Source organism: Manis javanica, chromosome 7, assembly GCF_040802235.1.
Source record: "Manis javanica isolate MJ-LG chromosome 7, MJ_LKY, whole genome shotgun sequence".
NCBI classification, from domain to species: domain Eukaryota; kingdom Metazoa; phylum Chordata; class Mammalia; order Pholidota; family Manidae; genus Manis; species Manis javanica.
The window spans coordinates 732,657-854,552 of NC_133162.1; the positions used below are offsets into that span (position 1 = coordinate 732,657).

A 121,896-nucleotide genomic window follows, 5' to 3' on the forward strand; every position below is an offset into this window, starting at 1 on the left:
CTTACACCCGCACACGAGCCTGCTCACAGATGCTTACAGCAGCTCTGTTCATGATTGACGGAACGTGGAAGCAGCTGGGACGTCCTCCAGCAGGTGACGACAGATGGCAGTCCAGCCACTCGAGGAGATATTAATCAGTCCTAAGAAGAAGGGAGCCCTCCAGTCATGAAAAGGCGTGGGGGAGCCTTAAATGCACATCACCAAGTGAAGAAGCCAGTCTGAAAGGGTGACATGCTACGGGTCCAGTGCTATGACATTCTGGAAAAGGCTGAACTATGGAGACGGTGAAGAGGTCAGAGGTTGCCAGAGGCTGGGGGCAGGGGGGATGAGCAGGTGGAACACAGGGGACTTTTAGGGCAGGGAAACACCCTGTGTGACAATAACGATGGGCACAGGGCACTGGACATTTGTCCAAACCATGGAAAGCACACCAAGGGTGACCCTAATGTCAACTGTTGAGCTTGGGGGGTAATGTGTCACGTCGGCTCATCAGTCATAGCAACTACATCACCCTGGCAGGGATGCTGGGGCCATGAGGTGTGTGGGGTTGCTGACCCTTCTGCTCAATTTTGCTGTGAACCTTAAACCTCTAACAAAATAAAGTCACATTTAAAAAAATGTACAAGTTCATTAAAACATGAAACACTTAGGAGTAAAGTCAACATATTATGGGCAAGATCCATACGTTGAGGACTGTATAATATTACTGAGAGAAACTGAAGGTCATAAAATAAAGGCCATGTTCATGATTCAGAAGACTCCATATTGTTTAGGTGTCAATTTCCCCGAAACTGACCCATAGATTCAAAGCAACTCTATCAAAATCCTAATAGGGTGTTTCAAAGAAATCAACAAACTGATTCTAAAATGTATATGGAAATGCAAAGAATCTAGTAGAGGCAAAATAATTTTGGGGGCACAAGAACACAGTTGGGAAACTCACGCCACCTAATTTTAAAGTGCCTGTGATCAGGACGGGCGGGACTGGGGCAAGGGGCAGAGGATGGACAGAGTCATGAATCTACCCACTCACCGGCCCACTGATTTTCGACAAAGGTACCAAAATAAATCAGGGGGAAAGAATAATTTTTTTCCAGCAACTGGTGCCAGAGCAGCTGGATATCTCTCTAGAGAAAAAGAAAAGATCCCTGGCCCCTCTGAACCCTGCAAGACCCCACCACCCACAGGGGTGACTCGCATGGGTCACGGACTTCCTCAGAAAGCTGGTCCTGGAAGGGATCAGAGACACATGGAGGAAATTTTCCCCAGCTCTGAAGTCGGCGAGGTTTCCTAGGTAAGATATGGGAGTCATACAAGAAAAACTTGATAAATTGGGCTTCACCAAAATTGAAGCGTGCGGTCTCTGAGCGACACTGCCAAGCACATGGAAAGGCAGGTGACAGTGAGAAGCGCTCTGACCACACAGCAGAGAGGCCGACGGCCCAGCAAGACACGGGCAAGTGTTTGAACGGGTGCTCCACAGGGAAGCAGGTGCTTAACACCATGGGTCATCTGGGAAATGCAAGTCAAACCACAATGACCACACGGCCCCAGGAAGGCTAAAATTTAAGCCTGAGCATAGCAAGTGTTGACAACTGGGAAGAGCTGAGACTCTCATAGCGGCTGGGGAATGGAAATGGCACTACAACTTTGTAAAAAGTTTAGCGATTTCTTAAAATATTAAGTGTTCTCTTACCATATGGCTGAGTGATTCCCCTCCTAGGGACTGACTACGGAGACATGCAGACACATGTCCACACAGGGCCTGAAGAGAAGGCTCACAGCAGCTTTGTTCGTAGGGGCCCAAGCGAGAGGCAAATGTCCATCGGCAGCCAGCTGAGTGTAAAGTTATGGTCCCTCCACCCAGTGGATTACTAGTTGGCAGCAAAAAGGAACGAATCATGGACACGCTCAACACCACGGCTGGATCTCAAGATAACATGCAGAGCGAGAGAAACAGGAGAGTACGATCTGTGTGACCCCATTTGCATGCAGGCTAAAAAAGGCACCTCTAATCTTTGCCAGCAGAAAGCAGATCCTGGTCACCTGCGGCTGGGCATGGGAGCGTCCATTGCAAAGCGTCAGGAGGGGGCTTTTCAGGCACAGGAAGTATTTATACCTTCGTTATGGTGGTGATGATTCACATGATGTCACTTGTCAAAAATCACCCAGCTGTACAAAAGGGTGCATTTCGCCGCACGTAAATGATATTCAGAGAGGCTGGTCTAAAGTGAAATGTCCTCCTCCACAGGGTTGCCCACAGCCCTCTTGCAGCCCGTCCCCATTGTCTCTGGGAGTGGTGGTCTCAAGGCCATACAAGTGCAGAGCTCCGCCCGTGGCCCCCCCTCAGGCCTGTGCTCCAGGCTGACCTCAACGAGACCGGGGCAGATGTGGTGTCCATCAGAGCAGGCTGCCACCTTGCACGACCCCTGTATCCCCCAAGCCCTTAGAGTTCTCTGTAGGGTGGAGTGTCCCAGGGGCATGAAGTAGGCCTGTTGGAGCAACACAGTTCCAGAGGGGCACAGGCTTTCCGAAGCCGCCTACACGGAGTCTGCTCTGACCGCTGCATGCTCACCCTGTTCCCATGCCCCCCAGAGGCCCAGGAGGCCAGAGAGCCCAGACAGCCCCCAGAGTGTGGTGCCAGCTTCACTATTGGCAGACACGGGCACCTGCACATGGAGAGGATGCCCAGCCCTCACCTGGCCGCCCAGGTGTCCCCAGAGCAGGGGCTGGGGTGTGCTGCCTCTGGACCAGTCCCAGAGCTGAGCATGGGGCACCTGGGAGCGGGGTCGCCTCCCCAGGGGGACAGCATTTACCTGTCCCACCTTATCAGCAGCATAAATCTCTGCCTTTGTGTGGCCGCTGGGTCCCGAGATGCATCCCCCAAGGATGGTGCGTCCTGCCTAGATGCTTAAATTGGCTGGCAGTCACTGCAACTGTGCACGTCAACTTGACACGTGCCACCCTATGATCTGGCCAGCTGGACCCCCGAGGGGCAGCAGAGGCTCACGCCCGGGCCGGGACGTGCAGGCCCGGGGCGGCTCAAATACAAAGTCAGTGTCTGCGTGTCTGGAAAAGGCCCCTTCCTGCTTCACCTCAGGGCTGGGCCCCCACTGCCCTGGAGTCCTGTGGAACCCTGAGCATGATGCCTCCTGAAGGACAGAGGCCACAGGTCCACGGCAGCAGCAGTTAGAGGCTCCCACAGGTCACACAGGAGCGCCTACCCTTTCTGGGTCATGGGAGGTCACACAGCCTTTAATCAGATGCTTCCAAATGGTGGTCTCGCCACAGTGGCTTGAGAACAGGACCGTTTTCATCTCCTTCCTCGCAGAGGAAACCAGGGCCAGTGGTGCATCTTGTGCAAAAATCCACATAAACTGTTTCTGAATGAAGAGCCTAGAAAGTCATTGAGAGGCTTAGCTGGGCTCCAGCGCTGGGCCACGTAGACTCTGCACCGAGCGGCCTGCATCCGGGGCTCAGGTTCTGCTGGGGCCCCTCCTGGGCTCCTGGGCTCCTTCAGCGGACACCAGCCCATGTGGCTTTTGTCTGTCTTACTGCGACAGAAGATGCTCTAGGCCTGCCCTAGAGTCAGCCATTTAGCCAAGCAGGCTGGGCATCTCTTATTGGAGAAGGGCATTTGGAGGTCAAGGTCTGGGCACTGTGTGCTCATGGCTACTGGGGTGTCAGTGTGTCAGAGCAAGTGTGAGTGTGTCTAAGCTGAGCAGACAGGTCTACACGGGTTTCCACATGTGCCACCTGCTTCTACATTAAGCTACACGTGAGTTCACACTGACGCCCACAGCTCTAACCTGTCACCTCGTGGGTTGCTCTGGCCTCTCCCCTTGCTGATGTGTGAACCCCTCTCCACTGCCCAGACACTGGACCCTCCACCACCCTTTCGCTGAATTGCTCGATTCTGGTGTCCATGCACCACAGCCCGGAACTGTCAGCTGTGCCCCACAGGAACGCCTCTGCCAACCAGAGCAGGTTCCAGCGAGGGGCTTCCTGCCGCTCCATGCGTTTCCAGCACCACGAGGGTCTGCACCTCCCCCACTCCCATCAGTGAGGTGGCCCGGCACGTGTCACACGGCTGAACTCATTTGCCACAGCCTGCACTCCTCCGAGGGTCCCCTCTCCTCCTAAATGATTTTTTGAAGGTTTTCATGCATTAATATTTGGTCTTTGTTCTGAAAAGTTGTTCAGGTTTTGATAATTCAGAGAGTCCCATGTACATCACTGCAGCATCACAGAACAGTCTCACTTCCTAAAACCCTCTGTGCTCCACCTGCCAAGCACCGCCTCCTCCAGGTCTCCGGCAGCTCTGATCTGTGGCCACCTTCATAACTTCTGGACGTCACGTAGCTGGGATAATACGGCACGGAGACTTTCCAGACTGGCCTCATTTGCTGAGCAAAGTGCATTTGGGGTTCACTCTGTCCTTGCATGACTGGATGGCTGATTGTTTTCTACTCTTGGATGGCATCCTGTGGTCTGGAAAGACCAGTCCGCTTAAACGTCCACCTATCAAGGACATTTTGGCTGTTTCCAGGTTTTGGTGATTGTGAATAAAGCCGCCAAAAACATCCGTATGCAAGTTTTGTGTGGACAAACAATTTCAAATCACTTGGGTAAATACTTGGGAGTGTGACTGGCAGCTGAGAGAGTAAGACCGTTTGGGTCTGTAAGGAAGCCAAGCGGCTCCCACGGCAGCCGTACGGTCCACATCCCCACCGGAAGGGGTGTGTGCTGCTGTGGCTCAGCACCCCTCGGGACACGGGGGAGCTGCTGTGGCTCAGCACCCCTGGGGACGCGGGGGCTGTCCGGATGTTTGGATTTTAGTCATCTTATATGTGTGCAGTGGCATCTTATTGTTGTTTTGGTTTGCACTTCCCTAAGGACACGTGCTGTGGAGCATTGTTTCGTGGACTTATGTGCCATCTGTGCATCCTCTTTGGAGAGGTCTGTCCAGATCTTTTTCCTGATTTCAAATTGCATTGTTTTCTTATTGTTGAGTTTTAAAAGTTCTTTGAATTTTTCAGATACAGGTCCTTTATCAGATGTGAGTTTTGCAAACGTTTTCTCCCTGTCCCTGTCCGTGGCTTGCCTTTCCATTCTCTTAACAATGTCTTTCATGGAAGCAAAAGCTTGCAATTTAATAAAGTGCAACTTACCAGTTTTTTCTTCTCTGGACCATGCTTTTGGTGTTGTATCTAAAAGCTCATTGCCAAACCCGAGGTCGTGTAGATTCTTAGTTGTTTATTTTCCAGGAGCCGCACAGTTCTGCATCTCACATTTATTTTAGGTTTAGGGCTGTTTTCCCCTCCGAGTTGATCTTGTGAAGGGTGTCAGTTTGGCGCCTACATTCAGCTCTGCATGTGGGTGCCCTGACGTCCCAGCAATGTTTGTTGAAAAGCCCACCTTTCTCCATGGAACTGCCTGTGCCCTTTGTCAGAACCAGCCACGGTCCCCACGGGGGGCTGTCTCTGGCTTGCTCTGTTCTGTTGGGGCTCACATCGGTTCTTTGCCACCAGTCTTGACGACCACAGCTTTGCAGTGAGTCCTGAAGTCAGCAAGTGTGAGTCCCAATTTCATCCTTGTCTCTCTCTTTTCAGACATCATCTTTCGTCTAGAATTCTCTGGTGAGGTGAGGGAGCTTCAGCACATCAGGACCGGCCCGCGACTCACTCGGCAGCCGCCTTGCAGTGTGGAGTGTGGTGGACACCGTGTGGCTGTTCCAGATGCAGCCCGGCCGCTGGGGAGCAGAGGCCATGTGACAGCTGTGACCAGGCATCAAGGGCCACCTGTGAGGGAGCTGACAGGCCTTTCACTAAGCCTCAGGGCTTGCTGGCCCCACCACTTCTCAGACCCGCCAACCTCCCTTCATGTTGCATGTGTGAAGTGGGCATGAAGATAAAAACAGCCCCTGGCCCGCTGGCTTGTGACCGGATGGCGCAAACAACGTCAGGCAAAGTCATGGTGGTGTAAGCTGCCCGGAAGCACATGTGGGAACCCAGCGTCGCTTTCTCTGGCATGCACGGGGGATGCCAGTGGGGTCACCAGCTGCCCTGTGGGGACCCTGACCACAGCATGCGTAGGGACCAGGCCCTTTCATCCGATGCCCCATCCGGCCACCACCCAGACGTCCACCTGCTCCCTGGAGCACCCGGGTTCCAGGTCGGGTCTTCCTCCACCGTGCTGGACTTGTCTCAGGCTTTTGCTGCACATATGTGTGCCGCCGCCATGAGCTGTGGGGACCCGGAGCCCAAGCATCGCTGGCCTCCTTGCGTGGGGCCCCTCGCCTGGGGTGTGGCACTGAGAATAAGCCTGGAGCAAGCAAGTGGCTCTGAGACGGGGCTGGCTCTCTGCTCATGGCTCACCGGCCCTGCCCGTGGTTTCTGGCCCAGCCAGGCCATGCCAGGGCCTCACAGGCTGCAGACAGCCCGGTTGGGAACCCAAGTGCATGGTGTGGGACACAGCCTGTCCCAGCTGTTGACTGGGGACACCCAGCCGTGGCCCTGTGGGCCTGTCCCACATTCCTGCTGGCTTCATCAGTCAATGATGGTGTCCACAGGAGACGTGGAAACCTGGGAATGTCACTGCACAGTGCAGGGCAGGGGCCACCCGGCCACATTTCCTGGGCCACCTGGAAGGCATGCTGGGGCTGGGTGCCCCCTAGTCCATAAGCTGCCGCCCTCACCCCCAATGTGCTGCGTGAGGACAGGGGCCTCGGGAGGTGATGGGGTCGGGTGAGGCTGTGAGGGTGACCCCGTGAAGGACCAGCATCCTGAAGACAGACCACAGTCCCTCCCCCGCCCAGACCCACCCTGCGAGGACCCAGAGACGGCGAAGCAGCCTCACCAGAGCCCCACCGTGCTGGCACCACCTGACCTTGGACGCGGCCTCTGAACTGTGGGACAGTAGCTGCCTCAGGCCCAGCGCTGGTGTGCCGTGCTGGCCGGTGCAGCCCTGCACCTCTGAGCAGTGAGAAACGAGAGCAGTCCCAGGACCCCTCGCTGCCTCAGGGCTGCTTTGCCTGTTGCCACCCAGCGTGGCAGGGAAGCCCTGTCCGGAAACCGTTAAGAGGCTTTAAATCAGCCACAGAGAAGAGGTGTCTCAGGGTGCCCGGGGGAGGGGCAGCCCGCGCAGCTGGGAACCAAGGCTAAAGCACCGGAAGGATGGCACGGTGCAGTTTGCCCCTTGTCCAGAGCACACAGGTGCAGGTGCGATGCTGATGGAGCCTGAGGTGCGCAGGAGGCCCGGGACGCCCACCAGTGAACAGAGGCCACCAGCTCCCTCAGCGTGGGGGCCAGGATAGACTTAGGCGCAACACTGGGAAGAGCATTTGTTCATTCTTGGTACAAAATGTTGTCCACTGTTGTTCTAAGGAGGCCTGAGGCGTTCCTGTTCCCTGGTGTGTGGCCCTAGATTACCTCTCCACGGTCACGGGGAGGCTGCCGAAGAAAATGCCACAGGTGCCCCAGCTTGTGAAGAAGGCACCTCCTCCCCTCTCTAGGGCACACCTCTGCAGCCCAGATGGGAGGTCGGTGGCCCAGACTGACCTGTCCCGAGGGGATTCTGAGATTTTTGTGTTCATTCGTACTTCAATGCCCTACATGTAATGGGGGTGTGGAGGGTTTGAGGTGGTGAGGGGCATGCTCCTTGTTGAGTTCTGAGCGCAGTTCTGAGTGTGGCACTGTGAGTGCGCCACGTCTGGGATGACATGCACTGTGCCAACCACCCCTGGGAGAGAGACAGGCCGCACCTTCCAGGGAGTTAACTCAGAGTGGACATGGACTCAACGTGAGCCATGGAGCCTTTTGGCTCCTAGAAAAACGGGGGATATCTGTGATATCTGGGGCTGGGCAAGGATTCTTAGGCTTGACCCCAAAGGCCTGCTCCCTAAAAGGGAGACTGATAAACTTGATGTTGGCAAAAGTAAGAGCATCTGCTCTGTGACTGAAAGAGGGTGAGCAGCTCAGTCGTAGACGGGGAGCTGCTTGACAAACCGCACCTCTGACGAAGGACTGGCACCCAGGCCATGTGAAGAATGCCCCAAACTCAACAGGGAGCACAAAGGGGCAGACAGAAGGCCCAGTTACAAATGAGCTAAGGCACAAAGTGGAGTTTCACCAGCAGCTGGTACAGATGGCGGGTTGGCACACCGGCGCTGCATCACTCACTCATGGCTGGTGGGAGTGCAAAACGGTGTGGCTCCCGGAAAACAGCCTGGCAATTTCTTAAAACATTAAACAAGCAGTATGGTGTGACCCAGGAATTGCCCTTCTGGGCATTTATCCCAGGGAAGTGAAATTTTTGTTCACACAAAAACCTGCACACAAATATTAGTAGGTTTTATCCGTAACAGGCAAAATGGGGAAACGATCCAGATGTTCTTCGATAAGTGGTGGTTGAACAAGTAGAGATTCTCTGAACCGAGGAAACCACCTGTCATGGAGCTGTGTGGGTGGCTGAGACGGGCGGGAGAGTTGGGGGGGTTCCGGGCTGACAGAGAAGAGCCACCGCTTCGTCCACCTGTGGCCTGATCCCGTGTACAGAGTGCTCTCGAAACGGAGAAATCACAGACATGCGGAACAGATTGGGGCTTGCCTGGGCTCAAGCTGGGGGCAGGGTGAGTTGAACGCACCCCATAAGGGGCCCCTTGTGCACACATGTGTGGACTCCTGGTCTGCCTGTCCGCCTCCCCACGGCTGGCCCAAGACAGGTGGCTTCATTATGTCCTGGGGCTGACATGCTTTCTGGGGAAGTCCGTGTCTAGGAGTGGCTGGGGAATGGGGCCTGGGACCCAATCAGGAAGTGTTCATTTCCCAGAGGCTTCTGGGCCCGGTGGGTACAGACTGAAGCCCGCCCCGAGGCTGCAGGGCCCCCTGCAAGGCCTGGCTGCATGCAGCCCCTGTGCCCCACTGGGGAGCCTGCTCTGGCTTTTAGGGAAAAAACAGCTGGCATCTGGGACACCAGGACCACAGTCCCTGTGGAACAGAGTGCCCTCCGTAGGGTTTGGGATACAGCCCAGATCAGCCGAGGTTAGGTTAGGCACACTAACAGAAAGGCAGCTGTCCATAGAGCAAAGCCCTGCTGAGCAGGGTCCACGCTGACCGACTGTGCAGGCTGCAGTTCCCTCCCCAGCCACCAACCCCCTACCTGCCCCCTTCTGCCACATCAGAGAAGGGTGGAGTCTCACGTCTGTCTCTCACACATTTTCTAAAAGCAGTGAAGGCAAGTCTTTCCGTCAGAGCCGAGGCAGGGGAAGCCAGGTACAGGGACCCCAGCACGCCTACCACAGGGAGTCCAGGGAGGGCCGCGGCTCTCCTGAGGACCGGGCGTCTGTCTCCTCTCTGTGTGCCTGGGCCCCTGCGTGGGGCAGCACACCAACCCTGAGGCCCCACAGCACCCACACAGGCCTGCAGGCCAACGCCTCCACGTGGGGAGGACGGAGCTGCAGCCAGGCCTGCTGGGCTGGGGCTCGCAGGTGCACTTCCAGCGTGAGCAGAGCCGCTGTCCTTAGCTCAGGGCACGCTGTCCAGGCCCTTCTGTGCCTGCTTGCCTGACCCTCTACCCCCAGGGTTCAGCTGTCATCCTGACTCTCAGGCGTGGAAAACGGAGGCACAGAGCGGGAAGCTTGCTGAGGGTCCAGCCACTGGTAGGTGGTGGGGCGGGCATCCCACCTGGGCGGTGGGCCTGGGAGTGAGTGGTCAGTCTGGCTCAATCTCATTTAGAGGCAGATTCAAGATTCTTTCTGTAAGGACAGCCACCTGTAAATACAGGCTAGAGTGACGTGAACAAAACCCCCCAAATCAGAGGATCGAGACCACAAAAGTCTGGATGCCACACAGGCTTCTGGGCTGTGCTCTCCGGGGCCCTGGTGTGGAGCACCCCCAGGGCGCCGCCAGAGGGCAGCAGGCAGTGGCTCTGTGTCATCCCCAGAAGGACGTGGGGCCGCTGTTTGGGGGTCCTGAGCCAAAGCCAGCCCGGCAGCCGCACTCAGAGGGAGCGCCCGAGGGCAGTCGGGGCACACCAGGGATTGCTGTCACCCCCTGGCTGTCTGCGCATCTGCCTGAGCCTGCCTACCTGTGTCTCTACTGAGCGCCCCCAATACACACACATTATAGGTTAATGTCAGAGTGATCGTCAGTCTGGCTGGTGGTGCCACAGCCACCGCACCAGACAATTCACAAAATCTCTGTGTGTAACGACACCTTCCAGGTGACATCATTACAGCAAACAGATGAATCTGGTGATTTGTCTGACTTAACTGGCATCTGTTCACCTCTGACAAACAGCAAACACACCCTTCTTGAAAAAGTGCCACTTTCTTGGGTTTATAAGTGACCTACCTGTAAAGAATCATGATGAATAATTCCTAAAATCCCGTGTGACCATGACATCATGTCTCTAATGCCAAAGAGAAGGCAATTTCCACCCAAGCAACAAAGGTGGAATTGTGGACACTCAACATTTGTCTTTAAAAACAACAGATGTCAGTGAGTGGGTCACCACACATAGCTGCCCCTCATCATTACTCTATAAATGTGGCTGGTATTGTGCTGGGACAGAGGTGGAGCGCCCAGACTGGAGGGTGATGGGGGTGATCTCGGACCCCCAGGCTCGGCCCGCAGCTGCCCTGTGCTGGCAGGTGGGGTGGGAGCGGGCAGGCTCACCCTTCAACACGGTGGGAGGCTGTCCTGCCCGGGCACCTCGCCGAGCATGGGATGGAGCGACGTCATGTGTCGCTTACAGGCCCCCAGACACTCTGCCCTCTAGCCCGACGCCCAGGGGCACCCAGGCCCCTGTCTGAGCTGGGCACTGGTTTCCCACACCCAGACAGTGGACCCCTTCCCAGAGTAGAGTGCGCCTGCCCAAGGGCCACCATGCCGGACATTGGGGGTTCAAGCTTTGTCCCTTCCACAGGTGCTGGGGACCCCCAGGGTCTTGAAAGGAAGTGTCCCTGAGGTCAGAGGCCAGCCTGGGCAGAGCTGCCGGCCCACACAGCCCCGTCTCTGTGCGAGCAGCCGACCTGCATCTGGTGTGCATGCATTTGGGTACACGTTGAAGCTACCCTTGTTTCTGAGGGCCTTGGGCCCACCTGTCCCCTTGGCTGTCTGTGACCTGCCCCAGTGCCCCCCCCTACCCCCACACACCTGGCCGTCCAGCTCCGGGGCAGGAGCCCTAGGCTGGAAAGCACCGTCTTCACCCCGGAGCTGGTTGCTGCTCTGGGTCCTGCAAGAGGCCAGGCAGGAGGCAGGCGAAGAGAATCGGTAACAGTTCTGCTGAATGAAAAAGGCAGTTACAGGACATGGATGCCCTGCAAGCTCCAGTCACTGAACCACGCCTGAGTTTCCGTTTTCCTCTGTGGCCAGCAATGAAGTAGCGATGATGATTTATGGCTGCAAAGCAGCTGCTTCCCCAACAAATTTCTTTTTAATAAGCAAGTGCTTTGTGACTCACCATGATTCTAACAAGATGAACGAACACGGCCGCTCGGCCGCTCGAAGTGTTTCTCAGGATGTGCTGTCATGTACACGCAGGTTTTTACTGAGCCATGTTCACTAGGTAGCCAGAGAGTTCAGGGCATCCATGCTGCACGTCTAGCGTGGACAGTCACAAGGGAGCAGGGCCCAGGGCCCCGAGGAATGGTGCTGGGGACCAAGTGTGACTCAGGTCAGCACCCCTGGGTTTCAGTGTGACAGCAGGGCCTGGCCCGTTTCTCCTGATCTCATGGGCTGTGTGAGTCCCACTGTGAGCAGGTCTCCCTGCAGTGAGAGGTCAGGAAGGGCTTCCTGCAAGAGGTAGTGCTGAGGCGGGGCTGGTGGGGGCCACAGTGTGTGTTCCATAGGGCAGGCTACAGGCTGACTGGAGGCAGTGGAACCAAGGAAGTCTCTGCCGTTGTACGTGGAGGTGAGAGCAGGACACACTCCGGCGCCATTGGCCCTCCCAAGCCAGTGTCCCTGCACTGTCCACTGTGGTCTCAGGCCACAAGCCCTCTGCAGTCCCCGCCCCTGGGCTTGCCAGCCCCGGATGCTGGCTTGGTTTCTGCTGCAAGTGCCCCACCGCAGGGGGTCGTAAGTACGTGCAAAATTCCTGAGAACTTGGCCATGCACCCTGGCTACTGGCGGCTGGATCCAGCTGTGCCCTGACCCCAGCCCACATTGCCCGGGTACCTCTCACACCCTCTGCACAGCCCAGGGCTTTCTCCAGCACCCGACCCTGGCTCGGACCTGGCCCCTGGGGTCTAGTCCCACCCCAGGACTCTGGCCCCTCCCCTGTGGCCTGGATCTCCTGGGACAGCCCTCTAGTCTGGCCAGTCCTAGGCCCCCACAAGTTCAAGGCTGGGCCACTAGCCAGACAGCAACTCAACCCTTTCATTCATCTGAGGTGGAACGGCCAGCACCCCCAGGGTGACACAGGGCGCGAGTGTGGAGGAGAGGTGGGGCAGGGGTGGCTGAGAATGGGGGGTTCAAGGCCCCTGGACAGGACAGCAGAGTGGGGTGGGCCTCTCACAGCCTGGCAAGAAACCCACCCCTCTGACTCTCCACCTGACTTGTAATGGCTTTAAAAATAGCACCAAGAATGAGAACTGGGTATAATTGGGTAAAGACACTTTTGAAAATGTATTTATACACTGAAGATGCAATCTGGACAGAGTGCCAGAGCACGTCTCTCAGCAACACACACGAGAGTGTCAGGGTGGCCCCAATATGCTCCCCAAAACAGGGTGGGAGACATAGAACAACACGCAGCTACTGCCTCACCGTTCTGGGGCCAGGAGCGTGAAATCACAGTGTGTACAGGACCCCACTCCCTCCAGAGGCCCTGGGAGCCCTTCCTGCCTCTCCAGGGGCTTCAGGTTCCTGCGGGGTGGCCTCTGGCCTGTGGCTTGGTCCCTGCCTCGCCCTAGTCGCCTCCTCCTGTCCGTGTCGGTAGCCCCTCCACCTCTCTCCGACGAGGGTGCCCAGCGCTGGTCTCAGGGCCCACCCTAAGTCCCTACTCTTGTCTGGAAAGATCCTGTTTCCAAATGAAGTCATGTTCACGGGGACACAGTTGGGTTAAGACTTAGGCCCACTTTTTGGGAAACACTATTTCACCCACTAGGATGTGGCTTAATTGCAGAACTACTGTGATAAAACAAGGACAGCTGCCAACTTTGATGCCTTGTGGTGAGGGCTTCCAGCTGCTGGAGAGACTCGCTCTGGCCCCCAGACCCACACCTGATGCCGAATGGACAGAGTAGGTGCCTCCGTGGGGCTCCCCGGCCTGCTGGGGAACCCAAGGAGGCAGCGGGTGCCCCTGCGGCTGCCAGGCCCCCTGCCCATCACTGACCCGAAGAGGGTTTTCCAAAAGGCCACAGCCACGTGCAGGGACGTGCTGCGTGGGACCCGGTCCACAGAGGGGTACCTGGCCTGTGGCCCACTGCCTGTCACATGTCGGTCTCACGGCGTGCGCACATCAACCGCTGACTGTGCGGGAGGAGGAGAGCGTCTCACTGCTCAGCCGCCCGTCTCCCCGGAGAGCTGCACCTCCCGCAGGCTCAGAAGTGCAATTCCCCAGCTCCTGCCTCAAGACCAAGGGAGGACATGGAGCAGACGGGCCTCCAGGGGCCCCAGGGTCTGGCCTCGGAGTGGCCCCTGTCCATGCACGTCTGGAGGACGTGCAGCACTGAGGGGAGGCCTGGAGGAGACGCCATTGCCGATGCCACCGACGTGCGGACTGGCCTCCACGGAGCCTCCCTGGCCACAGAGGGTGGGTGAGGGCTGTTGCCTCGTGGCCCGCTGCCAGGCACCCATGCCGACTGGGGCAGCCAGCCCAGGTGACAGTGTCACTGCAATGGTATGAGGCGGAGGAAGCGCCTGGACCCCCAGGAACAGTGCCAGCAAGGGTCAGGGGTCAGGACGCGGGTTGGGGATGGGGAGGAGGTCTGGGAGTGGAAAAGCACTGAGCCAAGCCTCCCTTCCAGAAGGGGGCTCACCAGAGGCCCCCAAAAAGCAGACCTCCCAGCGGGCCAGGTGTGCGGACAGAGGCGTCAGCCCCAGCAGGCACTGTGGGTGGAGGGCAGCTTCCTCGAGAGGCTGGCCCTGGAGAAAATCACAGGATTTTGGCCGGGAGCTGGGCTTGTCACCTGCCAGGGCCTCCGAGGGACAAATCCCCATCGAGGCGGCTTGGCGGCCCATCCAAAGCGAGGCCTGTTCCTCCCATAAGAGGCACCAGGATAAACAACGTAGAGTTTCCTAATCTCTCATCTGCACAGAGAAAACGCCAGGCTGTATTGAGCCCCAAGGGATGGTGTAATTAGCGTGTCATGCTGAGGCTTCAAACAGAAAAACCATAGACCTGTCAAGTCCTTTCAGTATGAGTACCCAGAAGTCATCTGCCCGACTCTGCCCAGATGTTTTGTTGCAGAGGTTATGTTAAGAACTAAAAATAAATACAGCATCTGAATTCTGAAGATAGGTAACTAGATGTGGTGAGTGACAGGCATGACACCTGTGCTGGAGGATGCACCCACCACCTGGCAGCTGCCCACCTGTCCCCCTCACAGCACCCCTTGCCCCTGGGCCCCAGAGCTCCTGCCCTCCTGGACGGAGCCCCACTCATTAGCCCACAGGGGCAGTTCTCCGCCTCCCTAAGCCTGCAGAGGCTTGAGTTTGTACTGGGCAAGTGGGATGCCCAGCAAGGGGTGTTGGCCCGTCTAGTTGCCAGGAGCCAGGGCTGAAGCGGCCCCGTGTCCAGAGCCAGGTGAAACCCACTGGCCAGTTCGGATGCCCAGGGACGACCCCTCAGTGCTCCTTGGATGCTAAGGAGTGGGTCCTGGGACCCAGCGTGGCTGCTGCAGGCTGTGGGGTTTCTGTGGGCTCCAGCTACAGGGACAAACAGCGGCCCCCGTGGTTCTCTCTCAGGCAGGAAGGCGGGCTGCCGAATGCCCCGGGCAAAGGCTTTCCTCAGGGGTCCAGACCGTTTGTCCCAGGCACTGGGACATGTCACCCACTGTTTAGGTCGCAGGAACATCATAGACGAGGGGGTGCAGGGGAGCCCCTGGCCCAGGCCCACAGCAGTGAGAGTGAGCTGGTGGGCGGGCAGGGTTAGGGTCCAGTACGTGGTGGCAGGTTGGTGGGTAGGCGCCCTGGGCTTCTTTCAGGAGCCCTAATATTTCTCCAAGATTAAAAGTGCTGGTTTTCTTCCAGACAACTTAAGACAGATAGGCCAGCCTTGATATTTATGTTTGCTAATTAAAATGTCAAGAGCAGGTGGACCTTTGCAGCACGGAGAGAGAAAGAGGCCTCTTGTGCTGGCCTCTCCCAGGCTCCTGAGCCTGCAGCCTCGTGACCCGAGGACAGCCCGGCAGACACCCCTGCAGAGCCGCCTTCAGCCTTGGAGGGAGTGTGGGATTTGCAGCCCACTCCACGCCCACGTGGGGGAAGGTGCCCGCCGTGGACCCTCCATACCTTGAAAGGATACTTGTGAAACCTGTGCTGGCTCTTGGCATGATTTGGGGAGAACTGGAAAAAATATGCCTGGCACTCGGGTCACGTGCAGGTGCCGTGGACAGGGGAGGGAAGCAGGGAGTTCGGACGGGAAACTGCAGAAGTGAAGCTGCAACCACGGACTGGCAGCAAGACCACACCCAGGTCACAGCCATGAGTTTGAGCCTTGACATTTTCCATCTTTAACTCTGGACGCAGGACCTCGTTCTGAAGCGTGCACAAAGACATGGTGCGGGGAAGGGGACCCTGTGTGACACTGGAGCTGCGGGAGTCCAGGGGTGTCTGTTGGGGCGTTTGTGCCCAGCGCCCCTGGCGGCTCATTGCAGACTCATGGCCATCAGTGCCCCATGGAGCCGCTGGGTGGAGGTGGGCCTGTGGGCCCTGGACCCTGGGCTGAGTAGCTCCTCAGGTGGGGGTGGGCGGGGTCAGTGGCGTAGCCCCTACTCCTGCGCAGGGGTGGGTAAAGCATCCCACGTCCCCAGAGAGGCTTCCTGGATGGAAAATTGCTTCTCTTACTGAGCACAGCCAGGGAAGACGCTGAGACCTGACTGCCTTGTGTCTGGGAGGCTGAGGAAACGATGCTATCCACACTTGCCACCCACCACGTGCGCCTCGGAACAGCCTGAGTGGAAAATAGATCAACAAACCCCAGCCCTTCTTGGGTACAAAAAGGGCCACACTGTCACCTCTCTGTTGGGACCCAGGCCGGGCAGCTCATCCCAGCCCCCAGGGCCACAAAGACGAAAAGCTTCAAGTCTCCTACATGAAAGACTACCTTGCCTGAGTCGGGGAAATGGCTCTGGAGATGCGGGGTGGTTCTGGGGAGCACGGGACGGTCACAGAGGGGGATTGCAGGGCCCAGGACCCAGAGTCCACTGAGCCACCACAAGGGGCGCGAGGGCTTCCCAGCCCCGTCTGCCCACATGCAAGCTGCCCCAGACCCTGGGGCGTGGGGCCGGCTCCCTCTCAGCATGGATGCTGCTGTGCCCATAAGCTGACTCCCTGCCCACCCGCCAGGCCCACTTGTGGTCTGGTGCCCGTGGGACCCAATGAGCATCTGGAGAGAAGACCATCCATCCAGGGAGCACGTGGAGGGCACTGCAGGGCCGAACTCCTGGAGCTGAGCCCCAGCTGCACTGCCTGGGGGTGCCCAGGAAGAGGGTGACGCCAGGGCAGAGGCAGCTGAGGAGGGACAGTGTGGACGTTGGATGAAATGCAGGAAGAAGACAGAGGATGGGCCCCACAGAGCCACTGTGCCAGCACCTGCCGGCTCACACCTGGCCGTCCGGTCTGCCCTGGTCTGGTGGCACGATGTCCATGCGTGGTCAGCATGTGCCAGCCCCCCTCTGGCACAGCCCCAGAGTCTGCTCTTGGCCTGGAGGGGCAGGTCCCCCCGTGAACTACCCATGACTGAACTGCAGGGAGCCTTACAGACTGCAAAACCCATGCACACGATACAAATCTGCACATCACCAAAAGCCCCGGGGCTGCCGGCTGGAGGCTGCATTAAGGACAGAAATAGGGCCTCGTCCCAGTGAGTCGCCCCCCTTCCCTCGTGGCGGTCGGCTCACTGGGAGGTCACACCTGGGGAGTCTGTGCTCAGGACGTCCCTTCAGGCTGCCCCATGAACGGTGCCTCTCAGCTGCTGCTCTGACCATTGGACTGCATGGCCAGTGTGTCCGAGGAGTGTGGGGAACAGGGCGCAGGGAGCAGCAAGGACATTGGCACCGAAAGCCCAGGGCACCGTGGTCAGAACCTCCTTCAGAAGCATTACCACATGGTGACCTCGTTCCTAAATGTGAGGGTACCGAGAGACCCCGACACTCATTCCAGCGGAGGGACACCCAGCCTGTGCAGGCGTCCTCAGGACACTAGATGCTGGACCCCAGCCGTGGACCTGGCCCTGCAGGCCTTGGGGCACCGGCCTCTGGGGCGCTGGCCACCCTCTGCCACCATCTCGGATAACAGAGCTGTTTTCTGGAAGAGCTGAGGAGATAATCTCACTGGTGCCGAACGGGCTCTTATCCCAAGTCCCAGATTCCAGCTTGACCCGTGGCCATCAGGCAGAAAGTGTTGTTTGTCAAATATTAAGCAGGCACTGTTAGGATCACATGCTGACTAACCTTCACTTTCTGGAATATTTGATCCTAATGTGAGTCACTCTGATAGAAACACAGTAATAGGCGTGGAATTAGCCCAGATCCACTTGGGCCCTATCCTCACCCAGACTAAGTGGCTGGAGGACCCCACGCCCTCCAGTGGGACCTTGCGGTCAGCCAGAGGTGGGGGTGAGGGGAGGCCCCCTCCCCTCCCCGGAGGCCCCGGAGAGGGCCTGGTGGGCCAGGGAGGTCAGCAGCCAGGCCCCCTCACCCTGGGGGCACCAATGGCCCACGCTGCAGAGGCCAGGCCCCTCGGCAGAAGACAGCTCATCACACTAAAACGGGTCGACAGAAGGGGACCCACGGGAAGCAAGTGGCCCAAAGAACAGTTCTGTGACCTGGAATATGTTGAGGTTAAGAATTCAATGGAACACAGTGATTTATTTTGTGAAAGACCAACAGAAGGACGTTCTTTCAGCTCAGTTTTCAGAATCAGGTGACGTCTCCAACCGTCCTCCCGCGCCCCCTGCATGTCAGCGGGAAGGCCAGCAGGAGGCACTGAGGGGCAGCTGGGCACCCTGAGAGCCCCAAAGCCGGAACAGCACTTTGAAGCATTGGTTTCCACACTTTCTAATTTTTTTCCCTCATCAGAAGAGCCTTGAATTTCCTGAACACAATCTCACGCGGGACCTAGGATTCCCAGCTTCCCAGCAGAGCTGCCCTGGCCGAGCAGGTCCCAAGGGTCCGAGGCCTCCGAGCCGCCCGCCGTCCTCCACCCCGGCAGCCTCTCTGTCCTTGTCCATCAGGAACAAGTCTCCGGGCACCCCCATGGTGCTGCACCAGAGAGAACTCGAACCCACGGGGGGCCACAGACAGCTGCGTCCTACACGAAAACAGCACCCTGTTAAACTCAAGGCCAATTCCTCTAGAACAGAAAACTCAAAATAAACCCCAAAGTAGCCCTTCTGCTGGCGTTTCTGGAGCACTCATTGATCATGGAAAAGTGCAGGCAACCTCAGAGAGAGGAGGCACACTGAAAGATTGGGGGTCCCCTTTCTAAGGACTTTTCAGGTATGTGGCTATAACTCCAGGGGGAAAATGCCAGGGCAAAATACCTTTGAACTGAAATCAGTCAAAGGGAGAAATAAAGTGGGAGAAACATGTTCATTGCCTGCAAGCAGGCGTCCACTTCTGCTCTCCGTGTCTCTCACCGCCGGCTGCAGAAGAAGGGGCCCCACCCAGCCTGCCTGGTCCAGGTAAGCCCTTGCTCACCTTAATAATACTTAATTGATGAAGATGGTACCTCTCTCCACCCCTTGGAAACACCTAATGATGTGGAGATGCACTAAGGCCAGGCAAGAGATTCCGGAAATACTGTAATTTCACCCACAGTGACAGAGGGCTCGGGGTGTGGACTTGTCAAGTGGCCCCAATATGTTTATCTTTGGTGAGAGACATTACGTGGCTTCTCTTCTCTTATCAGTCCTCCAGGTAATTCTGCAAAATTAACTTAACACAATAAATTTACTGATCTGGTTCATCTCCAGGGTAGCAGCTTCCCTCTGGGAACATATCAATCAAGACCGCCTGCCCTGCCCCCAGGGTGGGCTGAGTTATTGTCTGTTTGCTAAAGAATATGTTAAGAACCTTACTTCTTAACTTCCTGGGCTTTAAAATACAATCTTAGCTTTAAGATGGAATCTTTCCTGTTTTCACTATGCTGTTTATATCTGGGCTTGTTTGCTAAATTAATCATGATGCTTGTCTCCTGCCCAGGTTGCAAATTACTCGATTAGGGGCTGGAGGAGGAGGTAAAAGCGGCATACAGGCTCACGGTCACAGAACAATCTGGGCCTTTCAGCAGGCTGAAGTGAATCTTACAATGACATGATCTGATTGACACAGGGACGACATGGGCTCTGCTGGAATACTTTTCTGTATCTGGGGAATATCGGGATATTCCAAGTTGCTCCGGCCTTTGGAGCTTCAAGGATTAACTCATTAACTCTGTGAGTCTTTTCTGGCTCTCTAGTTTTAACTGATTAACTCTTTGAGTCCCTTTTAGTGGGCTTTACTGGCCTTATTTTCTCTCCATCTTGCTCATATCTATTTTCCTGTCTAACAGAAATAGGACCTTTGCAGAGATAACTAAGGGTCTCCGTATGAGATCATTCTGGATTTAGGGTGGGCCTTCAATACAGTTACTGGTGTCCTTATAAAGGAGAGGGAGATTTGAGGTCCAGGGACACAAGGGCAGACCCAGGGGAGACGTGGAGGAGGCCTGGGGAACCCGGGGGCGGGCGGGCAGGAAGTGTCCTGGCCTCTGGAGGGAGTCCAGACTGGTCGGACTTCTCCCACCAAAGAAAGGACAATAAATTTCTCCTGTTTCGCCACTGTCTGGACTTTTTTGTTGTAGCAGCCCAGGAAGCGGGTGCCAGGATGGCCAGGCCCTCTCCCTGCCTGGGGCTGTAGCCTAGGGGATACCCTGGGGAGCAGCCTGGGGGTGGGGGTATAAGCCTGCCGGGTGAGCAGGAGCCTGGGGCCAAGCCCCTGAATGACAGACAGCCCGCCTCCTCCCCAGGTGCCAGGATGTGTGTGTGCGGGGTTGGGGGGGAGCGGGTGTGGACAGAGGGGGAGCAGGAATCACCCAGGGAACTAGCCGGGGTGTCCACTGTGACGTGGAGATAAAACCCAGGAGAAAAAGGTGCTCAGAGTGAACCCAGGAGAGTTATCTGAACAAAACTGACATTCCTAAAGTGAGTCACAAAAAACTTCTGCAATTTTTATTTTCAATCAACCTGCATGCATGTTTAAACATCTTTATTCAGTTTTCACTTTGGGAGGGGAGGTCATTTAAATTTAATTGCAATGGCTCAAAATATGAGGCTATTACTCTTTGTATTGGCCCACTTTTTTTTCTTGGAAAAGATTGCAGTCTCCTCCCCAAAAGAAATATAAATCAGTAGCTTAATAAATAATGACACAGAAGGAGAAGTACTAATGCTTAATTTTTCATACTCCCATGAATATTTCAGCAACTAATAGAAGGCTCCTTATATTCATAACAAGGCCTCCAAGGGGCGGGGACCTGGCCACCTTCTTCGCCTGCGTCTCTTGATGTCATTCGTTTAAAACGAAGGCAGGGGTTAGTTTCATTGTCCCATTCATGGAAGAAAGATTATTATATTCAAGATGACACCTTGGAGCTGTCCTCCCGGCTAGACGACCCAGCGAGGCCGCACTCTGCCCAGGCTTCTGTCTATGCGGACCTCGCGGACCTCATAGACCTTCTGTAAGGTGGGGCTGCTGCTGGCAGGTGGCTCTATGGCTGCCACGTTGTGTGTGGCAGAGAGGATGCATCTGCTTGGGACACACGTGTGAGGCTTGCTTGGACGTGCAGGCAGGAACATGCTCACACATGCCACATGCCTGCACGCTTCAGCCTTTAGGTGTACAATCAACGCCAGCCTCAGAGCGCATCCACGGAGCAGGGGGCAGCCTCCCCTGGGCCCCCAGCTGCTGCTGAGCCGGTGCCCCTGGGCTCCCTGTGGCATCATGTGCGCAGTCTATGTGTGCCAGGCCCACCACCTGTCCACATGCATGGTGCCTGGCTGGGACCATGTGGGTAAAATTGCAGTATTTCCAGAATCTCTTGTTCGGCTTTATTTAGTACATCTACATATCAACAGGTGTTTCAAGGGGTGGAGAGAAGTGGTCCATCTACACATCAATAGGTAATTACAAGGGTGCGGGAGGGCTTATCTGGACTGGAGAGGATGAACGGAGCTCTTACTCTCTGCTGCAGTTCTGGTCCAGAGAGAGATGTGGCGACTGCTTGTAAGAAGTAAACAGGTTTCTTAACTTTATTTCTCCCTTTGAGGGATTTCGGTTTTAGAGGTCTTTTGCCCCGGGATTCCCCCCCATCCCCGGAGTTACAGGTTGTCTGAGTCTTGCATGCACCCTTCCCCCTCAGGGGGCAACCAGCGGGCCTCTGAGGGGTGTGGCCGGCACCAGGGCCTCCGGGCTGCCCTGTGGCTGTGGCCTCAGGCTCTTGGCAGGGAGGCCTCCTTCTCGGCAGCCTGAGGCGGGAGCACATTCTCTCTGCATCAGTCCGGGAGCAAAGCCTGAGGAGAAGGCTGGTGAAGGGGGCCAGGCCATCGGGCGGCGACTTGTCCCGGCCACGGAGTCTGTGCTGGGCCCAGCGTCCCCCGATCTCCTCCAGGCCTGTCCTCGCCCCTGCTCACCTGCTCACCTGCTCACCGGCCAGGTGGACGGCATGTGTGATTGTCCCCATGGGGCAGACGTGGAAGTTGGGACTGAGGTCACTGGGTGTGGCTGGGTGGCCCCAGGCCAGCCTGTCCCCAGCTGGGAGCTTGGCTTCGGGGTCATCTGGCCTTGGCCGCAGGCCTGAGATAAGGGTCACAGTGCATGTTTTCCACAGAGGGGTCTCAGGGAGCACTGTGGGGCGGGTTGGGAGGGTGGCAGCCTTACCGAGGATGCCCACTCAGTCCTGCTGGCGGAGGAGGCAGGTGAAGGGGCCTGGCTGCCCCTGGTCAGGGGGCGGAAGCCAGCTTTTACTCCCCACCAATCTCCTGGGCCACCCCCCCCATGCTGGTCTGGGAGCATGTTTGCCATGAACTACAAAGAGCCACCTTCCCAGGATACCCACAAGATGCCACCCCTCTGGACCCCAGAGGGCGCCAGCACTTAGGTCCAGAGAGGGTCACAGACCCCAGGGTGCTGGGAAGCGAGTGGCCAGGGAGGAGAGCAGGGGCCACGGAGTCTGGGCCCACCCCCCAGACCAGCCTAGTCCCCTCTGCACAAGGGGCACCCCCAGAGCAGGGGGCAGAGCTGGGCCCTGACGTGGGTCACAGCTGCCGCTCTGGAGAACAGACACTCCAGGGGAGACCCCAGCTGGGCTGCTGGCCACTCTGCGAGCTGGGGGATGCTCGCACAGAAAGCACTAGGGTGACAGCCCAGCTCAGCCCCCTCCCTCAGGATCGGGACACGGGGGTCCTCGATAGGAAACTCCCACCCTAAATACGACAGATATGAGCCCGTCTGGGGCCACTGCCCTCCAGAACCTGACTGGAATGGCATTCCCAGGCCGCGACCACAGCTTTCAGGATGCAGACCCCATGGAGAGCCTCTGCCAGCACCGTGCGCAGCTGCGACTCCCGGCCAGGCCCCACCACTCCGGGACCCCCCCTGGCCTGGGCCTTTGTGGGGCCCAATGCAGGGTGGGGGTGTCTGTGCCACAGCCCCCAGACTTTAGCCTGACCCCAGTGGTCTGGTCCCAGAGCCCATGCCCCTACCACCTGCAGGGGCTGCAGCCCGAGGCAGGATCCTACGTGCCCTACCTGCCCACCTTTGGAGCTGGCCCTCTCCGGAATGAGGCAGATGTACCTCCTTGGATGGGGGGGAGGGGCGATGCCCTGTGGGGGGCCCCTGGCAGCGTGGGCCAGGCTCCTGCCAGCTCCTTCCCTCGGTCTGGGCTGAGGCCATGCCCCCGTTCACATGCCGGTCCTGCCTTAGCCCTACAGAAGCTGTCGCAGCAGAAGTAGGCGACGGGTGTCCTGTGTAGACAGGAATGGGTGGTGACAGGAACTCGGGGAGGCATCCCTTCTGGATCAGGGAAACGTGGCTTCCCTGGAACAGGACTTTTCCAACCACAGACTGAGGCCATGTGCCATCAACAGCCTTTAAATAGTCATTACAGCCAGTTTGATTCAGGCCAGATGCACATCGGGGGCAGACTGTGGAGCGGCCTGTGGATCCCGGGCCAGGGGCTCTTCCCAGATGGGTGGGTCCCGCGCCCCTGCCACACACCGCGGTGGGCTCAGGCCCCTTCCTCTGAGGTCTGACAGCTCAGCCCAGGCCGTGCGCCATGTCACAGTGACAGACTCTGATTACCAGAACAGGGCTCAGCCACTGCCGGCTCGGCTCTGAAGGGGCCTCCTGTGAGACCCACTGTGGGGCCCAGCGGGCGCACACCGTGAGGAGGCCCTGACTGGACATTCAGTGCCCCCAGCCCCTCAGCTGCTTCCGGGGTCTGGCAAGGCCGAGGGACAGCTGCCAGCACCGGGCCACACTGAGGAAAGGCGTAGAACCATGTGCCAGGCCCCCTGTCTGGCTCCCGTGCCCCACAGCCACCCCCCAGGGAGGGCATGAGGGATGAGGGGGCATCCTCTGCCCCTCCCAGCCACGCCCTAGCCAGAGGGCCACTCAGGCCCCACAGCGACCTCTCCTTTACCCTCTGCAAGGCGTTGGCAGCCCAGCAGGGTGGGGGTCCCGGCAAGCACAGGCCCAGACCCTTCTCTCCCTCTAAGGTGAAGTGCAGGAGCATCGCCCGTCGTTCCACACGTGCTCATTGAGTGCCTTCTCTTGGGGGAGTGGGGCATGTCCTGGGGCAGGGAGACAGTGAACCGGGCAGCCCGCCATGTCAGAGCGCCTGACTTCTGTGGGGGGCCACAGAGAGTGGCCCAGCCAGGAAATCCTCAGGACCCACGTTAGGAGGTCCAGAGAGGGGTCAGTGGAGCCTGCAAGGGGAGCAGCCATTGCCCCGGGACGCTGAGAGCACGAGCAGGGGACAGGGCCGCAGGTGACAGCAGGACAGAATCTCCTGCTAAGCGTCTGCCAAAGAGAAGTAGAGCCGGACACCAGTCAAAGGCAGGACAGACGGGTCCACTTGGGACCATTCCCCTGGAGAGATGTGTCCATGAAGCTGAGCTCAACTCTGCGTACAGCAAAGGCAGCCCAGGACAGAGGGGCCCCTGGATGGATGGAGCATTACTAAGAGGGCATGGCAAGGGTGGGGGCTCTTGCTGAAGGCCCAGCCCCCCAGGGCAGGGGAGAGGCATCTGCTTGGACATGGAGGGCAGGGGATCTGACTTGCAGGGTCCTCGTAGGACCGGATGGGGCAGGCCAAGGTAGGGGCCCAGGACTAGGCCTCATGAGAGGAGCCTCAGAGGGGCTGCGAGCAGCTGGGCTCTGCCACACCTGAAGCAGCTTGGGGTGGACCAGCGGAGAGGGCGGCGGGCAGCCTTGCCTCTGCCAGGTCCCTTTGGCCCCTACTCCCAGGGAGAGCACTTGGGGAGGGCGTCTGGCACAGAGCTGTGTTGTAAGCAGCCGCTCCTGACATAGGGCTGAGGTGGGAGAGGGTGGCAGGCCCATGGCAGGAATCTGGGCTCAAGGGAGTGGCAAAGCCGGTCTGGAGAAGGGGTGATGTGGGGCCAGCAGGAAGCAGGGCGCGCTGGTGCCAGGGTGCCTCGAGCCCCCACAGGGGTCAGCAGGGTGGGGAGAGTGGAGTCTGCTTGGACCTGAGGGCTGACCTCACGTTGGGGCCAGGAAAGTGAGGCCCTCGGCTGATGCTGTGGGCAGATTCCGGGTCAGACACCCTGGAGGAAGCCCCTCAGACACACGTAGGCAACAGCCAGTGGCCCGGCTCCCTGCAGCCTGCACTGTTTGTGCTGCATGTCAAACCAAGGAGTCCTTTTCGGCAGTGGGGCCAATCGGCATGTCAGGAACGTTTTCCAGACGTTGGAACACATATTTTCCCCCCTGGGAGGGGCAGGACACACACTGTGCCACTGACCTGGTGGGCCCATCGCGGTTTTCTGTGAGCATCTTACCTGCTTCTCTTTAGGGTTATTCCCGGGCATTTCATCTGAGCTGTTGCTATGGTGGTTTGTGTAAATGGGGTTGTTCCCTCATTTTTCTTTTAACAGGGCACTGTTTTTACAGGAAGTCTACGGACTGCTACAGTTAACCTCGCAGCCGGCCTTGCGGAGTCCTCTGGGACACAGACACACCATCCTGAAATAATGGGGCTTTCCTTTTTTTCTCATGTTTATGCCTCCGATTCCCTTATTTTATCAGATTGCATCAAGGTGATATCAAACATCTTTGCCTTGTTTCCGACTTAACGGAATAACTAAAATATGCCCCTTTAAGCAGAATCTTGGAAAATGCTCATTTCTTCCTAATTTATTTAGGGCTTTTAATAGGAAACGGATGCTAGCCTTTATCAAATGCCTTTTAGGCACTTGCGGAAATAATCGTATGTTTTTCTCTATTTAAGCTTAACACACTGTTGAGAAGAATAAATGTGTTAAAATAAACACCATTGAATTCCTAGGATGATCTACCTGGCCCGGATAAAGTATTATTTTTTACGTGCTGCTGGGTTCTACTGGCTAATGTTTTATTTATGTAAGATTTTTACATTGATGCTCTCAAGCGAGATTGGCTTGTGACAAAGGTATCTTTGTGATACCTTTGTCAAAACTGAATATCATGTTCTGTTTCATAAATACAACTTGGAAGCCTTCTCTCTTTTTCTATGTCTGGAACAGTTCAAACAGCATTAGTTACTATGTTTAAAAGAGTTAATATATTTGTAATATGGAGTCTTTCTGTCCAAGAATATGGGAGGCCCTTCTCTTCCTTTGAGTTGCCTGCAGTGAGTGTGTCCTTAAAGATTCTGCACGGGGACCCTGTGAAATCCGGGCTGATCCTGAGGGCTGGAGGGCCCTCTGACGACTCTCTCCATTTCTTCTATGGTAACCGGTCCATTGAGAGGCTTTATCACTTCTCGGGGAGATTTTATAATTTGCATTTTCCTAGAAGAGCATCCATAAGATCAAAGTGCTCTCCCAGGATTTTTAATTTTAAATCTGTGTGCAGCTTCTCCTTTATCACGTATTATTTTGGGCATTTGTACTTCCTCTGTTTTCCGTAACTAGGGACAGGCTAATGGGGAGTTGTATTTACTTATTAGTGCTTTGGTTTGTCTGTTTTTGAATTATTTTTCTGTTGGTGGCTCTTTAATTCCCTTCTCATGCTTTCCTTGGGTCCAGGCCAGGTAATTCTCTTCTAAAGCTTGAGCTGCATCGTCGACATGATGTTTGGTTTATAATCCTAAGTGTTTTTCATTGTCTTTGGCAGTGATGTGCGTGACTTTGCCTCTGGTAGTTTTTGAAATACTCAATTAAACTTAAGTTTTGATTTCTTCTTGAGTCAAAGAGTTGTTTAAGACACACTTGTTTTTATTCAGTTAATATGGCTGCTCAATTTCTAATTGTGTTTTAACATCTGCTTTTCTTGTCTTTGATCAGATGCGGTTGTCCACACTATTTCCACACTGGGGACTATACAGAGGGTATTTTGTAACCCCGAGTCCTGCTGTGGGAGAGTAAGAGGAAAGCTGCAATTCTAGAAGGTTCCCCTTGCCTTGTGGCTTTGCACACAGTGGGGACCCCTCCCAGCGTCCTTTTGCTGACCTTCTGCCTCTTTCTCACCCTCAGACCAGGGTCAGGAAGGGGGAAACCAGCTCCCTCCCTCACGTCCACCAGCGCCTAGGGCAGCGAGTCCAGTCCCAGCGGGTCGGGTGAAGGAAGTGCGGCAGAAGGACCCTCATCACCTTCCTGCAAGGTTCTCCTAAAACCAAGACAACAGATCCCAGATGGAGTTGCCCATGCCAAGCTCCACATCACCAAACTGGGATTTAACTTAACTAGTCTTGGGTCTCCCAGAAATGGAATCTCGAACCAGTGAACTGGGACCCCCTGGTCAGGACTGGGGCTAACTTGTTAATTTCCTTAGGAAACCACTGAGCCACAGAAGAGGTATCAGCTCTCGCTGCAGACTAGCTAGTAAACAGTGACGAGGAAAACGCCACCGTTCAGGCTTGTGCTTTAAGCACAGGGAAAATGAGATGGAAAACCATTCGCTAACCTGAGCAAGAAAGAGAGAGAGACACCAAATAAGGACTTAGTAAGAAGAAAATAGCCCCGAATAGAGAGGAAATGAAGAGCAGCCCCACAAGACCACTTGGCTCAGCGCTGTGCACGTTAACTCTGGGGGAAAGGAGTGTTTTTCTCGGAAAATGTAAATGACCAGATCGACTCAGGAGGAGCCAGCAGCTCCCTGAAACAGTGTTGTCAAGGTTACACTCACACTCATGCACACACACACGTGAACACACACGCGCATGCACTTCCACACATATACACACATCACACACACGTGCGCGGGCACGTGGCCCACACACACCTGTTCAAAGATGGGAACAGAAGTCCAGTTTCCCCAAGTTCTAGCCGCCCTTTAAGGAACCCAGAATCACCGGAATCACCGTGTTGGAAACCAGCTCAGGAGCCTGGGCTCAGGACAAGCTTCTGAATTCTTTGAAAAGAATAGCAGAGCCACCTTACGTACTGCGCGAGGCACAACTGCCAGGGAAATCTTAGCAGGAACAGACCATGCCCTCCAGCCCTCAGAGGGGGGCCAGCCCTACCCTTGGCCCCAGCCTTCTGCCTCAGAACTATGAGACAGCGGGTCCAGTGGTTGGAGCCCACTGCTCCTGGCTCTGGGCTCACCTGGGAACCCAGACGCAGCACGGCTCCGCAGGGGAAGATGGTGACAGAAACGCTGCTTTGAGGGACACGCAGGCTTTGCATTAAGGGTCCCTGTTACAGCTGGGCGTGGGTGCCATCCGGAGCCACCAGTTCAGGTGGGGGCCGCACTGCTGAGGGTGCTGAGGCTGGCGCACCCCGGGGTCCCTGAGTGGCAGATGCCTGGGCGCTTGGCCCGTTGCCTTTCCTGGGGGCTCCTCCGGGTGCAGAGCAAGGACCAGTGGAGGGAGAAGGAGGATTTCAGGGGGAAACGCACAGCACCCCACAAGTTCCACACTTGATTCTCCAGTGAAAAAAGCAGAAGAGCAGGCTGGGTGTGACCTGAACTCTCACTGCTAAATAAACACCATCTAGCAAGAAAGAACTTTGTGTTCCACTCAGTATTTAAGGCTACTATATGACTAGAAAAATGAGTTTTAATATTTAATGTTCTAGGACTTGGAAAATCTCTTACTACATAATGTTTGGGAGATACTTCCTTGGAGGAAGTAAATATTTTATAACTGCTGTCTGCATGGTGCCGGCTGTCCTTATGAATAAACAAAGACATGTTTAGAACGCCAGTAAGAACCAACCACCAACGAATTTAACTGGGACTCACGCCTTCTGCCTTCAACATGCTGCACTGCCCTAGACCCTCAGGAAAATACGGAGTTCAGATTTCAAAATTATATCCAGGTGGAGCTTATTTTATTGTGTGTGTGTCATGTGTGAGCATGCATATCCATATATGCACATGTATGTATACTTTATCTTGCTTTGAATTTTAAATTTTTTTATGAAGGAGGCTCCTTTTTTATTTATTGAAATATAGCTAAATCACAATTTTATATTGGTTTCAAGTATACAATACAGAGGTTCAACAGTTACCCATATTATTAAATCCTCACCCTCACAGTGCAGATGATATCTGTCAACACAGAAAGATGTTACAGAATCATTGGCTATATTCTCCATGCTGTTTGAATTTTAAATTTTAAGAAAACTTAGATACAGTGTTTGTCAGAGATCTGCTTCCCTGCCCTCCCTGTGATCTTCATTTGCATCCTGATGGTCACAGAAAGGCTGAGTTTGAAGTCCTGGTGAACACCTCAGCTGAGAGGGTCCCAGGACACACGGGGCAGTCCTGGATTTAAGAAGAGAGATCTATGTCTCACGTAGGGCCATCCATGACTGAGCAGCTGCCCTACAGAAAGGAGAGCCAGGCTCCTTTCTCCAAAGCATAAAGGTTTCCTCCTCCTCCTGGCCCACAATGGCTGCTCAGGCTCCAGTCTTCACAGCCACAATGCCACCAGCAAACAAAAGGATGGACCAAAATAGGGTTGCTTTCCCTTTGAGAATGGTCCTCTAAAACTGCTTTAAAGTGACCAGAACTCGGTCACTTGGCCACACTGGATACAAGGGAGGCAGGATCTGGGGGTGGCCGTGTGCCTGCCAAAAGCCCACGGGGCGGCTGGTGTCTGTTCCTGAGGAGGAAGAAGGTGACAGGAGGGTAAGAACACATCAGCAGAACAGGTGGCCTCACGGGTCTCCGGACGCGTAGGAAGTGGGTGGAGGCGAAGCTGCTTCTGCCGCCCGCGGCGACCGCTGTCGCCCTGTCCGTGCCATTCCTGTTTGCTCGGCCTGCCGTGCTGGGTGCGCACAGCGACATCCCCGCGCCGGGGTCCTGGGCATCGCCAGTCCAGCGCCGACGTCGTTTCATCCCCCGCCAGCCGTCGTGCACCCGCGACCCCGCGTCCGGCCTGCAGGCACCTGCCCGCCCCCAACGCCAACCCCGGCGTCTCCTTCCAGCTTGGCCCTGCGCCAAGACTCCCACCGACGCCAGCGCGGGGCTTCTCGGGTCCTGAAGTTTGCCGCCGGGCCCGCAGGGGCCTGGGGGCGCGGGGAGGAGAGACAGGGGTGCTGGGACGGAGGGCGAGGGACAGGAGAGGGGCGGGGCCGGGGGAGGAGAGACACGGGCGGGGCGGGGGCGCGGAGGTGAGGTCGCGGAGCCAGACGCGGGGCCGGACGGGTTTGGCAGGAACCGGGGGCGGAGCGGGGGCGGGGACCCGGAGAGGGGGGAGGCGTGCGGGGACCCGGGCCGGGCAGCTTGCGGCTTCGCTCAGCGGGCTGGGCAGGGTCCGCGTCCGCGTGGGGGACTTGGGGGCGGCGGCTGGGACGTGCGGCCAGAGCAGGGCTGGCAGGCCTGCAAGAGCCAGACCCGACCGGCCCTCCCGCGTCGCCGCCCCCCACCGCCCCATCGCCCCGTCCCAGTCTCCGCCCTGTGTCCCCGCCCTGTCCCCCGTCCCCGGCACCCAAGTCCTAGTTCCCGCGGGGCGGGAGCGGCCGGCCCAGGGTGGACACCCCGCAGCGCTTCGCCTCCGGACAAGTGTGGCCCCTCCGCGGGCCCGTAGTAGCCGGTCCCGCGTCCATCTCGGTCGCTAGGCAACCGTCCTCGGTCTGCGCGTGGGAGAAGCCAACCGACCTCCGGCAAATGCGCCATGGACCTGGTCATCGCGCAGGAGCTGGCCCGCGCCCAGAGCCAGCAGGGTGGGCGGGGTCCCCCGGCCGGGAAGACCCTGGGACCCTCCCGACCCCCGGATCTGGGCAGACCCCGGGACCCTTCCGACCACTGACCTGTCTGACCTCCACCCTTGGCGAGGCCTCGGGACCCGGCAGACCCCCGCCTTTTGGGAGACCCCGGGGCTCCCCTGGCCCCCGCCTGTGGGAGCCTCCCAGACCGGCCTGACCCCCGCTCTTGGGGAAGCAGGCTGTCCCCCCAGTTCCCACCCTGGGGAGATCCCAGAGCTGCCAGACCCATGACTCTGGGGAAGCCTTCAGACTGGCCAAGACCCATGCACCTGAACCTTCTTAACCCCCTGGATCCCGGCCTCACCTGATTCACGGATCCCTTGAAGCCGGCACTTCAGGATTTGATTGACCTGGGCAAATGTAAACTAAGGAGTCTTTTAAAAGATGGCTTTTGTCATCTTTTCACTGCTTATGAGGCTCTGACCTGGTCAGCTCTGCAGGGTGGGAGGGGTGGGAGGGGCCCTGCAAGGAGCATCTTGTCCCTGGCTCCCTGGAGAGGACCAGGCCAATAGGTCACAGAAGGGGCACAGCCATGGGGGTGCTGGCCTGACCCAGGCCCCCTCCTGGACCCTCCTGACTGTCCCCACAGTTGCTCGGTGATGCAATGGGTGCTTTTTCCAGACCAAATCTTCCTCAATTGTTACCCTGATAGATGTTGCCTCCCTGAAGAGGGCATATGAGTTGATTAAGTCGGCCAACCTGGGGAAATCGGAGTTTGACCCCACAGAAAGCTTCAGCCCTGACCTGTTTGTTTTGTGTGCAGAACAGGCCCTGAAGGTGATTCATCCCAGGGTCCCAGGGTGTGGGCTCCAGAAAATCCCTATTTCTGGGTTTATATTGGACGTAGAAGGTGGAACTGGAACAGGGGCAGCACCTGCGGGGGTGGGGTGGGGTGTCCCAGCCCCATGGTCAGGGCCCTGCTGGGAGTTATGTATGGGGGGAAACAGCCTACCCACTGGCACCTTCCTGGGCTTGTTGGGGTGCTTTCTCTTGCAGATGAAGCAGCCAGAGGTGAGCGAGGACTGCATCCACATGTACTTCAAGGCGAAGGGGCCGGTCACACAGTTTCTGGGCCGAGCGCACCTGTGCAAGGCCCAGCTGTGCGCCCCTAAGTCCACTGAAAACCTGGTGAGAGGGGGCCCTGCGTGCACAGCTGTGCCGGTTCCTCCCCTTTCCTTTATTAGTCATCTGAAGCCATCAGGTGTGTGGTCTCAGTACTGGCAGCGAGGTGGAGGGCATGACTGGGCAGGCCGGCCATTCCGGATGGGAAGACCTGATTGTGAGACCTGCTCTGTTGTGACTCTGAGGTTGCCTTGATGCTCCTCAAAATTCCATGTCTTCTTTCACAGCAGTTACAATTTTACCCCACTTCCAAAGTTGTTTCAGGCCAGACAAATCTTCAATTTTTTTAAATGAAGAGGTAGGTGACCAAATTCATTTTCAGTGCCTAGAAATGAGCTCTGGTGTCCGACTGGGGTCCTATTTGACATTTGACCTTCGCACCCTAGGGCCTTGCTCACACCTGCACCCGCCCTTGAGTCAGGCAGAGCAGACCTTCCCGGGAGAGCGGCCCATGGCTTCTCACCCTAGCTCCGTGCTCACTGTCCACATGGGCATGCAGGGCAACTTGGGCGCAGCTCCATGTTCACAGAACTGACCTCATGACGTGTCGGTGTCAAATTCTATTTATGGTCATTCTTTATGTTGTTTTAGGAAGAATTTGAGAATTGTGTGACTCAGTACATGAAGGTGGTCAACTTCGCGAAAGGAGAACCGAGGTTGGAATCATGAAATTGGCTGTTCTGTTGGGACTGCATAAGGGGTCCAGAACCAGGATTTGTTCAGCCTGTAGGGGTCTGTGATGGTAGGGTTTGTGTTGCTGATGTGGTTACATTTGTGTACACAAAACCCTTAGCCATGTCCTCTTCTCTGTTCTGTGGTTTTTGCCACACACAGATGACTTCTGTGCTTCCTCCAGTGGGTCTGTCCTTGGGCTGGTCCCCAGCTCTTCATGTCTGGGCCTCTGGGAGTTCAGCATCCCCTTGAACCCACCCCCTGCCTGTAGTCCCCCTGGGCACAGAGCCTGAGCCGAGACCTCATGTCCTCGGAGGTGATTCAGCTGAACCTCCAGCACAGCTCTCTTAATGAATACTTTCTTTATCAAACATAAATATCACTGACGCTGCTAAGCTTGCAAACAGATAGTATTAATACAACTGATTTAAATAGTTGAAAGAGATTCGAGTGCAAATCAATGTCCGCCCATTTGGCCTCCTAGCCCTGCTGGTGGTGGCCTCCTCCGGCCAGGTACGGGGCACAGCCCCCCAGACCCTGCCTCAGTGGGGGTGTGCATGGGGAGCCCTGACCCCCAGACAGAAGTTCAGAGGGGACCGTGTTTGAAGGGGACGATGCCCTAGAGAACATGAAGCCAGAGTGGCCGGCACTCTTGGGACGGGGCCTGGTCCGCCCTGTTCTCAGGCTCCCGTAGACTGCCCGATGGAGGGCCGGGACCTTGGGGGCTGCCAGGATCTCATTCAGAAATAGGCCTGGCAGAGCCCAGTGGAGGAGGAGAGGGGCTCTGAGTAAAATCCCAAAGAAGCAGGAGCTTTGTCCTGCTGCCAGGGCCCGGGGTCCTGCCTCCTTCTGGGCGATGGGACCGGCGGGCGGCCCTCGGCCTGCGCACACCATCCCCAGGCGCCTAGGTGGGGCTGGCCCCCCCCAGAGGCCTGGTGGGGCGAATCGCCCCTGTGGGTCCCGTCCTGAGATCCCTCCCATGGCTCCCTGCAGCCCCCAGGAGGAAGCCCAGCCCCTGAGGGGCACCCCCATTCCCTCCTCCTTCTGGCCCCCCCACTTTGTACTTCCTGTGCAGGCAGGGGCGGGGAAGGGCTGCTCCCTGAAGGCTCTGCTCTCCTTCCTCCATCCGCCCTGTCCTTTCTCTGAGCTGCTGCTCTTCTAGCTGATTCCCGGTCCTCCCCCAGGAAGCCTTCCCTGATTCCCTCTGTGCTTGCGTGTTCTTGTCTGTCCTTGGGAACCAAAGCGGGCCTTGCTGGCTGGCGTGTTCCCAGGGATCTGAGAGCCGTGGAATGAGGGAAGGGGCCTCTGGTCTGCTCAGACGGGCCCGCTACCACACTGGAGGCAGGACTCCAGCTTACCCCCGGGACGCACGGGATGGGCTGGGGTCTGCCCGTGTCTCTGACTCCCACCTCTCGTACCACAGGTATTACTTCTTGGTCTATAATGCATCTGTCCTCTACTGGCAAATGGCGAGGCCATTTCTCAAGCCTGGGTACCATCACCTCCTGATCCCCAGCCTCTCTCAGATGGTGAACGTGTTAAATCAGACCGAGGAAGAGGACAAGGACTGGCGGGCAGAGCTGATGCTGTAAGCAAGGTCCCGAGGCGAGGAGTCCCCAGGTCACCAAGAGTCCCTGAGGGGACCTTTTCTGGCCCTGCCTCTCCAGGGGAATGACTCATATCCGGGCTGCATGCCTTTGCTTTGTACTCTAGGTAGAATCATGCTTTTTCTGTGTCTTGTCTGAGATGTTTCTAAACTCTCTAGATGCCGTCACAGTCCAGCTCATATGGCTGTTGCAACAGGATAAGTGTTTGGGCTCAAAACACAGGCAATGTGAGCCTATGTCTTAGTCCTGACTCATGGTTTTAAAAACTTAGTTCAGTAAATTGTTAATGGGGTGGACATTTTAGCACCTAAGACTGGGCCGAGTGGGTACCCACATCCAGGTGCCCCCTGGGGACGGGTGTGCTAGGGGCACTGCCACAGTGACGGCCCTGAGGAGCTGCAGTGAGATGTGTCAGCAGGTGGTCGTCGTGCCATGTGGACCAGGAGGCCATCTGTCTGTCTGACTCTGTATTTGGGCAGCGCCATGTGCTTGCTAGTGACGGGGTGAATGTGCGCCGGGAGGGTCTACCCTCAAGTTGGAGCCCGGAATCTGCAGGCTGTCCTTGCTTTCTGGCCATTTGCGGAGCCGTTAGTAGGAAGTAACCAGAGATCTGGTCTTTCTTTAAAAGCTCATTTAAAACATCCTGGGTAGTCATAATGCAAACAGTCCCTGCCCCTCTAACTCTCCTGGCGCTGCCCGCCACCCCAGGGTGTGGGTAAGGGGAGTTTGTGAGATACAAAAATCATGACCGTCATAGGCTTTTGCAGCAGAAAACGATTTCATCAAGGTTTAATATCCAGTTTCTATATTTTTCAGGGAGCTTCTGGAGTGTTATCTACAAGCTGGAAAAATCGAGGAAGCCACTAAGTTCTGTGCCACAGCAGCGCCATTCATAAAAGCTAACGTGCCACAGAAGTATAGACAGATGTTCGCTGTTATGGTAAGGTGGCCTTTTAAAAGATGTAGACAGAAGTAATTTTCACAAATGTCACTGTTCAGGAAACTATGACAACAGCCCACGAATCTGCCCATGAGAGAGATGAGCACATACACGTGTGCACGCGTGACAAAACAAGACAAAACCTTTTCCTACATTGTGACTATTTCCTTTGTAACAGCATTGAATTAAAAACAGAAAATTTGTGAAGATAGTAATTACTGTAACAATGTGCATGAAAAACATTTATCTATTAATTTTTGTGTACAGGAAATCGCTATATATGGAAAACTGAATATAAAGCATAATTAGTGAAAAGATACTTGTTAATTACAAGTAACACTTCTGAAGGAGAAATATTGACAAAACAATAGCTAAACACAATATTTGGGTCTTTACCTAATTACTCGTTTAAACCTGAGTTGATGCTGTTCCACTTTATAACAGGTGCGTCATGAATTAATGGACAAGCTGCAGTTACAGGAAGAAAAGAGAACTTCTGTTAGCCTGTGGGTCACTTTCCACATTAATATGCTGCAGGCGTAAGTGGTTTTGGGAGGGAGAGCTGAGCTTTACACTGCGGGTTCTGATCTGCTCCGGGGGGTGAGGTGGGGCTGCAGGGTGGGGCCGGGGTGGGATCTGCCCCGACCCTTCGCTGAGGCGTCCAGGGCCTCCAGCTGGAAGACGGAGGTCATAGGAGGAGAGTCACCAGCTGCATCAGATGCTCAGCGCAGGCCAGTCCAGATGCGAGGGGGCAGGGGGTAGCGGGAGGCAGTCGGCCTCCGAAGCCCTGGCCGTGCAGCCCTTGCGGGCTTGTCTGGTACCTGCCCCTCCTGCCCCTGGGAGGGTGAGGCAGGCGGGCGGTGCTCTGCGCAGGCAGAGGAGAGGAGGCCGTGGACTCCTTCAGGCCTTCTGCTCAGTGGGAAGCACAGGTTCAAATAATTCGAGTTTCTCTTAGGAGAATTTGAATACATTTAAAAGGATTTTCTGTTTAATGTTTGAATTACTTCTAGAAAATTGGATAGAAATGATTTACCTGAGGACGCGGAGGAGATTCTGAAGAAGACCTATGAACATTTAGGATATTATAATCACCAGGGCTTCCCTTCAGTCAGAGAGGAAAAGTGAGTTTCTGGTTTCCCATTTCACGTATATGTACGTGATCACTGTTCACAATTTGTTAAGTACAGGAACATGTGAAAAAATGCAAACGGGAGGCCAAAACTACCCTACCAGATGTCGGCCTTTGTGGAGGTTTTAGTACATTTCTGTCTAGTCTGCTTTTGTCCTGAGGTTTGTAGGCTTGGGACCTGTAACGTACTTCTGAGAATCAAGTCTGACTTCTAAGCGGAAGTACTTACCCGGTTAGGACGCTTTCTGAATAGCTGGGCAGCCCTAGGTGGGCAGGGGACACCCGCTGCCCCAGTGCCCCAGGTCTTGGTTCTGGGCTTCGGGCTCCTTGCTTTGGGGGTCCAGAGCTTAGGGTGGGTCTTAGGCTGGATTCCCAGGAGCCGTCGCTGAGCTGAGGCTGACAGGAGGCTCTGGAAGCTTCCCCCCTTTACTCTGCCAGGGGGACGGGTGTGCTTCTCTGGCCAGCAGCTGTTTGTCACTTTCTCCTGTGTGCTTATTTAAGGGAGTGCGGGAGAAACAAGCCTTGTGGACGGGGTGCTGATTTTCATCTGCACGTCTGTTCACCAGGGAGGTGTAGACTCGGCCGTGTCTGGGGGCCTCTGAACTGATCTTTCATTCTCAGTGACTTTCTCATCAACTGTTCTGTACTCCCAACATAGGAAATATTTTGGCCCTGTGTGTGCGATAATTACTTTGGATGTTTTTTTCAGTTTGTCATTTGAGAATTGATTTTGTGGTATTATAGGTTGAATTGTGTCCCCCTAGAAGACAGATTCAAGTGCTCACCCTTCCCACCTGTGAATGTGACCCTGCTGGACACAGGGCCTTTGCAGAAGTGGTTGAGCTAAGGGGCCGTCAGACTAGATTCGGTCGGGCCCTAAGCTGGTAACTGTGTCCTTGTAAGAAAGGAGAAATTTGGGGTACCGAGACTCACAAGGAAGAAGCCCCAGTATGGATGGAGGCAGAGATGGGAGCTGGCAGGGGTGGGAGGACCTCCCGGGAGCCTTGAGAGTGAGCAGGACCCTGCGACCCCCCCAGTGCAGCCTCTGGCCTGCAGACTGGGACAGAGTGACTCAGTTTGTGGTAACTTGTCACAGCAGTCCTAGAAAACTCACAGGGAGCATGTTAATTATTTTTTACTGTAACAAATTACTGCAGACACAGGAGCTTAAAACGATCATGTGGCTCATCTCACTGTTGGGGGAGGGAACCCGGGCACAGTGGCATCCCTTCCGAGGCTCAGCTGGGCCGGGGCCTGCCTCCAGGGGAGCCGCCCCCCATGCCAGGGGCTTGATCTAAGGCAGCAGTGGATTACCCGCCAGCACAGAAAGCCAGGAGCACCAGGGCACAGGGCAGAGGGCGTTGTGGGACCACCTGTGCTGGACTGGGTGAGAGGGCCGTGTTCATAGGCCCGTCATGTGTCACTTCCACCATTGCTCTAAAATTGGTACAGATCTCATGGGCCAGGGGTTGCACAGATATGTATTTTTTAAATGACTTTCACCATTTTTTCTCATTTCCAATTTCATTTGGAATTATGTTAGAAAGTTTGGAAATGACGTCAATGTATTTTTAAAAACTTGTTATAACATAGTTTCTAACCTGCTTTATCCACATAAGTTGTAAACATTTTTCTGTATCATGAAATATTCTTTTGCAGCCTAGCATGGGTTTGCAGATACTCTGGGAAGTCAAAGTGCTTTGGGCACATGAGCGTGTGTGTGTGTGTGTGTGTGTGTGTGTGTGTGTGTGTGTGTGTGTACACATAGGCACATGCATGCAGGTGTGCATGCACAAGAGACAAGCCGCCTGTGTTCCTGGGTGGCACTGCCATTACCCAAGAAAGGGCTGAAAGGGCATTGGCGCCACATGGGCTCTTGGTGTGCCTGGAGGCTCTGCTGTTGTTTTCCTCTGTGCCACTCCCGGCATCTGGCGCCTGGTGGCCAGGGAAGCTGCTTGGCATCCCAGGGTGCACAGGATGGGCCCCCCACCCAGCAGAGACCCAGCCGGCCCAGAAGTCCGGGGTGATGTGCACCAGGGCCGTGCCTTGGTTCTCAATTTTATATTAACTCTCAACTTCAGGTCCTTTCACTCTTCGACTTTTGTTCATTTTTAAAGTTGCTTAGGCCTGCATTTCCATAAACATTTTAGCATCAGCCAGCTGATTTCTACAAAGACCCTGACCAGAGGCTGAATGCTCTTGGTGACGTCCCCAGACACTCATCACGTGGTATGAAGAGCTGACCTTCAGCCAGGCGGTGTGTGTCTGTTCCCCGGGGTGCCACCTGCTCCTCCATCAGTCCAGAGGGGGACACGCGACTGGAGCTGCTGGGTGGGTCTGGTCCTCCACGCCGCTTCCCTGCACCTGCCTGGGGCCCAGGAGGCTGGGCTTGGGGACCATGGTGCAGGGCTCGTCCGCTGTTTCCCTACCTCCTGCCCGTGGCTGTGATGACTGAGTGCTTACTCCCTGCGTTGGTATTTCCGGTCACCCTGCACTTACCCTCCATGTTCTGTTTCTTTGTTCCCAGAATGCTTTTGCTTTTTGAGTTAGCTCGCCTTTCTCTGACCTTGAAGTGTGGGGAGCTGTGCTCTGGCTGCCTCTCAGACTTGAAGAACATCAACAGCGAAGTAAGTGGTCCGCAGTGGGACAGCATCTGCTCTCTGTGGCCCTGCATGAAGGGCAGAGGGCCTCAGCGGGGTGGCCCAGGAGTGTGTGGTGGCTCCTCCCCTGCATGCTCCCCGCAGCTGGGAGGGGTCCTCGTGCCCTGTGCAGGTGGCCACCCGGTGTTCACAGGGCTGCTCGGTATTGCCTGATGCTCACGTGAGGTCAGCAGCTTACGCCCCAGCTGTAACTGTAACTGGGCATTTCAACCCTGTCACTGCTTGCGTATTACATGAAGGGCTGCAATGATCGTTTTGTTCCTAAAGCTTTTTTTCTGCAGGTAGGATCTAGGATTTTTCCCTAAGATAAGTTTGCTGACATGAGGCTACCAGAAGTCTCACTTTGAAGGTTTTTAACAGATATCACAATATTGCCCTCCAAAGAAAAGTTCACATTCCCCACCCCCCGACAGAGGTTTCTAGGAGTGCATCTTAAGGCTGTTTGCTTAAGAAACTGAGAGGCCCCCTGCAGTGCAGTCTTGCTGCGCAGCTGGTGCGGACGGACGCTGGGCACAGTGCCGAGTCCCTGGGGACTGGGCCTGGCAGGCACTCTGAGAGTGCGGCTTGGCTCACGGGGGAATGCGAGGGCCGCCCGGTGGCACGGCTGGCATGCCTACTGTTTCCCTCCAGGGCCCAGCCGCCGACCCAGCTCCCAGAGGGCTGCCCGTGCAGATGGTGAGAAATGAGCCCAGCCAGTCGGCTGCTCATAGTCTTAGCTGTGCTGGTGCGGAACTGGTCCTAAAACAGGAACTGAGACTTGGGATGGAACATGGCATTCGGGCGGTCTTGGCCAGGACTGCCGGGGCCCTGCAGTTCTGTGCAGAGCGCGGGGCCACCTCCAGGTCCCACAGCCTGAGCCCTAGGGCGCTCCCGTCCCAACCCCTCAGGGACTGACATGGTTGCCATGTGCCCTAGCATCGTATCTAGAATGGTGCATTTAAAAGGTACAAATATTAAAAAGGGTGTATTATAGTATTTTAGTATCCAGTAAAATTATTTTCTTCCCTTCTATTAAAAAGGGAAAAAAATTGTTTTTAGCTATCTCACTTAAATCTTTGCATCCTTTAGAAACATTTAAAGTTTTTCTTATGTATCTTTGTATTGCCTTATCATTTTTATTTGATTTCTATCTAGTACATTGATTACTTATTAAGTGGCCTTTGAAGTCAAGGAACATGCATGATTGCTGTCATTAAAATCTCCATGTATCAAAAGCCATTTGTATCCTGCAGGATCCTGGGAAACTGATGGAAATTGAGTGCCTGGAGTGTGAGTTAGAAGCTTTAGGACTTGAAAATAAAATCAAAGTCTATGACCGAGCAGCTGTTGAGGTAAATCCTTGACCAGGAGACAGTATTACTGGATTGTTTTGAAAATTTCCCAGATGTTGTGAGAGTGGAATTGGGTGCCAGGTTTTAGGGTGCTGGGGACATGGGGACCTCACCGCTGGCCTCACTCTGGCTCTGCCACTTCCTGGGTGATAAGGGCACGAGGCCAGCCTCGTGCACCTCAGTCTCCCACCTGTGAACACAGCCTTTCTAGCAGGAACTCCAGGGGCTGGCTGGCACCAGAGCCACCAGGGCTGGCTGCCACCCTCCCCTGCAGCACTGAGTACGTCCCTCCCGGCTTCCAGGGCCGCCTCACCCAGCAGGGGCATTGGCATCATGCGGCAGTGCACCTCCCCACACACTGGTGACACTTGTCCCTGGCGAAGGCCACTGTGTCCCCATGAGGGCTCTGTGCCATCCTGACTCATGCCCCGGAAGGCAGAGTGTGGTGCCTGGAGGCCGGAGAGGCTCTGGGAGGTAGTGCATCCTCACCAGGGATGGGAGCAGGCAGGGCCACAGGGCACATAGAAGCTGGAGCCTGGTGGGCGGGGAGTGGGGAGCCTGGGGTGCAGGTCCAGAGGACTCCCGCCAGAAGGGTGAGGAGCCTGCCCGAGTGGCCCTGGGAGGCCTGTGGAAAAGTTGCCGCTTGTTCAGGGCGCCCCAGGGGTGGTGGAGAGAGGGCAGCTGTCCTTCTAATGAGGTGGCCTGGCAGCAGCCTTGTAAACATGGTGGTGAAGATCTGCAGACACTGCGGGCTTGCCTCTGTTCTCCTTACGTAAGTCGTAGGATCTGGAACAGCGGCTGCTGCCAGTAGAAGATCCAGAGATGATTTTAGACTTTTCTTTAATGAGGATCTTACAGTCTAAAAAAGGAGCAAAAATCTATCAAAAAGGAGTGATGGTGGCTAGCGCCGATTTGGGGCTGAGGCGGTCACTCCTGGTGCCAGCTGGCGGTGATGCCCAGCAGCCTGCAAGCCGGGAGGCCCAGGGCTGGCGGGGAGCTCTGTGTGGCGCAGTCATCACCACCCAGTGGGTATTCGTGCTCCTTCTATTGCTCATGTGGCTGCCCCCCACTAGCATGGGCTTTCGTGAGGGAGGTCATTAGGTGCTCGTTGACTGCCGTGACCTGACGATGAATGTTGTTGTGAAGATGATTTACAGCAAACACTGGCTGCCACATTTAATCATGAAACTGCAGTAGTGGGCAGTGTGCCTGTGGTGCTGTGGAGGCTGCACACCGTGCTGCTGAGCCTGGGCTCTCTGGCCTCTGCCTCCATCTGCCTGCTGAGGACCTGAGAGGTGGGCATGTTCAGGGGGCACCAGGCAGAAGGCTGTGGGCATTGGTTCACAGGGCTCGGACAGCCGCATCTTGGCATTGGGCAGCACAGGGTCATGTATCTCAAGCTTGGGCTGGACCCTGTGGCCTAGGGGCAGCGTGAGGGGTTCCCGAGGGTGCCAGAAGCCAGAGACTGGGGGACATGGCCAAGCTTAGGACCAACGGGCAGTCCCAGTTGGCTCTGCTGAGCCCGGTTGCACAGGCCCTGAAACGCTGGGCCCAGAGCTTGTTGGCTGGGAAAGGCCCGTGGAGCACAGGCCAGAAGAGATGTTCTTTGGGAAGAGGATGTAACAGGGCATAGGCCAGGCGACCACTCAAGACCAGGAAATAAACAGGTACAATGGGATCAGTTCAGGGAAGATGTGCAGAGCCCGTTCTAGGCATTTTGGGGAAGTGTCTTATAAGGTGCCCAGTCCCTTCTAGAGGCGATCAGGCCATTCAGACAGATACTGACAGCCCCTGGGCACCTGCTGCTTCCGGACCTCAGGCTGCCGGGCTTGGGTCAGGCCCCCGGGTCACGTGCAGCAAGCCTGGCACGTGGTGCTTGTCTTCTGCCTCACGATGGGCCCATGTCTTCTGTGCAGACCCAGTTGAGTATAATGCAGAGACTGGACGTCCTGCTCCAGCAAGCCACCCGCCTGGGCGACCCCAGGCTCATCCACGTCGTGTGCACCACACAGTGGAACACGTGTCTCCCGCTGCTGCAGCGTGACCTGCGGCGGCACCTGCGGAAGCCGCTGAGCAACCTTGCAGACATCCTGGAGAAGATGGACAGGTGGGTCGCTGTCCTTGCTCTGGGCGCCCCCTCGGGGAGGGGCCCCGTCAGAACCCTTCCACGCCTGGCAAGGATGGGATCCCACCCATTTTTCCAAGAAGCCATCAGGCAGGAAACCCACCTGTATCAGGAAGGCTTGAAAAGCTGTTGCAAGGAGAAAGCCATCACTGTGCCCTGGGCGGGGCTGGGCGGCCCCTCACCACCCACCACCTGCTACTGTGGAGTTAGGGCCAGCCTGGTCCCCGTGCCAAGGGCCCGCAAGCCTGCAGGGACAGACACCCAGCAGAGGCCAGACCCCAGCACAAAGCCACCTGCACTCCACAAGCTCTGGTGAGGGGCCTGCCGCAGCCAGGACATGGCCCAGAGCTCACCCCGAAGCTGGACGCGCCTGTGTCCCAAGTGCCCACAGGTCAGGGTGGGCAGTGCTGAGGCAATTGGCACCCAGTGGCTTCTGCCCTCGGGTCTGAGTCATCACACACTGGCTGATACCCACCTTGGTCCAGGCCCTGCACCAGCCCCAGAACACAGGGTGAAGGGGTGCAGCCAAGCACTTACACCTTCATCAGAACCTGTACCCATGTCTGCACCTACATCCACGTCCACACCCACACCTACACCTACACCCACACCCACGCCCACACACACACCAACACCTACACCCACACCGACACCCACATCCACACCTATACCCACATCCACACCTGCACCCATGCCCACACCTACACCTACATCCACCCCCACCCCCACCCCCACACCTACACCGACACCCACACTCATACCCACATCTGGGTCCCCTCCGCCCACTTGCACAGGCTCTGATAAGTGCTGAAAAAGCAGGAAAGCGGGATGGGGGGGCAGTACTGTTTTCGGCAGGGGGGTCCCAGCTGGGCCTTGAGCAGCGGACCTCCAGTCAGAGCCCAGACGGTGGGGCGCGTGGGGTTGGGAGGATGGAGCCCAGGGCAGAGCCCCGCATAGAAGCTGGCAGCAGGGCTTGTCAAGGCCCCAGGACGCCATCAGGGAGCCTGGAGTGCAGGAAGGTCAGCTGCTGCTGAGACCAGCCTGTGGGCAAAACTGGCGGCGGGAGAGCCAGTGAGAGACAATGAGGGAGACAGAGCTGAGGAAGACTGGGTGGGCAGGAGGGGGCAGGAGGGGGCAGGAGGCGGCAGGAGGCGGCAGGAGGCCCTGGGCCCTGCAGGCGTCCCCGGCTTGAGAGGTCTGGGGACACTGAAGGTGAGCTGGCTGTGGAGCTCAGTGGGGAGCCGGCGAGGTCACCCAGGTCTCCAGGGAGAGAGCAAGGCCAGGCAGACCCCGCCCGAGCACAGAAGGCAGGATGAGCAGGGGGGCAGTGGGAGGAGGGCACAAGGTAGGGCTGGCACGGGTGGCTAGGAAGGCAGGGCCCTGGTGGGGAGGCCTCGGTGAAGCCTCCCCCCCCCCCGCTTCCTGGGAGTCTGGTTCTGTTCAGGCAGCAGGAGTCCCAGCTCGCTGGGATTCAGGCCCCAATGGGGGGCACATGCAGGAACGGCTCCCTGTTGCTCCCTTAGAGACAAGAAGCAGGCGGAGGCTGGGAGGCGGGGTTTGGGCTGGCGAGAATGGGTGTGCGGGGCATCCAGGAGGGCAGTGCCCGCAGTGGGGGCCATGGGCACAGCTGGACCTGAGCCCTGGGAGGGGGACATGAGGGGCCTGATCCTCGGCACAATCATTACTGCTCAACACTTGGGGGTCTCTTCAAATCTGGAGGATTTTGCCCATTTAAAAATCACTTTTAGTTTATTTTCATCTTTCTTGATATTTAAAAATAACTTCTGGTTGTCTCTGTCTCTCTGACAATACTTCTCCCGCTGGCTTCCCTGAGATGTAACTGCCCAGCAGAATGGCCCATTCAAGTGCCCGCCCAGCCGCTTTTATCCATGCGGGGCGTCGAGTTCCTTCTGCTTCTCCTGAAGTGGCCCCGGGACTCTGCTCTTAGGTGCACGGCTCTGAGGTACCAGCTTTCAATGCGCTGCCAGGTTAGGGCTCCTCATGTGCGTCACAGACTTTCACCAGCCTGCTTGTGTGGGTGCTGGCCCGCGGTTTCCTGCCTTAGTATCTTTGGCAGGTCCCGATGTCAAGGTCATGCTGACCTTGTGAGATGAATTGGGAAGTTGGGAAGCTTTCTCCTTTGCTTTTGAGGGAGTTTGTGTCATTTGGTGCTTTTTTTCTTAAACATTTGCTAGAATCTAGTGAAACCTCTGGGCCCAGGGGCTGCATAGTGTGGCTGTTTGTGGGAAGGCTGTCGCCTGACGCACCCCATGGGGGTTGGACACCGAGGCATCCTGCCCGCCGCTGGACACTCCTGTCAGTGTCCCTCACCTCTGCTGACCCTGGGCCCTGATTTCTCGTCTGCTGGCACAGCCCACACTGGTCTCTCTGGCTCCCCACAGGCTCTCTGCTTGTGTGCTGGGTGTTTGGGGGGTGGCTGCCTTCTTGCTCGCAGTGCCTCTGACCCCACGTGCCTCACCGGCTCCCGTGTCCGACGCCATCACTGCCGCCCGGCCCCCTCTGCTTGCCGCTTGCAGCTCGGGTCCTGTTCATCCCCGCTCTGGCCAGTGTCTCTGGTGAGTGGAGAGGCTGGCGCTCCCGTCCAGGTGCTCTGTCCCCGTGTTCGGTGTGATCTGAACCTGTCTGGGGCATCCCCTACTCACCCCTCCATTCTGCCACTCCTGCTGCCCCACCATCCGTGAGAGCAAAGAAGCTTTCAGAATTCTGGTTCATTTCCTCCGTGGGCTCCTCTGTGCCTCTAGGCGAGGGCTGGGAGGCCATCACTGGAGGCCCAGCGGCGAGCACCCTCCCTCGGCAGAGGGTGTCCCGCAAGCCGCTGTCAGGTCTTTTACCAGCAGACGTGCCATGAACCTCATCTCACAGAGCTGCCAGTTCGCTTTCAGTGGCCGGCGGTCTTTACAGGACGTCGCAGAGGAGAACCACAGTCTTATGTTCGCTCACTGGTTTGCCGCGGCCCCTCTTCCTTGTCCACAGATCTGAGTTTCCGTCAGGCATCTCAGCTGAGGAACTTCCTGTATTTCTCAGCACACGCGGCTGCTGGTGATGAATTCTTCCAGCTTTCGTTGATCTGAAAATGCCCATGCCTCATCCTCATCTTTGGGGAGTATTTTCACTGGTTATGGGATTCTGGGTTTACTGATATTTTTCTTCTTTGAACACTTTGAAGAGGTTGCTTTCTTGGCCTCATCGCTTGTGATGAAAAGTCAAGACTTCCTGTCAGCTCGGATCGCTGAGCGTGATGTGCCTGCCCCTGCCCTGGCCGTCCCCCTGCCCTCTGTGCTCAGCACGGGGCGACGGGGTTGCCCGGAGCCTTCTCGGGGTCACCAGGACACTCGGACGTGGGGGGTGATGTTCGCGTCAGCCCCGAGAGGCACTGGCCGTCGCGCCTGCCCGTCTGTTGGCCTCTCTTTGCTCTCCCCTCCTTCTGGGCCTCGGCGTCACTCGTGTCGGGACACCGCGTGCTGTCCCCACGGGCCCAAGGCTTTGTTCTTGTTTTTAGGAGCATTTTTCAATCTGTCGGGTTGATGTGTTCTCAGGCCTGTTGACCCTTTTTCCTGGGTTCTCCAATCTGTGAAGCTCAACCAGGGATTTTCTTCATTTCAGTTACCGTTTTGGCTCTATTTCCACTTTTTATGGCTTCTGCATCTCTGCTGAGATTCCCTATCTCTTCTCCCATTAGTATCGTTTTCCTTCAGGTGTTTGGATGTATATATGATTGTGCTGTAGTGTCCATGTTAAAGGACGTGCCTGCGGAGCCAGCTGACGAGTCCAGCCACCTGTCCCTGCCGGGCCCTGGCTGTGGCTTCCGTTTGCTGCCTGTCCGGGGATCCTCCCCTGCGCGCTGCCCGGCCTGGGGCTGCTCCTGCCTTAGGAAGGCCTTGGCGCTGCTGGGCCGGCGGGCAGCTCAGTGCTTGGCTGGGCTGCTTCCTGCCTCACTCACGCTCTCACTCTTTGGGATGCGACCTCAAACCTGGGTGCCTGCAGGATCTGCGTTCTGGCTTTAGGCTTACTTTGGGTGGCCCTCGAGGAGGTCTTCCTCCAGTATGTGGACCTTCCTCTGAGGATGACATACCCCTGTGGAGCTGCGGCTTGATGTCCTGAGTGACCAGCCTCTCGTCGTGGCTGGGCAGCCCCTTGCAGCCCACAGCGCCATGTGGCCTCTTGGGCCCTGTGCAGCGCCCCCACTCTGCCCCGGCCTGTGACCCCACTGCCCCAGGAGCCTTGCTGCATCTCCGCTGCTTCACTCAGTGGGTCTGTGAACCTGCGCCAGGCAGAGCCGGCCTCGTGAGCTCCCCAGCCTGCTCCCAGGCCGGCAGGGCCAGACCCTCAGAGGCAAGTTGTCCGGCGTGTGGTCGCTCTGGACGGCAGAGTGACCACAGCACAGCCGGAGGCAGGTGGAACTGAAAAAGCCTCACTTCCGCACCTTTCCAGCAGGTCCCAGCACCCTCTGTGTCCTCTCCAGCTGGCAGCTGCTCTGCTTTGCCTGCCATCTTTGCAGGGTCTCCTCAGGCAGGTGCCTGCCAGGTGGTTCCGGAGGTGGGCTGTCTGCCGTGTGGACCGCTCAGTGGCGTGCGGTGCGGCCCGGTGTCAGTGCTGTGAGCTTGCGGCTGTGGGTCTGGCCTCCCTGAGGGGGAGATGTGAACTTCGCTGCCCTGGGGGCTCTTGTTGGCGCGGTGGCACCTGGAGCAGGGGAGTGCCGGCCTGCATCCTGTGCATGGCACCCTGCACACCCTTGTCCCTGGGGCACAGGCATAAAGCCTCTGTGAGGGACCAACTGGCTCCTGGGACGCTTTCAACCAGGTTTGCTTGATCTGCTGGCTCTGGTGTCAAGGCCCTGTGGTGACCTGGTGTGTGTGCTAGTGAAGTAAGGGCTTTGGGGACACTGCAGGCACTACTCGGCGCCACCAGCCCTGCCTGTCCCTGCAGACAGCAGCAGGTGGAGGGCCCTCAGGCAGGACAGAGCTGGGCCTCGCTCCTGCCTCACCCCATGAGCAGAGAGAAGTCAGAGCAGGGGCACCTGCTGGGCTTAGGCTGTGGACAGCAGGCATGATGGCCCGTGTGCAAGGGCCTTTGAGGTGACGCCCAGGGGGGTGGGCGTGTTGTGCACAGCTGTGTTTATGGGCTCTCCACTCAGCTGGCCTCTCTGGCATGGACCCTCTTGTGCCAACCTGTGGCTTCTCGGTGCTGGAGCCCAGGTCTCAGCAGCTCTGCCTGCTGGGTTCTGGGTCTCCTGTGGTCTAAAGAGACCTCCTCTCTGTCTCCAAGGCAGGGCAAGGTGGGACTTATGGGTGCAGGGAAGCCCGGAACACGGGGGTCCTGCCTGCTTCCTCCTGGAGGGCTCCCTGGATGCCAGCAGCCTGCTGTGGCCTGCCAGCTTCAATGCCGCGGTCCCTCCCCAGCCTCTCGGTCCTGCTCCGCTGCCAAGTGCACATGGAGCTGGCGCACATTGAGGAGGACGAGGACCGCTTGGAGCTCGCCTTGGGGCACCTCCAGAAGGCCCTGCTTCTGGACAGCCTGGGCCTCTACCAGGACAGGCTCACGATGGCCATCAGCCGGCTGCAGCTGTGCACCAGGCTGTACCAGGACCCTGTGCGTGCCGAGGACAAGGCCGTCCTGGCCATCGAGCAGGTGCTGCTTGGCCTCCCTGGGGTGTGTGCAGGCTGGGACTCACCTGACGGGATCCCCGCGCCTCTTCAGAGGCCAGGGGTGCTCAGACCCTGCAGACTGCGTCATGTCCGGTGAAATGATCGTGCTCCCAAACAGTCTCTTACTGTCCCAGGCAAAGAAGGCCACCCCAAGGGACAGTGTCCGGAAGAAGAGGGCTCTCCTGGTGACCGCGGGCCTGGCCCTGGCCCCCGACACCTTCCAGATTGTGCTCGACAGTGAGAATGAGGCCAAAGGTAGGTGCTGCCTTCACCCCGGAGTCTGGGTATCCTCGCTTGAGAGCCACCCTGGGCCTGCACCTCCGTCTGTCAAGCGGGATGGCGCTGTACCCCCTGAAGGGTGAGCACCCCACCCTTGGCTTTGCCAGCCGGCCCCTCCAACACCCTGTGTGGGTCAGCTCGGGCCCCGTGGCCGGGCCCTGGGACGTGGGAGCTGACCCAGCAGGGCTCACGTCTCGGGTCCTGTTCCTCAGGGGAGGAGGGAGGGTGGGGTCACCCCAGTAATGGATGGAGGTGGGCTGGGACAGGGCCCTCGGAGGGGCGGGCACCTTCATCCTCATCTGGGGCCCAGTAGTGCAGCCCTGGGTTTTCACCTTGCCCAACAAGAATGGGCTTTGTCCGTGTCACCCTGGGCACAGCTGGGGCCTTCTGCTACCCTCACTCCGTAAACTGCATCGCCGGCCTGCGGGGTCGGGTGTGCTGGTGACCAGGGAGGAGAGGCTGTGGGCTCTGCCAGGTGAGGGGCATCAGCGGGTGCCTGGACGAGCTCCTCAAGGTGAACGGCTGAGAAGCAGGCCGCCCCCAGGCCTGCAGGGACAGCGTAGGAGGACCGGGCTGCTGTGCCTCTTACTGCTCTGTGGGGCAGCTTGGGCTTGGGGGCCAGGGAGGAGGCCCGCATGGCTGGCGACCAGCTCCGCCCCGCAGCGGCAGCCCCGCGCCCAGTGGCCCCTCATGCCCAGGCCGTTGGCTGCCGGCCCCTCGGCAGAGCACAGCTTCTCCCCACGCTGTGCGATGGCAGGGCTTGCATTTCGACATCCGCCCTCAGTTTCCACCGGGAGTAGCAGGGGCCGCTTCGCCTACCTCTCCGCAAAGGCCCAGCACCACGCCGTTTGTGTGGACAAGGCTGCTGAACACCTGCAGCATCTGGGGACCGAGAACCACAGGGAGAGGCGAGTGAGGAGTGCACGGCCCCGTGGGGTGCCGAGCAGGGACAGGGCACCCTTGGAGCCGGCTGGTGTTTGGAGCAGACTTGCCCCAGGGGAGGCTCAGGTGCTTCCCAGTGCTGCAGCAGTGGGGTACATGGCCCCTGACCTCCCAGCCCTGACCCGGCGACCCCATCCTACCCAGGTGCCTGGCTGTGAGCACCCATTTGTTTCTAGGTCACTCTTTGCAGCTTTGAAACTGCGGCCCTGTGGCGTCCTTTGCTCACAGCAGAAGTTCAGGGTGCGTTCTGATCTCACCACCTACACATGCTCACTGTCCCTTGTTTGCATCTTTGGTGAACAGAATAGAGATCTGGGCAGAGCTCACCAAGGTTGCCCGGAAGCAAGGCGTGTGGGACGTTTGCCGGGCGGCAAGCCGCTTCTGTCTCCTGTATGACGTCAGGGCGAAGAAGCCGGCAAGAATGGAGGGAGGTATGTGCTCCTTGGCACCCAGGGCTTCACGCCCTGAAACCTGGGCTGCAGGGCCTCGGTGCCGCGGTCGCCCTGCCCAGGCCAGCTGGGGCCCAGGCCTGTCGTCTGCTGGGGGCGGCCAAGGCCTGGTCCTGCAGTGATGGAAAAGGCCATTGTGTGGGGGCCAGGAGCCTGCCGCCTCCACAGGAAAATGCTGGGACACTCACAGTGATCCTAATGGCGACGCCCGTTTCTGATGGTGCTTGCCACCAACTGTTGGCCATCCGCATGGCCGGCCCTGCTGTGGGCCGGCTGCTGTCTCTTTTGCGTTCTGTCCCTTGGGTTTGTTGGGCTCAGAAAGGGGCACAGACTTGCTGGGAGCCTGTGGTTGAGGGCAGAGGGCAGAGGCCGATGGTGTGGGTGGGGCCATGTGGACCAGCCTTCCTGGCAGGCATGTGCCTCAGGAATGAGGGTGGGGGCTCGGTACCCCACCGTCAGCACAGGGTCTGTGGACGAGTCCGGGGTGTCGGTCCTCGGAGGAGCTCCGGTCTAGTGGACAGTCTGGACGCGGACTGGCTGGGGCCCAGAGAAGGCCAGGGACACAGGGCTGTAGCCTTAGGGGGACGGGGCTGCTTGAGTGGCAAGACGTACAAACAAAACTGAAAACCGCATTTTTTGGGCATAACTAGAGATCAGTCATTGCTGAGCTGACTTTGGGGACACCTGAGTGGGCCATGAGGAGCCCTGCACGTGTGCAGAGGTGTCCTTCACCCCTACCTCCCAGCACCGGGGGGAGGCTCAGAACTCGGGCCAGGAATCCTCATCTCTTTGTTTGCTAGAAAAGGTGCACCACGGCTGACCAAGGCTGACGCTGTGCTGTCCCCTCAGGAAAGAAGAAGCAGGGTGCAGATGGCTTGGGGCAGGAGCCCTGGGGCCACTCAGAAGTCACCTTGCAGCAGCACAGGTCCCCCAGCCTGCTGAGGAAGTTCGCAGAGGTGGGGTTCATCAGTGGTGAGGTGCGTCCCTGCAGCGTGCACTGTGGTGCGTGCACTTGGTGATGGCACCTGGGCACCGGGTCCCCTCAGGCAACTTCCCAGGCCCCTGCCACTGCCTGCCTCTGCAGGGGTGTGGCACACTGACCCGCTGCAGCTTTGATGCTGACCCTCCAGCTCTGTTCCTGGCTTAAGACTGCAGATGGGGGACATTTTCCTGGGTTTTTGGGAGATTTTCTAGGAGAAAAAATTAAATCCAAATGCACTCTGATGTGTGTTAGACATTTTCCCTAAAAATGGTTTCTGAACCCAGTTATGTAGGCACTAGGTTGACTGTTACTGGGATCTTGGGTGTTTGCATCAGCCAGACTTACAGCACTTGGAACATGTGCAACAGACAGATGTGTGCATTTCTTATCTAATCCTGTCAGAGGTGGGCTGAGTACCCTGGCCCACGCAGGGCCTTCACACCAAGTGGTGGGTGCTCTGAGGCCTGGGGTCAGCCGGGTGGCTGAGCCCTTTCCAAGCTGCACCGGGACCCACGGTCTGGGCTGAGCCACACACAGTGCCTGTGCCTTGGCCCAGGCAGCGACACTTGGTGATGTTTTGTGACTTCAGAGTTCTTGTGGCCACCTGAGGTCATTTCTTCTGGGGGCTGGGAGGAAGTCCTGGACAGAGCACACACTGGTTTATTCGTTGGGTGTCTGCTAAGCACCTCCCAAGTGCCAGGCCTTGGCCGTGAGCTGGGACATGACAGCAGCTGGAGCAGAGCCCTGTGGTCAGGGAGCTGAGAGCCAGTGGTAGAACTGGCATCAACCAGGGAGACAGGTGGCAGGGCCACTGCCCACATCGCTTCAGTCCCTCAGCCTGTGCCGTGTGGCCCCAGTGGCCTGCACTGTTTGAATGCAACCTCACAAAGTAGCTGGGACACCGGGTGCTGGCTGGGCAGTCACTGGTGTTAGGGATGCTGTGTCCCGAGGAGTGGCGTGGCTTGGTGGGCCCTTGGGAGGAGCCCCCCTCCTGAGGCACTGGGGTGGCAGGGAAGAGACAGGACATGCAGGGAGGGGGGGCAGGGGACACCCCGGGGGCACACCTGAGGCTGTGAAGCCCGTGGGCTCCCCCAGGGTGTCCTCCCATTGCGCGTGGCTGCATGTCCAGTCCTGGTGCCGGGTCTGTGCTCCCTGACCTCTCCCGTTGCACACTTCCCCTGCAGGCCACCGTCCACTTTCTGCGGTCAGAAGGTGTAGAGCTGAATGACCCCCCCAACCCTCCCGAGGACCTGAGCCAGCACCCAGCCGGCCTCATAGTCAAGTCCCCAGAAGACGACACGGACTGGCTCATGTACCGGTAGGCGGCTGCCTTGAGGTGTCAGGGCCAGATGCCTCTGTGCCTGCTGGCACTGCTTGCTCACAGAGCATGCGGGCTTGTGGCCTGGGGAGGCATGGTGGGATGCCGGCGGCTGTGCCCAGAACAGGAGTGTGGCCTGTATTTCATGTGAGAAAAGTGAGGGGGCTGGTGTGCCTGTAGGCTGAGTGCGTCTGACTGGTTCAGTGAGAAGGAGACTGGGGAGCTGGCGCTGGCAGTGGGGCACTCAGAAAGGAGCAGCATCCCCTCACTCCATACCGAGGAAGAGCCACAGTGGGCCCCATGGGCGCTGTGCTCGGTCCCGGGCGCGCTGGTCACCCGAGTGGGGACAGAGGCCCACCCACTGTTCCAGAGGACGCCAAGTGTGAGACAGTCGTGAAGCTGGTGTGCTGAATGGATAGGGACGGGTTTTAGTTACTTCTTTTAAAATATTTTTTAAAGTGAATATGGAGACAGGTGCATGTCTGCATTGTGTTGTGGGCACTGCCTCACACCTCACCACTCACTGCTGAACAGGGTGTCGGCTTCACTAGCAGACAGGCCCTCGGCAAGCTGTGCCGCTGGGGAGGGACGGGCCACATGCAGCATGGGGAGACCGCCTGCTGTGGGAGCGTGGGGCACACCCGTGCAGGTAAACCCTCGGGGCCTTTGCAGAGCACAGCCTGGCCCTGCAGCAGGGCACATGCCATGCGTGTCTAGGCCCAGGCCCAAGGCTGGAGTGAGCTGTCCATACCTGGTGGCCCTGCCTGCAGTTGGGGGAGGGGCAGCAAACTGGGGCTCAGCTCATCTCTGACCCAGGGCCGGCTTTCGGACAGCCTACAATCTAAAGTGGTTTTAATATATTAAAATTTTGTAGAATGAAATAGAGAAAAGCATTCAACAGAGACTGCATGCAGCTCACAGAGCCTAGATGCTTGCCTCTGGCCCCTCACAGAAGGGTTCGCAGGCCCACACGGGCAGCCGTAGCCAGGATTCTTACTCAGGCCACCATGGGCTAGGGAGGTACGCTGGCACGAGGTACAGGAGGGTCTGGTTCATGCAAGAGCTCGTGGGAAGCCGGTGCTCATGGGGTTGGAGCAGGCTGGGTAGAGCCCTTTGAGGGGAATGTGGTGGCCCTCGGCAGGCAGCCCCTGGCAGGGCCACCTTTCTGATGCCCAGGCCCTACAGATGAGGTGGGGCCACTGGCAACTTCCCGTTGAGTCTTTAATGCCCATCTGGGAAAGGCTTTCAGAGGACAGGCTTGGTGGTGTGTGTCTCGCAGGACCTGGATCGGGAGTCTGTCGCGGAGTGCCATGAGCAGCTGGCTGCAGGCCGCCGAGATAGGACAAGAGGCGCAGGAGCCCTGGATCGTGCAGAATGCCGTGGTCTACGTCCTGAACCACAACCACCACCTCCTCATGGCCGGGAGGCAGAAGGAGCTCGTGGACGCCTTGGACCATCTCCTGAGCATCGTCAAGGCCACTGGCCACGGCGGGTGAGCGTGGCTCTCACGATTTCTGTGGCAGTGTCCCGCCACTCCCCTGCAGGCCCAGCAGCTGTGGGGTCAGAGGAGGTCCACCCTGGGGTGGTTCTTCCCGTGATGGTAGGGATGGCTTCTGAGAAGCCTGTGGGGGACACACGAAGGGCTGCCCACCATCCCAAGATCTCTGTTCACTGGCTGTGCACCCCTGAGCCAGGTACTCAGCCTCTCGGAGCCGCAGGTTATGCTGCCTGGGGAGGACGAGGCCCTGGCCCGTGGGAACCCTCATGTGCGCACACGGCCCCGCAGCGCCGGGTCCAGCCTGCCTAGCTTCCCCAGACAGGGTTTTGGGAAAGATGTGCTGGGGCCTGTCACTCAGGAGGGTTGAGGGGTGCGAGGGCAAGCTCTGTGCAGCCCCTGGTTCAGGACACGCCTCCCATGCAAAGGCCGTGAGCTCGAGAGCCCGCCTCCTCCCCACGTAAAATTAGGGATTTGAAAACGGCAAGTTGGGTCCAAGTTTTACCTAACTGGGATGAAAATGTAAAACTCAGTGTGTTTTGTTGGTTTGGCTTTTAGCCTGATTTGAATTTTTTTCACAGATACACATTTCATAGAAATACTAGAATGGGTGGAATGCACCAACTCACACATGAGTGATTTTTAAAAATTTTGAATGATAGAGAATGAGATGAGGAGCCGCTCGGCGCGAGGCCCTGCGCGGGTCCGGACGGCCAGCGGGGCCCTCGGGGACGCGGGCTCTGGGCCGGGCACCTGCTGGGGCTGCAGAGAGCCCAGGCCCTCCCGTGCAAGGCCGCTCTTCCGCGTCTGTTGCGGACACATCGAACTTTGAATCCCCAGTTCCTAACATGAATACAGACCATTTTTTACTACTTTAAATGTTTTAGTTCCATAATGTTTCCAGAGAGAAACATAAAGCTTCTGGCCCAAGCCATTCAATCTGCTAACCGTGGAAATGCTGAGGCCTCTCCCAGGGGCCTGCAGGCTGCCCCAGCTGGACTGCCAAACCAGGACAAGGCGTCTCTGTCAGGCCCCCAGGATGTCCTGGGGAGTGCAGCCCGTGCTCTCAGTGGGAAGGCCACCTGCAGTGGGCACCACGGCATCACCCAAGCAGCTGGCGTTGCTGGTGTCCTCCGTCTGGAGGCTGAGAAGAGTGCCTTGGATGGGCAGTCTGCGGCGGGCACCGTCAGACGCTGGAGTGGGCGCCCAGGAGGCCCTATCAGGATGGCTCCTGCCCCTGCGGCGGACTGTGTTTCCACCTGCCGGTGCCTTGTTTTCCAGAGACTCCACCATGTTGGTGACACTCTGCAATGCTTTGGCTCGAGGCCTGATCGTCAGCTGGATTCCAGCCCAGACACCAGAAAAATCCAGGAAGCTGGCACACCCAAATCCGCCTCCTGTGCCGCTGGACCCGGGAGCCACCTCCGAAGTCAGAACTGCGGTGGAGGTACGGCTCCTTGTCACACGTGGGCCGCGAGGCAGGGAAGACCTAACCGTCGCTGGGCAGGTGACAGGTGGGACAGCAGCGTGAGTTGGGAAATGGCCCAGGGTTTCAACTGCCAGGGAATGGGGCATGGGACCGGGAAGGGGTGCATGCCTCTCTCCAAACACGAGGGAGGCAGACAGGCGCTCCTGGTGGCTGTGCTGGCAGGGGGTCCCCGCAAGGCCTAGGTGCCTCTCTGACTGCTGTTCCAGAGCAGAGAAAAGTATGGATACGAAAGTAGAAAGGTGCAGAAATGCTACAAAACCAGATAAAATATTCACAAACCAGGCATACAAACAGGTTATGTGGCGACCTCATTTATTTCATGGAATTTATTTCCCAATAATGTTACTTTATTGTAGTGATCCATAATAAAGGAGAAAGATGATGGTCTTGGTGGGTGGTGGGGAGCACCCATTCCTTATTCAGAAGAACCATGGTAAACGTGGAGAAGAGCCAGTTCTTTGCTGAGTTTGTGGGAACCTGCTGCAGAGCCTGGGTGTGGACCCGGCTCAGAAGCGCCTCCGGGAGGAGGGTGTGAGAACAGCCTGCCGTTGGGCAGTGCTGTGAGGCCGGGGGCGAGGGGCTGTGGGCCCCCCGGGTCGTGGGAAGCAGGGCCCTCCCTGGGCCTCCTGGCGCCTGCCTGCCAGGTGCTCAGAGGCGGCAGAGAGCATGCCAGTGAGTTGGGGAGGCTCTCACCGCCATGGCACCCTGAGCAGGCCGGGTTCAGAGCCGGGAAGGGAAGGCCCAGTGGGGGCGGGGTGTGGTCCAGGGTGTGTGCTGGGCCACACCTCCACCACAGCACATCGCCCCTCATGCACTGCGGAGGGAGGGCAGCGCCTGCAGACAGTGCACGCCAAGGTGGGGCAGTGGGGACACACGACGGGCACACGACTCCAGCTTGTGGGGTCCTCACTGCACAGTCTCCCAGAACCAACGCCAGCCACAGTGAGAGGGTGTTCCCACAGCCCAGACCTTTGCTGTGCCCACCGCTCACTGAGCCCTGGGACCAGCAGTGCTGCGGGGTTGTGGCGACAGCTCGGAGGGGCTGCTGCTGGCTCTGGGGGTTGTGCCTTGAGGGTGAGGACTAGGGGAGCCCCTCTGCACCCCGGGGCTTCTCAGACCCGAGGCTGCCCTGCTCCAGGACTGCCACCTGGACAAAGAGCTGGGTCCACTCACAGGTCACCGTTTGGGTCTTGGTTCAGGTTTTCCTGCTTGGAACTCAGACAGGGACACGTTTGTTTTAGGTGTGCGAGTTTGCTCTGAACCTGACTGGCAACTTGGTGCCCAAGGAAGCAGTGCCTGCCCGCGCCTGGCAGCAGCTCATTGCCACCTGGGTGAAGGCTAAGCAGCTGCTGCGGCAGCCAATCGGGCTGGATGTGGGCGAGCAGGTGCCAGGCTCTGTGGTGCCCAGCATTCGGGAGCCCTGGGGCTCGTTCCTCCTCCCTGCAGCCAACTGGCCACTGTCCTTAGTGTCCCCAAGGGCCGCCAGGCCTCTGGGGGTGCTGCCCACCCTTGGGGATGCTCTCTGCAGCCTTGCCTGGAGGTGCATCCAGAGCCTCGGGCACAAGGCTGTGAGGGTGGGGGGCGGACTGGGGGCCCAGAGAGCTGGTTTATGTGAGCTGGGCCAGGAGCGGGGGCCTAGCGGGGAGGGACTGGGGGACTGGCACCCTGGGCAAGGGCCCTATGCCTCCTTCCCACCAGAACACCAGCGAGGATATGAACTCGGTCACCAGGGTGCTCATCGCTCTGGAAATGTACTCCTGCAATGGGCTGGGCCTCATGGACTTCACCGTGCCCCCCTTGGCCCAGGTAGGTGCCTCCCTTACAAGTCGCCGTCCCATAGGTGTCACTGTCTCCCCAGCTGTCCCCTCCCCCAGATGTCACCATCTCCCAGGTGTTCCCTTCCCCACTAGTGTCCCCTCCCCACCAGGCATCCCCTCTACCCAAGGTGTCACCTCCCTCCAGGTATCCCCTTCCCCAGATGTTCCCTCTATCCTAGGTGTCCCCTCTACGCAAGGTATCATCTCCCCCAGGTGTCCCTCCCCCAGGTGTCCCCTCTCCTAGGTGTTCCCTACCCCCACTGTTTCCTCCCCTAGGTGTCCCCTACCTCTAGCTGTCCCCTTCCATGGGTCATCTCCCCCTCAGGTGTCACTGTCATGCCGTCTGCCCAGGTGGGTGTCACTGGGTGTCCATAGGCGTCCCAGGGGCTGGGCAGAGTCAGAGCCGTCCAGCCTGAGGCCACTCGTTTGAAGCTGCTGCTCAGACAAGGAGCCGGGGTCAGAGGGCCTTGCCTGAGGTGGCCAGAGTCTGAACCCAGCTGTGCGAGTGGCCCCCACCCCACCGCACCTCCTGCCTCTCAGCAGCACAGCCTGTCCCCTTGGGCCTTGAGTCTCCTGTCCCGCGGGGCTTCCTGCTGTGCTTTCTTGGAGGCTCGGTGCAGTGGGGGTGATGTGTGGACCCTGGGGCCTCAGCCCCCAGACCGCAGCACCGAGGATGCCTGGCCTGGGCTCCCAGCCAGTGAGCAGTGATGGCCTCAGGGCCTCGTGTGCAGGGGGAGCCTTGCATGACACAGGTCATGCATGTGTTGGGATAAGGTAGCTAACAATACGCCAGGGGCTGTTAGGCTCCAGGGGGCGAGCTGCCTGTGGTCACGGACTTGCCACACTGACAGAGCCCCTGTCCTCCCACCGGACAGCTGGTGAAGATGGCTTCCGAGGGCGTCTGGTCAGACCCCCTGGTGGAGCTGCAGACGCTGACGCGGCTGACCCACTTCGCGTTTGTGGCCCACGACCACGAGATGACCATGAAGTGCTCACAGAAGGCCATCCAGACGGGCATTGGGCACCTCAGGATGTCTAGTCCGTAAGTAGCCTCCCTCTTGCTTGACTGGTGTCCTGACGATGGGGCCTAATTCCCTGAGGGCCAGGAGGGATGCCGAGCCACTTACGCGCACAGCGGCACGCACACGCACAATGGCATGCAGGCTGAAAGCCACTCACCCGGAGGTCACAGGATGCCGGCTCATCCATGTGCCCCTGCACCTCCCTGGGCCTGGACCACGTGGAGAGCTCCTGCAGAGCTGTGTCAGGGGGATTCTGAAGCGCCCAGCCCACAGGCAGTGAGCAGGGCAGGCCTGGAGGCGGAGGGGGACAGGCTGATCAATCCCTGCCATCCCTAGGGGACGTGTGCTCAGAGTGACTTTGAACAGGTAACACGGGCTCACAGAGAAGTTCAAAGACAACTGACGGGCAAGCCCCAGGAGCCCGTGGGAATATCAGCCTTCCTGTGGACAGAAGACAGTCACATGCTATGTGACCCACGTTACGGTGGACCCCCTTCCCTCCGGTGGCTGCTCCCAAGGCAACAGGCCAGGGTGCTATGTGTTCCCAGCAGGCCCTTTGTCTGCACCCCATCTCAGGATGTTGAGGTGCAGGCCTGGTTGAGGGGTGTGGCAGGTGAGATGCAGGCTCAGATCACATGTGTGTCCTGCACAAGAATTGCAGCCACAGGCCCGGGTGGAAGCGGCTGTGGCGGGAAGGTGGCTGGGCCTGGTGGTCTGCGTGGGCTCCCGGGACCATGGGCTGCACGGCTCAAGATGGGGCTGGGCTGTGACAGAGGGATTCTGGGTGTTGGTAGGTTCTGGAAAAACGTGGGTGCTTACTGGGATGGCTGGGGCTGGTAAGAGGGGAGGACAGGTGGGCAGGCGGAGGATGGGGGCCCTGGAAGCTGTGAGCTGCTGGCCCTACCCTCCGGGGGCCTCCTGCTGGGACATCTGCCCACTGGCCTTGCCTGAGGCACCTGCATTCACCAAGACGGGGCTGATGACGAGGATTTTCCTTGGAGCTGTGGGAATGTCAGGAAGGTTCCCCGTGAGAACAGGCGGCTGCTGCAAAGCCACGCCAGCCCAGGCCCATCATTCTACGGACAGCGTGCACCATGGGTTTCACCATGGACAACCTTCCTCCAAAACGGTGTGGGCTGCTCTTCATGCAGTTGACATTTTGCCCTCTCTTGGTCCAAGGCTAGAGGTTATTTTTTCTTGACAGTCTATGATGATGAAAATTATGTTGCTTCTGAAAGGAAAAGCTTGTGCTTTCTAGTGTCCCATCTAGCCTTACTAGGCATGGGTGATTCCAGAGGATGGCCCACTGCTGGCCTCTGCCCACTCAGGTAGCAGGTGTGCTGAGACCAGGAGTGTACAGCAGTGGTGCACAGAACCTGGGCCACTGGCAGGACACCTGACACCAGGCGCAGGGGTCAAGGATCTTTCTGGAAGCCTCTGATTTCTGGCAGAGGGCCCCTCAAGTTGCCAGCTGCCCACCTCATTGTAAATCCATGCCTGTCCACAGACAATCAAACCCACATAGCTACGGCTTCCCACCACACCTGAGCCGCACTCTCAAATGTGAGCCAAGTTTTCTCAGACTTCTGAGAAGGAGGCCATGTTAAAGGAATAGGGAAGGTTACCCTGGGTGAAACTGGTTATGCAGGGATAATCAGAAGATAAAATTCATGGAAATCCTCAAAGGTTTTTGAGAAGATGCAGCATTTAAAAAGTTAAAACATAGTGTTGTAGAAAAGGAATAATCAGGACTGAAGATCCCTTGAAAATCAAGAAGGTAATTTCTAGAGTTGCAAATAAATGCAGTAAAGGGTTAGAAGATAAAGTGTGAGGAAACCTCTCAGAAAATAGATGCGGAGGGTAGATGCGAGCTGGAAGATACAGAGAAGCAGGAGGTCCCGCATCCCGCGCTGGGGTTCCAAGAATGAGGGAAGTACCAAGAGAGGGGTGATTCAGGAGGGCACCCCAGAGCCCGGGGGCCTTGTCATGCCGCCCCCGCCCCCAGTGACCGGCAAGAACAGAGAGATTCTCGCGTCCAAACACAGTATGGGGATACCTCGGATCAGCACATAAGGAGAATGCTGTAAGGCTTTTAAAGGAAGCCATCCTCGCAGAGGCAGGGAGTAGAAACAGAACAATCTTGGAAACCATCCCTAGAAGCTGAAACAAAAATGGAACATTCTAAGTGGAGGTAGTAATTTCCAACCTAGAATTCTAACTCACCCAAAATTTCAGTCAACTATACTGGTAAGAGAAAGACTTTTTTAGACAGACAGGGACCTAGAAATTGTACTTTCCATACACCTGTTTTTAGAAAGTTACTTGAGTATATGCTTCAGAAAAACAAGGGAGTAAACCAAAGAAAAGTAAGACATGAGATGCTGGGATAACAGGCTAAGTCCAGAAGAGTTGTCAAGTTGTGCTGAGACCACCTGGGCGCAGGATGAAGGGGGGCCATGGAGGGTGGGGGCAGGGAGAGGAGCGGGCCGAACGCCAGGAAGAGTCCAAAAGATCCCGTGATAAATGAAAGTAGTGCTGTGGAGAAAAAGCCAACCGGGAACCCGAGGAAGCACTAACACACTGCTTGACCCTGCAGTGAAAAACACCGCTATCACGGCGTGTAGTGATATTCTAGTTTTAGGATCAGCGTTTTAACGAAGAAGACGCCTCTGGCAATTAGCCGAATGCATCCATTGCAAAGAGAAAGCGCAGCGTGGAGCGGGGAGGGGCCCAGTGGGAGAGAGTGGGCGCCGTGACGCCCTCGCCTGGGGAGGCCATGGTCAGTGGCCACTTGTGCAGAGTCCACAAGATGATGGAGCTAATGACGATATTTCAAGGCACAAAGATGATGAATAGGGGTGTTGAAAATAATGCCATAACCAGCTTTATTAGTAAGTTGAAAAAAGGGGAAAGGATGGTCTGAGTAAGTTAAACCCCCACTTGTCATTGAAGAGTTCTGTAGGTAATGTTTCAAGTTGGGAAATCAAATTAGAAGACAGGTTTTTAGAGGTAAGCATATACCTCCTAGAAGGTGGAGCTGAATATTCAGAAGTTGCTCCTCTGGCGGAAAGGACTGGGGGCTGCGCGGGAGAGTCAGTCCTGAGTGTGGAGATATCACTTAGATAAAGAATCAGAAGCTGTTTTCAAGAGGAAGAAAGAAGCTACAAAGACAGTCTTCCAGGAAGGGCCGGACGTGGGCGCGGCCTCTTGGCCCTGGAATCGTTTGAACATGTTTCGCTGCTTGTGGAGGGCAGAGTGGAAGTGGTGGGAGGACCCAGGTGCTCCCTGGCTTCACTATTCTCCATCCGTGATTCTCAAATAGAGTTTTAAAACAGCCATTCCTATAAAAAAAAAAAAAAAGAAGCTAAAAATGTAAATGTATACATGTGCTTATAGGGGACGGGAGGTCATAAAAGACCCTAAAAATTTGATTTTCTCTTAAGACATCCGAAAACTCATTTGTAAGCCATTGTTGCCCTCTGGTGGTAACCGGTGCCACTGCGCCTGGGGATTGCCCCCTACCCTGGGCGTGACTGTGTCATCCAGTCACGTTTGAGTGCCAGCTGTGCTCGGGCCTGGTACTGGGCACGAGGGGGCTGGGCAGAGAGATGGGTGGTCCCTAGCCCTGCCGGAGATGCCACACTTCACCGTGACCTTGAGGTCACGCAGAGCACTGGGCACTGTTCCACATGAGCAGAATACATTGACACTATTCAGCCACATGGCATAAAATTACATATATTTCAAACTTTTACATATATTTCAAACTTTTACACTATTCTTTTCCATTTTGCAAATTTTGTGTAGAAACTCTAGTCTGGAATTTGTCCCAGAGTAATTTTTATGATTGCATCTCACAGTAATAGTGAAAATGTTTTTCAGTTTTTCATGAAAAATAGTGCAACCACTAATCAATATTCTCAATTCTGAGTGTGTAATTACCAGACATAATTTCACAATTATATTGTTAATGTAAAGGAATATATATTAATAATAAATTTCATGTAGATCCCCAAATTAGACACAAAATAGATTAAGAGGAGATAGTCTAGGACTGTTCTACTTTTTTTTTAAATTAGGAGAATGAAATTTTGTAATTTTTCCCATAGACACATTGTTTTATTTTATAAACTTCATATAAATTGTATGGTTCACATTAATTACATTATTTAATGTAGATAAATCTCACACATTCAGGTTTATTCCTGTGCAACTTATAAGGTGAACACACGTTGTCATATGTGAAGTTTTAGATTTTATGAACACTGATTTTAAAACAGATACAATTTAATACTGAGTCATAAAAGTTTACTTTCCTGCTCGCCACAGGTTAATTATTTTGAAACTTTTCCCTGGCAAAGCGTCACACAGCACAGGCCTGGTGTGGCAGGAATCTGCGCTTTGCTGGGTCTGCGGGGGCCGGAATGTAGACGAGCAGCCCCAGAGCTGGGCGTCGGCGTGTCCTGCTGCGGGTCCTCACGCCCGCCCGTCCGCTGCGGACGGGGGGTGGTGACTTCACGGTCTTGCCGCGCTCTTCCCCCCACGCGTCCTCCACACTGGCAGAACACGAGGGTCAGCACCAAGCCCCTTTCTTTGAGCTTTCCTCGCAGGTGTGTTTAGAGGATCACCTTGTCCATGTGACTGTTTTGTATAGTTCTTTGCACAGTATCATGCTTTTAATTTATCCTGTAAAATATCAGTGAGAACATTTTGCTATCTCATGATGCGCTTCTATGGTTCAGATGATCTTTTCCTTGTTTGTAGTGTATCTCTCAGAACCATTAAAACATGAATACTCATACTGTTGCGGATCCCCAGGTGCCTCTGCCACAGAATGTTGCTTTCGTTTTTACCGATAGTTAGAAATCCGTGTTTCCTGCACAGTGGCCTGTGCCCGCGTCTCTCCGCCTGGCACTTCAGTGTTCTTGGAAGATGACTCATGTGAGTGGTTACCACCCAGGGGGTGTGTGGGGCAAGGGCGTTGTAGATTGTTTTAGGTTTTAAAAAATTAAAATACAGTTTATATGCACTATCGGTTTTAGGTGAACAACTTGATTCATCAACTATGTGTCTGACTAAATGTTCACCACGATATTATAAGCTATATTCCCCATGTATGCTTCCATCCCTGTGACTAAAGTATCTTTTAATTTGAGGTTTGTACCTCTTTATCCCCTTCACCTATTTCACTGGCTGCCCTCCGTGGTAACCAACCGTTTTTATCTGTGTTTATGAGTCTATTTCTATCTTTTTTGTTTACTGGTCTGATTTGTTTTTCAGATCCCATATTTAAGTGAAACTGTATGGTATTAATCTTTTTCTGATGGACTTATTTCCCATAGCACAATGCCCTCTAGGTCTATCCATGTGGTCACAAATGGCAAGATTTCTTTCTTTTTAATGGCTGAATAATATTCCGCTGTATGTACCACATCTTCTTTATCCATTCATCTATCTATGCACACTTAGGTTGCTTCTCTCGGCTGTTGTAAATTACGTTGCAGTGAACATAGGGGTGCGTGCACCATTTCAAAACAATGATTTTGTTTTCCTTGGGTAGATTCCCAGCAATGGAATTGCTGGGTCATACGGTATTTCGATTTTTAGTTTTTTGGGAAACCTCCATGCTGCTTTCCACAGTGGCTGCACCAGTTTACATCCTCCCCAACACTTGTCATTTCTTGTCTGGTTGACCTTGGCCACTCCGACTGGTGTGAGGGATCTCTCACTGTGGCTCTCATTTGCATTTTCCTGATGACTAATGATAATGGAGCAACTTTTCATGTACCTGTTGGCCATCTGTTTTTATTCTTTGGAAAAATGCCTATTCGGGTCTTCTGCTTACTTTTAAAATCAGATTATTTGGGGTTTTTTTGGTCTTGAAGTGTGTGAGTTCTGTGTATATTTTGGATATTAGCCTCTAACAGATGACACGTCACTTGCGAGTGTCCCCTCCCACTCAGCAGGGTGCCTTCTCGGTTTGTTCGCTGTTTCTGTCGCTGTGCAGAAGGCTCTTGGTTTGATATCATCCCGCTTGTTTATTTTTGCTTTTGTTTCCCTCATCTGGGAAGATGTGTTCAGAAAAATTACTAATGCTGATATTCGAGAATTTACTGCCTGTTCCTTCTAGGGATTTTATGGTTTCAGGTATTATAATTAGGTTTTTGATCCCTTTTGAGTTTATTCTTGTGTGTAGTGTAAGACAGTGGTCCAGCCTCATTCGTTTGCATATAGCTTTCCAGTTTTCCCAACACCATTTATTGGAGAGAGTGTCTTTCCTCCACTGTATGTTGTCGGTTCCTTTGTCACATACTGATTGGCCATTTAGGCATGGGTTTATTTCTGGGCTCTTCTGTTCCATTGGTTTAAGTATCCGTAACACAGTGGTATATATCATACTCTTGTGCTGTAAAAACCAAACCAAAATGAAACAAAAAGCTGTGAGACTTGACAGAACACACAGAACAGTTGTTTCCAGGCACAAAGCAGCGACTCTTGCAAGAGAAGAGCATCCGATGTGAGCCCCACATCTGCCCTGGCTCTCTGCCTTGGGGGTTGGGGTGTCGGCCAAAGCCAGCGCTGGGAAGGGGGCCCAGACAGAAGAAACACAGGGAGGAGATGAGAGCGGAACTCGGGGCTGTGGAGGCAGCTGGTGATGACAAGATCGCCATGAGAGAGGGGCTGCGGGACAGAACGTGTCAAGGTGCTATCAGAGCGCCGGATCCCTAGGGCCTGACAGGGAACAGGTCCTGGATGGGGGGAAGGGCCTCCAAGCTCAAGAGAGATGTGGGGGCCACACTGTGCCGCGGGGTTGGAGGTGACCGGTGAGAGTCAGGGAGACCTTGCTGGCCTCCCTAGGCGGTCCGAAAGGCTGTGCTGTAGGCACAGAGCCATCATGGCAGCTCCAGCCTTGCCCTAAGAAGCCTGATACAGATGGCGGTAGGATGAGCTGACCCGCCAGTGGACTAGCTCCCTGTTAGAATGAAACCCAACCTTCCTTTAATGGAAGGTGACATAATCCACACTCAACAGTACAGCCCTCCAGTGACAGGAATAAAATAAAAAATTGCCAGACTCACAGAAAACAAGAAAATGTGGCCCACACCAGAACAGAAAACAGTAGAACAGAAAAAAAATAACAACAACAACAAAAGTCAACGGACCCAGGCCCAACACAAATGGTGGAGCAGACAGCAGATTTCAAACAGTTACTATAAATACAAGAAAAGATTTTTTAATGGACAGATAAGTGTACAGTAGGGGATTTCAACAAACAAGTGGAAACTAAAAGAGCTAAGTGGAAATTTTAGAACAGAAAAAATACAGTATCTGACACAGAAATGTCACTGGCAGAGCTTAACACCTGTATACTGAGGAGATGATAAGTGGCTTTGAATGCAGGTCAGCAGACGACTGAGATTCAAGCACAGGGAGAAAAGACTGAGAAACAGGGTCACCTATGGGACATTCAAATACTATCCTGTAAACCGGGACAATGTCAAATGGCCTAACACAAGTGTAACTGGGGCCTCAGAGGGACAGAAGAGAAGGAGGCAGAAGAAATATATTTAAAAATAAAAATATTTCCAGTGTTCTTCAGCTGAAGTTTTTTCAAATTGAATTAAAATATCAACTCCGAGATTCAAGATTTTCAATGAACTCTAAGTAGGCTAAACACAAAACCACACCTATTTTCATTGTAGTGGAATACCTGAAGACCAAAGTTAACCAGAGATCCTCAGAAAGAAGTCAATGGGGAAAATGTGCATTACATACAATGCAAACCATCTTAAATATTTAAAAAGAAAAAAAACCCTCTCAATCTAGAATCCTATATCCACCAAAAGTAACCATCAAAAAGTCAAGACAAAATCAAGACGTTTTAAGATAAAAGCTGAAGGAATCAGAAGATAAGCAGAACAAGAAAGGCCAAAGGACATTCTTGAGGTTGAAGGAAGATGGAACCAGATGGAAACGCAGTTGCAGACACAGGAAGAGCCTGCAGATGGTAAATTGTGGGTGAATGTAAGAGGGTTTTTCTCTTGTACTGAATTCTTTACAAGCCATTTGCTTATTCAAAACAAAAATGCATTGTATTGTGGGATTATTAACGATACATTGCATTGTGGCATTATTATTGAATGTAGGAGTAAACGTGTGACAATGATAACCCAAGGGTGGGAGCACGATAAACACACGTGTATTGATTGGGACTCTTATGTCACCTGTGAAGTAAGATTAATTCAGGACAGACTGTGACTAGTTTATCTCTACAGCAAGTGTTAAAAAAATAGTACAAAGGTGTACCTAGAAGTCCAATAGAAGAGATTGAATAGAATGTAAAAAGTATTCAGTTAATCCAAGAGAGGGAAGGAAAGAAACAGAACATAGGGACAAAAGGAAAACAAAGGCAAAAAGGTGGATCCAACACCAGCCACGTCAGTAAGCCCACTGCCTGTAAGCAGACCGACGCTCCGGTCAAAAGGCAACGCTTCCCACTGAAGGCGAGAGGCAGGACCCGACCAGAAGCAGTTCTCAAGAGACACTTTTCAAATATAAAGACTCAGGTGAGAAGCGGAAGGGTGGGGAAAGTGCCGTGTGAATGAGTGCTGAGAGCCCTGGGGTGGCCTTGTCAGAGCGCCCGCCACGCGTCACCAGAGACAAAGGGACATTTCCTAGTGACAAGAGGATCAAATCAGTGGGAAGGGGCCAGAATCCTAGATGTGTAACTTTACAGCAGAAAAGCAGTCACATACAGTTACTGCTGCAGATTTTAGTGTTCTTCTCTCAGTAGATGATAGAACAAAATAAAACAAAAAAACCTCCAGCAAGTATATAGATGATGGGAGTGGTGCTGTCAACAGGTCTCACCCCCCCTGAGACTGATAAAATGCCCCCTTGTGAAGACTAGTTTCCAGGACGCAGCACCCAGCAAGACCAGGCCCTCTCCTGTGGGCTTGGCATACTCGCCCGGGAGAGCAGGGCCAGCCCTGGGTTCATCTCCAGAGCACGGATGTGACCGTGCATGGGAGACACGGCACGTCCTGCCAGGCTGAGGGTGCCCCTCTCTCCCCTTGACTCTGGACAGCCGAGTGGCAGAAGTGGCTGGCCACTCATGTAAGCAGGTCCTGGCCCACGGAGGGGTCTACCCAGGAACCAGTGTATTTCCCTCAGAATAAATTTAGTGTCCCCTGAGATGTGCCCCATCCAGGGCTGAACGGCAGTGATGTCTTTGCGTGGTGGCGTGTGTGCACAAGACAGCTTGGCTGGGTTTATAAACATCCAGGGAGAAGGGATCGTGTGGCATTCTGGACCCTGCTCAGCGCTGACGCTGCACGGGACTGAGCCCTCAGAGCAGGGGTCCTCTGAGACGGGATGTACGTGCCCATGGCTCCCGGGGCTCAGCACGCTGGGAGGGGCGGTGCCCAACAGGGCCCGTCCTGCTGTCCTGCGCTGGTGTCACAGCACAGACTCCTGCAGGTCGGTCACGCGCCGTTCAGGGCCCTGCGTGGTGGATGCAGCCAGTGAGCTCTGGTGCGGGGACTTTGCTGTGCACCCGGATGCCCCGGGCGCTGCACTGAGGCCTGTCTCTGTCTCCAGGGTCGAGGCTCAGCTGGTGGCGGAAATGCTGAGCACTGCGGCCTGCACCCAGGGCAGGAGCGTCATGGAGAACCTGAAGGGGAGGAGGCAGCTGCGCCTGGCGGCAGCCAAGGCCTTCCTGGAGAGTGTGAGGTGCGGCGCGCCCTGCGCGACACCAAGGGGACGGCCCCTGGCCAGTTTCCGGGGGAGGAGGGCACCCAGCCTCACCCCTTCGGTCCCGTCGCTTCGGGTGTGGCTGCCACTCGGCATCTACGCCTCCCCAGGTCAGGTGTCCCCTTGCAGGTTTGGGGGCATAGCGGGGAGCCCCACCCTGGTGATGCTGGCCGTGCGGCACTACTGGAACGCCTGGCGGCCGCTCCTGTCCTCCGCCGCCCACAGGAAGACATCCAGGGGCGCCGTCCGCAGGGTCATTAGCACCATCAACGAGACAGAAGCGGCAAAGCGGGTGCGCTGCGGGCCACGGGGGGCTGGTGTCCGGGCACTGCCTCTGCGTTCTTCCTCCAGAAAGGGTGGGCGAGATTCCCGGGGAAGACGTACATGGAGCTGCTCGACAAGGAGCTGGGCGGCCTGCGAGTGGAGGGTGGGGGCGCGCCCCGAATCCCGGCAGAGTGGGTGGGGCGGCTCCTGGCCGAGCTCCGTGCTTAACTCTGACCTCCCTGCCTCCCCTCCTCCTCTGCCTGCTCCCTGTCCCAGTGCAGCAGAGCCCTACACTTGCCCAGAGGGGGGATCAGAGGGCCAGAAATGGGAGGCAGGGGACCCACAGAGGCCACATCCATGCTCAGGGGCCAGTGGATCTTCTCTGACCGCAAAAATGGGTCGTTGGTGGGCACTACCCCTCCCACCCCCACCATGTGGTCTTAGGAGAGGGGCCTTCCCTGTCTGGCTCCCCAGGGCACAGGGGGCTCCCTTCCTCCCACCACCTGGCCCCTGAGGCAGGCAGGGCTGGGCCCAGAGAGCACATGGTCAGTAAGGCTGCCTCGGCTTGACCGCCAGCCTTGCTTCTGTGCACACCCTCAGCCTCCCAACCCAGGACTTGGCCTCCCACACGGCCTTCAGCACTTCTGGTGACATGGAGATGTCATCCCTACAAACCTGCTGTTTCTGGCAGGACCCTCCTGAAGGCAAGTTTGCAGGTCAAAGGCCTTGGCAGACAGATGTCTGTGGTCAGACAGCCTCCACAGCCCATGGACACACTTCCTGGGCCCTCAGAGGCCAGTAGCCAGCTGCACCTGGAGTTTTGGCCAGGACAGGACAAAGTGGGGGAGCTGCCCTCTGGGCTGCCCCTGGAGCGCGGCCATGCCAGGGGGACCTTAGCTGTGTGCAAAAGTGTGACCTTCCCTCGCTATCTCTTGCGGAAGCATAGCCGAGCCCAGGCGCTTACCTGTGTCTGTGGCTTTTGCTACACAGCAGAGTGGAATAATTATGACCCAGGTCACATGGCTGGAAAAGCCAGAAGTTCTTACCATCTGGCATCTTACAAAAAACATTTGCCAAACCCTGGTCAAGACATAAATCCTACAAAGATTCAGTTCTTCTAAGTTCTTCTAATGTACTTTTAAAAAATAAATATTGTAAAATATATACTAATGTAATATTTATCATTTTTACCATTCATTAAGTGCACAATTCAGTGACATTACATTCACAATTACACATGACCATCACTGTTATCCATACCTAAAACTTTTTCATCATCCTCAAGAAAAACCGTCCCCATTAAACAATAGCTCCCTCTTCTCCCCTCCACAGACCCTGGTGATCTTCATTCTGTTTTCTGTCTCTGAATGTGGCGGCCCCAGGGACCTCATATAAGTGGGATCCAGCAGCATTTGTCCTTCTGTGTCTGGCTTATTTCATTCAGCATGATATCCCCAGGGTTTATCCACATTCAGCAGGCATCAGCCTGTCCTTCCTTTTCATGGCTGAATAGTATTCCATGGTGCAGCTGGACCACGTTTTGTTTATTCATTCATCTGTTCATGGGCATGGGTTGTTTTCCATGTTTTTGCTACTGTGAACAGTGCTGTCCTGAACAGTATCTTTGCGTTGCTCCTGTCAGCTCTTTTGGGTGTGTACTTAGGAATGGAATTGCTGTGTTATATGGTGGCCCATGTTTAACCTTCTGAGGAACTGCCAAAGTATTTTCCACTGTAGCTGCACCATTGTACATTCCCACCAGCAGTGCACAAGGGGTCCAATTTCTGCACATGCTTGTTAACACTTGTCATTTTCCATTTTTAAAAAGATAATAGCCATCCTAGTAAGTGTGAAAGGGTATCTTGTGGTCTGATTTGCAGAGCTCTAATGAGTAATGATATTGAGCATCTTCTCCTGTGTTTATGAGCCATCTGCATATTTTCTTTTGGGAAATGTCCAAGTCTTTTGCCCATTTTGAACTGGCTTGTTTGTTTTTTGTTGTTGAATTGTAAGAGTTCTTTATATATTCTGTATATTAATCCATTATCAGATACATGATTTTCATATTTTTTCTCCCATTTTGTAGGTTGCCTTTTTACTCCCTTGATAGTGTTCTTTGATGCACAAAAGTTGTTAATTTTGCTGAAGTTCAACTATTTTTTTCTTCTTTTGCTTGTGTTTTTGGTGTCATATCATGAAGTCATGGCCAGATACAGTGTCATCAAGATTCCAAAGTTTTCTTCTAAGAATCGCATAGCTTTGGCTCCTCTGTTTAGTTTTTTTCCATTCTGGATTAATTTTACCATATGGTGGAAGGAAAGGGTACAGTTTCTTTTCTTTCTTTCTTTCTTTTTTGCATATCATTTTTCCCAGCACCATTTGTTGAAAAGACTGTTGTGTCCCTATTGGATTGTCTTGGCATCCTTGTCAAAAATCATTTCACCATATATGCAAGTGTTTATTTCTGGGCTCTCTTTTCTATCCATTGGTCTATATGTCTGTCCTTATGCTAGTGTCACACTGTTTTACTGTAGCTTTTTGGTTAGTTTCAAAGTCAGAAATTGTGATTCCTCCAACTTAATTCTTGTTTTTAAAGATTATTTTGTTACTTGGGACTTCTTGAAATTCCATTTGAATTTGAGGATTAGCTTTTCCATTTCTTCAGAAACTGTTGGAATTATGAGAGGGAATGGATTGTATTTGTAAGTCACTTCAGTCAATATAGACATCATAACAATATTAACTTTTTCTATCCATGAACATGGGATGCCTGTCCATTTATTTAGGTCTTCTTTAATTTATTTCAGCAATGTTTTATAGTTTTCATTGTGTATGTATTTCACCTCTTTGCAAGTATTTAATTCTTTTAAGTGCTATTAAAAGTGGAGTTGCTTGCTATCTTAGGTAGCTTGGGCTGTCATAACAAAATACCACAGACTGGGTAGCTTAAGCAAAATAAATTTGTTTCTTACGTTATGGAGCCTGGAAGTCCAGGATCAAGGTTCTGGCAGGTAACTTTCATTCTGACGCCTCTCTTCCTGGCTTGTAGACAGCTGCCTTCCTGCTTGTCCTCAGATGGTTGTGGGGACAAGATCTCTGGTGTTTCTCCCTATAGAAACCCCACTCCCATCATGAAGACCTCACCCTCATGACTTCACCTAACCCTGATTATCTCCTGAAGATCCCATTTCCAAAGACCATCACACTGGGGATTAGTGCTTCTACATGTGAATTTGGTGGGGGGGGGGCACAATTCAGGCACAGTACTTTGCTAATTTCCTTTTTGGACTGTTCATTGCTGATATACAGAAACACAACTGATTGTTGTATGTTGATCTTGTGTCCTGCAACTTTGTTGACTTTACTTATTCACTCAAGCAGGTTTCTTGTAGAGTATGTGGAATTTTCTATATACAGGATCATGTCATTTGTGAAAAGGGATAGTTTTGCCCGTTCCTTTCTAAATAGGATATCTTTTATTTCTTTTTCTTTTCTATTAGCTGTGGCTAGAATTTCCAGTAAAATGTTGAATAGCAGCAGTAAAGGTGGGTGTCCTTGTCTCGGTCTTGATCTGAGAGGGGAAGCTTCAGTCTTTCACCATTGAGTATGTCAGCTGAGTTTTTTCATAAATACCCTTTATTGTGTCGAGAACATTTTCCAGTCTTCGTAGTTTTCTGATAGAATCTCATGATGAAAGGTCGTTGGATCTTGTCACGTGCCTTTTCTCCATTAATTGAGGTGATCGTGTAGTTTTTCTCCTTCATTCTGTAATGTGATGAATTAAACTGATTGACCTTTTTATGTCGTATTCCTTGTATTTCTGGGATAAATCCCGCTCAGTCGCGGTGAACAATATTTTTACTCTGCTGTTGGGTTTGATTTGATAATATATTTTTGAGGACTTTTGCATCTACGTTTATACATAAAGGGCATCAGTCTGTGATTTTCTTCTCTTGTGGTGTCTTTACCTGGATTCGCTTCAAAGCAATGCCGGTGTCCTAGCATGAGTTCGGACGTGTTTCTTCCTCCTCCGTTTTTTGAAGAGTTGAGAATTGTATTGTTGTTTTACAATATAAGTTATACAACTTATTGCTTATGTTACTTAAACATCAGTTCTTCTTTAAATATGTGGTGGAATTCACCTGTGAAACCATCTGGTCCAGGATTTTTCTTACTGGGCGGTTTCTCATTACTGATTCACTCTGTACTTGTTAGAAGTTTGCCGACGGTTCTATTTCCTCCTGAGCCAGCTCAGGTGATTTGTATGTTTCAAGGGCCTTTTCCATTTCTTCTAGGTTCATCTAATTTGTCGGTGTAAATTTGTTCACGGGATTCTCTTGTGATCCTCATCTCTGTAGAGTTGTAGTAATGTTCCCACTTTCACGTCTCATTTTAGTTGCTTATGCCTTTTTCTCCTTGTCAGTCTAGCTTAAGTTTTGTTAATTTTGGTGATCTTTTAAAGGAGCCAACTTTTGGCTTCACTGACTTTCTCCATTGCTTTCTTGTGTCTGTGTCGCTCATCTAATCCTCATTATTCCCTCCCTCTGCCAGCTTGGGGTTTAGTTTGTTCTTCTCTTTCCAGTTCCTTAAGGGGTGAAGTTAGGTTATAGATTTATGCTCTTCTTTCTCAGGGTAGGAATTTTCAGCTATAAACTTCCCTCCAAGCATGGGTTTTGCTGTGTCCCATAGGTTTTTTTCTAATGTGCTTTGATCCCATTGCCTCAAAGCTATAAACCTGACTTGGACGCCTCCTGCCGTGAAGCAGCTGTAGAGTGTGTTGGGTTGTTCTGTGTGTGTGTGTGTGTGTGTGTGTGTGTGCGTGTGTGTGTCTGTTCTCTTGAGGTGGGCCTCGCACTGGGATCCTTTTCTTATGGTGAAATGTGATTTCACTTTTTGTGATGCAGTATTTCAGAAATTTAACTGCAAGTTCTACAATTAGATACTGAGCCAAATTAAAACAAAATGGTAAAATAATAAATCGCAACTTTCATATATATGTTTTTACTTTAGGAAAAAGGGAAAACACTGCTTCTGCACCAGTGGCCCACAGCTGACTTCCAAAGTGGAGAGACTACCGAAGGCTGTTTCTCCCCAGGTCTGCGGGTCCGTGACAGACGGAGCCATGAGCACCAAGGAAGGGAAGGGCGGGCACTGCCACATCCCTGCAGCCTTAGTTAGAGCCAGTTTCCCGTGACACAGGGAGTGTCTGCCCAGTGCTCAATGAGTGACAGGCCCTGAGAGTGGTTTTCATGAACGATTCATGAAATCCCCATAGTGGGCACAAGAAAGGCCCCTTGTCCAGGGCCACACCAGGCCCACCAGCCACCAGGTCCAGAGCCGGTGCTGTCAGCCTTGCCATGAAATCTAGCCTCTGGGTTATTCTGACAGATAAGTCATATTCTTCTACTTCCATGAAAGAAGTGGGAATATACTCCTGCAGAAATGAGAAAAATACTGACCTTAGAACAGTAAAACCATATTTTAGAATTCGTGTTTAAAGAAAAGATCAATTATCCACTAAACATGAATCCTCTGTGTTTGTGTGAGTCCCAGCATGCACGCAGGTGTGAGGACAGTCACCCCCACCCTCAGGAGCTTCAGGTCTGTATACAGACTAGCTTCCTTTGAAGTACTGAACTCAGCGGCCAGTTCTAGAAGGGCTGGTGTGTCGGTTTCCTAGCATCTGTTGTCTTGTGCCCACATGTGCTCAGGGCCAAGTGTCGTGTAGAGCTGGCTCCCAAGTGGGACAAGCTCAGCTTGTCCGCAGTTCCTGAGCAGCTAGGTGGCTCCGGGTGCTTCTCCCTCTCTGTTCGGCCCTGCAGCAGGGGGCTCTGTCTTGTCCTCAGTGCTGGGAGAGCTCCCTGTGGGCCCTGAGGTCCTGAGGGTCTGAGCACGACCTTGGGCTGCTCACATCTGCTCTGCACCTGCACAGGACCCTCCCAGTGGCAGGTACACACCCAGCCTGCAGGCCTGTGCCCTGAGATGCCCAGAGAGGGGTTAGCCTGGTATCAGCCCAGGGGTTGAGGGCCCCCCTTGGACCCCTGAGCCCTGTCTCCTGCCGCAGGGGCCGAGGAGGACCTGACGCTGCGCGCTGCGCTCTACGGCCTGCTCTTCCATTGCCATGCTGACCTCGAGGACTGGGAGGGTGGCCTCAGGGTGCTGGACGAGGCGGTGCAGGTGCTGCCCCAGACCGCACACCGCCTGTGAGTGCGACCCTCCCCTCCAGGGAGCCCACCCTTCTCGGGAGCCCCCAGCCCCCAGCACCCTCTGCACACGCCTCCCCTGCAGGCCCCCGTGCCTGCTGTGGCCTGCCCCTCGGTGCCTCCCGCACACCCCATTTCCACTGATGACTTTATTTCCCCAACAACAATTCAACACAAAAAGGGTGGGGCTTTAAAACACAACACACACACAGATACGAATAGAAGAAAAAGCAGAAACACAACAGAAAACCCTGAGTCACTGAGGTTCCATTTGTCTTTACATTTGTAAATAGGAAAATGGACAAAGATTTTAGTTTGGGATGCATCATATACATTTAGATTTTTATCATCCGATTAAAGCCTTAATTTTTTTGTTTGACTTTCCTTTAGCTTGATTTTCAAACATATGGTCACTGTGAAGGCCAAACTTGGCCAGAACTTTACAATGGAAATACAGAAATTCAAAGATGAAAGTGAAGATTATTTAGCACTCATGTGGCATGGCCTGGCCTTGAATTCAAAGACTGTCTCCGGAGAGCTGTACTGCTATCAAAACGCCATCCAAGTCCTGCAGGTCAGACAGAGAGGCCTCGGACCCTGAGGGTCCCCCTCCGGGGGCTCCCAGGGCAGTGGATGGAGGGGGCCCGGGATTCCTGTGCTGATGGGGCAGGACCGCAGCCGGAGCTTGCCTCCCATCACCCCTGTGCAGCGGGAGGGACGAGGGCCTGGAGGGTGGGCTGGGAGGCCCCCTGAGGGGCGGAGCCAGGGCCTGCTGGGGCTGGGGAGGGAGCGGGGCCCTGCCACCTTTGGGCGTTTGGGGTTCTGGGGACGTTCCCCGCCCCCAAAAAGTCAAGGCAGACAATTCTCTTGATGTGCTTGGAGAGAATTCGGGGAGGTTGGGGGAGGTCGTGACCCAGGACTGTGGGGCCTGCCTCCGGACAAGGAAGCCCCCGCAGCGGGACTAAAGCTGCCCCGCAGAGGCCACGGAAGAGCCTGCCACGGGGTCTCGGAGCACGCCAGGGCCAGTGTGCCCTCAGGCAGGGCCGACTGGGGACGGGTCAGGAGGCCACCCCGGGTCTGAGGCAGGCTCTGCCAGGTGCTGTGTGGTCAGCACCCAGGCCTGGGCCCCCTGGGCTCCCTGGGACCGGGCAGTGTGGGCCTGCCTGTCCCGTCACCTTCCCCAGGAAGGCTCCCACCCCCCACCCTGCCCCACCGTTGCTCTTTCTTAGGGGCACAAGGTGTGTTTTAGTAAAGTGACAGGGTCATTAAACTATCACCACAGCCAACCACAGAGCATGCCGCCACCAGAACACCCGGGTCACCTGGGTCCACTGGCTCCTGGCCCCTCCCCACCGCCAGTTCACTGTCCCTCCGGATGGGCTGTTCTGACGTGTCTCGTGCGTGTCTGGCTTCTTTAATCGAGCCTAACGCCTCCACGGCCCATCCAGTGGTCGCCTGTACCAGGACTTGGTTCCTTTTTCTGGCTCAGTCACATTCATTTAAGGTATTTTGTTGATGGGCATGAATGTTGCTTCCGTTTTTTAGCTACTGAGGGTGCTGCTGCTGTCAGGTTTCTGCGGGGACAGAAGTTCTCAGTTCTCTTGGGCGAGCGCCTAGGGGTAGGCTTCCCGGGTCACGCGGCGACTCGCTGGGGCAGACGGCACCTGTGTTCCCGCCGGCAGCACCCAGGGCTATGGGTTCTGCACAGCCGAGCCCACGCTGAGCCGGCCAGCCTGGCCCCGGCCGCCCCGCTGGCATGGAGGGCTTGCTCGTGGCACTTTCCTGACACAAGTGGGGGGCCTCTGCTCGCACGTGGGGAGGTTCTGTTCAGACCGCCGCTTGCCCACTTTTCAATTTGGCGTCTTGTTGAGTTTTCAGTTCATTGTGTGTCTTCGTCAGATGCAGATTTCTCTCACTCTGTGTCTTTCCACCCACTTGTGGCTGTTTTGATGTCATTGGTGGCACGGCGGTGAGGGCGCTGAGGAAGCCCCATCGCTTGCTCCCGCTGCCTGTGGTGTTGTATCGGAGAGACCATCGCACACCCACAGGCGCCAAGCTTCACTCCCCCTGAGTTCTTACATTTAGGTCTTTGAACTGTTTGGGGCTCATTTTCGCATTGGCTGCTCTGTCCTCAGCACGGGTGCCTGTTTTCGCAGCCCCACTGCCTGGGGAGGTGACCTCCTGTCCCGGACTCTGCAGCCAAGCTCCCAGCCCTCTGCCTCCCGGGCAGCTCTGAGAGCCCACAGCCATGGCTGCAGAGGCCCCACGGGCCCGGCCACAGACAGGCTTCCTTTCCCCAGCCAGCAGGCCCCCGCCCTTCTCCGCACCCCTCGTGGAGGGGAGGGCCTGGGCTCAGACCTGGGTGTCCTCGCGGCACCGCGCTCTCCCTGGCAATCTGTGCTGCGTGTCCTCACGGTGAGCACCCTGCCCGAACTCCACCCACAGCACCCGTCTACCTACCGGCATCTTACCCCTGCTTCCTGCCCTTCCCACCCCACGGAGGCAGCTCTGCCCTCCACTTTCATGGCGTGTGAGGTGTGAGAGCAGACCGGCTTCTCTGTGTGAGGGCCGAGGGGCGGTGGCTTCACTCCACCATGTAGTAGTTATCCACTGGGTCTGTGCACCAGCCAGGCCTGGGGCTGGACCCTGGGGCTGACACTGGACCCAGCAGTGTTTCCCCTGCCCTCTGGAGCTCTGGTTAACCAGAGGACCATCCAGGTAGGCCTCGTGGCACACCTCGATGCATTCCAGAGGTAACATAAGGCTGAGTGTGCCGTGGAGACGGGGAGCTGCTCAAGGCTGGTGTTGCTGAGCCGTCCGGCCCCGGGAGGCAAAGGGACACGCTGGGCCCTTGAGGGACTGAGCAGGGCTGGTAGGGCACCCAGAGGGGGGCAGAAGGCCTCGAAAACCTTTGCCAAGCTTCAGTCTTGCTACAAATGGCAAAAACCTTTCTGCACAAGCAGAGAGCCCTCAGGTGCCTGGGTGGCAAGGTACATCTTGTTAAAGGTGGTCCCACGGTAGAGACGGTGCAGGTGAGCCCATGTGCTTCTAGGAGACAGAGTAAGAGACCACCAGGGTTGGGTCTCAAGGCTCCCTCTGCACACACTGATGCTAAGTGCAACATCATTGTTTTATTCCTACTACCCTTTCTTTTATTTGTTTATTGATTTTTTAAGGTATCATTGATATACACTCTTATGAAGGTTTCTCATGAGCAACATTGTGGTTACATTCACCCATACTATCAAGTCCACCCCCACACCCCATTGCAGTCACTGCCCATCAGCGTAGTAAGACGCCACAGTCACTACTTGTCTTCTCTGTGCTACACTGTCTTCCTCGTGACCCCCCCCCCACACCATGTGTACTAATCATAATATACCCCACCATCCCCTTCTCCCTCCCTCCCCTCCCCTTCTGTAACCACTAGTCCCTTCTTGGGTTCTGTGGTTCTGCTGCTGTTTTGTTCCTTCAGTTTTTGCTTTGTTCTTATGCTCCACAGACGAGTGAAATCATTTGGTATTTGTCTTTCTCTGCCTGGCTTATTTCACTGAGCAAATACCCTCTAGCTCCATCCATGTTGTTGCAAATGGAGGGATTTGTTTTCTTCTTATGGTTGAGTAACATTCCATTGTATATATGCACCACATCTTCTTTATCCATTCATCTACTGATGGACACTTAGGTTGCTTCCATAGCTTGGCTATTGTAAATAGTGCTGCGATAAACATAGGGGTGCATCTGTCTTTTTCAAACGGGGCTCCTGCATTCTTAGGTTAAATTCCTAGGAGTGGAATTCTTGGGTCAAATGGTATTTCTGTTTTTAGTTTTTTGAGGAACCTCCATACTGCTTTCCAGGGGTTGAACTAATTTACATCCCCACCAGCAGTGTAGGAGGGTTCCCCTTTCTCCGCATCCTCGCCAGCATTTGTTGTTCCTTGTCTTTTGGATGTTGGCCATCCTAACCGGTGTGAGGTGATATCTCATTGTGGTTTTAATTTGCATTTCCCTGATAATTAGCGATGTGGAGCATCTTCTCGTGTGCCTGTTGGCCATCTGAATTTTGTGTTTGGAGAAGTGTCTGTTCGTATCCTCCACCCATTTTTTAATAGGGTTATTTGCTTTTTGGGTGTTGAGGCATGTGAGTTCTTTATGTATTTTGGATGTTAACCCCTTATCCGATGTCATTTATGAATATATTCTCCCACACTGTAGGATGCCTTTTTGTCCTATTGATGGTGTCCTGTGCTGTTCAGAAGCTTTTCAGCTTGATGTAGTCCCACTTGGTCATTTTTGCTTTTGTTTCCCTTGCCCGGGGAGATGTGTCCAGGAAAATGTTACTCATGTTTATATTCAAGAGATTTTGCCTATGTTTTCTTCTAAGAGTTTTATGTTTTCATGACTTACATTCAGGTCTTTGATCCATTTTGAGTTTACTTTTGTATGTGGAGTTAGACAATATTCCAGCATAATCTTTACCACCTTTTTCTGTTTGATACCAAAGAAACCAGAGAGCGAGTGGCAGAAAGTTGACTACATCATGGAATTCAGCAAGTGGCTGTACTGCAAACAGTTTCCCATGGAGGACGTGATCTTCCACCTGAAGCAGGCCATCGACATCCTGCTGCTGATGAAGGCTGCCAGGGACACACCTGAGCTGGCAGGTGAGGACACGCGGCCGCGGGGGACGGGACCCCCTGCACCGTCGGCTCTGGGGCTCATGTGCACCTCCTACCGCACATAGCCTGTGGTGCAGATGGTGCAGGGCCCCTGGCCCCCCAAAAGCTGCATGTCTGAGCTGAGGCGCTCACCTCTCCACTGCCCTCATGTTCGCCTGTGAGCCTGAGAGGGACGGAGGCAGAAGCTTTGGTTTGGACTGAGAGGCGGGGATGCTGGGCCCGGTGCTGGTGAGGGGGCAGCTGCAGCAGGCTTGAGGACCCTTCCCGTGGGAAAGAGGACCCAGGCCTCAGACGACCGCGGCTTGGCTGGGATGGGGCCAGGGGGCGACTCCACTGGGCAGAAGGGGAGAGGAGGCTCCCGAGGCTCAGCGGTGGGCCACCCTGCAGGCACCCATACAGAGGCTGGCCAGCACTGGCCTCATCAGGGCTGCGTCAGGGCTGTGTCAGGATAGATGAGGGGCCTTCTCAAGACCCCAGGGCCTCAGGGAAGGGTGAGGACTGGGTGCACAGGGGTCCCCACGGCCAAACGGCAAGAGGGAAGGTAGCGCAGGAGGCCCCTCTGGGGCGAGGGCAGGTGGTGAACATCAGCCTTGCAGAGGAAGAGCAGCCCGCAGGCCTCCCTTCTCCTGCCCCAAAGGGGGACTGGCCCCTCCAGGAAGGGAGCCCCAGCAGCAGGGGGTCCGTGAAAGGCAGGCCAGGCCAGACATGCAGCTCAGACCAGCTGGGTGAGACACACAGGGGAGGTTCTGTGGCCTGCAGACCCCAGAGCACAGGACGCCAGGACTGAACCCCAGACACCCCAGTGGACAGCTGGTGTTCCCCCAGGGGAGCAGCGCTGGGGAGCCCTTCCAAGAGGCTGTCCTTGACCCCCACACTGTGGGCACCCCTTCTGGAGGAAGGCTCAGCTCCAGGACAGGCAGTGGGCAGTGAATGCATCCCTGCCCTCAGATGGGGCAATGTGGGTGTCAGGGGGGCAAAGAAGAATGGCAGGGACCTGGGGACACCCCGAGTGTGGGCTCACAGCCCAGGTCTCCTGTCCTGCAGAGGAACTCCCACCCCCCCAGGCAGCCCCGGAGAGCCCGGAGCCCGGGGACTCGGGGACGCCATCCCTGGAGAGGCTGCGGAACGTGAGGCAGCTGGACACGCTGGCCCGCGCCTGCATCCTGCTGGCCCTGCTGGTGCCCCCGAGCAGCGCCGAGCACCAGGACTGCTGCCTCTTGGCCTACGCCTCTCTCAGGCGCATCTGGCAGGTGAGGCCGCCACTGCCCACCTGGCCTCAGCTCCCCCGCCACCACGCTCCTCTCCCGTGTCCATGCCAGAATTCCCGCTCTTCCCGGCGGCCCTGCTCTCGGAACCTGGGGGTCCCTCCTCTCCAAACACACCTGCGCCTTTGCCCAGCCACCCCAGAACGATCCCCCAAGGCTTCTGCCAGCCGAGCTCATCTTCCCAACCATCAACAGCCCTGCCGTTGGGCTTCCAGAGCCTTCTTCTGTGCCCCCATCCTGCATGGCCTCCTCGCTGCACCCCTTCCCCACCACCTTTCCCCGGGGCCCCCAGGCAGCTCTTGGTGGCCTTGTTCTCGGGTGCCCCCGGTGGACAGCGCCCCAGCAGGACAGCGTCCTTTAGGAGGCCTCCTGAGGCGAGCTTGCCCCCAGCCCCAAGGACTGTGCTGGGCGGCCAGGCCCACCCTCGGAGGTGTGGGCGACGCAAGGGTCTGGGAAGGCAGCCTTGGTCTTCAGACATGCCAGCCACAGCCCACCACCCACCCAGTGATTCCTTAGAAGGTTCTAGGAGGACCGCCGAAAGCCATCCACGATGGTTCTGGCTCACACATTAGACTCGCATCGCAGAGCTGGCCAGCCCTCCAGAGGGCCTGTGGGTCTGCCCTGCTCCCCCGGGACCCCACCGGTGCCAGTCCTGGAGGAACGTACGACCTCCTCTGCCCGGCGGGCTCACCGGCTCCTCCGGGTGGGCTGCCCCTTGCGCCTGGGGATCGCTGACCCCCCCATGTGGGCTTGGGGGCAGGAGGCTTGGGTCTATTCTTTGTGTCACGAACTTAGATTTCATTTTTCACAGGTTTCTTTATTAACAGCCAGAAAATTGATTTCAGAATGCAAAATCCGAGCAGCAGCTAGTTCCCATTTGTTATTGCCTAAAAAAGAGAAGGAGAGAGAGAAGAGCAAGGACCCCAAGCAGGTAGCTGTGTCCCTGCCGTGCACACCAGCCGTCCGCCATACCGGGCGCACGGGCCGCAGTGCCCCCTTCTGCAGAACGCTGGTCGCTAGGAGGGATGAGCGGGGGTGGGGGGGTGACCACAGGCTCCTGTTGTGCAGGGGTGGAAGGTGCCAGTTTGCTGGCATTGTGAGCCAGCTGGCATGCTACGGGGCTTGGGCTGCAGGGAGCGCTGAGGGCTGCGGGGCTCCAGGGGGAGCGCATATCCGGGCAGCCCTCCCCAGGCTCGCGGCCTGGCTGCTCAGCTGTGCCAGCTGGGTGTACATTCTCACCTCCACTTTGTGAAGCAAATCCCGGGTTCCTGCTTTACAGGGCCAAACCCCGGCTCCTAGCAAAGGACTTGGAGGCTTACCAGCAAGCACAGAGGAATGGGCCTCCTATTCTTGTCCTGAAGAAGTGGTATCTGTATTCAAACAAGACAGAAGCGACTTCACCGTTAACCCATCGAGTATCCAGAAGCCAGTGAGTAGATGTAAATTGTGCAAGGCCAGCCTGCCTTCCCAGGACCACAGCCCCTGGGCTTGTGGCTACAGCTGACATTTTCTGTTATGAAATGTTGTGGAATCCCAAAAGAGAAGTACCCAAGGGTTTAGTTTAAGGTGCTGTTAAGGCAGGAGCCCCACGTATATGGCCCAGGTCCAGGTGCAGAGAGCCGCCAGCCCCCAGCACCCTCCCCACATGCCCTCTAGCCACACTTGTTGCCCACCCCAGACTGACGACTCCCTGCTCTGTGGAAGTGCCCCCCCTTCCTGTGCATTCACCCCTAAACCCAAAAACCTGGGTGTATATCAGTGTCCTGGGGCTGCTAGAACAAACTGCCACAGCTTGGGTGGTCATGACAGCAGACATGTGCTCGGCACAGTTCTGGAGGCCACAAGTCCAAATGTGCTGCTGGGCTGAAGTCCAGGAGTCACCAGGGCTCTGCTCCCCCCGGAGGCTCTATGGGGGCCCCTTCCCCCTTCCCCCAGCCCAGGGCCTGCGGGCATCCTGGTATGTGGCCACGCCACCCAGCCTAGGCCTCAGGCCATGAGCCTCCTTTGTATCGTGTCCCTCCCCCTGGCTCCTTCATGTAAGGACCCGTGTGGTGACATTTGGGGCCTGCCTGGAGAGCCCAGGATGACCTCTCCATCTCAGGACCCTTACCTTAATCATACTGCCACGTAAGTCACCACCCGTCCTGGGGCAGCCCCTGGTGACTCTGGGGGCCTGTATCAGCCCATTGCGTTCTGCCTGGTGTTTGCACTTAAAGCAAATGGGGACATTCAGTAGCTAGCCTTTTGTTTATTCGGTCACAGTAGTGTTGGTGGGTCCGTGCATGCCCGTTGGAGCCTCCACTGTGTGGCTAGACCACAGTCCATTTGCCCACTCAATAGCTGCGGGCCTTTGGACCCTCTCCAGTTTGTGGTCATGAGAACAGAGTCCCCGTGCCTGGAGGACACACCTCCTGGCTCGCAGAGTGTGTGGTGTGCATGTCTTCCACTGTGGTGCACATTGCCACACTGCCTCCAAAAGCCTTGTGCCAGTTGCATCCCCCTCAGCGGGCAAGAGTCCCCACTGCCCACATCCTGGCCAACCTGGTGCGGCCGCCTCAGGCACGTGCCGCTTGGTGTAAGCATGGCAGCGTCTCACTGTGGCTTAGCTGGACACTCTCTGATCATGCAGGTCGGGCATCTTTCAATACCTCTTGGCCTCTTGGAGGTCCTCTTCTGTGATATGACTTACCAATCCAGGGCCCACATTTTATTAAGCTTCTGTCTTTTCCTTGTTGATTTGAAGGAATTCTTTATCTTTTCTGGAAGGAAGCATTTCAACATTTCACGAAAAGCAGATCAGCTTCCTCTGTGCCTTGACTTTCCTGAGGTCTTCTTGTGAATAGAAATTTCTACTTTTGCTGTAATAAAATGGTCAATCTTTCCCTTTGTGACTGTTAAAAAAAAAAAAAAAGTTTCCCATCCCAAAGGTCATGAAGACACTCTTACAATATTTTCCCAAAAGTTCTACGAATCACGTCAGATGTGGGTCCACGGTCCACCTGAGGCTGGTTTGTGCGCATGGTGTGAGGTAAGGGATCAGCTGCAGGCTTTAGCTCTGCGTGTCTGATGTCCTGCCACCATTCACTGACAGGCCCTGCGGTGCCACATGTGACAGGGGCCACGGGGCCACTCGCACTGCCGCCCACAGCCCTGGTTACTGAGCTTCATCCCCCCGAGTGTTCGGTGGACAGCGTCCCCCACCTACTCTTCAGGAAGATCGTGAACTGCATTTCTGTGTGTGTCATAGAAACAGCCTGTCAGGGTCCATTTGAAAGCCTGGTGCTTCTGTTCGGTGGCACTGGCCCCCTCGATGAGTTGAGGTTTGGGAGAGAGCCGGCATCTCTGCCGCATCGAGTCTTCCGGCCCACGGGCGCGCTCTGTCCACTTGGGTGTTCTCCGGCTGCCTCTGATAACTGGTTTTGAGTTTTCTGTCTGGAGGATACGCATTTGTTAGATTTGTTTCTATGTATTAGGTATTTTTTGTGCTATTAAATTTTTTTTTTCATTTTTTAACTCCAGACAAAATACAGAGATATGTTTTCATCTTCACCCTCATTCATCTATTTTGTTAACCTCTTAATAATTTTTGTGCTTTGTCTGCAGATTGTTTTGGGTCTTGTGTGTACGCAACAGTGTTTCGCTTTCTCACCTCTAATCGCTGCACTTGTTTCCCTGCCCTGCTCGCTCTGCTGGGCGGGGCTCCCGCACAACCCTGAGCACAAGTGCTGGCACCCCACGTCCTGCCCCTGCCCCCTAGCTCAAGGGAGAGTTTTCAGCCTTTCACTGTTAGGTATAATTGATGTTTGCTGTAGGTTTTTATTGATATTCCTTATTGATTGAGGAAGTTTCCTTTATTTTTATTTGCAAAAAGTTTTAATCCGGAATGGCTACAGATTTTTATCAAATATTTTCCCATCTATTCAAATGAAATCGTTTTTTCCTTAATTCTTTCAGTTAATTACATTGATTTTTTTCTAATGATTTTCAGAATAAAGTCAACTTGGAGGAGATGCATTATTCACCTTATTTATCATCATATTCAACTGGCTCTTTCATTTGGGGAGTTCGCCTCTATGTTCATGAGAAAGACTGGTGTTTAATTTTCCTTCCGCACTATGCACCTGTCAGGATTAGTACAGTCAGGCTGACTGAACCGTTCTCAGCTCCCACCTCTGACTCCAGACGTGGGGGTTTCCATGCCGATGTCCAGTTCTACGGGTCTTGGGACCCCAGCTGGGTGCCCTCCCAAAGCCCTCAGTCCTGACACTGTTCATTGCCAGCATTGGGTCCCCAGGCCACTGTCTGACGTGGCTGCACCCCGGGGGTTCCCGTGACCCCTCTAGGGTTCAGCAGTCTGCTAGGAGGGCTCGCAGAACTCTGGGGCACGCTTGCCGACTAGATCGCCAGTTATTACAGAGGATGCGATGGAGGATGCAGACAAACAGGCCCGGGCCCAGGAGCTTCTGCCAGGTGGACTTGAGGGACCCCGCCCTCCCCGTGTGGGGTGCCCACCACCTGGACACTCCCAACCCTCCCTTTAGGGTTCTGTGGAGGCTCTGAGATGAGGCAGTAACGTTGACTAAACCCTCGGGCACTGGGGGTTCTGACTGCGCCCCTCCCCTCCCCACGTCAGGGGTGGGGCGCTCGGTGTGGTTGGTCCCTGGGTAACCAGCCCTGTCCCGCCTTCCTGTCCTGAGGGGCTGGGTAGTAACCAGATTCCAAGGGCGTAGGAGCTCCGGGCCAGGGGCAGGGGCAGAGACTGGTCTGTCTTCTTATTGTGTCCCTACACCTCACTGATTGTTCCGTCAGTTAGGAAGGGTCACCTTTTTAAAAAACTGTTCTTGGGGAGCGTTCATATAAGATTAGTTATTTTTCCCTTAAATGTTTGGAAGAATTCACTGGTGGTGACTTCTGGGCCTAGATCTTTTTATAGGGAGATTTAAAATTATGAATCCAATGTATTTAACAGGTATAGAACTCTTCAGATTTTCTATTTCTTCTTGTAATAATTTTGGTGCGTTGTGTTTCTCTAGGATGTTCCCATTTAGTATAAAATTGCAAATGCATTGGCATGGAGTGTTCTGAACAGCCTTTCACCGTCTGCGGGTGTCTGTGGTGCCTGCGGGGGTTCCTGTCCCCCCTCTGCCCCTCGCCTCCGATCCTGCTCACCACGAGCTGTCAGTTATCAGCGTCTCAAAGGACCACACGCTCCCAGGCCACCCAGATGCCCCTGGGCTTCATAGGGTGCTGAGAAGGCAGCTCTCCACTGGATGGCCCTTCCCCAGCCCTGTGGGGCCCCCATGGGCACGGAGGTCTCATTTTTGTCTCCATCCTGCAAAAAGAAATGAGAAGAACTGTTGGGCCTGCCAGCCACGTCCTCAATCAGCTGAGCCCCTGAGGACAGACGTCCGCAGTGTGCGGGGCCCGCTCCTCTGGGCGCCTGCCTCCTTCCAGGGCCCCGTAATTTCCCAGCACTGTTCACTCCTTAGTCCCCTTAAGCAGATTGTCAAAACAGTTCATCCAGTTTTTCCACTGAGGAATAATCTTTTTTTCACACCTAGTCCAAGATTATAAGCAGCATTAGTTCTCTATTTATTATATCTTAAAGCAGTTGTATGTGTACGTAAATTCTGTTTTTAATGGGTCAGTAGTTTTGAGTGAAAAAAATAAAAGAAGAACATTAATTTGAGTGAGCACATAAGTGGGTTGTTCCTGTGGGAACCCTGAACTGCACGTGGCTGGGATGATTCCGGGTGTTGCGCCCAACAAGACGGGCGTCATTAGTGAGAGAACAGAGGGGGCGCGGGGCGAGCGCTGTGCCTGGCACTGTGCGCAGGGCTCCATGAAGAAAAGCCTCGTTGCCGTGGCCCACCCGTCCTCCCCCCTCGGACCTCACACAGGTTATGTGTTCATGCAGGCACACAGTCTATACTATCTGGACCACCTGGTCAAGGCCTTGCAGAAGATGTCCCTTCATGAGCTCACGGTCCCCGTCCTGCAGTTGGGTGTATTAATTTCAGCCTCTGTGGTAGAAAGCAAGAGCCTCCAAGATCTCTACCACCTCCGGTTGGTATACCTGCTTTATTTTCAGGGAAAGTGGGAATGTTTAAGTAGCTAATGTGAAATTTTCCCCAAAGAAATAGAAAAACAGACAGTATTTTTATCATTAACACTGCAGTTGCCTATTTGTGTAAATAATAAAGTCCCTAAGATCCGTAAAGCCAAATAAATCAAAATAAATACATAAAAAGTATCTTTATTTTAAAATTTCTACCTGGTCCTTTAGAGACCAGTGTTCTAAGGATACAGGCACTGCAGCATTGGAATGAAGAGGCATGAGTCTTCAACTTACTCTCAGATAGCTCAGCAAAAATACACTGTGGTGGTGGAGGGGGGGAGTGGGCACATACGGGGGTCTGCGTTGGGGGAACCTGGGGAAGGATGTGTGGTGATTCTCTGCAGTGTGTGAGCAACTTTCTGTAAGCTTGAAATCATTTCAAAATAAAATCGTTTTACCCAAGAATGCAAGCAGAGAGTCTCTGCTTGAAGCTGTGCTGGGGCTCTTAGCTGCACCCCTGAAGGTGACCTGAGACTATACCTGTGTACTGAGTAAAGTATGTGGATGAATGTTCATTTTTCTACCTGCAATCTGATAGAGTCTGCTATTTTTTCTTAGTAATTTTGCTTAGCTTTAAAGATCATTGAAAATATTACCAAATAATACATTTCTTCTCTTGTTTACTGCGTCTCATCAAGCCCTCTGAGCGCGGGCAGCCCGCCTGGGCTACGGGACCCTTGCAGCAGCATTGACTTTCCTGGTTGCGCCTCCCCTAGACTTGCCCTGGTTTCCTCCGATTTGAAGCTGCAGGAGGCGGCTGCTTACCATGAAGAGGTGGTCGGGCAGACGTTCCTTGGTGAGATGGAGCAGGCAAGGTACGCTTTGCTGACGGCCATGGGGCGTCCTGCGGCTGTTGGATCTCTGCTCTCAGTGTGACACAGGCTCGCCTGTAAAGATGGAATACTTTGGCCACCCTGGCACTGCCCTCCAAGCCCCAGGCCCCCACTTCTCCCCATGGCCAACAGCAGGGTGTTGGGAGGACCCTCAGCCCCGGGGGACAGTGCCTGCGGCAGTTTATTACTCACCAGCCCCTTCTGTGTGAGGGCAGCTGCCAGGCTGGCCGTCCTGAGTGGAGGGCGGTGGGGGCCTGGGAAGGGGAGGGAAGCCCGCACCTTCCAGGAAGGTGGAGTCCAGGGAGCAGGGGCTGGGCGCTCAGGGGCCTTCGGATGTCGCTGAGCTTGGGAAGCAGCTCTGTCTCTCTCTGTGGAGTGGAGTTCAGATCTGAACAAAGGTTTGCCTGTGAAACACGTGGGTCAGGATGTCAGATTAGTAGCCGGATGCCTGAGTCTGGGGTCTGGAAGAGGGGGTGGGCTAGACGTGTAAATCTGGGAGGTGTGTGTGTGGCTTATCAAGGAAGTTTAAAACTTTTATGAAAAACAAGTGAATAGTGGCCTCTTGTAGCCATTTTAATTTGTACTTCTTTGGTTACTAATAAAATTGAACATTTTGGGGTATTTCGTGACCATTGTATTTCTTCTTTGATGTATTGCATATTTTATATGTGTTTATTAGCTGCAGGAAAGAGATTACCTTGAAAAAGGAGAAAAATAAGGAACCATTATTAGAAGGAAGCCTGCCGGCCCTGAATGAGCCCACAGCTCCAGTCCAGCAAGTAAAGATGAAGCCCCTCATAGCAGAGGATAAGGTACCCCCACTGCCAGATGCCTGGTTCCCCCCCCAGCTGGGGCAGTGAGCCAGGACTTGCTTAACCACGTGCATCCAAACCCTTGTGCCGGCCTTCCTGGGAAATCCAGGGACTCGCTGGGTGCATCACCTCCACGGGGTGAGGGGCCCTGGACATCTCTGGGGACAGAACTGCCCACCACCGGAGGACAGGCCTGCCAGGGGCTGAGCAGTGGTTCAGAGAAGACAGGCAGGGGGTGGTGCAGAGGGTCCCCAGAAGCAGATGGCACTGCTGGGAGGGTTGAGGCCTTGCTGCCAGAAGGTGCCGGGGGCCTGGCCTTCTCCTGGCTCAGCCCTGCACACAGGGGGCTCCTCTGCAGGGGCTTCTCATACGGGCGAGTAACCACCTTGGCCAAGGTGCCCTGAGGCCCAGGGGCACTTGGGACTCCACTGTGGGAGACTGCAGGGACAGTGCCTGGACCCTGGAGCCATGTCCCACGGCACAGGCCCAAGCACCGCCCCGGGGCCCCCGTGCACCTTGCTGAACTGTCATCCCACGCTGGTCAGGGTGCTGCTGGGCCAGGAGGGCGGACGGGCTGGAGAGCCGGGTCAGGGCAGGTGAGAGAGACAGAGCCGGAGGGGCCTGGGCTGTGCGCTCGCCAGCAGAGGCCGGGCTGGGCCAGGCTCTAGGTGGCAGGGAGCTTTCCTGCAGACCAAGCCTCTGCCGAGAGCCAGGAGCCAGTGCCAGAGGCTGTGGCAGTTCAGGCCGGTGTGTCTTCCAGGTTTTGAAGCTGAACGGAGAGGCGGGGAGAGGCCTGGAGGGAACGTCCCTCCCCTGGCTGTGGACCCTCAAGGCCGAGGTGCTGCTGGCGATGGACCTGCACCAGCCGGCGAGGCTGCTCCTGGCGGAGGCGCACCTGGCCTTCCAGGTGAGGGGCCTGCCCCAGCCCAGCAGGGTTGTGGTGCCCCCGTCGGGGTCTAGAAGCGCTCCACACCGCACACCACAGCCGCACTGCTCCTCTGGGGAATGGGGACCTGTGTCCTAGGCATGTTGTTTGTCTTTCCAGCAACTGGACACCCCCTTCCAGACTCCCCCCACCCCACTGCCCCCGGCCGCCCCGCATGTGCCTCCTGCATCCCTTCCTGCACAACAGACCCAGTAGAGTCTGTTACGTCCCTGTTCCCACTGGCTGCCTCCAGCCTCTTGTCCCTCCGGGATGGCGGGTCCGCGGTTTCCTAGCGGGCACGTTTCCTTCCCACAATGCACATTCCGATCCGGTGCAGAGGCCCCAGTGGCTTCGTCTCCAGAGTGCTGGTGCTGGTCTCAGAGCGGGTGGTGTGCCAGGCCTGGCCGGGAGGGCTCCTCCTCCGGTGCGGGCCCTGCAGGTGCCTGCAGCCTCTCTGGGGCCCCCACCCACAGAGGCGGCTCCCCAGGCCCTGCCAGGCCTGCAGGCAGGTGAAGAGCACCAGAAACAAGTCCCTGGGCAAGGAAACCCACAGCTCTGGGAGGCACAGGTGCGGGCACCGAGTGTGTGCTTCAGACGGCTTGGCAGCGGAGGGCCGGCCAGACTCCAGAGGGGGCGCGGCTGGGGCAGGGGCTGTGGAGCGGAGCAGCGGGCAGGCTGCTGAGGCAGCTTGTTTGTCGACCTGCCACCTCCCACGCTGCCCCCCTCGCGGCCCATGCCCTGCATCCTGGACCTCCAGCCCCAGCCACCTTCCTCTGCAGGCTGCCCCGCCCCCGTCCCGCCCCACACGCATGGCACTTCTCCTCCTGCTGTCGGTGCCCTCAGCCACGCACCCCGCACCGCCACCCCCCCACCCTGGCCGAGATCTGGGCTCCACCCCTCTGGCTCTCTTCTGGGATGGCAGACCTCCCGTGGTCTGGTCTCCCCAGGGTGTCTGCTGGGGCCAGGACCGGCCCCTCCCTCAGTCCACTGCTCCAGCCTGGCCTGCATGCTGTCCGCACAGCAACCCACACCACCTGCTTCCCGCTGTCCCACCCACCTTGGCTCCAGTGACACTGCCCCAAGCCTACACTCGCCTTCCAGGGCATTGGCTTCTGGGGCAAGAGACCCCAGCCCACCAGGTCCCCTACTTTAGCCTCCTTGGGCCCCATGCTGGCTGCCCTATCTGGGCCCAGACACCCTGGCCTGTGCCCTTCTGCCCCTATGCCCTGTGTCCTCCTGCTGTGCTTGGTCCAGAGGCCAGCTCTGCCCCCACTCACACCCAGGCTCTGACCATGTGCAGGGGACGGAGGTCAGCTAGCACAGGGCAACCTAAAGATGAGCAGCTAGTCGGCCCTTCCCCCAGACCTGCACTTCTGCCCTGGACCAGCATCTGGACAGAGCCTCCCGGAGCGCCTGCAGCCCACTGTTGGGGTGGGGGCCTCCCCGGGCTGTCAGCACTGTCCAGAACCTGGAAGTAGGTTTTGACACGGGCACAGGCTTGGAGCCCAGCCCACACCCTGAGGGGCTCCTCCTCCATGGTCACAGAGAAGCTGGGGACGGGGGGTGTGGGACACCCAGACGCCTGGGGCTGCTGTCCCTCTGTCTGCCTCTCTCTCTCCCGCTGGCTGTCCCTGACCCTGGCCCTTCTCTGTACGCACATATCTTCTTCAGGAGCTTGACGACCCTTATGCACAATCAGAATGCCTACACCTTCTAGCACAACTGGCAAACAAGGAAAAGAACTACGGACAAGCGGAGAGGATGGTGGAGCGGGCCCAGCGCCTGGGGGGTGGCGAGGAGTTCTGGTACCAGTCCGCTCTGACCCTGGCGGATGCGCTGCTGTCTGTGGGAAGCCGAGGCGGGGAGTTGCTGGTGAGGAGGGCGTGGGCGCCGGGCTCACGGGAGGCCGGTGGAGGCGAGGCACCTGAGCCCCACCCTGAGGTCAGGGCCGCCTCCCAGGTCTGCCAGCTGTTTCAAAAAGTCATCGATGCCTTCAATGTTCTCAAGAGAGAAAGACCCAACCGAGTGCCCTTGCTGGAGTTCATGACCACGGACCTAGAAGCCAGGTACCTTCCCGAAGAAAAGCCATTAACATGAAATGCACGGCTTCCGTGTTCCATCTGTTGGTTTTTATGCCATATTTCAAAGTCATGAAGTTGAGAGAATCCCATAACAGGGTCACATGCCCACACCTTCCCCCTGGGCTGCAGAAGGCTGCACTGTCCGGTGTCCCCTCACCTTTGCTGAGAAATGGCCTCCCCAGAGCATGTGTGGGGCTGCATGCGGCCACTCGCACAGCGCCCCAGCTTTTCCAGAGGCCTTGTTTCATTCTGAAACTCGGGGAGTGTTTCTCAGCTCCCGCAGCATGATGCAGTTGCTGTAGAGCCTCCTGGTTTCGGGGCAAGCTAGTGAGTGGGCCCTGCCCCAGGCCCCCGCCCTCCACTCCTGCTGCTCTGCCGAGCCACGCGGGGCAGCACCAGGGGCTCTCTGCCCGTCTGGGCCGGCAGCAGGTGCTTCCGGACAGAACTACTTCTGCTCTCAGCCTCAGGCCTCTAGCTCGCCTTTGAGCTGTGGCTCTGGTAATCTGCGTTCTCCCAGAAAACCGTTTCTTGTAGGTTTTCGGCTGTATTAGAGTTAGAACATTGTCCATCTCCTCATCAAAGCATGACTGTGCCATATCTTCAAGTCAGAACGGCAGATTCCAATTTAACTGACCTTTTCAAAGAAACAGCTTTTGCTTTATTGACCAAAGCAACAGGGATTTTGTCTCATTTGGTTTCCTTGATTTTCTGGTTCGTCTTTGTCAAGCTTCCCATGCTGGCGAGAGGGCAGCGCTGGTTGTTCGTGACTGTCTGTTCCTGCTGCCCCAGCCCATCACTAGTCCATATGCTTTCTGGGTGCTTTCCTCATACACGTGCCCGTGAACTCCCTTGGGAGTGCCCCACAGGTTCCATGTGAACAGACTGGGGTCCTTTAGGAGAGTGGTTTTGAATTTCGAAATGGGTGGAGAGCCAGGGCCTATTAGCTCTGATTTTACTGCGTTGAGATGGGAGAGTGTGGCCTGGCATTTGCTGGCTTTTGAGAAACCCTCCTAAGAGTCTCGTCCCGCATCCTGGATGCCTGCTGGGGCTCGGCAGAGCCGCATGTGGGGCTGGCACCGCCCTGGAGCTGCCGGCCCAGTGGAGGTGCTCCGTCACGCCAGGGCCTGTGCTTCGTAGGTGCGCAAGCCTCCGGATCAGGGTGGCCCAGGAGCCAGTTGACGGTGAACCTTCTGAATGCCTGTTTCTGCTGAAAGAGATGGACGACTACTTGTTGGAAATTGAGAAAAAGTTCACTGACTGTGGCTACAAGGAGAACTGTGTGGACATAAAACTCGAGCGTGCAAAGATAAAGAGGCAAGCGGCAGACCCTCCCAGAAGCCTCTGCTCTGCACGGGGTGGGCCCATGGGCAGCTGGCTTAGCGACGGTCACTGCCCTCCTGGGTCCCTGCACACAGCCGTCAGGCCCATCCTGCCTTGGCCTGGGTCCCCACTTCAGTCCCACGGGGCCACAGGCCCATCCCCCTGCGCAGCCTTCTCTGTGCTGCCACTTCCCATGCCCAGACCACGTGCCCAGCTTTCCTCCTGGGTTAAGGCCCCACCAGCCCCCATCAGCCCCCACTGGGACCTCCTGGCCCAGGCCTGTAACCACCTGCAGGTCTCTCAGGGACACCCACACTGGGTGTCTGCAGCCACTTGGGGATGTTCCCCAAGTGCCACTCATCATGGTGTCCTCACTGCATCTGCCCTATCTGCTCAGTCTTTGCAGACACACAGACACACACCTCACAGCCCACATCAGCCCCACCGAGACTCCCAGCACTGCCACTACCCACACGCACAGGCATCAGCCGCATTGCACACACGCTCACACCACTCGCCACATTGCACACACATGCAGACACGTCACTTCCAGGTGTGCACATTACCCCCCATCGCTCCCAGGTGCTCACACACACGTGCACATGTCGCCCCGCACCTACCTGCCCCCATTGGCTCAGGTCTCAAGAGGTGGCCCTGGCGCTGCCCTCCAGTAGGGCACGGCCTCCTCCCGTCCTTGCCTCTCGGACATCCCCTCTCTCACCAGGGGACCAAAGGCGGGCCTGGCCTGACTCCCTCCACCTCAATAACCTCCCCTCTCCTGCCTCCCCCACCCCTGCCACCCCCATGCTGGGCATACTCGCCAGCATTTCAAAGCGCAGCAAGCAGACCAGCTGCACCCAAAACAGCCTTTATGGGGGTTGGGGCAGCCTGGGCACTCAGGGAGCACGACCACGGCCACATCACCGTCAGGCAGCAGTGCACAGTCACCGCGGAACTTTGAGAAAGTGCAGAAAGCGCAAATAGCAAAATGAAGCGTTCAGACCAGGACAGTGGCCACCGCGCTGTCGGCTCATGATTCTGTTAGGCACAGATTTAATTTTTATAAAAATAGCACAGTGTGCGTACATATTTTTGTGTTAAGATGTATTGAGAATACCTTTACATGTAAAACATCTAATCACACAACCTGAAGTACTGATAAGTTATACAGTATAATCATACAGAAATTACACATGACACATTGTGTCAGTACTAGTGAGGAATGCTTTGACATTTTTGTTCTAAATCCTCTCTTCCTTATTATAAAGGATATGTGCCCAAAATGAGAAAGATGAAGAGCGAAAAATGGCCTATTACCTGGAAGCGCATGACCTGGTGCAGAGAGCTGTGGCTGAAGAGGAAGGGGTATTTCACAGTGTCCAGGGGTTACTGTCCCTGCAGAATGTAAGTGCATGTCGCACACCCTTGGGCGTACTTGGGGTCATTCCTCAGCTCGGCCATCCCCATCAGCACATAGATACACACGTTTAGACATACTGTGAACACAAACTGCTTACTTCTGCTTCTGGCTGAGAGGGAGTAACAGTGACTGGATTTATCCTCCCATCGAAAGAACCAGAAAACATTTTTTCAAAACACTAGACATCAGCAAGGGCAGACAGTGACCCCTGAGTAGAGGGGACTCCACAGATGTCCATGTTCACTGTGGTCACAACAGGGGGCATCCAGGAGACCCCGGGAGCCTCCAGCTGAGGACTGGTCAGCAGGCTCCTGGGAGGATGCTGCCTGAGGCTGGGAGAGAACCACTCCAAAGGATTATAGGAAACTGCCTGACAGCCATTCAGGGCTCAGTCAGCAGCAGCTCCCACCAGCCAGACTGCACAACCTCGTGGTCCATGGGGACCTCGGCCGCAGAGGCCAGTGTCAGCTGGGGGACAGTTAGCCCTGGAGGAGCATGGTCCAGGTCTGCCTGAAAAGCCTTCCGAGGAACACCCCCAAGGGCCAAGCCGTCTGTCCCAGAACAAAAGTCAGCAGCACCCACAGGTGTGCAGAAATGTCCATTCACCATAAAAGCAGAATGCACAACGTCTGGTAACCAATAAGAAGTTATTATGCAGAAAGGTAGGAAAATACAACTTGTAATACAGAGAATAACCAACCAGAACCAACCAAAACGGACACAGACCCCAGAACCGGAAGACAGGACGTTAAACCAGTTCCCGCGGCTGTGTTCGGTGTGTTCTGAGAGTGAAGCAGATATACTGAAGGTATTAAAAGAAGATCAGAGTTTAACTTTCAGAGGTGTGAGTGTGAGATGAAGAGTGTGCTAGGTGGGGAGCAGCAGAGCCTGCCGGAGGTTGGAGAACCTGAGGACATAGCAGTAGAAACCACTGAACAAGGAGAGAGAGAGAGAGAAGGCAGAAAAGAGAACAAAAGCTGAAACTGCGGAACAGCAGAGAGCCGAGGAACAAGGCCAAGAGCACGAAGGCAGGTCAGCCGAGGCCTAGCAAGGGGGGGACAAACAGAGGGGGCAGGGAAAGTACTGCAAGAAGTAATAGCTGAAACCTCCAAATTTAATAAAATTAACTATGAACCCACAGATCCAAGAAGCTCAGTGAATCCCAAGCTCTAGAACTATGGGCAGGAATAAAGCCGTGACCAAATTGCCCAAATCGGTGACCGAAAGGGCCTCTTGAATTCAGCCAGAGGGGGACGTGTGTGTTCTATAAAGTGCAACAGAGACGAGACGAGAGCAGGTGTGTCACCAGGAGCAGTGAGACTGAGGGGACAGCGACGCGGCGTCTTCAAATGACTAGAGGAGCTGCCGATCTGGAGTTCTGTGCCCAGAATAGATTGCTTCCAAAGATGAAGGTGAAATAAAGGTGTTTCCTAAACATTCAAGAGCTAAAAGAACGCATCCCCAGCAGACACTCTGCAAGAACCTGCGGTCGGTCCTTGAGGCACTAGCACAGTGACACCAGAGGGAAGGATGGTCTACACGGACAGATGACCATTGGAAATGTGAGCTACCTGAGGAAACTTAAGAGTTTTTCATCTCTCTAAAAGAATAATCAATTAGCAACAGTGGTTTACGATGCATGTAGAACAAAACGAATGACAACAGCAGCATAAAGGACTTCTAAGCTCTGCAAGAAGCAGTGGAAACCCTGAAGCAACATAGAAATTACTGAACAAGGAAGTGCATCTAATAACCAAGAAGGGGGATCAAAGAAAATCTTAAAATTTACTTACTTATTCTCCAAAAATGTAGAAAAAGGGAAAAGAGAATAAGGAGGTGGGACCCATAGGAAACAGTGGATGACCTCAAACCAAGTCATAGTGACAACCAAACTAAACCAGAATGGTCTGAACACCCAATTAAGAGACATAATTTGTTAGACTGCATGAAAAAGCAAAACCCAGCTGTATCCTGCCCACAAGAAAGCCAACGTCGGCATAAAGATGTGGATCAGCTCCGAGTGAAGTCCGGGAAACGGTACGCTGCGCTAGCACGTCGGAAGGCAGCTGGAGTGGCTGTGTCAACCCCAGACAGAGTAGATTTCAGAGCAGAGAAAGAATACTACCAAGGACAAAGAAGTTCATTTCATAATGTTTATGAAGCTTTTAGGTTAAGTAATTTCAAAGAGGACCAAGAGGACATAATGTGCTAAGCACTTATGCTCCTAATAACAGACTTTCAGAATCAGTGAGGCAGAAACCAAGCACTGCAATGGAGAAGCAGACAAATAGACATTGAGTCAGAGATTTCAATGCCCCTCTCACAGATATTAATAGAACAACCAGACAGAAAATAGACAAAAAAAAAATACTTGAAGATTTGAGCAACACCATTAACCAATTTGACCCAATAGATGTTTATAAAATGTTCCACCCAACAATAGCAGAATCATATTCTTTTCATGTGCAAATGGAACATTTTCCATGATAGACCATATTGGGGATCATAAACATAAAATAAGTCTCCATAAATATAAAAGGATTTAAGTCATATAAAGTATGTACTGAAACTACAATGGAATTAAAATGGAAATCAAAATGCAGAAAGATGAATAAGAAACCCCATAGATAGAGAAAGCAAGTTAGTGGTTGTAGGGGATGGGGAATGGCTGTTGAATGCATAGGAGTTTCCTTGTGGAAGGATGAAAATGTTTCGGGAGTAGACGGTTGATGCTTGCACAAGGTTGTGAGTGTACTAAGTACCACTGAACTGTACACTTTAAGATGGTTAATTTTGTGTTATGTGAATTTTACCTCAATTTTTTAAAATTGGGGAAATGTTTAACTACTTGGAAAGTAAATAGCATATATCAAAATAATTATGGGCCAGAGAAGAAATCAAAAGGGAAAATATTTTTGAATTGAAAAACTTATTTTGAATGAAAAATACATATCAAAAAAAATTTGAGGTGACTCTAATGCAAAACTTAGGGGAAATTTTGTAGCACTAAATACCTATTTGAGAAAAGAAAAGAGGTCCCAAATCAAATGACCTCAGCCCCTCCACCTTAAGAAAGTAGAGAAAGGGCAGATTAAACTTAAAATTAGAAAAGAAGGGAAATCAAATATCAGAGTGGAAACCAGGAGGTAGAAAAGGAAAAATAAAAGAGAAAAATATTGAGAAGATCAATAAATTGATAAAGTTCTATCCAGATTGATCGGGAAAAAAAAAAGACAGGACATAAATGACCAGTATCAGAACCAAGCTACATGACACCCCCAGAGAGTGACACACACTGGGAAGAATGATAAGGGAGCTTCATGACCAGCTCTCATGCTGATGCATTTGACAGCTTAGGTGGAATGGAACAACTCCTTGAAGGACACAAACTGCCAATGCTCTCTTGAAAAGAAATAAATAACCTGAATAGCCCTCTATCTATTTAAAAAAATGAATTTTGTAGTTAAAAGTCTTTTCACAAAAAATGTCGGGCCCAGATGGCTTACTGATGAATCTTACCAAATATTTAAGGAAAAAAATAATACCAATTCTACACAAACTCTCACAGAAAATTGAAAATGAGGGAATACATCCCCCCTGTGAAGCTAATATTATCCTAATAGCAAAACCAACACTGCAGACCATTAGTCTTAATTAATAGAGATGCAAAAATTCTAAACAAAATTTTAGCAGATTAAATCCCATAATATACAAAAAGGATAATACATCAATGCCAAGTTGGGGTTATCCCAAGAATGGTTTAACATTCCAATATCAATCAATTTGCTTCACCATATTTTTTTAAATAAAAAATAAAAACATATGATCATCTAAGCAGATGCAGGAAAAGCATTTGACAAAATCCAACACCCATTTTTGATTTTTAAATAAAGACTTTTAACAAATTATTAGTATACACAAACTCCCTCAACCTGATAAAATGTGCCCATGAAAAAACTAAAGCTCACATCATAGTGGATGGTGAAAGCCCATATGTTTCCCCTTAGATGAGGACAAAGACAGGGACGTGTCTGCTTACACTTTTAATTGTAAAAAAAATTAACTCAGAAATGTGCTAGAGTTCTAGCCAATTTAATAAGGCAAGAAAAAAGAAACTAGGTGTCTAGTTTGGAAAGGAAGAAGTAAAACTGTCTTTGTTCACAGATAACATGATCATCTGTATAGAAAATTCTATGCAATCTATGAGAAATAATAATAAAAGGCTGATTTAGTTGTAGGATACAAGAACAATATGCAAATACTAATTTTATATGTCTATATTTTAGGAATGTTCAGTCAGATATTAAAAGTTCAAAAATAATACCATTTATGACAGCATAAAAATTAAATTTGACAAAAAAACATGAAAACCTGTACCTTGAAAACTATAAAACATTGTTCACAAAAATTAAGGAAGACCTAAATAATGAAAGATGTACCATGTTTGTGGATCAGAAGACTTGTATTACCAAAATGCTAGTCTCCCCCAAATTATCTGCAATCCTGATCAGGGTAACTGCAGTCTTTTTTATAGAAATCGACAAAATGATTTTAAAATGTAGGAATTGCAAAAGAACTAATGTGACCAACACAACTTCAAAAAAGAAAACAGTTTTAGGTCTTAACACTGTCTGGTTTTAAGACTTCCTGTAAATTTATGGGAATCAAGACAGTGTAGTTTTAGTGTAAAAGTAGACAAACAGATCAGTGGAAAGTAATAGTCCAGAAATAGACACACGCACAGAAAATTGATTTTCAGCACAAGAGCAAATGCAGTTCAGTGAAGAAAGGCGGCTGATCCTTCAAACAGAGGTGGTGCTGGAGCAATTGTACATCTACATATAAAAAAATACAGCTTGATTCATACCTCACACCAGATGTAAAAATTGACTCAAAATGGATCATAGGCCTAAATGTAAGAGCTAAACTACAATGCTTCTGAAGAAAACACCATTGCAACCTCTGTTTAGCAAAGATTTTTAAACATATGATACCAAAAGCATGATCCATAAAAGAATAAACTATGTTGGACTTCTAGTTTTTAAAAGACCTGTTAGAAGAAAAGGAAGACAAGTCACAGACTAGGAGGAAATGTTTGTTCATCACGTATCTGACAAAGGGCTTTTACCCAGAATATATAAAGAACTCTGAATAATAAGAAAACAACCAACCCAATAGAAAATGGGCAAAAATTTTGAACAGATATTTCTCCAAACAAAGCATGCCGATGGTGAATAGTCAGTTGATGAACTTCATTAGTGAGCCAAGGAAAGGCATGGTTGGAACCACACACACCTGCTCACCGTGGCTTCCAGTTTAGAGACTGGCCATGCCGAACGTGGACAAGGAGGTGGAGAAGCGGCTGCTGGGGCTGTGGAGGTACAGCTGCTTCAGAAAGCAGTCTGGCGTTGGAAGGTTGACCACAGGCCTCCCATCCAGTCCAGCATTTACCCAAGGGAGCTAAAGGAACTCCTCCACAGCCCTTGCCCAGCTGTGACGTGACAGCCCCCAGCTGTGAGAGTGGCCAAATGGTGAAGCCGCTCAGCCGCGAGGAGCGGGGGCCACATGTGCAGTGATGTGGGCGAGTCCCAGAGTACCCGTGCTGAGATGAGCCGGACAGACGCACGGCACACGGTTCCAGGCACACAGAACCGAGAGAAGCTGATGGGCTATTGCCTGGGGGAGGGAGGAGTCAGGCTCTCAATGTGAGGTGAGGCTCTGGGGGCACACCCAGCACTTGACTGCAGTGGCGGTTGACACCCACCAGCCAGGTGCTGAAGCTGATTGGCCTCTCTGCCTGCACCCCTGAACACCCCAGTTACAGAACGTCAACAGCCCCCTGATGAGGAAGCTGGCCCAGCTCAAGCTCAGCCTGGCAGAGGCATCCCTGGACTTGCTCCAGCTCACGTCGGGGGACAGCCTGGAGCAGCCGTCTGCGCAGGGCTCCGCGGACAAGCTGCTGGCCAGCTACCTGCACAGCACACGGGACTACACGTCCGTCGGCCTGGTAACCATGTCTGGAGACTAAGCACCTGCTGACCCTCAGTCAGGCACCCCTGGGACCTGGGCCCTGGTGGGGTCCCAGCAGGCCCCCCCACCCCAGCCAGGAGGGCTTCTGGTCCCGGGTCCAAGGGCGTGAGCTGGCTGACGAAGGCGGGTCGGTTGGGGTGTCTCCTGTGCACAGAAGCCTCTCCCCAATCACGAGTTTGCTGTGACTGGTGATGTCAGCACATTAAAGGGCTCCGGAAAGGTTATCTCATTTTGTTAAAAGAATAAGATGAATTTGCAAAATATTTGTTTTGAAGGAAACATACTCTGCCGTTGTAGACATTTCCTTAGATTCCATGAAGCATGAATCAAAGTAATTGGATGTAACTATAAATGGATCAAAGATAAAGAGAGTCCCCAAACTGAATTTGATAGAAACTTATGCGTTGTCAGTGAGCCCCAGATTAGGGTTATATAACCAAACTTGAGTGACCCTCCTAACACCTGAGACCTGGAGCCCCTCCCCCTGATGCAGAGGGTGTCACCTGGAGAGCTGGGTGCCACCGTCCCACGCCAGGGGCATTGGAGGGGGTCCTGGGGTGTTGGAGGGCCAGTTGCACTTCTGAGGGTAGGGCAAGGATAACCACGAGGTGTTTGTGTTCTGAAGAAGTGGCTCACACTGAAGCGGACCCTGGCCCACACTGCGCTGGCACAGCTGGTGAGCCTGCGGCCGCTGGGTGCCAGCTGCGTGGAGATCGGCGCCCGGCTCCTGAGCCTCGCTGGGAGGGCCCTCCGCCTGCTGGCCGTGCGTGCGGACCCTGTGCACCCCGCCTTCTACTGGGAGGAGAGCCTCTTGGTATGGCTCTTGCTCCCCACCTGCTCACAAACCCAGTGCTTAGAACAGAAACAAATACTCAAAACTCACCTGGTCTCAGGAAGAGAACGAGGCCTCAGGCTGTCTGGGTTAAGAGGGTTGGTGTGACCTGACAAAGGGGAGGGAGGCAGGAAGCAGGCTTGTATGTGCAACAATGGACGGGGGGAGCCTTGGTTCTGGGGACAGCCCATGGAGGGGAAGGGACGCCTCTGCAGGGTGTGGGCAGGAGGGGAAGGTGGGCAGAGAGGAGGTCCATGCCGGTGTCCTGGCGCCAGATGTGGGTGCTCAGCCCGCGCGGCTGCTGGCAGCTCCCTCCCCTCAGCAGCGCTCTACCCCAGGGGCCAGGGTGGGCCTGAGCTAAAAGCCCCCAGCCCCATCCTAATGTGCAGCAGGGCCTTGCCCACCTTCACTCCACTTGCCCAACAGCCCAGTGAAGCCCAAGTGGGCCAGAGCCCCCAGGCCACCGACCTTGTGTACGCAGCCTGCACCCTTCTCTAGGGCCCCAAGAGCTGCCCGGCAGGTGCACTCCCGAGGGAGCCCTCTGATGGCTGCTGTCACTGCAAGCTGTGGGTGCTCCCGGTCACTGCCCTGAACCCCTGGCTCATCCCCTAGACTCTGCTCTTGGAGGAAGACCCCCCAGCCCAAACAGGCCCCACATTTCTGGTGGGCTGTACAGGCCCTGGGGTCAGCCCTGATGAGTTATCTGTCCTGGGGTCCCCAGGTCAAAGGCAGGACTCCCATTTGGGTGAATTGGAGTTTTGCCCCCTTTTTCCACACCTGCACAGGGGGCTCTGAGCCAGGTAGACATGGGCCAGAGACACGGCCTACGTGTGGCCCTCCTCTCCAAGCCAGGGTCCTTGTATGGAAGGTGCTGATGATGGGAAATGTGCACCGAATCCTGTGAGGCCTGGGGCAGGGTGCTTCCAAGAAGGGAGCCCAGCCCGCCCTATTCCCTGCCGCTGCCTATCATGACCCCAAAACCCAGGAGCTCCCCCTCAACCCAAGTTCTCCTGGGCCTGATGCTCTGGGCAGGGTCACTTGGCACCCCAAGGACCCCATGGGGGTGACTTGTCCTGCAGACAGGCCGGCACAAGTCTGATGGGGGATTGTGCATTTGTCCCCAGCCCCCTGGGGCAAGCAGGCACCTGACTCAGCCCCGCTGCCTGATGCTCTTGGCACCAATGCCCAGGGAAGGTGGTTTTGGATGAGAGAAAGTGAACAGAATGTGGCTGATCCCAGACTGGTGGTACTCAGACTTCTCCAGGGCTGCTTCCCCGTCTTGGCTGCACCTCCGACCCCCGGGCTCTAGGCCAGGCCCAGTGGCCAATTCAGACGGTGAGAGGCCGGTGGTGGCCTGCAGCATCCAAGCCCGGGGGCCCTGCAGAGATGCCCAGGCCGTGACAGGTGCTCTGAGGGCCAGGCCGGGCTCTCCACAGGGGGCAGTGTCTGTGCTGACCCGTGCCGGCTGACTGGTGCCATGCACTCCACAGGTGGGTGCTGGCCTGAGTGACCTCAGGAGTGTGGAGATGACCCCGGAGGACAGGGGTGGTGAGGAGCCCTGCAGCCACCTGCCGGCCTTCAGGGCAGCCCCCGAGGAGCGCAGCAGGAGAGGCTCAGATCTGAAGGTAGGGCTGCTCCTTCTGCCCCGTGTGTGCCCTGCCCGGGGAGCCGCCTGAGCCCGAGCCCATGCCCCCGCAGAGGAGGCTGGTGCTGGCCCAGCAGTTCCTGGCCCAGGCGTCTGAGGTCTTGCTCCAGTGCCTGCAGGTCTCCCTGGGCAGCCGCCTCCTGGACATCGCAGCAGCTGCCAGCCTGGAGCTGGTGGAGTGCACAGGCACCCTGGACCCTGTGACCACCTGCCAGTTCCTGGCACTGTCTCAGGTGCAGCTGGGCCCCACGGGTCTCCTCAAGGCCCTCCTGGCCGTGTCGGGAGAGGGAGGTCCGCCGGCACCCAACCCCACGGCTGGTCCCACCAGCCAGGCTGTGACTGGGCCTTCCCCTAGAGGACGGTGTTCCACCAAGGAGGGGACTGCAGGCCCAGAGAAGGTGGCAGGCTGTCCTCTGAGCCCCAGCCCCTCTTGTCAGTGTCCTGTTGGTCCACAAGCAGCAGAAATCCACCCAGCCTTGTGCCCTGAGGCTCGGAGCAGAGAAGCATTTGAGTATTCTACCCTGGGTACCGCAGCAGGTGGGGCCTGGGGGCCCTGCCTGCAGAATGGCATCCCCAGGGAGCCGGAGCCGTGGAGCCTGAGTGGCCCTGGGTGGGGCCGTGGTCCGTTTCAGAGCTGCTCGGCCTCGGAGATGATGCGGGACGTCCTGCTCACGGCCACGGCCAACACCAGCAGCTCCCAGCTGGCGGCCCTGCTGTGGCTCGAGCAGGGGCTGCGGCTCCAGGAGAGGACCTCCACCAGCCTGTTCGCCAGCGTGGGGCGGAGGCTGGCCACCATCTCCAAGGTGACTGAGCCAGGGAGCCCTCCCTGCAGAACTGGCTCTGGGGCTCTGCTGAAGTGCCCACCATTGCCTGGCCCCCACTCAGCGAGGACACAGCCTGGGTCCAGTCCTGGCTCTGCCTCTTGCCGGCTGTGGTTCTGGGAGGGTCGCTCACCCTCTCCGAGCTTCATTGCCTCCTGGGCCTCGTGGGGAGGGCAGCCCCCTCCTGGGTGACTGGGAGGGTCAGCCAGCCCCCCTGCATCAGGCCCTGGGTGGACACAGTGTCCTGGGGTCTCTGTGAGGGTGGTGGGCTCCTTGTGGCCTTCACTGTCCAAGGGGACACTTTAGGCCCCAGGGGGATCACAGAGCGCCATTCCAAGAAACACCCTCAGAGCGGGGTAGCTCCGAGCGCCTGCCCTTGTGTTTGGACCAGCGGGCGTTTACGGGCATGTTTGAAGAAATGGACACGATAGAATTCGCCGGTCAGGGAGCAGCCTGGAGCTCAGCCAGCCCTGCTCCTTTTCCTTCACGGTCGCCTCTGTGGGGTGGGATCATTCTCTGACTGGGCCACCCTGTGCCCCTGGGGTGTTGAGCAGCGTCCCTGGCCTCCTATGCCAGGGGCCCATCCCCAGATACGACGGCCACACATGTCTCCAGACAAATGGGACATGGTGACATAGTGGAGGCTCTTCTCCAAGAGCGGCCATGACACACAGGCTCCTGTCACCACTTCCACTCATGATGTCACAGCAAGACCAGAAATCAAGGTCGAGAGGGAAGACGCAGGGCCGGCTGTTCACAGCCAGTGTGATCATGCCCTGGGGGCCAGACCAGCGCACCCTGACGGGCACTCAGCAGAAGGCCACGGGCCAGCAGCAAACAGTGCCTTCCACCCGCCAGATACAAACAGGGAGTGATGAAAATGTCTAAACAATACCGTTTTCCATGGCACCAGAAATGATCAAATAATCAGGGAAAGATCTAAAAGAATATGTGCACAACCTCTGCCCCAAAAACTATAAACCTTCTTAAGAGAAATTCAAGAATAGCTAAGTGAACTGAGAGCCCGTGTTTGGGGGGCAGGAAGCTCCAGGATGTTCAGATGCCACTTCTCTATGTGGACAAAGGGCTGAACAGGTGTCCTTTCCTCCGTCAGGTGACTTTGCAGCTCCGGTCCTCTGAGTTTAATTAATAGTTGACGCTTCTATAGAAGTGGCCCGTGACTGGTGATGTGTCCAGAGCCGCCGACAGGAGTCCGGGAAGGGCTGGCGGGCTCCTGCAGGGGCTGCTCCCAGGAGGAGGGGTGCCCAGCACCACCCTGCCCCCTGGGCTTCCTCATTCTCCTGAGGGGCCTGTGGGCCTGAATGCTGGGTCACCAGGAAGACCTCCTGAGGGCCAGTAACCAGTAGGTCCAACACAAACCGAATCAATTGCCAGCAGGCTTTTTTCTTTTTTTTTTAACAATTGATAGTCTAATTTTAACATTTGTATGGAAATTACTGTATGATTTGTATGGACACAACTTACTGTACAAGATCCTAAAACCTATTTAAAGCTGCAGAAGTTAAGATGCACAGATACAGGGAAAGCCATCAACAGGTCAGAAGGGAAAGTTCAGAAACAGACCCTCCCACTCGCGCGACCTGCCATCTGTCCAGGGTGCTGGATGGCGCGCTTTCACGAACAGCTCCGGGTCAGCGGCCTCCCCTCCGCCCACAGGCAGTGTCTCCCACCTGTGAGGGGACAAGCTGCGAAGATGTCAGAGGGAGACATAAGAGGGACAACCCCTTCATTACTCAGGAGCAGCTAAACATCCATTACGCAGGAGACAGAAGTCACAGAACATAGAAGGGAAAGAAATACCATTTGTTCTGCATTGAAATTAAGAGCTCAATTAATCAAAAACACGGTATTGGGAGTCACCAAGCCCCAGGGCTGATACTGTCCACTCTACCTGTACCTACACACGGGAAAGGTGGACACCAGCAGCAGAGGGTCAGAAGCCTGGGATTTCACAAGATACCCAAATGGTCAATAAAATTGCTAATGACACCCAAGTTCATTGGTCATGAGTGAAATGCAAAAATTACAGCCACAGATACTTCCAGATGCCTGCCAGGATGGCTGCAGTGGGGCAAGTGGAAATCGCCTAGAGGTCATGAGCCACAGGGCAGCAGGCACTCCGCCCGTGCCCGGCAGACGCAGACTTCGCCCAGCCACCCGACTCCCGGGTCTGCTCAGGAAAGGCTTCCACGTGTTGCGGTGTGCTCATCAAGTGGCCTGGTTGCCAAAAGGGAGGCCCCCAGATGCCCGGGGGCCACAGAGGGATAAGGAAGCAGCTAGCACCCATGCGGGGGATACTCTTCAGCGACAAAGAAGGCAGCCCCTGGGCATCAGCTCGGATGTGGGTGCATGGCACAGGGCCAGGTCAGGAAGCCAGCGCGCAGAGGTCTGCTGTGGCTCCCGGGGCAGGGTGGCACCCTGCCGCCATGTCTGGGCTCTTTGTGTCCTTCTACTTGCACAGATGTGAGGGTGGACATTGGCGTCTGTTTGCAAACTTCAAGCTCACTTCATCGCAAGTGGGGGATGGCTTCTGAGCAGCTGCAGCTCATTCCAGGAGCGTTCCGGGTGGGGAGGAGGTGGGGAGGAGCCCCCTGGTGTGTGCTGGCCACCAGCCTCTGACAGTGGGGGCCCCAGGATAGCAGGGGCCAGTGGGACAGCCCCAGGACATGCCCAGGAAGCCAGGGGACAGGCTGGGGGGCATGGCTGTGCTTCTGCACGTGGGTGTGCGTGAGACTGCGTGTGTGGAGGAGACAGGCGAGGGCCGCAGGGGTGGAGCTGGAGGGGGAGAACCCCCATCCATCTGGCCTGTGGTACTACGCCTGTGGCCTGCAGACCCATTTTCTGACATTAACCAAGAGAAGGTAAATGTTGACGAGCTGGTGAGTCCCACGTGTCTGCTGCCCGCGGGTGGCCAGGAGTCCCACAGGCCTGCAGCGCTCTCTCCTAAACACCCGCTGGCCTGTCGTGGAGCGCAGGGACCTGCACCTGACGTAGTTTACTGAGTTTGGTCTATCACATGCAGGCTTGGCAAAATCTCGGCGTCACTGACCAGCATCTTAACCTCCTGAATGAAATTCCTCCTACTTTTCGGATCCTCTTTCTGCACCACTCCCAGGACAGGTGAGGACTCCGCACTGTGATTCTTGCATGGTTCCCCCCAACCCCAGTCAGGAAGCCCATGGGCAGTGCGGCCACAGGGCGGGGCTGCCCTCTCCGGCAGGGACCACACAGAGCTTTCCTGCATGGGCCTGTTTTAATTCTGTCTGACTTGGCGGAGGCATTCTGGGGAGGGCCTCCTGTCGGGGGTGCGTGCAGTTCGCAGAATCAGCATCTTCAGGGCCCCTCTGGCACCCACAAGCTGGGCCCTGCCCCTCCCTACGTCCTGCCGGCAGGACCCACCTGTACGGTGCTGCATACGAGAGACCCAGGTTCACCCCTGCAGCAAAGGGCCAGGTGCTGCAAGTAGGAGGTGAGCGACACCCTGGGGCTGCTGGGGTGGGGCTCACAGAGACGGGCCCCTCGCCTCCCCCTGGGGGGCCTGTCGGCCCCAGCCCCACAGGCCATCTCCCAGCCTGCAGCCCAACTGGAGCTCTGGGAGGCCCCATGCTCCCTGTCCCTGCGGTCCTGGGGTCCTGGAGGCCGGGCCACCCCTCCGCTGACCCCCTTCTGGGTGTCTCAGGGCAGCCTTGGTGCCTTTAACTGGAACCACCTGGTCTGTCCTCCATTCTTCCCTGGCTGTCCCAGCTCCCGGCCTCTGCTGGCCTATCCTCCTGGGGCCCGTCCATAGCGTCCTGGCGTTGGCCACGCCTCGGTGACGCCACGCGGCCTCACAGCAAGGGCTGTCTTGGCCCCCTCTGGGGAAGCAGCCCATGGGGGTGCCCATGCGACGCCCTTTGCCCACTCCCATGAAGTCGGCTGCTGTCCTCCGCCCCAAGGCAGGTCTGCAAAGCCATGAGGGCAGGGGCCAGTGGCAGCGTCTGTCTTTGCAGGCTCCTGCAAGGTGGCTCGGGTGCCTGTGAGCCCGGCCTCCTTTTCCTGCCTGTTGGCCAGCGCCCAGCAGTTCCGGGAGCAGCCCCAGGCCAAGGTGCACGGCGAGGACATGGCCCCGAGCCCAGGCCTGGTGAAGCCCCCCAGCCCAGCTGCAGTGAGGAGGGTGGGAAGGGGGCACCTGCCACGGGGACTCCAGGCCGGGCCCTGCAGGGTGGGGGCCAATCCTGTTAGTCAGCCCAGCGGGGCCGTGCTGCCGAGCTGGGCCCCCGGCCACCAGGCTGCTTCCAGAGGGCTGGAGGCCGGGCCCTGTGGAGTCACCCCTCTTCGCTCTGAGTAGGTGGGGCTCTTACAAGGTCCCCTTAACCCCCAACCATGGCTGATGTTCGGGCTGAGACAGGAGTCAGAAAGCGCCCACCTTGAAAGGGGACACACTCCGCAGAGATTCCTCAGCGACATCCTCAGTCCCATGGAGGCGTATCTGAGGCCACTGTTCCCGCTGCTCAGGGGCCCTGAAGCCAGGTACCTGCTGGACGGGACAGCTCCCTGTGCTGAGGCGGTGGCTGCAGGCAGGGGAGGTGCTGAGTGGATAGCCTGAGGCCTGGGGGGCACGAGGCTGACAGCCATCTAGGGACAGACAGGAGGGTCACACTGCCTGTCCCCACAAGGGCAGTGGTGCCCAGGGCGGGCTCGAGGGTGGGGGCCTCAGCCTGAATCCCAGTGCCAGCCGAGGCTGGCTGGGGGACAGGTGGATGTTCACAAGTGGAGGCTCACATCCGATACCACAACTCCGTGTGTCTGACAAGCTCCACTAGTGCTTAACTGGACTGTGTCCACGTCAGTGAGGAGCATGCCGGGGCCCTTGTGATCCCGAATGCCTGGTGCTGTCCATCCGTGCTGGGCACGTCCCCGCCGCTTAGGTCCCCTCTGCCCTCTGAGCCCCTGATCGGGTGCAGGGTGGGAGGGGAGGGCATGGCAAGCGTCTCTTATTTTTGGTAGGACAGAAGCAGAGGGGCTGGGCACACGGCACCATTTAGATTTGCCAGTAGACGGGAGGTAACCCTGAGTCCTGTTTGCTCGCATTTGCCAGGGCCCCCGTGGGCCCCCAGAGGTGAGCTGCAGAGGGTGACATGTGGCACTCACTGTCTTAGTGTGAAACAGTCCGTCCACAGGGAGGTTCTTCACATTCTTCGTATACGTCGTTTTTGTGCACTTTTAAAAACCTGAATGTGTGCCTTTGGCTTTCAGAGTGCAGACTCCCTCAGTCACTGCAGATCTGGGAAAACTGAAGGTCAAAGGCCAGGAGAAGGATGTGTCCCTGCCTCAGGGTGAGTGGCAGCTGGTGGGGACTTGTGGCCTGTGGCTTGTGTTGGGACCCCCATCCATCTGTGCAGCATGGCCAGGAGCAGGGCCCCGTGTCTGAGCGTTGTCCAGGCGCCGAGCATCTGGGTGGGGGTGGGTTCCCATTTCCGCCAGCACCACTGTTGACCAGCACCCTGGCCCAGCCAGCTGCCTGCCCTCAGGGGCCCGGCAGCTCCACGTGCATGTGGCGACAGTGGTGACAATGTGCAGTCTTTGTATGGGGCCATGTTGGCTGTCACCATCTCATGTTTGTACACCCCACATGACATGAGGGCTATGTGGACGGAAAATGGGCCTCCGGGTGAGTGTGCGGAGGCCACCCGGCCTGCAGACAGGTCAGTGCTGGTGGCTTCGTGGCACCTGTGCACTTTCAGTACAGACCCCCTTGTTTCTCACTCAGTGTGCTTAAAGGTGTCGCAGTGTCAGGCTGGGAACAGTGTGCCTTGGTGGTGCCCTCCCCCAGCACCGAGCTGCCCTCAGCGCTGCCGGCTGGCACTGAGGGTGCAGGGCTCAGGAGTATGTGTAGCTGTTAAGAAAGTAAGTCACAGTTTACACTCGGGTTAAGAAGTCAGAGCCTGACTCACTGAGGCCACTTCTGCGAACTGAGAGTTGCCCTAAAGATTCCCAGGTCAAGACACTTGCTTGGTTTTAAGTAGTTTGTTTTTAGTTTGTAAAATTCAAACAGTCCAGTGGCCTCACCCCTTAACACTGTCTGTGCCCGCCCCAAGGGGTGGGTTTCTCTAACCAGCCAGGCAGGCCCAAAGGAGGGCCACCTGGACATGCTGCTGATGCCCCTCCCACAAGAAGCTTCCCTGGGGAACAGGACCTCTCTCTGGACCATCCTTCTGGAGGGATTAGTGCAAATTTTCATCCTGTGAAGGGGTTCCATGGTGAGAAGGAGCCATGCACCCCAGGACCTGCATGGGACGGGCTGCCAGAGCTAAGCAGGTCCTCAGAGCTGCAGAGGATGGAGTCCTTGCCACCTGGCTGTGCCCAGCCCGAGCTATGACTCAGCTGCATCCTTGGAGGGCCCCCGTGTGCCACCCAGCTCAGGCGACAGGCAGGCTTGTGGCCAGCAGGCTTACCCTGGGAGCTTTTCGGTCTTTGGGCCCATCTCCTGGGGCCGTGCAGCTGGTGTTCTTGTGCCCACAGTTCTGCCTGAGACTGCAGACAACCTCATCCTCATCGTGGACAGGCACCTCCTGGAGCTGCCGCTGGAAGGGCTGTCGGTGTTCAGCCAGGGGGTGGTCTCCTCCTTGTCCCGGGAGTTCTCGCTCCAGATGCTGTGGAATCGCCTCAGCAGAGAGGAGACGGGTAAGAGCCACCGTGGCCCCGCCGTGGCCCGACTCTCTCTTTCCAGAATGGAGCGGTCAGGCCACTGTGAATGGGGAGCATTAACTCATTACACAGGATCATCAAACGCTGCAACATTTTCTAGGTTTGTGCAAAGATGTTACAGAGCAGTTGTGCCAAGGGCTCTGTGTTGGTGCTGAATGTGCGTGCGTGCTTGCACACACAGAGGGAGAGAGAAAACTGTTCTTGGCCTCAAAACTGCTCAAGAGGCAGGCACGCGGGAGCCATTTGCCAGGTGGGGAGAGGCAGGGCAGGGTCAGGCCTGGGGCAGCTGGCTGCGTGCTGTCGCTGGGTGTGGTGACACAGAGACCCCGTCTGTGGGAATTCTGCAAGCTGTGCACATGTGCTGCATGCAGTTTTCAGCATGCATGTTGCACTTCAATAAATATCAAGAAAAATGAAACATAAATATATTGGACTTCTGCTTCCATCCAAGAAGTAACAGGGACCAAATCTGCCCTTCCAACTGAAATAAGAAAAAACCAGACAGAATACATGAAACAACAGTTTTCAGACATGGGAGACAGTGACCCCAGGAGGGGCAAACAACCAGTGAATCCCAGATTTCTGCCCGGTGGGGGAGACCAGGCAACCTGGCGGTCTCCCCAGGTTGAGATGGAGCAGGGGGCCTGGGGACCGCAGTGACGGAATCTGAAGGGCAGATGCTGGGAGGAGACAGCAGCACAGGGCACACTCCAGGGCTCTGTCGCGGGTCCTCTCAGGCCCTGAGCTGAGGGCTGGTCCATGCATGTGAGTGAGGAACCTGCCGAGGTCAGGGACAGAACCACCCTGAGTGGCAGAGGACACAGTCCTCCGGGCCTGTTCACGGCTGGGGACGGTTCAGGCGCCCACAGTGTGCATGAAGTCACATGCTTAGGAACAGTGAGGAGAGGGTGTGCACTGGCCGTGTCCCTCTAGTCCCACCTACAGAACTCAAAACCTGCCCCGGGAGGATCAAACTAGGTCAGGGTAACGTACCTGCACCCCCAAACAGTACTCAGGAACTACAGAAATGAGGAATGTCCAGCACCCAGCAAGGAAAACTTCAAAATGTCTAACATTTGATCAAATGTTATCAGACAAGCAAAGAAGTGGAAAACTGTGATTCCCTAATGAAGAGAAGAGCCAATCAGTAGAACAGACCAGACACAGGCCAGGCGGTAGGATGAGCAGACAGGCCATGAACACGTCCATAGCCACAGCCCTCGTGCTCAGGAGGTGGAGGGAGGCCGAGTGTCCCACAGACACAGGAGGGACTAAAGACCCAAGGTGAGCTTCCTGAGATGGACGGATGCACTGGACAGCGTCAGCAGCGGTCAGGGCGAAAGAACGGATTAGAGAACTGCAAGCGACAGCAGAAGGAGATGGGAAAGAAATGGACTGACCGCCGGTGAGTGGTTCGAGCACCCTGATACACTTGTGATCATGGTTCTCAAAGAGGGAAATATTTGAAATGATAATAGTAATAATGGCTAGTTTTCCTCCGAATTTGGTGAAAATTGTAATCCCAGAGATCCAAGAGGGTCAGGGAACCCCAAACAGGGAGAAAACTATACTGAGAACATATTGGCAGACTGGTTAAAACCAACGGCCGAGAATTTCAAAAGCAGCCAGAGAAAAAAGACGTTTGTATCAAGAAACAAATCAAGGGGACAACAGACTTCTTGGTGGAAGCAAAGCAACAGTGAACAGCATCCCTAAACTGTGAAAGGAAAAAGCTGTCAGCCTAGATGTTTTTGAAAACAACTTTCAGAAACAGTGTGAAATGAAGACTTTTCAGGTTCAGGAGGGCTGGAGGAACTTTTCAGGGCAGGCTGCCCTCGCTACAAGAACGCCCGGAGAACATGGGGCGACTGCACGCAAAGGGGACAAGCACCAGGAGCAAGGAGAGTGCGGGCACATAGCCAAAACACTTCTCTTATTTTTAAAATTTCTTCAAAATTTTGACAGTTCAGAACAAAAAAAATAATATGATGTATTGTGGGTCTTTATTTCATGAAGGAGAAGTGAAATGCAAGGGCCAGGGCCGGCCAGGGCGGAGAGAGGCCCACCGGGCTGTGCGTGCAGGCTCCGGGGGTGCTGAGGGGGCCTGTCTCTGGCGAGGGACTAACTAGTGCCAACGCTCACCACAGAGTGACAGGAACGCCGGCTAAGCGCGAGTCCAGCCTTTCTGATCGCATTGCAGAGCGGGGACGGCAAGGAGGGCTGCGGGCCTCCGGCGAGTGTCCTCAGGGCCGCGGGCTGCCCGGCTGCAGGGTGCTCTGTGGGTGCTGATACCCATGGCAGACCTTTAAGGATAATCACCAAAAGAACAGAACTGGTGTGTAATTCCCAAGCCAATAAATAGGGAAATGAATAAGAGAAGAAATGAACCAAGTACCTCAAGTGACAAAGAACCCGTGACAGAGGTACACACACAGAACACGCGGGACAAACACAGAAAGCGGAAGCAGAGCCGGGGTCAGTCCCCTTGGTTGTCGGTCACACCTGCAGGACAGAGCGGCACAAGGGCATCGGCCGGTGCTGTTCCAGGGACACCTGGGGCATCAGAGGGCGGGCGACCCCGGGGGGTGGCAGAGGGACGGCCTCTCCATTCCGATGTCCAGCCACCAGCACCCCGACGGGCAGGCCCTCCCCGAGCTGCTGGTGGGACCCGTCAGGGAGCAGAGCGGCCTCGAGGTGCGGGAAGCAAGAGGCCGTGACAGCGCAGGGCGTGGCTTGTGGCTCCTCCCCGCAGGCCCTTGGGCGCCCCGCCCCCTGCGCCCAACAGAACAGCGAGGACTCGGCCGCGCGGTCCGGTCTTGGCTTCAGGGGCGTGTGGGGCTCTGAAACAGAGACCCCCCCCCCCCCGGCAGCTGTTCCTTTCTTGGGGTCTCCTGTCCATAAGGAAGACTCTCCTGGCTCGTGAGCCTCTACTTTTGAGAAATCACTACCATTTCAACTCAAAAAAATTAAAATCAACTGTTCCTACTACTTCCTATTTTTCTTATTGGGGTGAAATTCACGTAATACAAACTGACCATTTCAGAGTGAACGATTCAAAGCACGTCGTGCGCTCACCTCTGGCGCTAGAGAATCACGGCTGCCTGTTACTGTCTCGACAGAAGGCGGCATGAAAAAGGACGGCAGGGGCAAGGAGTTCAGAAAGCAGAGTCCAGCGAAACGGGGCCAGAAGGTAGGGGGCCAGCCTCCGGCCGCCGCTGGGCGCCTGGGAGCATGGGTCCTGCAGGCGGCCCTGGGCTGTCTGGCTCCTGGCTGGAGTAGCCAGCACCCCTCAGCACGCAGGACGTCCCCAGCAACCTTGCCTGTCGCCGCAGGGCAATGCACGCCGGGTCATCCCTCCCGGCTGCCTCCTCGTCGACTCAGACAACTTCAAGTGTATCCTTTGACCCTTTGACGGGCCTGCCGCCCCAGACCCAGGATCCGCGTCCTGTTTCTCCTTAACGGCAGCCCAGTTGTGGTGGACCCCTATGAGGAGGCCCAGGGCCCAGGTGAGCGTGACCCTCTGCTCCTCTGGTGACCATGCCACGGGGCATGGCCTTGGCTGCCCGCCCGGCCTCTGCCTCGGTCCTCAGCTGCCCACTGGGCTGGCTGCGTGGGGCATGGTCCACCCTGTCCCCGGGATGTGCTTCTGCAGTCGAGGCTGGGCCTCTGTTGTGTGAAAAGTGGCTGCAGCTGCAGCCGTGGCATCTGGCGCCTGGTGTGTGAATGTGTGGCCTCTGTGGCTAAGTCTGCAGTCCCTCGGGTCTGTTTCCAAACTGGTTTGGAATTTCTCTGCAAAGGAGGAAAGGAGGCAAATGTTGCTACAAGCAGCAAATGCTGACTCCACCCCGGCCCCTCGATGTCCTGCTCGGTGACACCGCCTGTGCTTTGTCGCCATCCAATCCTCACTGCAGAAATGCTGGCTCCTGTGTCGGTAACCCAGGAAATTTTGGAAAAATTCCGAGACACGTTCACTGCGCGATGGGTGGGGCATCTGGGAAACAAGCGCAGTCCCAGGTTCGCATCTGGGCCCCGGGGCCACAGGGGCAGGCTCGCTGACCAGGGGCGGCCCCTCCCTCCCCGCAGCGCCCCGCTTCCCTCAGGCTCCCTCCTGCCCTGGCCCCTCTCCCCAGTCCTGTCAATCCTCCCTGTGCACGGAGCCTTCTGGTGTCCGACTTCTCTTCCCCTCACCTGGGCTCCTTGGCCCTGCCAGTGCCCACAGAGGGGTGTCACTGTCCTCAGCCCCCTGGACCTGGGTGCCCAGGGCTGTGCTGCATGTGGCTGGCACCCCTCACCACAGCCAGGCCTCCTGGAGGGGACATGTCTCCTGTGGGCACGCACCTTCAAGACCCTGGGCGTGCTGGCCCTCAGGGAAGCCCTTCTAGCACTTTTCAGAGCCACTGCCCAGTGAGACGGGGTTCATTCCAGGGACACAAGGTCCATTCTCTGGATGCCAGTTGGACCAGTCACCCAGGGAAACTGGGAGTCAGAACACGGGGTGGACGCCAAGGGGTGGGACATTGGGTGACAAGCACAGGACAGTTCTGGGAGTGGGTCTCCCTTGCAGCCCGAGGCCTCGAGGGCAGGTTGGGGCTGGCGGTGTCGCCCAGGCCCTGCCCCTGCCCACCCCCTGTTCCCTGCAGCCAGGCTGAGTGGGAGCAGCTCCTGGGCAGCTGCCAGGGCTTCTTCTTCTACGGGATGGAGAGCTTCCTGTCCCACGTGCTGGTGGAGAGGCTGGCCGCCATGAGCCTGCAAGGTGAGCGCCCTGCAAACCCACCCCCGGCTGCCAGGACCCACTGCCCACCACGAGGCTGGCAGATGCCGCAGCCCCTGTCGCCCTCAGGCACAGGGCCCTCCGCTCTAGGGAGGTGCCGCACGCCCGGGGCAGGCCTCCCGTTTCTCAGCAACCCCAGCCCCTCCTGTCAGCCGGTGAACACGCAGGGCCTCCTCTGTCCGTGAGCCCTGCCTGTGGCCCGTGTGGGTGGTCTGGCCCACCCTTCACTGGCCTTCCTCTGACGGGGTGGCTGGCTGCCTGGCAGTTGCCAGGGTCCTTCCCAGGGACTCCTCAAAAATGGCCACTGCCCTGGAAAGACATGAGGTCCTCTGCCGGCAGTCCAGCAGGCATGTGCACATTTTCCTGTGGTCAGGGCGCCCGCTGGTACCTGTCTCCTTTCCAGCCCCCCGAGGTGTGGGTAGGGCCAGGCGACCTGGGAGGGGGCAGCTTTAGTTTCCAGAGGAGGGGGCGAGGGCAGGGGGAACAGGCAGGCTCAGCAGGCAGCAGGTGTTACTCAGTGCCCCTGCAGTGCCCGCCCAGGCCTGCCCTCACCCAGCCTGTGCTCTGCCTGCCCCTGGGACACCCCGAGGCCACCTCAGCCAGGCCGCTGTGGGCCGGTGGGGGCCAGCCTCTGCCCCATGGGGCTCACTGCATGCCCACACCCAAGTGCTGCGTTTTAGACACTGGTGTCTGTCAGTGGGCACACAGGGCCAGGGTGACCAACTTGTGGCCTGAGACCAGGGCCTGAGACCACAGCAAGCTGGGGCACCCCGTTGGTGTGGCGTGCTGGGGGTGAGCCCCTCTGCCGGACCCGGAGAGGTGCGCAGGCCCGCTGACTTCCCCTGCTTGCTGTTGCCCAGCGTGGTGCCCGAGGAGGCTGTGAAGGTGTGGGGCTCCCGAAACAGGGCCCCTATGTGCCTGTGCGGCCAGTGGATCCCGGAAAGGGCCTGATGTCAAGCCTGTGCCTCCCCTGGCCTCTGCGCCAGCCTGGCGCCCAGTTGCTGAGCTGCCACTCCCGTGCCGTGCAGGGTGCCGGATGATGGTCGTGCTGGATCGGACGCGGTCTCATGAGAGCATGCGGCGGTGGGCGGCGGCCTCAGAGAGCAAGAGGTGTCCGGCGTCCCGTCAGCCTCGGCTCCCGGCAGCCCCGGGGAGTCTGGGAGGGGGCGCGTGGCTGACGGCTGTGTCCCCGCACCCTATGGGCAGAGGCCCACGAGTCCCCGGAAGCTCCCCGGCCAAGCCTGGGTGGTGGGGGAGGGGGCAGCTCTGGCGGGGGGCCCGGCTTCAGAGTGCCCACACCTCACCCACCTGTGGCCACTGTGGGCTGCCAGCTGGCAGAGCTCCCGGGCCCGGCGCTGTGTCTGGCTCTGAGATGCCTGCTCCTGTTGAAGGGCATTTACCTCTGGGCGGGGGGCTTCCCGACTCTCCCAAGACCTTCCGAGTCGCCAGTGCAGACCCCCACTCCCACCTGGGCGGCTTGGGCGGGGGCTGGGGGCTGGGCCTCGGCGCCGCCCTCAGGAGTCTGGCCCCCTGCAGCGGGCGCCAGCTGTCCCTGGAGGAGCCCGTCCCGACGGCCATCCTCCTGAGCCTCGTGGGCGTCGGGAGCGTCCTGGTGAACCAGTGGCCGGCACGTCTTCAGGACAACGCGCTGCGGGCCAGCACACTGTGGGAGAGTGAGTGGGCGCCGCCCCCGCCGCCGCAGCCCCCAGACGCCTGCCGGGGGGCCTGGTCCTGAGGGGGTGTTTGCTCCCCAGATCTGCTGATGGCCGGCAAGCCAGTCGGGAGAGCGGTGCGTCTTCTTCAGCAGGCGGGAGTCGGGGAAGAGGATCACCAGGGCGACGGTACCTAAAACCTAAGACCTAAAACCTAAGACCTCCCACCTCGGCCCCGGCCACACAGCGCTGCAGGGCTGGGTCCCCCTGCCACCTGTCCCTGCGCCGCCAGCACAGGCCAGCCCCCACATCGTGGCCCATGGGCGCGCTGGTGCCAAGCATCCTTAGGGACATTAGAAACGGGCATTAGAAACGCTGGCTCATCTTGAACATGGTTCAAGTCACACCAACCCTGGAAGCTCAGAGGGCTCTCAGGAGGGGCCCCCACGCGGCCTCCGGAGCAGGTGGGACCCTGGCGCCAACAGTGGCGGCCCACATGTGGCGGGGTCTCAGCCCCACAGACTACGGCTTCAGCAGTGGGGGTTCAGCGCCGGGCCTGGGGAGGTGACCCCGGGTTGATTCCGTCATGAGGTCCCTCGCGTGGCTCCGTGTCTGGGCTGCAGCCCCTGAGTGAGTGCTTGTTGAGCCAGTGAGCCCAGCGGCGGGCTGGGTCCAGGTCAGCGGGAGGTGAAGTGAAGGAGGGTCTAGGCTCACTGGGAACAGAAGTGGTCACTGGGGGTAGACACAGGTGCAGCCTGGCGGCATGAGGAGCGGCCAGTGTATTCTCCTGGGTCAGAATGAGGGCCAAGCCATGGCGCCTGCCACCTGGGGTGTGCTGGGAAAGGCCCTTGCCATGTGCATGGAAAGGGACAAAACTGTGATCCTCGGTTGGCCCCACAGAGCCCATGGTGGCCGCTGGCTAGTGGTAGCCACTGGCTAGTGGTAGCCACCCCAAGCTGCAGAACCTTCTGGGTCCTGGTGCACTCAGGGCTGGCATTGGGTGGAGGGAGGGTCCAGGTGCTCCAGTCCTGGTGGGGACCCTCCCCGGCCATGTGCCGCAGCCCTCTGGCCAAGGTGGCCGTCTGCATCTGCAGGCAGGGCGGGAGCACCACGCGCCCTGGCCATGACCCAGCTGCCGGGCACCCTAGTCCTGCGAGCACGCCCTCTCCCCACAGGGGAGTCTCCGCAGACCTCCAAGGACAAGCTGCTCCCCGAGCTGCCACCACTCCAGGGTGCCCAGCGGCTTGTGGCCTCCCTCAACCTGGTCCTCTACGGGCTGCCACACCAAGCCATCGCGTGACAGGGCGCAGATTCCACCAGGGCACAGACCCCGACAGCCCCTCCGGACCCCACCACCCAGCCCACCCCACCTACAGGCGCCCCTCCTCCACCAGCCTCTGGACGTGCCACCTGGGCCCCCCACCTGGTTCTGCACGGGGCAGCGCCTGCCTCTGTCCCCACCTGCCCGGGGTCCGGCCTGCTCTGCGGCTCCCTCCTCCAGCCCTCCTCCTGCCCAGCACATGCGGCCCCTCGTGGAGGAGGAGCAGGGTCACTGGGTGGGAGGGGTGTGTCAGGGCTGACCACACGGATGCCTGGACCCCGGGACCCGCCACTATGGTCCAGTCACGGGGGAGCCACGTGCACACCCGGGGGCTGGGAGGGGGGCTGTTCCCACCTCCTGAAAGGCCGCAGCAGCAGGCGGGCCCTCTGGCAAACGCCTTTCCCAGGGGACAGGACAGCTGCCCTCCCTGTGCTCCCTGGTGCCCAGGCCCTGGTCCCCGGGTGGGAAATGCCGCCAGGGCGGCCTGTGTGTCAGTGCTCAGTAAACGGCCCTTCCCAGCCTCTCTGTGTGGTGTCTGCGACCGGGGCATCTGTCTGAAGCACTGCCGGCCTCCGGCTCCGAGCCCTGCCTGCTGGCCCACTCAACCCAGATGCCGGCAGCTTCTAGCACCTCAAAGACCAAAGGGCCGCGTGCAGTGCATGCCCCGGGCCCCGACTCAGGCTCACGGCTGGGCCGTCAGGGCTCCTGGAGAGGGTGCACCTTTCTCGTGATCTGCTGAATATGCGTCCGACAACCGGTCCATGCCGCCTGGTCTCATGGAGACCCTGGCACAGGCCCGAGCCCAGTAGTGAGCTCCAGCTCTCCCGCGTGCTCCCTGACGCGGGCTCTCGGGGGCTGTGTCTTCAGCCTGGGTGGGACCTGAAATGTGAGGGCAGGCAGAGCAGAGCCACCAAAGTGTGGCAGAGCAGAAGTGACCCTGGTGGGGTGTCCTGGTGGTCTGTTGCCTTGGGGCCTGGTGTGGCCCACAACGTGGGGCAGCTCCCTGCCCGCTGTGCTCCAGACTTGGACCCCTCCTGGCTCCTTGGGGTCACCTGAGAGGTGATGGGGAGGTGACATCAGAGGGAGGGAGATAGGTGAGGGCTCGACTGCTGAACACACACTCCGGTCAGCGCCTCCCCCAACCCTGCTGGCCCCCAACCCTTAGATACGTTTGGCCCACTTGGGACCTATACGGCAATGGGCCCAGAGGACATGATGGGCGCCCACCCATCCCGTGGCAGCCCTGGGGCGCTGACTGGACATACGCTGCTCCCTGGGTGGCCCCACCTCCCACTGGGCTGGTGGAAAAGCCAGGAGACTGGGCCAGGACCTCATTTCCCCTGAGGCCAGGGACTGGAAATGGCAAAGTGACCCCTTAGGGTCGACAGCCCACGTCCGCCCTGCCCTGCAGTGAGCATCCAATTCTTCGTGGTCTGTGCCGCCTCTGGTGAGTAGGCGTGCGTCCCTCCGAGGGGCGCTTTGCCCAATGCCAGGCAAATGTTTAGTGAGTGACTGGACGAAGTCTAGCCGTGGAAGCCAGCAGGAAGCTGGGTGTGGACTCAGAGTGAGCAGGTGGGTGGGTGCCGAAAAATAGGGGGCTGGGGGGGCGAGCAGCTTGTCCCCGACCTCAGAGCCCCCGGGTGGGGTGTCCAGGCACCACCTGTGGTCACACCATGGACAAGGTGAGCCCCCAAAGCCACTGTCCTCACAAGTGGTCACTCAGCAGAGCTGAGGGTGGCCATAGGAAGGACAGACTATAGCCCCCAGGAAAGGTTCTCGCCCCATTCCCCAAGCCAGCCTGGCCCCTGTGGGGTCAGGGCAGGAGGCTGAGGCCAGGACCGTGCCGAAGGGTCTCACATGCCTGTGGCCAAAGGACAGATCTCTGGGCTGGAGCCACCCTGGTTAGAGGGTCCCTGGGCTGCAGTGAGGGTCAAGGCCCCTGCTGGCACTGGGTCCTGGAGGCAGTCCCTTGGGCATCTGCCTGGCTAGGCCCCAGAGCCCTGGTCTCCAGGGACCTAGCAGCCTGGCCAGGACACACCTCTGCAGGGTGACCGGGAGCCCCCAGGGCTCTTCCTGCCCTGTCCCACACTGTCCTGCAGACCTTGGGCAAAGGGTGTCCACATGTGTACAGCAAGTCTTGAGTCTCCTGCTCGCCTCACCTGGAGAGTTCCCTGGCCTCTGAGCGTAGCTCTGGGGTCGCCTGGCAGCCAGCAGCAGCCGTCCAAAAAGTCCACTGGATGCCAGGCCCCAGGCCAAGAGAGCCCTGGTCGCCATCTGCTGGCAAGGCTGAGCCACAGCAGCACAGCCTCTGCCCTCAGGTGCAGAGGGGCAGTACTGCAGCTTCCTGGGTCAGGATGTACTGCAGTCAAATAGCCGAAAAGAAAGCACAGATTAAGATTGTGATGAGGCACCACCACATACCTCCTAAAACATCTAAAATAAAAAATAGTGATAACACCAAATGCTGGCAGAGATGCAGAGAAACTGGGTCTCCCGACACTGCTGGTACGAATGTACAGTGGGCAGCCCCTGTGGAAAAATGTTTGGCAGTTTCTCTTAAACTATACATGCAATTAACAACCATTGCACTCCTGGGCACTCATCCCAGGGAAATGAGAACTTATGTCACAAGAGCACCTATGCATGAATGTTTCTAGCAGCTTTATTGCATTAGGGCAAAAAAGAAACTAGAGACATCCCAAATGTCTCTCGCCTGTGAATGGTTGAACTCCGGTATATGTATCAGTGAGACTCTGCCCAGAAAAGGGCTGAGCTACTGACCCCTGGCTGAGTGAAGAGGCTCTGTGTGGTCTGTCACATGACATTCTCAAGGCACCAGGACTGCACAGATGGAGAAGGGGTGTGTGCTGCCAGGGCGCAGGCTGGCCTGTGCACGAGGGGGCCTTGGTGACATGCCAGTTCTTACCTCGATGGTGGCAGTGACACAGACGTCCACCTCACAGAGCTGCATGCACACGCACACGCCTGGAGAGGGTGGTGAACTTGGGGCACGGTCGGCCGTGCCCTTCAGTTTCCTGGGGGACTCTGTACTGCCTGCACTGTTTTTGCAACTTCCTGTAAATGTATCATTGCTTCAATATAAGAAGTTAAAAAAAAATCTCACCTTTGATCATACTGAAAGGTAGTGATTCCCTCTTTTTTATTTCATTTTTTTCCTTTTTTTAAACACATACATGTTCCAGTTTTTTTAAAAAAACCTAACTAATGACCAGGGAATAAATCCAAATCAGAGCAGTATTGGAAATATGAGCTTTCTTCTAGAAAGATGTTGGCACACACCCAAACAACAAGAATAAAAGCTTCTGGAAATATTTCATCTGTGCTGCATCCCATTTTTACCTTACACCGTGTCTACTCGTGTGAGAGATTAAACGGGGAGCGCTATTCCATGTATCAAAGGCTTTAAAATAACTTTCTGAATTATGTCCCAGCAACATAACAAATCACATTATCAATTAGCTTCTATAACACAAGTGGCATTCCGTAATATATTCCAGCATGAAAAACTTGCGTAGGTGAAATTTATGTAACCCTACAAACTAAAAGGAGAAAAAAGATCACTTGGAATTTATTGGTAATAATAGGAGACAGAATGTAATGCAAATGGTGGGCAGCCCGCTGAGAAAGGCAGGCTGGACGTGCGTGTTCCGACTGTGTCCCAGGAAGGACGCAGGCTGTGATGGGCACCCTGGCGCGAGGGGCCTGGGATGCAGGAGGTCAGCACCCAGCCTCTGGCCTCCCTGACACCACGTGGCCCACGTGTGCAGGGCGAGGGGGGAGCCCAGCTGAGCTCCAGGCTGGCTCCGTGATGTGCGCCAGTCCCTCAGGAGCTCACGCTTCTGGGAAAGCACAGGCCCTGTGGGACTCGGGCAGCCCAGGGACCCAGGAGGGCCTGACCCCCAGCTCCAACCCCCACAGGGTCAGGGAGGCATCCACCCACGGCCCCAGCCCTGTGTCCACACAAGGTCTGGCCCTTCTACACCTGTGACGACCCGCAGACCCTCCATGTTTGGTTCTTGCTTGTCAATCACCTTTCTAAAGGTTCTGTTTGTTTTCTCAATTTATGTCTTGAAAACAGTGATGTCCATATTTTTTAAATGAGGTTTTTAAACAAGATGTTTTATTGTAGGAAATTGGGAAAATTGGAGTTAAAGGGACCAAGCCCTCACAGCCCGCACCAGAGGTCAGTGTCTCGACAGACCACCTGAATTATGTGCGGGCTCTTCCGTAGCCAGCAGTCTGGGTGGTCAAGGACCCTGTGTTCTCACTTACACGGTGGAGGATTTCCCACCACAAGATCTTTGAATCGGAGCTCTCACTCAAAGCATAAGCAGGCCGGTGCAAACCCGGAGCACCCCGTGCCTCAGGACGGGCCCTCCCAGATGTGGGAAATGGGGCTCCAGATGGGAAGGGGCAGGTATCGTGGGCTCTGGAGCCAGACCAGCCGGGCCACTTGGAGGTCATATTTGTGTGACCTATAAGGTGGACGCAGGCTCTGTGCCAATGCTGACATCCGTGCCTAGTAGGTCCCATCACCCAGGCACAAACCCAGCGCCCCACCCTGTGCAGCCATCACACGGTCTGCCTTTCCAGCCCTGACTGCCCCCAGAGTGCGCGCTGGCCTGGGCACTCAGGGCTCCTGGGTCTCTCCCTGGTATTCCCAGCGGGGTGCTCCGGGCATGCCCACCACCCCGCCCCTGCCGGAAGAGCAGGTTGGCAGCTCCGGTGGCTCCCCTGGCGGCCAGGCCTAGGGTGCTGAGGCGTAGCCACGTCCCCACATGGTTGATTCACAACCATAGCT

General features: G+C 55.8%; 1 protein-coding gene and 1 long non-coding RNA gene across 3 annotated transcripts; one reads left to right on the forward strand and one right to left on the reverse strand.

Moving 5' to 3' along the window:
* The first annotated feature begins 30,413 nt into the window (after window positions 1-30,413).
* Window positions 30,414-120,391, forward strand: CFAP46 (cilia and flagella associated protein 46). 2 transcript variants are annotated; one of them, XM_073240093.1, is made up of 59 exons: window positions 30,414-30,534; window positions 31,229-31,353; window positions 31,573-31,704; window positions 32,290-32,354; window positions 33,794-33,958; window positions 34,794-34,917; window positions 35,362-35,456; window positions 35,928-36,038; window positions 38,574-38,673; window positions 39,939-40,037; window positions 41,954-42,144; window positions 47,583-47,811; window positions 47,963-48,083; window positions 48,892-49,015; window positions 49,353-49,480; window positions 50,348-50,475; window positions 51,665-51,798; window positions 53,078-53,290; window positions 54,575-54,740; window positions 56,024-56,167; window positions 56,481-56,588; window positions 57,475-57,641; window positions 67,222-67,353; window positions 67,504-67,666; window positions 72,649-72,733; window positions 73,703-73,841; window positions 74,232-74,415; window positions 78,346-78,505; window positions 79,565-79,770; window positions 80,597-80,716; window positions 81,065-81,214; window positions 85,703-85,851; window positions 86,620-86,718; window positions 87,416-87,548; window positions 88,309-88,455; window positions 90,145-90,345; window positions 90,433-90,539; window positions 91,692-91,868; window positions 93,143-93,278; window positions 99,113-99,301; window positions 99,950-100,138; window positions 101,647-101,781; window positions 101,855-102,034; window positions 102,434-102,604; window positions 105,666-105,763; window positions 106,036-106,112; window positions 106,633-106,763; window positions 107,031-107,152; window positions 107,879-107,958; window positions 109,124-109,306; window positions 112,450-112,520; window positions 112,663-112,723; window positions 112,801-112,836; window positions 113,242-113,344; window positions 113,971-114,083; window positions 115,130-115,211; window positions 115,638-115,774; window positions 115,856-115,890; window positions 116,929-120,391. In XM_073240093.1, the coding sequence occupies exons 1-59, from the start codon at window positions 30,486-30,488 to the stop codon at window positions 117,331-117,333; spliced, it is 8,004 nt and encodes a 2,667-aa protein (XP_073096194.1). In that variant the 5' UTR covers window positions 30,414-30,485; the 3' UTR covers window positions 117,334-120,391. The 2 variants fall into 2 exon arrangements, with proteins under 2 accessions (XP_073096194.1, XP_073096193.1); XM_073240092.1 differs by having other exon boundaries at window positions 101,855-102,604; window positions 109,145-109,306.
* LOC140850323 (uncharacterized) lies at window positions 81,776-88,302 on the reverse strand. The gene is made up of 5 exons (XR_012132944.1): window positions 88,064-88,302; window positions 86,929-87,140; window positions 86,669-86,790; window positions 84,955-85,117; window positions 81,776-83,217 (listed from the first exon to the last, which is right to left on the reverse strand). It is a non-coding gene; the product is annotated as an uncharacterized lncRNA (long non-coding RNA).
* Window positions 120,392-121,896: the final 1,505 nt, after the last annotated feature.

Bases quoted from the DNA above. Each gene is read 5' to 3' on its own strand.
- CFAP46 (XM_073240092.1), top strand. From the start codon at position 30,486: ATGGACCTGGTCATCGCGCAGGAGCTGGCCCGCGCCCAGAGCCAGCAG. The intron at 51,799-53,077 runs GTAGGCGGCTGC...TGTGTCTCGCAG, and splicing joins ACGGACTGGCTCATGTACCG to GACCTGGATCGGGAGTCTGT. The intron at 102,605-105,665 runs GTGACTGAGCCA...TATCACATGCAG, and splicing joins GGCTGGCCACCATCTCCAAG to GCTTGGCAAAATCTCGGCGT.